This window comes from Tetrao urogallus (assembly GCF_951394365.1).
Source record: "Tetrao urogallus genome assembly, chromosome: 15".
Taxonomy (NCBI): domain Eukaryota; kingdom Metazoa; phylum Chordata; class Aves; order Galliformes; family Phasianidae; genus Tetrao; species Tetrao urogallus.
Window position 1 is genome coordinate 10,622,256 of NC_136828.1, and position 140,346 is coordinate 10,762,601.

The 140,346-nt window shown below is 47.1% G+C and overlaps 9 protein-coding genes across 11 annotated transcripts in view; 5 read left to right on the forward strand and 4 right to left on the reverse strand.

Annotated features, from left to right (window-relative positions):
- The first annotated feature begins 19,075 nt into the window (after window positions 1–19,075).
- ATP5MF (ATP synthase membrane subunit f) lies at window positions 19,076–20,261 on the forward strand. The gene is made up of 4 exons (XM_079542998.1): window positions 19,076–19,081; window positions 19,155–19,262; window positions 19,629–19,745; window positions 20,090–20,261. Exons 2-4 carry the CDS (start codon window positions 19,169–19,171, stop codon window positions 20,116–20,118), a joined length of 240 nt encoding a protein of 79 aa, XP_079399124.1. The 5' UTR covers window positions 19,076–19,081; window positions 19,155–19,168; the 3' UTR covers window positions 20,119–20,261.
- Window positions 20,262–22,396: 2,135 nt separating this feature from the next.
- CPSF4 (cleavage and polyadenylation specific factor 4) lies at window positions 22,397–27,592 on the reverse strand (the record flags this gene model as incomplete). Its single annotated transcript, XM_079542997.1, has 8 exons — window positions 22,397–22,465; window positions 23,533–23,625; window positions 24,097–24,169; window positions 24,597–24,690; window positions 24,844–24,939; window positions 25,731–25,883; window positions 26,290–26,340; window positions 27,490–27,592. The coding sequence occupies 8 exons, from the start codon at window positions 27,590–27,592 to the stop codon at window positions 22,397–22,399; spliced, it is 732 nt and encodes a 243-aa protein (XP_079399123.1).
- A 356-nt stretch (window positions 27,593–27,948) lies between these two features.
- Window positions 27,949–32,518, forward strand: PTCD1 (pentatricopeptide repeat domain 1; the record flags this gene model as incomplete). Its single annotated transcript, XM_079542995.1, has 8 exons — window positions 27,949–28,401; window positions 29,319–29,459; window positions 29,659–29,877; window positions 30,130–30,231; window positions 30,604–31,362; window positions 31,545–31,661; window positions 31,938–32,120; window positions 32,324–32,518. The coding sequence occupies 8 exons, from the start codon at window positions 27,949–27,951 to the stop codon at window positions 32,516–32,518; spliced, it is 2,169 nt and encodes a 722-aa protein (XP_079399121.1).
- A 631-nt stretch (window positions 32,519–33,149) lies between these two features.
- On the reverse strand, window positions 33,150–34,820 carry BUD31 (BUD31 homolog; the record flags this gene model as incomplete). Its single annotated transcript, XM_079542736.1, has 4 exons — window positions 33,150–33,392; window positions 33,752–33,918; window positions 34,152–34,274; window positions 34,727–34,820. 4 exons carry the CDS (start codon window positions 34,818–34,820, stop codon window positions 33,342–33,344), a joined length of 435 nt encoding a protein of 144 aa, XP_079398862.1. The 3' UTR covers window positions 33,150–33,341.
- A 704-nt stretch (window positions 34,821–35,524) lies between these two features.
- On the forward strand, window positions 35,525–42,935 carry PDAP1 (PDGFA associated protein 1; the record flags this gene model as incomplete). Its single annotated transcript, XM_079542699.1, has 6 exons — window positions 35,525–35,575; window positions 38,701–38,792; window positions 40,672–40,776; window positions 41,170–41,291; window positions 42,059–42,210; window positions 42,877–42,935. Exons 1-6 carry the CDS (start codon window positions 35,563–35,565, stop codon window positions 42,933–42,935), a joined length of 543 nt encoding a protein of 180 aa, XP_079398825.1. The 5' UTR covers window positions 35,525–35,562.
- A 1,852-nt stretch (window positions 42,936–44,787) lies between these two features.
- ARPC1B (actin related protein 2/3 complex subunit 1B) lies at window positions 44,788–47,974 on the reverse strand (the record flags this gene model as incomplete). The annotated part of the gene is made up of 9 exons (XM_079543137.1): window positions 44,788–44,826; window positions 45,001–45,091; window positions 45,166–45,362; window positions 45,434–45,509; window positions 45,823–46,029; window positions 46,122–46,229; window positions 46,622–46,844; window positions 47,177–47,281; window positions 47,911–47,974. The coding sequence occupies 9 exons, from the start codon at window positions 47,972–47,974 to the stop codon at window positions 44,788–44,790; spliced, it is 1,110 nt and encodes a 369-aa protein (XP_079399263.1).
- Window positions 47,975–52,923: 4,949 nt separating this feature from the next.
- ARPC1A (actin related protein 2/3 complex subunit 1A) lies at window positions 52,924–64,515 on the reverse strand (the record flags this gene model as incomplete). Its single annotated transcript, XM_079543128.1, has 9 exons — window positions 52,924–52,962; window positions 53,759–53,849; window positions 54,551–54,744; window positions 54,931–55,006; window positions 55,777–55,989; window positions 58,834–58,941; window positions 60,952–61,174; window positions 63,782–63,886; window positions 64,452–64,515. 9 exons carry the CDS (start codon window positions 64,513–64,515, stop codon window positions 52,924–52,926), a joined length of 1,113 nt encoding a protein of 370 aa, XP_079399254.1.
- A 35,048-nt stretch (window positions 64,516–99,563) lies between these two features.
- KPNA7 (karyopherin subunit alpha 7) lies at window positions 99,564–105,802 on the forward strand (the record flags this gene model as incomplete). Its single annotated transcript, XM_079542675.1, has 10 exons — window positions 99,564–99,629; window positions 100,017–100,151; window positions 100,676–100,761; window positions 101,422–101,690; window positions 101,991–102,073; window positions 103,088–103,351; window positions 103,702–103,935; window positions 104,269–104,451; window positions 104,955–105,104; window positions 105,722–105,802. The coding sequence occupies 10 exons, from the start codon at window positions 99,564–99,566 to the stop codon at window positions 105,800–105,802; spliced, it is 1,551 nt and encodes a 516-aa protein (XP_079398801.1).
- Window positions 105,803–108,088: 2,286 nt separating this feature from the next.
- SMURF1 (SMAD specific E3 ubiquitin protein ligase 1) overlaps window positions 108,089–140,346 on the forward strand; it is a gene marked incomplete at both ends in the record, with an annotated part of 38,713 nt that continues 6,455 nt past the window's right edge. For 2 of the 3 annotated variants that reach the window (XM_079542744.1, XM_079542745.1), the window contains 10 exons: window positions 108,089–108,143; window positions 132,329–132,367; window positions 133,026–133,134; window positions 133,754–133,887; window positions 134,005–134,070; window positions 134,945–135,020; window positions 135,353–135,591; window positions 136,386–136,470; window positions 138,679–138,825; window positions 139,743–139,947. In XM_079542744.1, coding sequence (XP_079398870.1) covers window positions 108,089–108,143; window positions 132,329–132,367; window positions 133,026–133,134; window positions 133,754–133,887; window positions 134,005–134,070; window positions 134,945–135,020; window positions 135,353–135,591; window positions 136,386–136,470; window positions 138,679–138,825; window positions 139,743–139,947 — 1,155 coding nt within the window. Of the gene's footprint in view, window positions 108,144–132,328; window positions 132,368–133,025; window positions 133,135–133,753; window positions 133,888–134,004; window positions 134,071–134,944; window positions 135,021–135,352; window positions 135,592–136,385; window positions 136,471–138,648; window positions 138,826–139,742; window positions 139,948–140,346 lie in introns of all 3 variants that reach the window. The other variant, XM_079542743.1, reaches the window with a different exon arrangement.

A 140,346-nucleotide genomic window follows, 5' to 3' on the forward strand; every position in this document is an offset into this window, starting at 1 on the left:
TACCTTGTCAGCATCCTGCAAGAGCACACCAGCACCGTTTAACCTTCCCTCGAATCCGGTGGCAGGTCGCAGCCATTGGTGGGTCTCGCCTGTGTGTGACTGTGAGTCACTGAGTATTACCCATCCTCATCTTCATCTATTGTTGTAAATGACTTGGAGCTGCCTACAGACAATCCTTCAGAATGCAGAACAATGAAGAGCCTGCACATCTGAAGAAAACCTCCTCTGCATGGCAACTTATTGCCATCGTAACCAGCATAAACAAGAGCAATTAAGACAATTTCAGAGCATCACCTCCTCCCTCTGGGGTCTTAATGAGAGCACGCTCAGAAGGGGGCTGGAGCAAAAGCAGGCAAAGGCAGGGAGTTAGTTTGTGTGGGAAAGAAAGGTAGGAGAGCTTTCGATTCACAGGGCTGCTTCCTCTCCACTCTACTGCATCGTGCAAAGGGCAAGGAGGGGGAGATTAAAGCAGCTCTGTAGTAGATAGAAAAGGCTTAGAGAAGCAGAGGCTTTCTGCTGCCTGACCCTCACGTTGGGTATTAAGACCCTGTTTGGGGAGATGGACATTTTTGCTGACATATCCAGCTAACAAGCAGGAGTCAGAATGGGTGAGTGCCACGCACATCACTCCCTGTAACATAAAGTATGTAAGTAGAACAGAGCTCAGAGCCATCGTTCTTGGTGGAAAACAGGCTTGGGTGGACTGATGGACTTTTAGAAGCAGAATGTTAAGGAAGAAACTCTTCTAAAGACGACAATTATCCCAGAAAATAAATACAAGCCTCAACACTGTGCTGTTGGATTAACGTATCTGTTGCTTGCTGATGCTCCGTAAAGCTGTGCTGTATGCTGGAGGTCTACCAGCATTTCGATGACTGCAAAGCTGTTAGTGGGTGGCTGTGCAGTGAGGAGAGGAGGAAACTAACTAGGAAGCTCTCCTATGAGAAAACCAACAGCAGATGAGAGCTTGTGTATTAGAGGAACTAATAAATACTCCGGGGAAGGAGAGGAGATGGCTCCTATCAGCTTGGTGATAACACCTCTTGTTTTGGCAATCTGGCCCCTCGCAATGGAGAGCAAATGGATGAAGCTATAAAGCAGAGCTTCCATTAAGGTTTTCGTATTATCTAATACTGCAGGAGCTTTATTATTTTCAATTGACTCTTTTCACAGAAGTCGGAAGCTAGGCTCCTACATTCTAACAGTACATAAATAGCTCTGATGGAAGCATAACAGAAGCTCAGTTAGGGTGTACAGCAAATGATATATCACAGACTCAAGTATTTCATGGCCGGATAGGATCAGCTATTCAGTCTGATAACCTGTACATAAAACAGCTGCAGGATTTCATCCAGTTACTCTGCAACAAGCTCACGAGTTCCTGTTCAATGTGTGTGGAGTGACAGCCACCCATGCCCCAGCTGGATCACTAAACTTACCCCAGAGCCAAAATGGTTCTTTCCATTCTCTCCAGAGACAATCTTTTCCTTTTATCTCGAAATTTTCTTTCACAGATTTGATTATCTGCTTAAAGAGAAAAGAAACAAAAGAGACAAGAAAGAACACCTGCTCGCAGAGAGAAGGAGCAAAGAGAGGGGCTACATCTGAGACCTCTTATCTGTACCTTCCTGATGCCTAAGTGCTGGATAATTGGAATTGCTGTCTGAACCATGAACACTGCTTTGCTAACCTTGTGCTGTTTTTCCCTTTCTGCTTAGCTAGCACATCAGAGCCACGGTTCTAAGATCTTAGGAGGTACCTGAAATCTTCTGACCTTCAATGGAGAGAGATTCTGCACAACATGCCTACAAGCCAGCAAGAAGTAAGTGCTTTGCAAGTGGAGAAAATCACTCACTCCGTGGTCAGGAACAGTCCATCAACACAGCTCCACTTGGCCAAGCAGCGTGGACCGAATTTGGCTAAGATACGTGACAACTGTAACTGGAACCCTCTCAGCCGAAGGACTTTGTATCCTCAGGTGAGTCTTTAGGATGCACATGTGAAATAGGCACACCACTATGAATAGCAGTTCAGGAAACTGGAGCTATCTGATGTGGTCTTCCTTGTCTTGTGCTGGTCCTGACTGCATCAGGTTGGATGGGTGTGCAGGGATGGTGTCCACCTGCAAAAGTTACATGAGTGCACGAATAGAAATAAGTTTTAGAGGCTGCCGGTGTTCAGGACAAGGCAGTATTCCCCCATGGATATCTTATTTAGGTACTGCCTGGAGGGGAACTAGTGAGCACTCAGCAATTCTGAACATCAGGTTACATATTTAGGAACCTCGTTACAAATGCCTTCTAAAAAAAAATATAGCAAAAAGGCCATTTGGCAGAAAAACAGAGAGATGTGAACAGTGGAATCTGTTCCCTACCACTGACTCACCAAGGGACACAGAGCAAGTCCCCTTATTTCTCTGTGACTCAAATTCTCCTTTGTAAAATAAGGCCATGGGAAAAGTGGGCGCAGCGTTTCTATAGCGCCCTGTTGGTACCTGCTGGTTTGTGCCTGCTGGGCTGAGCTGCGCAGGAGTCCGCAGTTCAGCAAAAGGTCTGTAGAGAAACATCAGTGTTAATTAACCAGTGCCTTATAACGTTCTGATATCTGGAAGGGCAGAGCAGCATCATTATGGCTAGGATGATGACCATTGTTTTTCTTGTTAAGAGGAAATTAGAAATAGGAAGTGGTTATAATCATCATTTTGGACACCATTCCAGTGGCATTACTCTCAACAGGGTGTCAGGATTAGAATGTAATAGCCAAGAAAATGTCATCCTACAGTTCCTTTTGTGAGCCAACAAGATCCCTGCTATCTCCCTCATTTCCCAACATGGCTCAGCTCCCTCTTTCTGAGGTCCATTGTAACATGAACACAAGCAGCCAAATGGCATTGCTAGCATCCAAGTGATGGAAGGGGACATGGAAAACCCCATCTTCTTTAGAGATGATGACAATCTGTTTGCATTGTTCCAGTGGAGAAGAGAAAAATTTCCCAGCTAAAGATTTATCCCTATCCTCATCTCCTGCTCTAAGGCCAAATGCTGCGGCTTGTTCCATGCCCATCAATTTTTGCTGCTGCAGACAAGGAGGATTTGATATCCGCTTGCCTTTTTCTGCACCGAAAACCAAAGGAGCACACTTTGTTTGGGAACGGCTTGCGCCGGGATTCATAAAAAGCCACCGTTGACGTGACAGACCTTGTTATTGAGCTGGAGCCAAATCTTGAGGTCCTTGCCTGAAGGATCAGGAGGATCGGAACCCAGGACTGTTATTAGCCTTGACATCATCAGCTCCTGACATGGGATAGTTTCCCAGTGAACTTGCTTGAGATTGTTTGGAAATGTCAAGTGGCTGAGCCACAAGGACACAAGAATGAGGTGTCAGATTCGCCCAATTGCACAGGAGAATTTCAGTCCTCCCCTCTGCTCTCGCTGGTGATGGCAGTGCTGCTGACAACGTATGTCAGGGTTACACGGCGCTATCAGTCCTCCTTCAGCACAGCCACTGTTGTCAGCACAGTGCACGAGTGTGCTTCCTGCTAATCAGGAGCAATGGGGTCTCTACGTAACCTCAGAGACCCGTGATAACACTTTTTCAGCACTGTGTTGTGGTGGATGAATCAAACCTGTTGAAGTGGAGGACAGACAATGTGTCAGCTACTTGGCCTACAGCAGCGGCAATCCCTGCTCAGTTTCTTTTACTCCACAGAGGCAAGACTTCGGCGTTTGAACACCAGCAGAGTGAGGACTGTGTTGAAACCTCTGGCCAAACTCTTCCTCTGCACTGGGGCCAGCTCCTGTCTTCTCCCTCATGCTTGCAGAGCATCTCAACTCGCCAGGGTTTAACTCAACCTTCTCATCCTTCTCCTTTCTCCTCTGTCTTTCCTGTTCTCATTGCTGCCAGCTTTCCCCGGGTACACCCACAGCCTGAATTACACAGCCATCTTACTCCTGTGCTCATGAGCTCAAACCTCTGTTCTGACATCAGTCAAAGTTTAACGAATAACAATTTATGCCTCCAAAAACCTTACACCATGGAGATGCCATCATGCATCAATACTCACATTGTTTCATGCAGATAAACTAATGAAACATGGGGTCAGAACACTTTCCTTACTGATCCTATATCCACCCATCGATCTTGCCATCTCTCCCCAGTTTCTGTAACTCTCAAGAGCACCACTCGTTACTGCATACAGGAACTCGTCCAAAATGCTTTAAGATCCCGAAACCAACCATGGACGGTTCACCTCCCTTTCCATTAGGGAAGACAAAAGTTTGAAATTCAAGGGGAGGGCTGCGTTCTCCCCCGCTGATTGGCTGCACGATGCCTTCTCACCCACACGTCCCTCTTGGTAACATTTCCAAATATTTTTGAGCAAGCTGAAAACAATTGTGTTGGAGGGGAAGAGAGGGCCTGCTAATACCCTATCGGTTTCACATTCTTAGGAGAGTTCCCAGCCCACCGATCTGCCGCCCTATATCAGGCAATCAACCTTCAGCTGGAAACTTTACCCTGGCTCTACCTATTGTCCAACGTTTTCCTTCCTGCCAGATGATTGGAACCGTACCAGCTGTTAATTTTACACCTGCTGTTTGTTAATATCCCTGGGTGACCTTTCCAAGCTAGTGGAGGGGATTTCTTGGTGGAGAGATGCACATACATGCATGCAGCAGCAGACAGAAAGGGAACAGGAAGGGGCCTCCTGATGAATGATGAGGGATTAAAATAGCTCTCGCTGGGGCCAATGTGGGATATTGGACAGCAGGAATGATGAAGTGGATGTTTAAAACAGATCGAGGTGTTGAGCTAAGCATGGAGGGCAAAATAGCGTTATCGGATCCCTTCCTCTTTCCAGCTCTCTCCTTGTGCCCAGAGTGCTGAGCAATGCAGCCACAGAACTCCTTACAAAAGAGGAAGGTCTCCTCAAGATGCTGAAGTTAATGTCTGGAAAGTCAGAAAACTTTTCAATGCAAGAATTAGAAAGGCATGTCTGCCCCACGGCCCTGTTCATCTCCTCCTTACCTTGGTGTAACTGATCTTAATGCTATCTCTGGAAGTGATTAATCACCCCAAAGAGGGATGTGTCAGTACAGCATAAGCTGGAAAAACCATTGGCTTGGCAGGCCTGAATTCTAGCTGCTCTGAGGAAGTCGCAGGTGCTCAAATATCACCACAACCAGCTTCAATAGTCCGATTACGTTCAACTGATCTAGCTTACATTAGAATTGCACTCTAGTTATTAAAATTGATTTATCGGGCCAGAGGTGGATCAGTGGAGAAAATGGCCATGGGCCATGGCATCTCAAGATTTCATATGGCAACAGCCTCAGGTTTAGCTGGTACGGAGCTGCGGAGAGTGAAATTAAACAAATAGGAGCAAGAGATGGCACATTGCTCTCTGAAGGAACACTGAGTATGGAAAAAGTGTCAGAACACAGAGCTGGATGTCTGCTGAGCAGTAGGAGATGTTCAGGGACAGGCGGAGTAGAAAGCCTCACAGAGGGGAAATCTTGGCAAGATCAGAAGAAAAGATGTTTTTGACTAATTGTTCTGCTATGGAATTCTTGTGATTCCTGGTCCCACGACTTTCAGGCCACCACTTTCTAAATGATGTTGGCCAGAAACTCACTGAAATGCAGAGGCAACTGCAACAGCATGATGCGCCACAGGCAGTGTTGGAAGTGGTCTCCGTGTCAAGTTCTCCAAACTAGATATGGAAACCAGCTATCTGAAAAACAAACAAATAAATAGATAAGTAGATAGACAGATAGATAGACAGATAGATAGATAGATAGATAGATAGATAGATAGATAACCTCCAAAACTATACTTCAACTAATGAAACACAGCTTTGAAGATCAGGGATGGCAGATGAGCTTCTCTCTGCAACCTCGCAAATATCCCTCTGCATTTGTGGATCCAGTTCTGTCCTTGGCCAACTCCATTTAGAAAAGGCTTTGTTTTTCTTGGGCTTTTTTTGTTTACAGCCGCTTGGCCTAGGCAGAGTTCAGCAGCAGCTGAATGCAGCCCATGCTCTCCCAAGTGTAAGTTCTCCAGTGAAACATCTGGTTATGAGGCAAGGTCATGTGGGCCTGGAATGGAAGAGGGACACAGAATCAGCCGAGACGCAGCCAGCTGGGAAAAGAACAGGCTTTTCTGGGTAAACTTGAGCATTAGGCTGGGAAAAGTAGAAGAAAAAGAGAGAAAGGAACAGAAACTTCAAGAGAGCCAGGGATCAAGAGGTTGGCTCTTATGCTGGTTGGAAGTCAAGACCACCCTAGCTGCTACTTGAATTGCTGAGTCTGATTTAGCGAGAATTAAGTTGCTTCCAAATATGTAGAAGGTCTCTTCACGTCCCTCATTGCTAGTGTATGCATATTAATTTCTGTACTTCCCACTGTCCTGGAATTGCTGTGGACATGGACTTCAAGGAGAGACCTTCCTATTCTGTTCTCTCTATTATTAACCTCTCATGATTGTGCTAGAGCTGGAAGGATAAAGAAAGAGCTGACCTGCAGTGCACTGTACATCTTGACCCTCTTTTCTTTTGATCATGAGTTCCTTAGGAGGACCACCCAGCTGCTCTGTGTTTGCACAGCACCTAAAACTACTTGTGCCCAAGTCAAGGTCTGGTTGCAATAACAACACAAACAAGCATTGTTCATGAGAGCATAAAAGCTACTGAGAAGAAAAGAACCCTTCAGGAAGCACAGAGAATGAATCCTTCCCCAGAGCCCCAGAGACTACTAATCCAAAATTTAGGATTTTCTTGCTTTTAAAAAGAGCCTCTTTTCTCTGAACAAGAATCAGGAAAACTTCCACGTGGACCCAATGAACTGCAGTGAACTACACAGAAGACCTAACAAGAGAAAGAGCTTATTGAACTGTGACTGATCCGTGGACCTCTAAAAAATAGTGGGAAAAGACTAAACTCACACTATAGCTTTTCTACTGAATAAAGTGACCATCTGTAATCCCTACTCATGATCAGAGGGAAACAGGTGGAGAATAATTGTCTGAGCATGGAACAAAGTACTATTTCTGAGCAGTGTTTCCCTCAGGTACCTTCAATAAATCTCTCAGCGTTTTGTGCTTGAGCATCCTCCTCTACAAGGATAAGGACAATAGCAGACATTCACCTACTTCACTGGGTAATGAATGATTCAGATGGCTCTCATCGACCTCTTTAAGTTTCATACGCAATATCCGATGTGCCATGCAGCAGCTCACATCAGTCAGAAAGCTATCATCTCTTAATGGGGCTGTCCACACCACCAAGGGTGTGGACAGGGCAAAGCCTGTGAAAGGGCCTGGACTCCGAAACTGGGGCTTTCGTGCACCAGAAAGAAAGGACTTCAAATGTGAGCTTGGAACTCAACCAAAATACCAAAAAATTATTGCGTTTCTTGTGCACATAATCTGATGCCTAATTGGCATGCACCACTTGCTCATCCTAATCCCAGCTTTCCAGAGGATGTTATCCCATCCCTGATCCTATCAGCAGATGGACTGCATCTGCACAAATGAAAGGCACAGTTTCGCTCCACACAGATTTTTCCCACCAAACTGCAGCTGTTGGATACAGTTGGATGCTGGCCCCTGACTTGTAAAGGCTTTGCTCTAAATGCACAGATTTTCTATCACAAGAAGGAAACCACTCCAGTCACCCTTCGGGCTCCTTGGGCACAAGCAAGCTGTGAGCCGGAGTCACTGTGCTCCAGAAAAAGGCAGTCAGTACTTCTGAGCACATAGAACTGGTCTGGAACTCACATACTGTGCAAAAACTCATGCAGAACTGTCAGGGATTAAGGCAGTAGGGCACATCTGGATTGGGGCTTCACCCAGACACATTTGGGCCTCACGGTGCAGGCCACTTCTCACTTCAACACACTTGGAAAACTTCTTTGTAACCCTACTAAAACCCAACCATGTGACTTTGCAGCTTTTTACACCCCTCATCCTATAGGTAGGATCCAATGAGATGCTGCTCTACCCCTCTGCTATTTGCAGTAATACTGGTGGTATAATGAAACCTGATCCTGTGCTTTTTTCAGACAGTCTGGGGGTAACCCAAGAAGTGTATTCCATCTCCTAAATAACAGTAATGAGAGCATACAGAAATCCCCTAAATAACAATAACGAGAGCATAAACAATCACTCTCTGCTGCCATTCCTGAGCCAAGAAGAGGGGTACATGTGGGTACCTCTCCATTGCCTTCCCCTACCAATGGTTTCAGAGTGTTGACCAAAAGCACCCACTGCAGCTGGGCAGCTGCCCAATAAATTGAACGTAAGCTCAGCCACCCTCCTACAGCCCCTCAATTGCAAAATCTTCAGCCAGGAAAACAGTCCCTGTGAGCTTGTTCCCTCTCTGGGTATTCACAGCAGGGATAAGTGAGGCCTCATCTATAATCACCTAAAAACATCACATGATTCATGCTCTCTCAGTACAACAGCTGAGCACGCTGCAGGATACACAGCAACATATATTGGTGATGCACCATTACCCACTTTCCCATTGCAAGCCCTGTTGAAATGTTGCCATCAAATTATTTCAACTGATCAAAGTAGGAAAAAAAATAGAATATTAAAGCCCCAGATAACAAATTAATAAGAATAAAAGCATGTAGGTGAGAATTAAGAAGGCATTAACATTCTGATGGCATCTGCTGCCTAAATTAAACGACAGGAAAAAAAAAAAAAACTGGGAAAAAAAAAAAAAAAAACGAGTTCAGCTGACGCTCAGGATCAGGACAAATAGTTCTCAAATGGAAATTACAGTTTTGAAAATGATGCACCAAAAAAGGATCCAATTTAGGACATTTCTGATTTGTGAAATTCTTTTTCCAGGTGGAGATCTCAGGCTTGGCTGGAGGGCTGGCAACATGGTTTGGGAAGATGCTGGAGTCACTCCATTCCTGCATCCAACAGCGGTCCCAAACTGGTCCACAGCCTGTCTGGCCCCTCTGGTTCCTCTAGGGATCTGTCCCCTCGTGGAATTGGACCACGAGGATGCGATGTGGATCCCAACATGGAAAAGGAAGAGGAATGAGGCCTGCATTTTCAAAGTGCTGAATTATGTGGCTAAGTGCATCTGTAATTTACATGAGCAGTTACTGTGACAACTAATAGAGAACGTCATAAGCAGTCGGTTGAGCATGTAATGACCTGAGTTATGTGCACCATCGTGTCTCCTTGGCACATCAAATTAGGTGTGCACATTTCTCATGCCCTGAAGGACTCCTGCCTCAGCACAGAGCCCCGATTTCCCAGCACAAACCCAATCCCAGCAGCCCAGCCCAGCCCAGCACAGTTTATACCATGCAAAGTGCTGGCACAAGCTCTGTGGCCCAGGTTGGAATGGATCCTCAGACAGCTAATTAATTTTTACTGCTCCTTTGTGAACTGTAAATTACCCTTCCTTTCCTAGATTTCTGTTCCATTTTTCCCTGCCTTTCTCTAGCGAAGCACTAAAAAGGGAAAAATGCCAATAATGGGCTGTCGTTGTGATAAAAGCAGCCACGACTCACTCACGCTTTGAACAGTGCTCTGCTTATGACCAGAATACAAAAGCAATTGGGTTTCAAGAAACCGTCCAGAGATAATGACTTTTCCTGGAGATGGGAGCATAGGAGGAATATTTAAAGCAAAAGGGGGGTGGGGGGGGCTCAGGGTTTGTTTCTGCAGAACAAACACAGCCAAGTTCCCCTCCTGTACAGGGTTAAAACCAAGATAAATAAGCTTCACTTAGAGACCAAATTCATCAGTATTGCCTGCGCAAGAGCAAAGGGAAAGTGCTTACAAGGCTGAACACTAACAGCCTCCCCTTCTCACTCAGATGGGAAAGAAAAGGCTCTGTGAGAAAGAGTGACCTTCAGGCCACACACACACTGCAGTGCTCAGAGAGAAGCCCCCTGAGCAAGCAGGGATGGAGCTTTACACTGCTGCTGTGGCCCCGTTCTGTGCCTAGAGAGTCACAGAATGGTTGGGTTGGAAGGGACCTTAAAGTTGATGGAATGGTTGGGTTGGAAGGGACCTTAAAGTTGATGGAATGGTTGGGTTGGAAGGGACCTTAAAGTTGATGGAATGGTTGGGTTGGAAGGGACCTTAAAGTTGATGGGATGGTTGGGTTGGAAGGGACCTCACAGCCCCAGCCCTGCTGTGGGCTGGCTTCCCCCCACAGCTCAGGTGCCCCATGGCACCTCCAGGGATGGGGCACCCACCACTCTGGCCATCAGTGCCAGCACCTCACTGCTCTCTGAGTGAATAATTCCCTCTTCACATCTAACTTGAATATCTTCTCTTTTAGTTTAAAGCCATTCCCATTGTCCTGTCGCTATCAGCCCATGCAAAACTTTTGGCTTTCTCATTGGATCCAGATAGCAACACCAACTAGCACATACAACATGTTGTTGCAGTATATTTTCTTTGGTGATGCATCTGGTATTGAAATATGTTACCCTCGTCCACAACACCCACCAGGGGCACAGGGAACAGATCCTAACACACCTGAGATGAACTTTACACAGGCTCTGATGGAACTCAGCACGGTGAGAATCACTTCACCCTTGTGTTAGGACACCAGCATTTGCATTGAATCTGTGGATAACAGAAAGGTATTACAGGAATTTTCATGTGGTTTCATCTACCAAAAGCCTCTTGAAAGGCCATGACCGCAAGAACATATGGAAGATCTCTGGGTCCATGCTGCTGGGATGCTGTAGGAATGAGAACACAGCATTTCTGGGGTGCCTTTATGGGGCCTTCATCCCATTAGATCCCTATATTGCAAAACACCACATTCCTCGGCTCTGACAGAGCCTCTTTTATCTCAGCTACAGATTCCTGAGTCAAAATTGCTGCCAGATGACTGTGCACAGTGAGTTAATGGCCACAAACCTGAGCATCTCTTGCCTCGAGTCATTTATCCATGGCATCAATGACGTTATCCTGTTCAGCCCATATTTACTACAGCTACAAACTGATTCAGAGAAACCTGGAGTACAGGATTAATCATTACTCTTGGGATGTTGAAAATGGATACCAGAACGGACTTCCAAATTAGGTATCTAAAAGTCCTGCATCTCCCAGGAGAGCCCCATTACATCTCTCTCTTCGTTCTAATGGAATCTATAGCATGTGAGCACGGCTTGCCTCCCACAGGCCCTCCCCTGCAATTAGCCCCCAGCTCAGATTACTGTTCTCCGTAATGGCTGGAGAACCATTTTCTTCAGGCCAAGGAGATGTGGCGGAGGAAATGCTTATTGCAAAATGCAAGTCAACCACAGCCAGTGGGTCTGGGCCATGGTGGAGGGATACAGAAATGGCTTCTTCTTTTTCTTTTTTTTTTTTTTTTTTTGCCTCAGAAATAGAACTCACTAAAAATAGCAGTTCCTCAGGAACAAGACTGCCTGAAAATAGCTGTTTCTCAGGAGCAGGGCTGGCTGCTTCTGAAAGAAGCAGCTATTAATGTATAATTGTCCCTGAGGCTGGTTTCTGAGAAAATGCTGTACATACAGAAGGGCTGTAATGAGATATGTTCACAGGCAGGAAACATAGGCACCCGCTCTTGTCACAGGTCCTGTACACTCCTCTAGCTCACACAAGTGCATGTGGCTCACTGAGCTCAGCACAGCACTGGGAGGTGTTTTCTCTGTACTGGTTAAAGCAGAGCTGTGGGAGGCTCTCATTATCTAGATAAATAAATGACAAAGCCTCCACCAGCTCTAACCAAAATGACAGCAGTTCTTCACCAGGACTTAGAAAGCTTTGCAGACAAGAGCTTTGAAACTCCACCGTTCTCTTTCCACAGCAGAGCTTCGTTGAGCTGCAGACCGTGCAATATACTTCTAATTCCCTGCTCTACTCAGTGCTTAGTTTTCCCATGCAGTTGCTACAGGGCCATCAATCTTCTAGAGAACGGTCCTACATTTCCACCCCTCTAGTGCTGCCTAATAATAAGGAAAGAGAACTTCCTTTGGGGGCTGGTTGGTGGGTTGGTTATTCCCTAAAATGTCCCATTCCTCCCTCCCAACTCACTATGCCCGATCCCTGGAGGCATTCGAGGCCGGGCTGGATGTGGCTCTGGGCAGCCTGGTCTGGTGGCTGGCGATCCTGCACGTAGCAGGGGGGTTGGAACTAGATTACCATTGTGGTCCTTTTCAACCCAGGCCAATCTATGATCCTATGGGTTCAACAGTGCACTTCTTGTGCCCTTCTTTTTTCTTCCAGGCACTGGCAGCCAACCCCTGCACAGAAGCCATCTTTTTTACTCCTTTCCTTATGGAAAACTCCAGATGAGCAAAATAAACAGGGGTTACAAAAGGTCCAGAGCAGGCAAATTTTGCAAAGCAGCAGCTCTAATGAAACAGATGAATTACAGGGGGCTCTGGCTGATTGCTCTCATCATTTCACTCCTACAACACCAGTCCTAGAATCCGTAGTCTCTTGTGTTGAAAGCATGCTTGAATCCCAAAGGCTGGGTGGGAGTGGGCTGCGTCATCACTGGATGGAAATCTATAGACTGCTTCTTCCAGGCTGTGTTTTTAACGTTTCTTCAAGTTGTATCTCTCCTCAGTTCACTAATGATCCGATGCTCTAACATCCTGCTAACAGCAGAAGCAGCCCTGTGGAGGAATTGTAAGGCCACTGAGGAGCCCAAGGCAGTTCTTTCAGCTCGTGAAATTACTCTTTGTCCTGACCAAATTCCAGCAAAAGTAATGGCACTCTGTCTGCAATTACAGCAGGCTGTGATTTTCGTTATGGAAACTACCTTTAGTGCTGTGAACTGATCTTCCCCTTTTCTGTTGCTGAGTGGCATTGTTGGTATTGTTATATAATCTAAACTGCAAACATAAAATGAAAAGTCTATAATCTACATGCATATATACACACGTAGTCCTTGCCTTTTCACACTGTTAAAATTTCCAAAAATGCCTTGGGACCCTCAAAGCAAACAGCCCATGAAAGATGGAGTGCTTGGCATCATTTCTGCTTGATAGCAGCAGAGTGAGGATATTTTGCAGCTCAGATCGGTTTGATTAAGCGAGCATTTTGTTGTTGCTCATGCAGGGCTCATTAAAAAATACTCTACATTTGTATAACATTTATCATCCAAGAATCTCATCATGTTTTACACAATGTAATTAATTAAACTTTATGGTTCCCTTCGGAGAGGGATGAGGAAAAGGGAGAGTTGCCTTAATCCATCATTGAAATGCAGCAGACCCTGTGTTAGAGGAAAGCAGCTGTTCAACCAAGAGCACGCAGCAGCTCTAGGACAAGAAAAGATCTCTAGGCAAAGTCACCCAGGGAGTGTACTAAACACTTTATGTTTGCCTGCATTGTGTGATTTAACTTCAGGTTAAATCCCAGCTCTTGCAGAAGAGAGGAATTTCAACACCACCACACTGAGAATCTCAGGTTTATATCTGCCATGAAGCACACCTTGTCTCTGTAAGCTGTATGCATCTAGTGAAACCCCAGCACTGCTGAAAACCAGGGGCACCACAGCCCTGCCCAGAGCCAAGGGAGGCAGGAGATACAAAACCATGCACCACAAATTGCATCTCGCAGCGCTGGAACGCTGCGCAAGCTGGTGCTTAAAGGGAGGGAGAGCAAAGTCCCCTTAATCCCTCGCTTACTTCCCTCTCCCCTCCCCACCAGTAAATCCACACCTGTTAAAGGTCACCCTGACATGAAATATTTTGCAGCTCCCTGTTCCAGCTCTGCTCCCCAACCCAGCCTTGCCATCCCATGATGTGCGCTGTGAAGCAGCAGGGGGACAGGGGTGCCTGTGTGACCTGTGTGAATGTCAGAGCCACGGATGAAATCCCACCCGACTTCTAGCTGATCTTTGCAGAGAAATCTCCTCCTCACCCTGGCTCTAAGCTCCTTTCTCACCACGTATACAGGATGACATGGCCGCTATTAGACAGAATTATGCCTCCTCCACCACCCTGCAAAAAACTGGAATCGGATCGGGTGCAAGCTGTGAAGGGGGTGTAAGGAGTTGTTTGGTTGGGAGTGAAGTATGACAACAAAATGCAGAGATACACGTGGGGAGAGAATGATGCAAAGAAACACGTGTACGTCCACACTGCATCACAGAGCAGCACTGAGAAGAGAATGGTTTGACAAGCAGGTATTGCACTGACTCACCATTAATCCAACATAGCTGCAAATCCTGTAGCGGTGACAACATCGTTTTCACTGGAGAATTACGGGAGAAAGATGCGTGGTCTAGCTCTCCAGATGTGCGAGTATCAAACTGAAAAGCTTGGCCTACAGATGCAGTGACAGCTTGATGGTGGGGGCTGAGCTGTGGCTCTCCCAACAACCCAACAAACCTCCCGACTTCTTCGGGTCTTCTAGGAAGATGCTTAGCTCACCCAGTGGTAAAAGAATGAGATGCAAATGAATCACCGTCCTTCTTGGCTCCTGAGTGCTTGTTTCGATCTGACATCTATCTCACTGCTGCTATCTCAGTGTCATTAAGGGACCACAGCCATCAGGAAGGAGGAACCCCAGACAGGAGCACATCCAGGTGTGCTCAGTGGGAGACACACTGGGCTGAACTGGAGACTGGCTGTGTTCTGAGATCTGCAGAAAGCAACATCAGTGGGGCTGTGGGACTGATAATGTCCCAAATACACGAGTGCTTTTGGTATGAATTAAAACTCAATGTCAGCAGCTAGCAGAGATGTCAATTAAATGTCAGGAAAAAAAAGTCAATAGCCATTGAGTGCTTCAGCTGGGAAGGCCAGCCAGCCAATTTCCACACAAGGATGTGCAAGTGCTGTGGATTTTCGTCAGACATAGAGGTGGCAAACGAAGAAAGAATGAAAAGGCACAGGGATTGTGCAGGAGCTACTGACAGTGGCAGCAATGATGGTAACAAGGTGATTATTCAGCCTCTGTCACATTATTTAATTGGTCTCCAAACTCTCTCCAGATAATAGGAGACCCATTTTTACAACTCTCCTGCTGGGCCACTCACACATATTCAAAAACAGGCACAGTGATAAGTTGGGATTCATCGCACTGACCTTCCCCATGCTCAGGAATGCAGGCACAGATGGGAGATGTATTCAGCCCTGCCCTTTGGGATTCATACCACCATCGTGTTCCCAGTGGGTACATGCCTTTCCTCTTTTCAGCATGAAGAAACTGATTTTGACTGGTCCCTGGGTTTATTTTCATGTTTGTCTATGGGAAGCAGGCAGTCTCAGATACAGCTGTCAGTGCTGCAGATTTATCTTGGTGAAAATTCCTGCTTTGGTTTTGCAAGTGTTTTAATTAACGTAAATTATTTTACTACACTTTACTATTGATAGCATGTAATTATCTCCCCACAGGTATATGTTTAGTGAACCAGCAGGCTGATCAAGGACCTACAAAATAAAGTGGTTTTGCAACTGACACGATGTACAAGCAAAGGCCGGCAAGATGGGCCCACAGGAGGTGGGCAGTCCTGAACACACGGCTTACATTTCCCCATTTGGAGAAGGTAATCATAACATTCAATCACACATTTCATCAAAGAAGCGTGAAGATGCCTCAATACTTAGGTGCTGAGAAAGAGAAAAGAGCGATGTACATGCTAAACTATTAATTATTGGTAAGCAGTCTCCTTTGTAAAGTGTTTTGAGGTTGACTACGGAAAATGGCTCTGCAATAACACACAGCAAGGAATCCTCTTACAATCCTATGTTCATTCTCTTAACTGCTTCTGCTGGGTCAGTCTTTAGGTACCGTTGTCAGTGCAAGGGAATTCATTTTCCTGAGGACTTGTGGCCATGGAAGAGTTCCCAAACTCCACACCCATCTCTCATCCTATTCCCCCCAGCAGCCAGCTTTCACTGCAGGCATTTCTTGAGATGAACCAGACTATGAGACTATGCAGTGCAGCAGCACTGCTCTCACCACATCAAACCGCTCATGCAGTTTGAAAACAAGATTGGAACAAGCTACTTTTCCCACAAGTTGCCAGTTGATAAAACATGCCGCTCTCCATTGAGCTGCCTGTGTTCCATGATTTCTTTTTCTCCTTGATGGCTGCAGCCACTCAGCCTGTGATAGTGGGAAGACATCGGCTCGAAATAACTGTTTGGGAGCCAAGAAGCATCCTATGCCAAACCGCGTGTGTCAGAACTTTATCTGTCCGCTTGTGTAGGTTTGATCCTTTATTAAAAGCACAGGGTGCTTTGTCATCAGTCTGAGTGGGTGCAGGATCAGGGAGGTAAATCCTCGTCTCTTGACCTTCCTGAAGGCCACTCTGTGCTACTTTGTATGGCTACAGACACTGCGTCTGCATCTGGCTACTGCATCGCTGACCGTCCCTACCCGGTGAGACCCTGCATTTCAAAGGGTGAAATGCACCCAGGCTGAAAACATGACACAGCCCCTAAGATCTTACAGTCTGAGGGAGGTCGTGTTCTGCTTTATGCTTCGCCTTTTAATCAAGAGTGTTACTTAACTTTTCAATCCACAACTGCATCTTCGGAGTGAAAGCTGCAGTATTATGTGCTATGGTTGCTACAGGAGAAAGGAAACGTCTTTCGTATTTACTGACGTCCTTTGCAAAATACTCTGGGTTTTTTGAATGATGTACTCACTATTATTTCCATGCCATTACTTGTAAACTTCAGAGCACTTTCTGGAGGGAACTTGAGCAAGATGAAAACCTTGGGGCAACAATCCATTAGGCTTTTATTTTTATAGGCTGGGTTAAATCTTCTTGAAACTGGTAGATTTAACTGCATTCCTTTATTTAGGGTTGCTGAAGGAGACATTAAATCTGTGTTTCTAACCACAGGCTCGTGCACCTGAAGGCTCAGAGGGGACAGTCTTGGGCAGGACATTAAAAGGAAAGAGATTTTGTGTAGATGGACAATCTGATTCAGGTGGAGAAGACAACAGAAAGAGAGCGTGTTGAAACAGGCAGGGAACGGAAGCTCTGAGCAGCCTGAACAATCACTGATAGAAAACCTGGACTGAACACAAGACACAGAGGGGCTTGGGGTCACAGTGCTGCCGGGAACAGGTGTGGAGCTGGAAGCAAGGAAGCTCTCAGCTGTGTGATTTCTTCTGCATTCAGGAAAGGAGGGCTGGGAGCATTCTTGTAAGCACACAGAAACACAACAGAAATACCTTTCTTCATCACTCCTCCTCCTCCAATCTGAATCAACCAGTGAGACCTTGAACGTTAGCCAACAGCACAGGTCAAAGGGAGGAAATGTGCTGCAAAACCTCCCACACATCTGCACCATTTAACTCTTCCTGCTTGGTTTGGGATTAAGATGGCACAAAGACAGCAGCTCTTCTCCCTCAGTTCACCAGAGCAGGCAGTTCGGGCCGAGGTTTAGGGCACTGCTGTCCCTAATTGCTTTGCAGATGGATCATTTTATGGCCTTCCTTTGCTATCATAACAAATCAAACTTCCCCAGGCTTTGCTGTAAGCGGTTTGAACAACGCTGTGTGCTCCGCAGGGAACTCTTTAAAATGAGGCACCTGCCATTGGCTTTTCTCCTGTAGGTGAATTAATTTGCCTTGCATGAGTAATCCTATTTAAAACTACAGGTTGCCTTGCAAGAATGAGGGAAGCAAGTCTAAAGCATGCTTTTATGCAAGTGCAGCAAAAAGGCCACATAGCAGTTCATGAGGGGACACTTCTGCAATAAAACTGCAGTTGCCAGTAACTGCAATAATAGAATAAAGGATAATTTAATAAAGGGATTTTTAACTCATTTAACAGTGACTACATTCGGAACACTTTCTCCAAGTGATCAGGCACACCATGCTTTCCTAACTCTACTTTCTGTTAATAAGTCAGCAAAAAAAAGCAGGCAGTAGTCTCCTTCTTCGGCTTTTATTGTTACATTGCAGGAGAGCGCTGTTCAATGTAAAGAAATTGATTTGGGTAAGATGAAGGACTGAGATACAAGCTGGACACCTAGGCCAGCCCTGGAGTGACATGAATCACACAGTGCCATCTCAAAACGACAGCAGTCAGCTCCTTGAGTACCAGGTGAGCCTAAGACTAAATGCAAAGACCCTGCAATGACTACAGGAAATCCTACGGGACTCTGCAACCTAAGCAAAGTAAAAGGTGCAAAAATGGGTCACACGGTGCTCAGATAGGAGCTGTGCATCTTGAATTTAGTCTCCGCCATCTCTGCTCAGTTGAAGCAGTCCCTTTGCGGTGCAGGTTTAACACCTGGGAGATCTCGCGTACTGGCTGGCTCGCCGCTCCCTGCTGCATCAGTTCGCCGATGGAGCTCAGCACAGCGGAGAACCGAGCCTGACGCTGCCCTGGAGCTGAACGATTCGATGGGAAACCTCTAGAGGTCGGGCGAGCTCCGAGCCTCGCTGCACAGCTCGCTGCCTGCCAGTGACACCTGCCGGGCTCCTGCGCGTCCCGGAGCCCTCACAGAGCCGAGGTGGCACGGGGCGAGCTGGGTGCCTCCCAGATATGGGCACAGCTGGGAGGGATTGTCCCCCTCTGCTCTGCCCTCGTGAGGTCCCACCAGGAGCACTGCGTCCAGGGGTCCCCAGCGCAGGGATGTGGAGCTGCTGGAGCGGGGTCTGCAGAGGGCACGGCGATGTCAGAGTGGAGCGCATCTGCAGTGGGCGCAGGCTGAGAGCTGCGGGTGTGCAGCCTGGGGAAGAAAACCTCCAGGGAGACCTCGCTGCAGCCTTCCACTACCTAAAGGGAGCCGATAAACAGCAGGAGAGTGACTTTTAACACTGTCTGATTGTGATAGGACAATGGGGATGGTTTTAAACTGAAAGAGAGGAGATTTAGGTCGTATGCAATAGGGAAATGGTTCACTTGGAGGGCGGTGAGGCGCTGGCACTGCTTCCAGAGAGGTAGCTGCCTCATCCCTGCCGCTGCCCGAGGTCATGACTCCGTAATGAGCAGCATCAATGTACGCCCTCCAGCCCCGCCCCGCCCCACCCAACATGGCGGCGCTCCATGCCCACCCGCCGACCCTCCTCCCGTCAGCCCCTGCGTCGCGCCCCCTTCCCGTCTCGCCCCGCGGTGGCGCACGGCACGACAAGATGGCGCAGCCGCCGGGTGAGTGCTGCGGGCCAAGGTGACCGCGGCTCCTCGGCTCTCGCTGACCGCGCTCTGTTTCTTTATCCCGCAGTTCCTCTGAAGGACATGAAGCTGCTGGACGTCAAGCTGGGCCAGCTGCCCAGCTGGCTGGCTATGAGGGACTTCACCCCTGGCGGCATCGTGGGCGCCTTTCGCAGAGGTGAGCGAGGCGGGGCTGTGGCAGCAGCTCTGAGCAGTGCCCTGTGCTGTGCGTGCGGCTTGAAAACAACAAACGCTAGCGTCTCCGTGCTGTGTGTGTTAGCATTGAAGAGTCAAGTAATCCCGAAGTAGCATGAGCTTGTTAGGGCCGTGCTAACGTTTGGGGAAAAAGATCGTTTTTACCTTTTTTTTGGCTTGCACTGACACTGTGATTCACCAACACACGTTGCTTTCTCTCAGACTTGATTCTGAGACCCCTGGGTGTTTCATCAGAAGCACTTTCCGGAAGCCTTTGCAATCAGCATCTTTCTTTCTGACAGAAGACTGTTCATCTGGCTGCTGTGAAAACCTCCTTTCTTCTCCGCAGGTTATGAGAGGTATTACAATAAATACATCAACGTGAAGAAAGGGGGCCTTGGTGGTATCAGTATGGTGCTTGCAGGGTATGTTGTCATGAGCTACATCTGGAGCTACAGTCACTTGAGTAAGTAAACACTATGGCTGAATGCAGGCAGTGCAGCTTGGTGATTGCCTGGGGCAGTGAAAACAGTAAACTTTGTAACTGCTCTTAGAAATGAAGTCAAAGAGCATGTTAAGTGTTGTCACTTCAATCTGATGCTGTCTAGACAAGCAAATTGAATTCTTCTAATTGTCAGATAACCCACACTTTCTTGGTGTTGAAAGAAGCGTAGCTCTTATTGCCTCTTTAACCTGATGGTGCTTAAAAGCTACACGCTTAGATTTCCCCTGGAGTGCTTTCTTTGTGTGTGTGAAATCCATGGATTTTTTTTTTTTTTTCTTGCAACTTGTTGTTTTACTTTGATACAGAGCATGACCGTCGCAGGAAGTATCACTGAAACATGGAATTCAGAAAGTGAAGGTGCAGCTTGTGGCCACTGGGACATTCATCCTGACAGAAGGCAACTGAACTGTCATTCATTTAAAAAAAATCTCTACTGTTGTGACCAATAATAAAGTGCATACACTTTACACTTGCTGAACTGAACCTGTCATAAATGGCTTGTTAATTTGACTGTGTGGGTGAGTTTGTCTTCTCAATTTTGCACCTCACAAGGATAAGTTTGGGAAAAAGTTCCTGCTACCTCGGCTGCATTATGAATTGGGGAAATTATTACAAATGGTTTGCATTTAACTCTTTGAAAGAAGCAAACAAATGCTTTTTACTTCTGCTGGTCTAACTGTTCAAAGGTTGGGCAGCTATATGAGAGGATATAATACTTTAAAGAAGAATATCTTAGAGGCTTTCAGAGGCTTGGTGTGGCTGTGTAATTCTCCATCTGTCTGTCACCTGGGGCCCAGAGGCATTTGGACAGTTTTCCACCATCTGAGACAGGTTCAGGTTTGTTACCTGTTAAACCATTTCTGTCAAAACTATAGCTGTGTTCATTACTTACAGCAGCTGGGAGGGTTTTCTGAATGCGTATAAGCCTAAAGGAACTGTGATATAATGAAAGTCCATTAAAAATGGAGAACTGCTGATTGACTTAAATGCACAACTGCAATTTAAAAGCAGCTGTGGATTTGGCCCCACCTGATTAGCTTCCTCATGCTTTCCACTGAGCAGGTGCATCTTAAGAAGCCTGCTGTACCTGGGTGCTGCAGGTACACTGCAGTATTTATCTCGTAATAGGAGCAAGAATGAAAACCATGGGCTAAGGAATACAAATCTCTTGAGCTTTATCAGTAAGAGAAAGGCTTTTCAGTTGCAGAAAACATCTTTTCAGGGAGTGAAGACTTTAAGTCTCCCTGAACTAGATGGGAATGGTATCTAGACACAAGGGTTTGTTCCCTTTCCACACACCTAGTTACATGCAGGTGTCATTTAGTTTGGCTGCTGTTCAGCATGAAGGGACACAACATAGTAAGCAAATTCTTGACAGTTTGCTGTAATACAGTCGCTTAGTCTCAGAACTTCTATTTTGACTGACTCTGAATGCACACAATGAAACAATGGCTGCCATTCAAACCAACACAGGCTCTGGTCACTTTTCCTAATTTAACCATGTTGCCCTACTTACAAAGAAAATAATCACAGACAGCTTTTTCCATCCGTACATTTCAATAAAAACAAGGTACAAAGGCAGTCAGCAAATGAGAGGGGTTATAATCAATAAGGCTCACATAGGTGCAAGTTGTTGGTTTTTTTTTTAATTCACATTTTATCATTGGCCCTTTTGAAATAGTTGTCTCACAAAACAAATGGGTTTTGGCTTGCAGAGGTACGATCTCAGAAGAATGTTCTACCACTTTTAAAAAGCAGTGTTCCATAAAAATATACAGCTCCACTTCTTGGTCTTCTCTAGGCTACAGAAATACCTGTTTGGTGTGAGCTGAATGACAGGGGTGCTGAGAAAAGGCTCTTTTGTTCCTACACTTTAAACTGTGTTCATTTCCCTGTGACTTTTTGCAAATGGGAAATGAACGCAGATGTGAATTTCCCAAAATCATTTCTTCTCATTATTTGGCCAACTACAGAGATGCCAATTTATTCTTCCCAAATCAGTTCTCACCCAGAAGATTAATTTCTAACCTTCAGTATAACAAGAAACACAGAAACAAAGTGGACAAGAGTTTTATAGCCTGGTGCATGTGAAGCATTAAGTCAATCACCAGGACAAGCTCACAAGACTGGATCTAGGAACACAACTTCACTTTGTAAGAGCAGGACAGCAGAATTCCTCACTGAAGGGAAGGCATTTCAAGGACTAATTTTCCCAGTCAGTCTTTCTGCTTCCACAGGGAGTGCTGAAATGCTGCAGGTTCTCCAAAGAGAAGTGGCAGGAGGAAAACATTTAAAAAAAAAACCACCGGGGTCAGCTGCATTGACATGGAATGCTGCACCGGTGAGGGCTTTGCGTGTCTGTTTGCTTTTAGATCTGCCTTTCAGCAGGGCTCAATGAAAGTAGATGGAGGCCAAAATCTATTTTAAAAAAGTTAAAACATAAAAAAAGTTGTGGACAATTACAAAAATGTTGCTTAGCAGCAGCCAGCCTCTGACCAGTTCTTTCAGTAATGGCATTAAAAAACCAACCTGATTAATAGTTCAAGAAATAGTGCAAGGCAGAAACCTTTTCTCAGTGTTAATAGCTCCCTTGCACTCTTCTTTCTGCTCTTTCACTGTCCACTGAGAAAGGCCAGATGTCCTTTGGTGCATCTGTTGGCATAATGACCTTTTTCACCACACTAAAAAAAAGAAGAGAGAGAGAGGAGTTTTTAGAGTTACAGATTCTTTCTCTTGCTGCCTTTAACAAGCAGCTTTTAACAGCTTTTCTGTGTATGGAAGATGCAGCATTCAGTCAGTGGAGTCAGTGAACTGGTGTCACAGAGCCACAACTTATGGACTATTTCCACTCCCTGGAGCAAAAGCTGCTTCTGTGCTGGGATCAACCAGTACCACATTATTGTATGACAAAAGGGACAGGTCCCAGTGCACTGCTGCAAAGAGCTGTGACATACAATGTTAATTTCAGTATTTGAGGCTTCCAAGACTATTCCACTTAACATGTAAACTGTAATGGAGATTTATACTGGGGGCTCAGCTGATCCTGGATTGCACAGTTAAAAGTGCATCTAAACAAGAAATTTGTGACATTGCACCTTAGGGCTAGTCAAAGCCAGAGGGAAACATCAGCCTCTGATATTACAGCATTCTCCACTGTAGTGGAAATTTAAGTCAGGGCTTGAAGCAGTGATTGAGCACCTGGTGGGAAGGCAGGGCCAACCCAGGGGAGCTCAGGTGTGTGCAATGCATCTGAGTGGCTGGAAGGGTAGAGCCAGGATCCACCCCTTCACAGACCTCATTTAAGGGCTGACAGTGGAAGCAAGAGGATCTCACTGGAGATCCCTACCTACTGGAGGCCTTCTAAAGGTAAGCAGTTCTTCTTCCTTTGTGTCTGTGGCTTCTGTGTTTGAACTTGTTCTTTTTTACTATAGCCTAGGATTGTGTCTCTTTGTTATTACTGCCGTACTTTCCTTCATGTTATAGCACTACATCCACATATGTAGTTTACTTGCTTCCTTAATTCCTTGCTTATTTACTGGAGAGGAAGTAGCCTTAAACAGAGATATGGCTTCTGAAAGCTGTATTTGCAGAAGACTGGATTTGATTCAGCTTCTTAATATCCTTGTCCAGTCATAGTAACTGCTGCTCAAGCAAGCAACCAGCAGCAAAGCAGCATGAGATACTCCAGGTGATACGTGTTCTTATTACTTAAACGTGGTACCCCTGCTCTCCCTCCCTTCTGAATTACCTTATAACAGGTGACCTGCTCCAATGGCCGGGGTCCTCTGTTCCCAGTGTTGTTATTTTGAGATTGCATGACTCCAATAACTTGGGGTGTCCTCTGTTAGTTAAGAGAAGAGTTCTGATTCATTAAGTGCATCAAGGATAATGATTTTTACACCTCTTATTTTCTTAACAAGAGAAAAGAACACCCCACATATTGAATGATCCGTTTTCCTCCCAGTCTGTGTGGGTGATCTGCCAGCTGGAGCACCAGAGAGAAGAAACCAAAAATTAAGGATTACAAAACCCAGCAATCCTGCTCTTCTCTGAAGAGCAGCTTTAGAGAATTGGTTTGGGCTGCTAAAATATCATTGCCATGACTGAGATGTCATGCAGATTACAAAAACTGGCAGATGGTTGCATAACCACACGTGACATGCTTCTCTGTTCTACAGGAGCGTTCTGTGATTAGATCTTCATGTTATATTAGAGCAACTGTAAGACTTTCATTGCTATAATGGCCTCTTCTAAAGGACTGTGGAAAATGCTTTGAGAGTGGATGTGTGTAGGAAGCAGGGGAGTTGTGTACCTTTTGCTGTGTTTGTGCTGGCTGAGGCAGTGGTGGTTGCTCTGTGGTTCCCATAGGTAGTTCAAATCGAGGGCTGTTTTAGGCAGAAATAAGGATTCTCAAATTATACACCAACATTTTTGCATCAGCTCAGTTTAAAAAAAAAAAAAAACTCCAAACAAAATGTTCAGCTAATTAAATTAGATTTATGGAAAACGGACCTTTCCCCAGTTATCATTCTGGTGCTCAGTATTTATGCTTGCTAAAACAATATGCCAGTAACCAAAATTCTTCTGTAATACAAGCTCATGCAATCCCACCATGGCATCTGAGCACCACTTCAGTGTCTTACTGGTAGCTCTCTCGGGAGGACAAGCACCACGTCCTCCAAGCAAAAACAGACTGTGATACCAAGTGTTGGCTATCTCCACAGAACCACTGGGAAGCACTGGATACCCCCATATGACAACATCAGGTTAAGTGGAAGCATCATTAAAGAGCAAGCCTGCAAACATACTCACTGCATGAATTTACAGGTAGGCCCTTCTGGACAGAATCCTACTAGGTAATTCACACAAATGACTCTTCGAGTGTGCCGGTGTCTGCAGAGTGGACCTGCAACACAAAGCTCCATGGTTCATGTACCATACATGTGCACTGCAGTGTTAAATAGCAGCAGGAACACAAAGCAGATCATGCAAAGAAATAATAGCAATTCCCTCCTCTTCACTTATAGCCACAGAAGCAGCAACTATATGACATACATACCGTGTTTACAGAAGCCTCTGTCATACCAGGGACAGTCTTTGATCTTAGATTCCGGGTCAATGTGCAAGAATGGACATTCTTTGTTACTGCATTCCCCTGTACCAAAGGCAAATGCACTTCTTAGTTAATGATGCAGGCTCAAGATCAAATAACTCCTAAAATGTTACCTGGATCATGTAGCTCCCACAAAGCTGTTACCAGCATTCGTAAGTTCAGGTACAACAGTCTCATTGCCTGACTTAACCTAGAGGATGAACACCAACCACTCACCACCAGTGAGTGAAGTCCTACCAGACTGGATTATTTATGTGTGCTTTTAAAAACAATGTGGAAACTGATCTTGAGAGTCATGATAACAAAAAACCAACATTTAGTGCACCAAAAGCGTGGAGAAACTACAAATTGCACACTAACCTCAATCCAAGGAAACCTACAAGACTGTAGGTTTCTGACAGCAAGTTGCCTCATTATGTCCAGATCTCCAGAGCTGGAAAGCAAGTGCATAAAAGTTTTGCACCCCCATGCCCTCTGCTGCTCATCAACTCCCCAAAACAAGATTCATGCAAAGACCACCTGCTCATCCTACTCAACTCATGCTAAAAAGAGGAATATAAAGTACAAAGCCCAGTAATCAATGTGAACTTCCTCCCTCTTCCCCACAGTGACAAGCTCTTGAGAGAGAAGACATCTACAACACGTGGTGGACTTAGGGGAATAAAAAGATAAAAGAGCTAAGCAGACCTGAAAAACTACAACCAAACAGTTGTCAGCAGACATGGAAGAACTGAAATATTCTGAAGATGGAATAAGAGGGATGCACCAGGATCTTCTTCACCAGACTCCCACACTTGCAAGGAACACTAAGTAGAAGCTACAACACTTCTTACCAAATTTGGAGTAGAAGTAACACTCAGGCATCTTGGTCATGTCATACTCGTGCAGAAACTCGCACTGGTCTCCCTTTTTGCATAGTCCTCGTAGCCAGTGTTTGCAAACAACAGTCTTTTCCCCACTGATGTGTCTGAATGGGCACATACCTCCTACATGAGGATGGGATAAGGAAAATGAGAAAGAACAATTAAAATCTGCAGCACAAGCAGGAACACAACAGCAGTGCTCCACTTGCCTCTACAAGAATTCAGTTTTTCTTATGACTTGCTTTTAATGGCAATGACAAACAAGGACATCCAGACAAGTCCTGTTTTACCCTCAAACAAGCTGAGCACCGTAGTCTCCAGCTTTTAATCCCAGCAACCACAACCCACAGATATTATAGCAGTTACATCCACAGCAAACCCCACACGATTTGTGGAGTTAACCCAATATCCTTCATTTTTATCCTCTCCCCAGCCCTCAGCTTAATAAAACCCACGATTACCATAGACAGCACTAGCAAATCTAATTCTCCTCCCTGCTACGTGAAAGTGTACTGGAAATGCAACTTGCCTTTCCCACATGCCGCTTTTAAAAAAAATTCACAGACAGCTGCACCTGATTCTGTGGAGAGAAGAAAGATAAATAAATGTTAACAAACTTTTGTAGGAGCTTTCGAAGTATTTTCTTCCCGAAGAAATTATCAAGTCCTCAAATTCAAAAGAGAAATAGCATTTTGGTTTGAGAAATTTACGCTCCTGCATGGATTCTTTGTTCAGGTCTGGCCTTCACAAATATCTGTATTCTCCTCAATGAATACACAGCAGGGAAATTTGCAAAGTTCATTAGTTCTGTTTATAGACTTTCCGACTTAGGTTCTGCTGGCTGGGCACTTACTATTAAACCAATTGCTGTAGTGAAATGTGTTTAGAGCTCTGGCAACTCTGGTCTTGTACTTTCTCAGCAGAACAGCCTGAACCAATCATTGCTGCGTTATCCCTCGCTGACCAACAGGAATCACAGCATTGAAGGGAGCGACATGAGGTCAGCAGCACTGACACAGAACATCAGCAAACTGTTGAGTCTCCCAGGACTATTTGTATCGGTTGACAGGCTGGAGAAGACCTCTACGATGACCAAGTCCAACCAGCCCATCCTCTCCATGCCCACCAACCGTGTCCTTCAGTGCTACATCCCCATATTCTCCATACCTCCAGGGACTCCACCATCTCCCTGGGCAGCATGTTCCAATGCATTACATCTCTTTTGGAGATTAAATGTTTTCTAAATATCCAACCCGAACCTCCCCTGGCACAACTTGAAGCCATCACCTCTCATCCTACCGCTGTTACCTGGGATCAGAGGCCAACCCTCACCTCACCACAACCTCCTTTAGGACCTGTAGGGGTGATGTGGTCTCCCTTGAGCCCCCCCCATCTCCAGACTATCCAGGAAAGCGTTCTGACACCAGACCACAAACCCACCTACAGCTTTCCTGCGGCAAAAACACCTCATCTACCAAAACGGAAATAAACCAACAGCTTGGGAGAGCAGTGTTTATTCACATGAATGCCTCAACTTTGCTTCCATCCCAGCTTGGCACAAACTACAAACTACAGACACGCAGCACCCGGCAGAACCTCATGGGGCAGCAGGAGCTGAGGGGACACGAGGACGGGAGCCCGGCACAGGGCCCGGGAACCCCCCCACCACCCCGGGACAGGGACAGAGGCACCCCGGAGAGGAAAGGCCGCGCCCTGAGCCCACACGCACTGTCCATGCCGGGAAAGGGCAGCGGCTGCGCCCCCAGCTGCTGCTCCACCGCCAGCTCCAGGTCGAACTTGATGTGGTCCACGCTGGCGATGAGCTCCTGCATGGTGGCAGCCGGGGGGCGACGGCACCGGGAGGGAAGGGGGGGAATGGTGGGGGCCGGCTGCGGCCAGGCCCGGCCTGGCCTGGCCCGGCCCAGCCTGCTTCGTTTCGGCAGCGCCTCAAAGAGTAAAGGCGGCCGCGCGCGCCCCGCGCCGCGCCGCCCGCCTGTCCCGGAGGATGCCGGGAAACCACCTCCGCCTCCGGCCACCCGACAGGCAGCGCGCCCGCGCGGCTCTCCGCCAATCAGATGGCGGCGTGGCGCTCTAGGCACGCCTCTTCCGGCCGCGCAGGCGCCGTGGCGCTACGGTGGCCGCGAGGGGGCGTTGCCACATGACCGGCGGGTTCCGCCGCGCTCCCGTTATGAGGCCCGCGCGGCTCCTCCTCCTCCCCCTCTCGCCCCTCGCATGGTGGTGCTGCCGCACCGCTGCTCGGCCGCCCCTCGGCCCACTCCGCTCCCCTAGGCCGAGCCTCCCGCCGCTGCCTGGCCTGAGGGCGCTGAGCTCGTCACAGTTGCCCCCTGAGGTGTGCGGTGCGGATGGGAAGGGAGGCGAAGCGGGAGGCCCCGCCAGAGCTGCGGGCGGTGAGGAGAAGAATGATGAGGATGAGGATGAGGATGATGAGGGCGTGGAGTTCGGGACGCTGTCTACAAAGTTCTCTTCTAGAAAATATTACCGCAAAACCACGTCAGTGTTTCGGAACTTAAAGCTTGAAGAGGATGGGGAAGAAGAAGGGGAAAGGAGGCTGTGGCGCGGCCCCAAGAACACCCCGTACTGGTACTTCTTGAGGTGCAAGGCCCTCATCAAGGAGGACAAGGTTTGCTCTTTGCTTATTTGGGTTTTAATGACTTTTGATCCACGTGAGTGAACACTTTTGTGTTAGGATTAGAGTGGTTCACTTAGGAGGGGCTTGCAGAGATCATCAAGTTCCTCTACCTGACCATCTTGGGGCTGGACTGAAGTCTTAAGTTGTAACTGGAAGATGTGCTCTGATGGTGTGTGTAGCAGCTGGGTTCTGGTGCTGGGCAGATCCTCCCCACTTCCTACTCCTGCCTTCCCTTTATGGCCAACCCTCTGTGCTCAGCACAGTTGAGGCCACACCTCAAGTACTGTGTTCAATTTTGGACCAATCACTACAAAAAAAAAAAAAAAAAAGTGGAGGCCCTGGAGTGTGTCCAGAGAAATGCAATGAAGCTGTGAGGGGTTTAGAGCATGAGTCTTATGGGGAGCAGTTCAGGGAACTGGAATTGTTCAGTCCAGAGAAAAAGGGACCCTGAGGAGACCTCATTGCTTTCTGCTCCCTGAAAGGAGATTGTAGTGAGATGGGGGTTGGCCTCTGATCCCAAGTAACTGATAGAATGAGAGGTGATGGCCTCAAGTTGTGCCAGGGGAGGTTCAGGTTGGGTATTAGGAAACATCGTGGAAAGAGTGGTAATGCATTGGAGCCAACTGCCAGGGAGGTGGTGGAGCCACCATCCCTGGAGGCATTTGAGAACTGTGGAAATGCGGCACTGAGGGAATGACAGATAGGACTCAATGATCTTAGAGGCCTTTTCCAACTCTAATGATTCTATTGTGCTACGTGTTTCGTTATCATCTTTACAAAAAGAAGGAAAACAAGAATTTATGAGGAATTCTGTGCTCTGTAGGATTTCTGACTGCAGCTGAGACTACTCATATCCATTGTAACTGATTCTCTTGTTGCCTTATAATGGATTTTCCTTTTCTCTGTAGCTGGCAGAGGCCCTGGAGCTGTTTGAGGTGCAGATGCTGAAGGAGGAGCGAGTGAAGCCAGAAGAGAGCAATTACACTGTTCTAATTGGCGGCTGTGGCAGGTTTGGCTACGTGAAAAAGGCATTCAGACTCTACAATGATGTAGGTTTACATTCTGTCTTCTCTTGAACCTTCATTAGGTTTTCTCAGCTACTACATCTGTTTCTAGCATTTGATCCTGTTTTTCTCTCCGAAATGCCTTTGAGCTAAGGTTCACCTTTTCTTAGCCTCAAGCTCTTAAAACCAAACGATGAAATAACTCTTTTCCTAAAAACTACTTCCATGTCTTCTCTTCCCTTAGATGAAAAAGCGAGGCTTAACTCCTACTGAGCCCACATACACAGCACTGTTCAATGCCTGTGCAGAATCACCATGGAAAGACTCGGGCCTGCAGAGTGCGCTCAAACTACGGCAGCAGCTGAAGGACAAAAACCAGGAGTTGAACCTGATCACTTACCATGCATTACTGAAAGTCTGTGCGCTGTGCTCGGATCTCAGGATGTGTTTTGATGTACTGAAGGTAAATACAGGACTTGTCTTGCGTTCTGCTCTAATTAAAGCTCTTGGAAGTTGCAATATTGCATTGTCACATTGCAGAAATTTTTGCAGTGATAGACCAGGTGTTTGTATTTCATTGACTTTGGTCTCATTCAATTAAATTATCTTGATACTTACCAAGGTCAAGTACATAAAATGATGCCACACGCATCAACAGCTGTGACAGACTGTTTGAGTACCTGGGAAGTCTAATGCTCTCTCTCCTGTTCTTTAGGAAATGGTGCACAAGGCCCACGTTCCCACAGCTGAGACCTTCAGCTTCCTTCTAATGAGCTGCATAAAGGACAGTGAAAGTGGCTTCCGATATGCCTTACAGGTTTGTCTTTATGTGCTAAATGGCAAGAAAAAGGCACTTCTGTACTATAACTTGTCACTGAAATGTACAGAGGGCAGCAATTTCACAGAGCTGATGAAATGAGGTACTCAGCTCCTGCTGGGGCAAGTTCTACAAATCAGACACCCTTCAGGACATTGTGTAAGATGTTGGAGAACCCTGGAGGACCTCACAGGGCTGTACTGGCTTGAGGTGGCTGTTCACTGCCCACTGGCATCTCACCTTATCGTGCTATAAACTTCCTTTTCTGCAGGTAGATGATGTAAGAGTATGCACTGTAAGTATGCTTACAGTCTGCTGGAAATGCTCCGGTTATTTGCTGTTATGTATGTTTGTTCCTTTTTCCCTCTTCAGGTTTGGAAACAAATGACTAAGCTGGGCATAAAGGCCGATAGGCACAGTTACAATTTGGTGCTGCGTGCTGCAAGAGACTGTGGAATAGGTGATCCAGCTGTGGCTTCTAAAGTATTGCTGAGACCCACCGATGAGAACTCACCTCAACTAAGGCTTGCACCTGGCAGGCAGAAGGTGAAAAATCAGAGAAAGAAGGGAGAAGAGGCTGCACCAGTTGTCCAGCTGGATGTGGAAGCCATGGAAAAGCAGTTATTTCAGGAAAGTTCAATGCAGCCTGAAAAAATGATTGTGCAACAAAGCAAAGATGTGAATCAGGCTGAAAATAAACCAGTACCAACTGGTCTTGACAGCCCTAATGTAAGTCACAGCAGGACTGGAGCACTGATGAGGAGAGGCCAAGATGAGGCACAGCAAAAACAAGTTTATCTAAGCCAGAAGCTGCACTTCTGCAACCTGCCCAACCTGCTGGATTCACAGATAGCTGATGCAAATGTGGTTTCCTTGGGGACAGTATCCACACCATCTGATAGACTGTCTTTGATGGGAGATGTGGAGGGTTTCTTGAATAAAATGAAAGAGGACAATGCAGAGCCTGACATTAAAACATTTACTTTACTGGCGGAGCTGGTGGAACCCCAGAGTCCATCAGAATCCTCTTTGCTGGCACTCCTTGATGAACATAAAGTGAAAGTAGATGTGACATTCTTTAACACTTTAATAAGGAAGAAAAGTAAACGTGGAGACCTAGAAGGAGCAAAGGTGAGGAACTCGGAACCAGCCATGTTGCTGTTTTCTTGTCCCAGGCCTCCAGTGGTGCCTGTGTTTCACTGTGAGACCTGTTTCTCTGTCCACAAGATAAACTGAGAATCTTACACTGTTTTTCACTAGCTAGCACTATGGTGGAGCTTCTTGGGAATTGATGCCACATTTGTATCTTACAGAGCCTTCTGCCAGCTCTTGCAAAGAGGAGAATATCGCCTAACCTCCAGACATTTTGCAACTTAGCAATTGCTTGCCACCAAAAGGAAGATGGACTGCAGTTACTCTCAGATTTGAAGGTAATATAAATAACTAACAGATCCCCCGCTTAGGGAAGAGGCAAGGCCAGTGAAGCATTAATGCTTCCAAAAAGACCTGAGGTTTCTGTGGTGAATTCTCATTCCCTAAAAATGCAGCTGTAGAGCAGCTGCTGGCAGCTTAGGCTCTGTCCTGTAGCTATGCTGGGATAGGGAAAAGGTCATGGGAAGAGTTGGCTGGGACTGCAGGAAGCTGCTGTGCAGGTCATTCTTGAAGTCCTGTGCTAATGGGCAGCTTAACCACCCTTGTTGTTTCAGAGATCTGGAGTAACTCCCAACAAGTTCATCTACAGTGCTCTTATTTCTGCTGCTGTGAGGCAGCTGGATTACAGCTACCTGACTGAGATCCTGCGAGACATGAGGAACAGTGAGGTACCCCCCAATGAAGTTATCATACGCCAGCTGGAATTTGCAGCTCAGTACCCTCCAAAGTTTGACCGGGTGAGTAGCTGTGACTGGCTGCAGGGTGAAGAATGCCAGCATGGGAGGGGAAGTGTAAATGGCTGCCCTAATCTTTTTCCTGTGGTGTTGTCTGATGGTTTCTCAATAGCTATTTACTAAATAGCAGCTTGTAGCTACTGCACACTGGTATTACATGAACTCTGTTCTAACAGAAGCTTGTTTTGTTGGACTTCTATTTGCAGTATAAGTCAAAGAACCCATACTTGGAGAAAATTGATGGCTTCCGTGGCTACTACTACCGGTGGTTAAAAGTAATGGCAGGAGAGGAGACCCCCCACCCCTGGGAAAAATACAGAACAGCTAAACATTCCACAGATGAAACTAAAGAAGAAGCTGTGCAGGGGCAGGTAGGGCACAATGCTCCAGCTGAGCGCTGAGTCCAGCATACTGCACTGGAAGAGCTTGGACTTTGCACCCTTAAACTGCTTCCTTGTAGTAAAGCTGTGTTGTAGTTTCAGGAACTCAAGTTCTTGTGATATTTACTAAATAAAATATTTGTCCTGTTGTAAGGAGAAGCAAATATACTGTCAGTGAATTTGCTTAAATGCAGAGAATTTAACTACATAGGCTGTAGTTTAGCAAACTCAATGCTAAACAAGTCTTGTGACAAAAGAGAAACAATTCAAATTTAACAGTGGTTTAGTTCAGGGCTAGTTTTGTCTTTCCTGCATTGTTATGCATTTGAACATCTAAATGTGTCCTGCAAGTCCATAGACTGCTGGCGTTCCTAACTAGATCTCTGCACTAATTCAAGGTTAAAAAGCCTTAGTAGAGAACTGCAGTGAAGCTTACTGCTCATCAGAAGAGATCTTGCTGCACAACTGTCCTATTTCCTTTCCCCATAAACTTTTAAATTCCCTTATTTGAGGAAAAAAATTGATAGGATTTTGTTAAACAAGTTGCATATAAAATACCTCATGGGAGACAGAGTTGCCTTAAAAACCAAACACCTTCACAACAAGGGTACAGTTTTGCCAGAAGATTGGCCCACTCTGTCAAGAAGGCAGTCTTTATTTTAAAATAAGCAGCTACACAAAAAGCAACTCCAAAACTACAGCCTTTGTGTGTATGACCCAGGTGAATTTGCCATTTTAATTGCAATACAGAAATATCCAATCGCACAGAAGGTAGCTGTAATTGCACTCATAGTCCATTGTATTGGGTGATATCGCTCAGAGTTCAAAAGGTGGTCTGTCTCTTTCACCCAGAACAGCCTCTGCATCCACAGTGAGTGCATTCAATGATTCTCCCCTGGAAAAGAAACATGACAGGGATATGTCAGGCCAGCTGTTGGGTGCAGGCAGGCCAGCAGGCATAAACCTCAAAGCAGAGGCTGCCTTTTGGAAGAAGCCCCTTTAATGCAGAATCTACAGTCTAGTTTTTTGTTGTTTCCAGTACGTTAACAACTATAAACAACTGCATGCCAAAGCTGACAGTTACTTAAAAAGCAACTAGATGTTAACTACTAGCAAAAGGCAGGAAGTGTTGGAGCTGAAGATGCTTCCAGAAAGAAAAACAGCGCCTCCTCTGCTGTCCATCAGCTGTGTGAGGCTCGAGTGGCTACTGCAAAGGTCCAGACAGAAGGGCAGGAACAAGCTGAAAATTCTTACCACTTCCAGCTTGCTTTTGGGCACTCTACAGATGCAGTTGGTTCCGAAGTTGGTGTCCCGCGTCTGGATGCACCGCAGGCAGCAAAGGTTCTCATAACCCTGTTTCTTCCACTTTGCAATCAGGTTTTTGTCAGCGTACCCTTCCTTGATGCAGTATTCATAAAGCTCTGTAGAAGAGCAGACACAAGTAGCTCCCTTTAGATGTTAAGATGACTCACTATAAGGAATTTCTAGCTGTACTGACCAGCTGTTAGAGCTGCACAGATGTCAGCCTTCCCTCCACCCTCCCTACCCCAAATGCTAATCCTCCTCAGCACCCCAGTTCCTGTGCCTCTGCAGGCAGATGTCTCACTATGTCCTGTTTTCCCTTATTCAGTGCCAACCAACTTGTGTTTCTCACCTCTGCTGATAGCTTTTCTTTTATAGAAGAGATCGAAGATGTAACGTGTTTTCTGATGGTGGATTCTGAAGATAGGCCAAAGGGATTCCACTTTCCTCTTCCCTTCGTGAGGCTCAGTCTCCGCTGGGAAGGAATACAAACATGACATTCCAGCTAATTCTCCTAGGCTGCCAAATTACTCCCTCAGTCACTTCGGAATAAACTGTTCTAAGACCATTCCTAACTTTAATAGATTATAGAGTTAAGAGCAGGACGTCAGGGAGGAAAATGTGATGTGACTCCTTGAGGAAATGAAAGCAGAAAGAAGCCAAAGATGATGTGACCTCCCCTAGGATGGAAGGTGATTCTGTGTCTGCCCTGACTTGTCAGACCAGTGTGGACAGGAACTACCAGCCCATCCACACATGCCAATGAGCTTCAGTCAGCTTGGCCACAGAGTGCCCCAGAACACCTGTACCCCATTGCTGCAGGCACAGATACAACAAATGCCACTTTATATTCATGGAGGTCATTTGAGGTGTCCAAAAGCTCATTTGAGGTGTCCACCCCTGACAGCACCCAGCTCTCCTGTGTACCTTCTCTCATCTTCTGATCCAGCTCATCCAGCGTGGGCTCGATCAGCTCCCAGCCGTCCGGGGGCGGCTTCCTGCTGCGCTTCACTTTGGGCATTGCCTTAGAAATGAAGGAGCTTTACAGGGAGGAACTTGAAAGCCTCGAAGTCCTGGAAAACACCGGGACAAAGGAAGCGAAAAGAATTGTCAGGGACATTCTCTCCTAAGATTCCCGTGCCCCTTCACCATTCTCAGATGCTTTATCGATGCCCAACCTCACCCAACGTAACCCTCAGGACGCGGGGAGCCGTGCAGCGAGCGCTGACCCACCCGGCCCACCGCGTTCCACCACAGATCCCCCCCCGCCTTCCGCCAGCCCCAACCACCCCTGTCAGACGGCCGCCAGCCTTCGCAGCGCCCTCCCGAAAGGCCCGGAGCGGCTCAGCCCGTGCCGGCAGCAGCACAGCAGGGCTCGGAAGGCGCCGGTCCCGCTCACCGGCCCAGCGCCGCCGCTCTCCGTCGCGCCGCCTCTGACGTCACGCGGGGCCTCACCGCCCGCCCCGCTGAGGTGTCCGCGACGCTGCCTGAGAAAAAAAAAAACCCTCCCCGCCCTGCGGCCCTGACGTCCCGCTCCTCAGCGGGGACAGAGCAGGAACGCGGCAGTACGGGGAGACGTGCGGCCTCGCTCCGCGGTGTGGATAAGCGGAGGGGCGGCGGGGGCGGGGCAACCCCGCGAAGGGGCCTCGCGGGTGGCGGGGCCCGAGCGGGCGGAGAGCAGGGGGGCGGGGCGGCTTCCGCTTCCGGGTCGTGGCTGGGGCCGGGGGGGCCTCGCTGCAGCTGCCGCAACCGCCATCGCCGCGATGCCGAAAGGAGGTGGGGGCCGGACGGGGGACGGCGTGGCGCTCGGTAGCGGGCGGGGGGAGAACGCGACCTTCCTTGCTTCAGGACGGGGCTCCGGTCCTCCTTATCGCACGGGGGAGAATCCCGCCTCTCGTCACCTCGTGGGGCGCAGAACCGGCCCTCGTTGCCTCTCGAGGGGCCTCGTTCCACCTCGCGTCGGCTGCGGATGGCCGGGAGGAATAGAGGTGTCCTTCCCCCCCCCCAGCTCGGGCCTTGGGGGCCGTCTCTCCTCTCTCACCCCTGCCCCACGTTACTGGGGGTCCCGCTCCCCCGCCCGGCTTTCAGGTCTTTATGGAGGAGGGATTTGTGCGGAGCTCCCCGCGTTGCAGCCACGCAGAGGCAGCTCCTGTGCTGCCTGGCCGAGCTTTGGGGCCCTGGCCGAGCCCTGGGACTCCGCAGCCCGCCCGTCTCGGTGCTCTCACGGCAGCGGCCGGGCAGGAGCAGCTCTACGAGGCAGCGGGGCTGGGCCCGGCGTCGGGGGCTCCGAGCGCTCCTTTCTCTCCTTTCTTGTGGCTCCGCGGAGCGGGTACCGACTTGTTCTTGTGATTAAGGAGATGTAATGAGGGAATGACACCGTCAGGTCTGAGCTGGATCCACCCAGAACCTTCTCCAGATGCACCATCTGCATAATTGGCTCCTGTGTGAGCGTTTATGAAATCCCAGGCACGTTCATGAATGGAAGCCCGGCCTCATCATCTTCTCTGTAGTTTTTGCCAATTTATTTCATTAGCATTTCCCAAGCTTTAGTTTCATGAAATCTGCTTCCCAGTTTATATTTTCTTTAAGCTCTTTGTGTCGTATTCACTTGCACGACTTTAGGAGGTGGATCTGAAGCTTTCCTGTATTTTTGTGAAGGCAAATAGCTGTGGTGGGTTTTACTCCTGGTTACTTTATGTAAATGCTGTGTAGCTGAGCTCCCTCTGCTCTCTGTTTCGTTGTATGTTTCAAGGTGATTCTTTCCAACCTTTCTTTTCTTGGGAAAAGAGGGATCTTTGTGTTTTCTCACCCAAAAAATTAGGAGTTATTGTAATTATATTGTTGGTAGCAGAGAAGTGAACTTCTGCAGTCCATTTAATATAAAATAAGGGGGGTTAGGTAGCTAGCAATACATTTTGTTACAGAATTACTTCTGATTATTTTGTTCATTTGTTGAACACTTTGCTTCAAAATGAATGCAATTCCTTCACTGTTTTTTTTTCCATTCTCTCCCATTAAAATTCCTTCACTGTGCTGTTTGAAGCTGAAGACATTTATTCCAACACACGTGCCTGAGACATCAGGCATTTGTACTGCATTCGAAATCTGCAGATTGTATTCAAATGGCACTTTGCAGGGGAGAATGAGAATCATCAGCCCTGTTTTACAAAAGGGAAAGTGAGCACGGACCTGCACTGGCACACATGGGGTCTGTGCTCAGCTTGCCTGGAGTGGGGGCTGATTCTTCAACTTATTTCTTTTCAAGCGTTTGTTTTTAAGGTAATTTCTCTGGAGCTGCTTTTCTCTACTGCATGGACATTCACAGAAATAACACTGCTGCAATTCTTCACTTCTGAGCCCGGTGTAAAATCTTTCTGCTGAGCAAGGAGGGTGCCTGGCATATGTTAACTTTGTAGCACAGCATTGCTTCGGTCTGTTTAGATTTGTGTGGTGCTGCCTGGTGTGTCAGGTACCTCACTGTTGTTGCTTTTAGAGTGATGTCATTTGCCAGGCAGTGATGTAATGTCTCCTGGCAGCTCTCATCCCCATCGTGTTGCTGGTGCCACGTGGGGTGGTTGGGAGCAGGGGAGCTGAAAGCACAGGTGTTGGGCTGCAGCAGAGCTCTGGTTGCATTTAAGGTTTGAGCACCCATGAGCTTCCAAAACAGTACAGAGAATTCTGTTTTCTACCTTTCCTCATTTCGTGGAAGGAAAACGCCTGGGAATGTCTGCAAGGCTTTGTAGCAGGGTTTGGAAAGAATTTATTTCATGGCTCAGCTTTTACCAAGCTCAGTGTAGGAGAGTTTGCTGATTAGGAGAACTGATCAGAAAATGTTGGATTTCTAAAGCCTGCCAAGACAGTCTGCTCTGATCCGTCCTGTCCTTCCAAGTCCAGCAAACACATCCAGGCTGACTGTGAGCAGCAGGGTGGCCATGATGGATCTCTCCCGTGTGTCCTGCTCTCCTTTCTGCACCTCTTTGAGGTTTCCTTGTCCCTTGCAGGTGATGTGGGGAGGGAGAGGAGGGAGCACGTGGCTTTCCTGCTGCTTGGCAGATGAGGACCTGCAGGAACAGAGCTCCCTCATCTGAGCTGGTTGTTCTCTGCCGGTCCGAGCTCCAGTTGTGCTTTGAGCTCTCCAGCTGGCTTTTACCAGCAGCTTTTTGAGCTGTAACATAAATGGAGCAGCAACCTGCAGGAAGCAATGATAGGGTTGGAAGCAGAGCTTAGCATGGCAGTCTGACCAGCTGAGCTGGCTCTCCTCTCTTCCCGATTTCTGGAGCTTGTTTTCATTTTTCCTTATAAAGCAGTAAAACGTGGAGGCTCCTTTTAATAGTTCCTCAGTTCTCATTATCATTCCCAAAGCTTTTGTCCAATAGGCTTCCTATTTTCTCTTGGCACAGCCTCAGTGCAGGGGAGGGGCTGAGGAGGCGAGCTTGTTGGGGTAGCTGGCTGTAACAGCTGCTGCCACGGAGCACGCTGCAATTCCTGCTGTGTTGGAAATGCAGAGAGCAAGGCTGGGGCTGAGAGCTGCTCGCCAGCAATCCTTTGGGCAGCCCCTCCTGCCTTGCTCTCTGCAGGGCGAACTTGCAGAGTTGAGGCGGTGTGCAGATGGGCTCCAGTGCCTCCAAATCCAACCCGAGTGAGAAGAAGGAATCGATTCTCTGAATGTCTTCCTGTGGAACAGTAATCCCTGTTCTCTATGTAATAGGTTCAAAATTCCTGGAGTATTTCATTGAGACAGGCAAGTCCCACGTGTCTTTGTTTGTTTCGTTGTCAGAGCAGCTGTTTTGGCTTGTCTTCTGTGCATCAAAAAGCTGGAGTGTGTGCTGAAGGAGGAGTTAAGCATCTGGAAAACTTATCACTAAACTGTTTATTTTCCTTATTTATTTCTGTTTGCGCAGGTAGAAAAGGAGGCCATAAAGGCCGAGCGAGGCAGTACACAAGTCCTGAAGAGATTGATGCACAGCTCCAAGCAGAAAAACAAAAGGCAAGGGTATGTATCTGCTTTCATTCTGTACTCACTGTTATAAGCCCTGCCTTGTGCAGCATGCTTCATTTGCAGTTCGTGAGAAATGCCAGCTTAATCATTCAGTGCTTACAGCATGGATTCTGAATGCCTGTGGCTGGGGAGACCCCACAGAGTGGTTCAGCCCAGTTCTTCACAGAAGTGAGGCCAGGTTGGTCATCCAGTCAGAGCTGTGAAGGTTGCAGGGTAAGGAAGACAATCACGCAGCAGCTCTAGGCATCCTTGCCCTCAGTAATTTGTCATTCTCCAGTGTAAGCTCACTTTTTTATTCCTGTTCTGCAGCTTGGCTATGGAGAAAAGAGGCTCACATGTTGACTTCTTTTCATATACAGAAATTACCATGTTTGCTCTCTTTCTCTTCTAATCTTACCCAAGTTCCTCTGATTTCTTTCTGTACACACGGTTTTCTCCTGTGGCTCTGACCTGTAGGAAGATGTAAAAGCACTTTCTGGCTTGAGTTCCTTTTTTGTGCACTTCTGTGCCCCAGCACAGGATCGTAGTCCTCCCTCCCCTGCAGCTACTGGACTGGTGTTAGAAAAGGCATGACTACTTCTTGCAGAACTTGCTCTCTTTTTGCTGCCAAATTATCTCTGCTATGATGGCACTCACTGCTATTTTACTGTGACTTTCTGAAAGTGCTGCCTAAGCCCAAATGCACTCTTCCAGCTGAAACCTCACAGCACTGACAGCAGCAGGATAATTATACCCTGTGTAGGAAACACTGATGAGTAAATCCCAGAAAAAGATCAGTCCTTCAAGCAGTTTTGAGCTATATTGCTGGCTCCTCTTGGATGCTTTAATTGTGTGGTTTGCTGCTTAGCCAGATACTCCAACTTTGATGTCTTCTTCCAAAGCACAGCTCCTCTTGGTTTGTTTTCTGATTGCATCCTCTTGGTTTCATGCCATCTTTCCAGCTACAGAAGTCACTTATCATTCTGGCCCTGTTTCTAGAATGATTCCAGCTCCTGCTCGTACTGTGTCATTCACAACTTTAAGTTCACTAACTTCTCTGTTTCCAAGCTATTAATAAAAAAGCCAACTGGGAACAGAACAGAACCAGCTCCCTGCAGGAACCCCCATGAGGTGTCTGTCTTATTGCAAATAAAAAAAACCTCAGAGCAGTGCTTTATGAGAAGGGTTTCTTGCTGTTTTCTTTGTCATCATGCATACCGTGCAACGATGGTTACATCTAGCCCAGTTTCATTGGGAGAAGCTTATAAAAACTTTACAGAATTACTCCTCTTTCTGCCTGGAGTTGATCTGCTTTGGCAGTCCCTGTGTTGAGGGATATTTGGTAATGGTAAAGCAAGCCATTCACACCCTTGTTGGTTCTTCTAATCTTATCTTCTAGTGATTTACAAATTAATTCCTAGATTCTGCTTAGTAAAAGCCGTGCTAAAGAGGCTGCCTTCTTTGGGTAACACTCTTTTGGCTGCTGGCTGGCGATTTGCTCTTCCCTGGAGTCTTTATCTAGTGCATCTCTAAGCTCCATCCCTGCAGATTCCAGTCCTTGAGATGCTGTTCACTGGAAACCCAGGCCAAAATTATTCTTCATCTGGGGGAAGCAAAGTGCCTCTTCTGTCTTCCAATAACTTTCCAGTCTGGTGCACGGGGAGAACAGCAGAGCTGTTTAGAGATCTGCTGGGGCAGGTGATGCTGTGCTGAGAAGCAGTTCTCGTGCTGCAAGAGCAAGCAAGGCAGCCCTGGTGTTGGGAGGGCCACGTCTGGAGCACCAGTGTTCCCAAAGCTGCGTGCCACTCCTCCAAAATTGAGGTTCAGTTAAAAGTCACAGTGGGATTTGGGCTTTGTATTGACACGTTGTATCTCGTTTCGTGCGGTTCTGCAGGAAGAAGAGGAGCAAGAAGAAGGTGAAGGAGCAACAGGGGACCCAAAAAAGGACAAGAAGTCTTTAGATTCAGATGAGAGCGATGAAGATGATGAAGATTATCAGGTATTATAATTCTCAGGACACTTAATGCATTTTCGCTGTCTGGTTTCTTGGGGTGTGAGATAGATGCATGTTCTTGAATTGGAGTTCTGTTTGAGAGCCAGCTGTGGTAAATCTTTTATGGAAGAGCCATTGTTAGAAGCCAGAAAAACTTTCTTGACTGCATTTTGTTCTGAAAGTGACCCTTTGTGTATTCTGTAAGTAAAATGCAAAGGTGAGATGATTTCAAAAGAGACTGAAGATACCTGGCAGCATAAATCTTGGTTTCTGTTTGGTAGTGAAGGCCCTTTGAATGCTACTTCTGGGGTGTGTTGCAGTGTATCTGGTGAGTTCCAGTGCAAGATAATTCTGGGTTTCTTTGAGTTTCTTAACCACCTTCTTTTTCTTGAATCTTAGCAAAAGCGCAAAGGAGTGGAAGGGTTGATAGACATAGAGAATCCCAACCGTGTAATTCAGACAACCAAAAAAGTAACTCAGCTGGACCTGGATGGACCCAAGGAGCTCTCACGACGAGAGCGGTGAGTTTTTCCTGCAGCAGCAGACAGGCAGGACTCACTGCCTCTCCAGCTGCCTCTCCTTACAAAGAAGCTGCCTGTTCTGTGTCACCACTGTGTCCATCCCAAAGGCAGGAGCTCAGCCGCTTGTGCTGAGTGAGATTGGTTGCTGTGAAGTGGATGCAGTCCATTTCTTGCCTGAAGTGTTATGCCTCAGAATGTGATGTAACTAAAATTCATTAACCTGAGGTCACACTTGGGTCATTTTTCATCCAGCTGCAGAAGGTGCCCCAGTGACAGGTGCTGATCTCCCAGGTTCCCGAGGTTGTAGTGTGATTTTTGTTTGAGCTGGTGAATAAGATGAGAAGCCCAAGTGTGATCTTGTAGTTTAATTTAGCACTCGAGAATTTCAGGGTGAAAAATGTAATGTTGCTTGTCTTAAATAGGTTGTTTAAGATGGATTATTTGGGATAGGCCTCAGCAGAACTACCTTGAGGTGTGGAAAAATGTTATAATGCTGTGCAGTCTGGGGGTAATTCCTTTGACCTCATTGTGTCTCAGTGCTGTGATGTATCTGAAGGTACAAAACCTTCTGCTTCTCTCCATCTCTCATCAAACACCACAGCAGGCACAACTTGTGCTTGAAAAGTGGTGGCGGGGTCCCACAGCCTTGGTAGGCAGTCTGTCTCTGCACTCGCCTTCCATCCCAGTCAGAAAGCCTCCCTTAGAGTACATCTGCACCTGCATGCTTCCCTGCATATTCTAACAACTGCTGTGTTTCACTCAAACAGAGAGGAAATAGAGAAACAAAAGGCAAAAGAAAGATACATGAAAATGCACCTAGCTGGTAAAACAGAGCAAGCCAAGGCAGATCTTGCCCGACTAGCCATCATTCGGAAGCAAAGGGAAGAAGCTGCCAGGAAGAAAGAAGAAGAAAGAAAAGGTTGGGGAGTAATTAATCACATCCTCTTACTTCTCTTTTGCAATAGCTGTACTGCCTGGAGGCACAACTTCTGATATCTGTGCTGTAATCCCTCACCTCCTGCATGGTGTTGCTGAGTGTCATTGCAGCTCTGTTCATCAAAGCCAGGCTTGGCTGTTTCGTTCCTATAAAGCCATAGGATGTCTGAAGTGGGAGAAGGCAGGGACAGAAGGGAACTGCTCTGACATCTGTATCTGCAAGCTCAGCCTCCCAGGCAGTGCTTGCTGGTATTTGGGGATTTATTGAGTTCCTTGTGCTGGGTGTGATTTATCTGCATTGCCTGCTGGGGATACAAACTGCACAGGAAATTTGCAACAGTCTTCCCCTGCCTGGATTTCCTCTTTGGCTCTGATAAACGTGAGACAGAACGCTAATGAATGTGTTCTTAGTGACTTCCACAGGAAAATTTATGCAGCAGAATCAGGGTAATTTGCAGCAGCCTGAAGAGAGGCACAGAACATAAGGAAGGTGTAGGGACCTACCACAGATGAGTGGGGAGGGTCAGAGTTATTTCCTCTGTTATTTCGGTGTAGGTAGCAAGATTTCAATCTCTGCAGCTATAAGGCTACCAGCAGTCCCTGTCGTGCACTGTGAAACGATGACACCTCTGTTCTTTTCCTCCTGCAGCAAAAGATGAAGCGGCCATGGCAGGTAAAAGACTGCAGTCACTGTCCCTTAACAAGTAAGCACAGGACATGCAAGAGGAGGAAACGCCAGGGAACCGTGCCTGGTGCCTGCCAGGACCTCTGTCGTGTTGCATACCATAGGTGCCACGTAGGGTGTGCTGCGGCATCGAAGTCACCTTCACCTCCAAGAGACACTGACAATGTGTTTTGTCTTCATCCTGGCACAATTTCCATTTGGGGTTAGGGGCAGCTGCTATCCTCGGTGCAAAACTGTGCTGAACAGCAATTCTCTGTAACAGTTTGAAAACCTGAATGTTTTTGCTGTTTTTAGGTTTAAGAACTCATAGACCGGGGGGATGGGGGGGGGGAGGGGGGGAGCAGGGGGGGAGGGAGCTGTGTGGGAGGGGAGATGCTTCAAATATTAGATTGCAAGAAAATAGATGGTGGGGTCATTGTGGGGTGGGGCACGCGGGGTGGGGAGCTTTGACTTGCTCATGGAAACCCAAAGGATAACGTATGTGTGGAATTCTTTTGGGCAGACGGCCCTTCAACTTGTACTGCAGGCTGTTGCAGTGTAATCTGGGAGCCTGACTTCATGGACATCTGGAGCGTTTTGTTCCTTCCCATTTTCACCCCTCCTTTCTCGCAGCCAGTCTCCCCCTTTTCCCTCCTCTTCATTATTATTTTTTTTCTCTTCACCTGATTAGGGATAGTGCCAGTTTTTAACCACGTTATCCTTTGTTTAAAGGAAAACAAAAATATATCATGAAATATATCAGACCCAGATGGAAAAAAAACAAACCCACCTTCATGAAGTTAATGAAAAAAAAAAAAAAAAGGAAAAACAACAGAACTTGTATATTTGGCTGATTAAAATGTAAATTATCAGCATTGCCTCGTGTAAGTGAACTGCTGGAACACGCAGTGCAGCAGCAGTGTGGTGTCGCAGTGATTTTTGTGTCTGCTGCCTTGCTGCTTCTCTCTGCTGTTTACGATGTTGGGTTTGGCTCAGGGTTCAGGAGCCCTAACAGCAGCTGCAGCCCGAAGGCAAAAAGCTTTCTTGCTGTTGTCTGATGGACATCTTGCACAATCTGGTTAGCAGAGAGGAGAAAAAGGTTACCTTCAGGCTGCTGTTGAGCTCAGTGTGTCAGAAAGCCGTCGCTGTGCTGCTGCCCTGTCCGCTGGGCTGTGCCACAGCGTGGGGCTGGCAGGAGGTGCTGCAATCTGGTGCCTTGTGGTTGGGACCCCAGCAATTCTCAGCTTTATCAAGAACTGAGGTGGAGCCCGAGGGTCAGGTGGAAATTTGGGGTGAGCCTTGGAGCAAAAGGAGGTGGCTGGGGCCATGCATGGGAGGAAGGGAGAAAGGGGGGCTGGTTCAGGTGTGCTGGTGGGTCACATGTCAACATCTCTTCCTGGATTTCCTAGAATGCAGCTCCACTATGGGAGAATGGACCAGAGCTCAGAATCACGGGGTGACTCGAAAGTCATCATCCCAGTGCTGCCAGCAAGGATCCCTCCTGGGGTTGTGGTCAGTGTAAGGGCTGCTTCGCATGGAGGAGCGCTGCCAGGAGCTGTGTTAACCTGAGCCCATGCAGTTAAACCCTGCCAACATGCTGTAATCACACGTGTTCACATTAAAATGCTTTAAAAAAAAAAAAAAGAAAAAGAAGAAAAATACTGAGTTTACATGGGAAAATCTCTGCTTTATTATTGAGTTCATAAAGCGATGTATGACCAGCATCGGTTAGGATGGTAACAAAAATAGTAAAAAAGGAACCAAAAAACAGCCACCTTTATCTCTGTGTCAGAGCAGCCCAGGGCTGGCTGGCAGCCGGGAGCGTGGGGCAAAGGGGTGCAGCAGTGGAGCAGCAGAGCAGGGGCAGCTGCAGCCGGGACCTCCTGGCTGTGTCCTTCATTTGATCCTGAGATCCTTCAGCGCCGACTCCAGGCTCTGAAACAGAAATTGTTCACCGATTGCTTTTTTTTACTTCCCAAGGTGAGCAGAGCAGTGCAGACCCCAGATTGGGGGACCCCAGGGCAGGATGAGCATCGTTCTGGGCACTGATTACACTGAGCTGGGGCTAAGGAGGGACTGATGTGGTCGGGGGGCTCGGGAGGGCCTCACCTTGACATCCCAGATGCTCATGCCGCCATCCATCCCCGTGGTGCAGAACTGTGAGCAGTTGGCTTTGCCCCCTGCCAGCACGGAGATCTGGCTGTGGAGCACAGGGGTGGGAGGTCAGACTGCAGCCCCAGATCCCCCCATGTCCCCCGGACACCCTGTTAGCACCTGATGCTGTTCTTGTGCACTGTATCCAGCGCAGCGTTGGCCGTGTCGGAGCTCGCCTTCTTATCCAGGTTCTGGAAGCGCTCGCGGGCAGTGAGGCCACGCTGGGAGCTCTGCTTGGGGACGTCCAGCTTCCCCCCAAAGCTCAGCGTGCCCGGGCCCTCTTCATAGGTGAACAGCATGGGGTAGCAGTCGTGGCCCTGGGGGGAAAGTGGTGGTCCTGCTCAGAATCACCCAGTGTGGTGCCCACCCTCAGCCCAGCCCAACTCACCGCGGCCACGAGGCTGCTCTCAGTGATGAAGGTGACGGCCAGGAGGGGAAGGGTCTCAGTGCACAGGGAGGCAACGCTGAAAGGGAGGGACAAAGCATGAGCAGTGAGCTGAGGCCCTGCTGAGCGCGGCGCAGCTCATGATGTGGGAGTGGGGCTGTGATGCTGCAAGGAGAGGCTGTGCCTCCTGCACCCAGCTCCACTCAGCCCTTCACCCCCACCCCAGCTCCATCCCAGCTCCACCCTTGCATCATTTTGGGGACCGTCCAGGCCACAGAAAAGCAGCTGCCCTCCCAAACCTGGGCAGCCACAAATCACTGTGTAGCTCACCCCATCCCAAAAGCTTTCCCAGGTTCCCCCCAAATCCTCCCTGCAGCCCCAGCCCTGCTTACGCCATCTTCTTGTTGGCATCGGCGAGGCAGAGGGTGCTGTCGTGGCTCACCCAGGCCACACGGTTGCCGCTGGCTGAGAAGCAGATGCTGTGCACCCACCCACAGCTGCTGCTCGACTCAAACATCAGCTCCCCAAAGGGCATCTTGGAGCCCCACGGCGTGGGGCTGGGCCGCTCCTCCACCTCTTTGATGTAGGCTGAGAAGATCCTGGGAAGGAGGAGACCACCGTGGAGCAAGCTCCATCGCTGCTCGCCCCATGCAGCCCTGTGTTACCCCTGGGGTTCCCCCTTTTCCCTCACCGGCACTTGAAGTCGCAGGAGCCGGCAGCCAGCAGCACGTTGTTGGGATGCCAGTCCAGGCTGAGCACCGTGGAGCGGATGGGCTTCTTGATGTGCTTGCACACCCACCTGCAGGGAGAGGAGTGTCGGTACCCCCAGAGCCCCCAGGCACGCTGCAAGGCTCTCAGACCGCTGTCTGGGAGTAGCTGGGGCCTCCAAGAACTGCCCTTGGCTACCAGCCTGTGTCAGCAGCCAGGCCATGGGGACAGTGCTGCGTCCCCAGCTGTTGGGTCCTGCAGCACCTCTCTCCACCTCTCGCATCAGGCTCCTCCTCTGTCTCTTCTTCCATCTCCTCTCTGACTCCCCTATCTCACCTCTACCTCCAGTCCATCATCCATCCACCCCCCCTCCACCCTCTCCCCCACCTCCACCTCTCCATCCATCCAACCTTCCATCTCCCCACCCTCTTCCCCTCCACCCATCCCCACCCACTGCAGACTGGTGGCCCCAAGGCCGCTCACCAGTCATTCTCCTGCTCGAAGTAGCAGATGGAGATGAGCCGAGAGCCGCTGCCCACAGCAAACTTGTTCTCCTTGGGGGACCACTTAACGCAGCGGGCGGCCCTGTTGATCCTCAGGATGACCAGGGTGGGTTTCCAGACATTGCCCTTCAGGGTCCACACGTAGGCATTGCGGTCGGTCCCGCACGTCACCAGCCGGTTGCTCTCAGGAGCCCAGTCAATGCCTGGAAGGCAGAGGGGGGTGGGCAGTGATGTGGGGGAAGCCATGCGGATGGGGACAGGGCACGAGGGGATGGAGGCCATCTGAAGGTGGAGATGTGGCTGCCCTCTGCCCCCGAATCCTTCTCTGCTATACTCCCCCAATCCAATCAGTCCCAACCCTTCTACAATCTTCTCATCCCATCCCTGGGTGCCTCCCGACACACTGAATTAGGACCAGGAACACTGGACACAACCCGCTCTTTCCCCTACAACCCCTGTCCCGAGGCCACCAGTGTCACCGAGTGGGGTTGGGACCGACCTCAGGGCACAGCCACCTACATCCCCAGGCACTCACCTGTCACCTGCCCGTTGTGCTCCTTCAGCTCGTGCACCTTGCTCCACTTGGCCCCGTCCTTGCGGTAGATGTGCACCTCGTGGTTATTAGGGCACAGCGCGATCTCTGTGGGGTGAAAGCAGTTCTGATGACCCCACACTTGCAGGGTCAGCCAAGGCTCGATGCATCCCTGTCACACACACAGCCCTTCCCATGCCCAGGGTCCCGAGGGCACAGGAGGGAGCCATCCTCGTGCTGGGCTCTGCTGCAAACGGTGCTTGGCAGAAAAGGCAAACCCCCAAACCCCACAGCTCAAATCCCCTGTGCCCCATTCCCAGGGCTCTGCTGGGAGGGATGGGTTGGGATGGCTGTGGGTGTTTGGCGCCCGCTGGCCCCATCCTGCCCTGCACAGCGGCCCCATCACAGAAAGCCCTTTTTGTTCTCTCCCACATCCCCCATACGTGGCCGGGAAATGCCATCGGCCATGAATCACCGGCTCTGCTCCGCTCCCTCCCCCTGCAGTGGGACTGAGGGGGTGTGAGCAAGGAAATGGGACGTATCCTAAGCTGACCCCAAAACCCACCTGCACGGCAACACCCACTGCCCCAAACTCAGCTCTATGGCAGGACCTGCCCCATGCAGGGGACATCGCTGCAGTGGGGACGTTCGGTCCTGGCAGGCATGCGACACCCACCCCCAAAATTATGCTGTCGGTGCTTTGGGCTGTCCACAGGGGTTTGGGGCTCAGTACTTACGGGTCCGGTCCTTATTCCAGGCATGGCAGCTGATGGGCTCCAGCAGGAAGCTGTGGTAGGCCATGGTGTGCAGGCCGGGAGGATGAGAACGTTGTTGGGACACGTGGCTGTGGGGACAAAAACCCAATGGAGGACCCCTTTTGCATCTCCACAAATCCCTTGTTGGTATCCCTGGGGGCTCCGAGCTCAGAGCCTGTCCCAGTGAAGCTGATGGCTGTTCTGAGGAGCTCAGATTTGGGGTGAGATGTTGGAGGGGACGGTGCTGCCTCAGGGCCAGGCACCCCACACTGAGCGTCCCACAGCCGTGTGCCACATCCCGATGGGTGCCACGTCCCAAGAGCACCATCCGTGCCCACCCTGATCCCCCCCCAGCCCTGGGGCAGGGAGAGGCAGGAGGAAGCCGTGAGTGCACCAATAACACCCCGATGCAGGAAGCTGCCGTGGGACGGCTTCCAGGGACTTCCTACCCACGTCGACACCCCGGCCCTGGGTGGGTGTCCCAGGACCCCGCAGCCACCACCACCCATCGCACCCCCAAAGGCACATCCCCTCCCTCCAGCTGTCCCTACAAACCATGCGGGGCCGGAGGCGCTCAGGGCTCGCTCCTTCCCAGCTCTCATTTAGGAAGAGCCAAAGCCTGGCGGCGGAGACGCCTCCATCCCATCCATGAGTAATCCCTTCCCCTGCTGCTGCCAGAGCGCTGCGGGACGGGGCGGCACCGCGGAGCTGGAAAGGGAGCGGGTGCCCAGCACAGTCCTGCGGGTGTGGGGCTGGGGGAGGAGTGGATTGAAGGCCCCGGGCAGCCTAAACCGGTGAGGGGGAGACAGCCCACGGCCGGGGGTGGGGTTGGGGGGGCTTTGAGGTCCCTTCCAAGCCCAGCATGCTGTGACTCCACGATTGGGCAGCGCGGGGTAAAATCGATGCGTGGGGATGGACTGCAGAGATGTGGAGCGGAACAGTGCGCGCTGTGGGTACCGCTGAGGCCACCGCCAGCGGGGTGAGCGGCATCGATCTCCTGCTCAGACAATTCTGGGCCACGAAATGCGCCGCGGGGCAGCGGCGGTGCTTTTTGGGGTCGGGTTGGGAGCTGGGAGCTGTTTGCTTTCCCTCCCCACGCTCGGTGCTCACCGCCACCCCGGGGGGAAGGGCTCTGTCGCAGCCGTCAAAGCGGGAGCGGAAGCGTTCGGTACAAACAACACAAAAAAATAAAGAACTTTTTTGGCTGCATTGGGAGCGGTCAGCACTGCGTGCTCCGTTCCGTCTGCCTGCAGCCCTCACGCTGCTGCTGCCCCGGGCACAGCGCTGCAGGGAGGGCACCGAGGCACCGCTCAGCCCCTGGCCCCGTGCCGAGGGTCTGAAAGAAGGGAGAGGGGTTTGGGAGAAGTAGGTGGGAGTGGGGCCGGGGCTGCTCGCTTATCTCCACCCCCAGCCCTGAGCTCAGAGCCATGGGAGCTCAGAGGGAATAACCGAACCCAGACAACTGAACCCAGATAATTGAACCCAGATAACCAAACCCAGATAACCAAACCCAGGCGGGGGCCGAGCGGAGCAGCGCTGGGTTCACTTGTGCTGCGCCTTCTGTGCAGCCATCAGAGCACAGACCCCCCGGACATCTCTGTTACCCCAAAGCCTCCATCCACCGCTGAGGCCAAAGCTCAGAGCCCGGCGTGCCCTCCTGCTCCCCGTGGTGCTGCGGGCTGTCACCAGCCTGCCGCAGGGGACACCATCCCCACTGCACCCCTGTGTTGGTGCAGGTGCACCTAGAGCCAGCGTGGCCCTTGGGAAGGGTGGTCCATCACCACCCCTAAGAGCACGGGGCAGCCCTGACCTCTTCCTCATACAGAGCAGTGCCCCGAGGAGACGCCCACAGCTCCAGCTCCGTGGCACCACAGCCCTGGGCATCGCCTGCAGCTCTTCAGCCTCAGGGCCACGAGAGTAACACCCAGGTGTGGAAATAAGGACCCCAAACACAGCGACAAAGCCACAAGCAGTGAGCCCACCTCCATCCCAAACCCCATCCCAACGGGCTTTTGCCCCTTCCCAGCTTTTGGCAGCAGGGAGCTGAACGCCCCACAGCCCGCTCTCCCACTCCTTACCTGGCAGAGCAGGGCAGGGCAGTTCGTGGACTCTGGGCAGTCGACACGAACAGCCAAGCCCGGGCAGAGCGCAGTGAGCGCTGAGAGTTGCTGGCTGCCCCGCCGAGGCAGCTCCACTTCCCTTTTCCTCTCTGAGAAATGCAACCACTTCCTTACGTGGGCGTTGGGGGAGCGCAGAGCAGCTCGGCAGCCGCCCTGCCCTCGCGTGCTGCAGGCAGCAGGCCTCCCAGCACCGGGAAGCACCAGCAAAGCGGGGCCCATCCGTGGGGCAGCGCCGCCTCCGTGGCCATGGGACCCCGCTGTGCCCAGAGCTGAGCAGGGACGCCTGCTGCTTTCGCATCCCGCCGAGCCCACGCTCACCCCATGCGTCCCTCCTTCTTCCTCCTGCTTCGCAGCCATCTGGTTTGCATCCCTCTCCCAGCAGAAGCGCAGCTCCTGATGGCAAGCGCCGGGAGGGCTTCGGTTTCAAGGCAGCTAGCAGGGTGATGTCTGCACAGAAGGACGCGTCACCCCTCGTGCTGATCACAGCCGTGCCCATGGAGAATAAGGTCCTGTGGGTTTCCCCGCTGCAGGAGGGCTGGAGCTGCCCCTGTGGGTATCCGTACTCTGCCTGCTGGAAGCACTGAGCACCCACTGCGTGGGTTTCTGCAGGGCTCAGCTGCCCATGGAGGAGGAACCCAGTGCCAGGGTGATGGACCAACCCAGCTCATGGCCTGGATCAATTCCCTGGCTGCTTTCCCTTCATTTCCTTACAGGGAAAGTTCCTCCCGCACCCACTGCTGCTCTGAGAGCTCGGGGGCTCTGAGAAAGGCTGGAGATGAACCTCAGTGCACCGACATGGGAGGCATCAGCTGTCAGTGCTGGAGGTGCACGGCTCCCCCCACCTGCACACGGTGCAGATTTGAGCTCCGTTTTTCTGAGCGGTGGTTGTTTATATTCCCCTCGCTCTGTCCTTCTTTGACATCAGTATCTCCAGCCTGGTTTTGATCTGATTGCTGGTGCACACGTTTCTCTCTCAGGAACCAGGGCAGTTGCACCCCATGCCAGTGTCACTGCACGGAGCAAACGCTCCTTTCGCTTTCTCAGGCTCTTTCATGCAGAACAAGGCGACATTTAGAGGTCCATTTTCTCCACTCTCTCAGTAGATGCGTTTTTCCTCCCTCCTTTTATGTTGTTTGTGCCACGTATTTCAGAATGTAGATATTTCTTTTTAAACACCACACTTTCAAAAGCAACTTCAGAAGAAATGTGTCTGCAGAGACGAACAAAGCCAAAGCCAGGCTCCTCTGTTAATCCTCCACGGCTGGCAGCATCACTTTGATCCACAAGACATTTAACTCCATTCTAGCTGATAAACCCAGTGCCACCCAAGTCACTGCACACAGCAATCACCGGGCTGCGAGCTGAGTAAGCAGTTAGTCTACCTTTATAAGGGAGAGGAAATTGCAAAGCTATGCTTGACTGCCAGGGGAAAAGGTGGAAGACAAAAGAAAAGCAAAAGGAACTGACAAAAAGTGCTCTGCGTGCAACAAACATTGCACCTGAAAATGATGCACCCCCATAAGGCACAAAGTTTGCTTTCGGAACAGTTGCCAGCTCTGCATTCTGCCCTTCCTTCTCAGTCGCTCAGAGCTGAGCCGTGAGCAGGGGATGATGCAGCACTCCTGTTCCAGAGGAAGTGGTGACATTTACTCACTGGGTTGTTGGTTTTTTTTAACGCACTTCTGCATTTTCGACAGAAATGACAAGGTCTCAGACCTTATAAAGCAATGCCTCGAGCCAGAAAATCCCCCTCCCGAGCACAGCCTGCACCAAGCTCCAGGCAGTGGTACAGTGAGCCTTAATTAGAGCGTATGAATAAAGGGAGTTATGTGCAAAGGCCTCAGCACACTGCCCAGGCTCGGAACTGCACTTCAGATGGCTCACCTGGAGACAGAGGATCAGTGCAGCACAGTGTTTGCTGTTACTCCTGTTAAATGTGCTTTGTTACTCCACTGGTCACCACACAGAATTCCATGGGCTGAGCACTCAGCTCCCACACGACATGCAGACCTGTGTAATGTCACAGGCTCACCAAGTGATTTGCTTTTCATTTGCTGTCCCCAAGATCTGGATTTTTGCCTTCCTGTCCACACGTAACCTTCCACGCTGCACCCTGTGCTGTGAAAAGGCTTTGTACAAATCCCAAAAGGCAACCACAGATAATTCTGGTCATCTAAAACTATGACCCACTACAATGGAAAAGGCATTTGGGTTAATTTGCTGTCACTACCATTCGGAATGCCAGGCAGACAGAACTCAGAGTCAGCAGGACAGAACTATTCCTCCTCCAACATCACCACCTCAAAGGATCAGCCCTCGAACGAAGCCCAGCTCAGTCTTCACATCCAGACCATCACAGCTCCAGGTCTTCATCTGCCAACTTCAAGCAGCACAGTTAAGATGTTCCTGTTCTGAGGCCATAAAACACCAGGTCGGGATTTCTATGCTCTCTGAGATCATTCTTACAAAATCCCCTCTTTAATCACTCTTAATGGGCACCAAAACACAAAGGATCTGTTTTTCTTTTTTTTTTATTATCATTATTATTTCTAGCAGACAATTTACATAAAATTCCCCTTTTAAGTTAGTGATTCATAACTTCCTGCAATAAACTACTTAAGGAGCAGCTTTGGTAAAGAATGGAATGAAACAACCAACCAAAAAATAAAAAAAAAAAAAAAAAAAAAAAGAACAATCACAGCTGATTTTGAAACCAACACAATTCACCAAATTTAGATTCAAAAGAAAATCTGCCAAGCTGTTCTTTCTCAGTGTTTCCAAGCATTCCACCTTTCTCCTCCCTCCTCAGGTTTGTGCAGACGTGGGAGCTGCATTCTGTCAGCAGTTTGTCCTGCTAGATGCTGGCAATCCATCTTTACATGATTCGTAGACCTTGAATGGAGGACTCCAAGGTCTTGGAAGAGAGAAAACCGTAATGACAATGTGCTGAGTAAGCAGTGTTAAGCAACTCCTTGTAAAGGCTGATGTTAAGGAGGAAGGAGCCATACACAAGGCTTGAGATGACTCTGATTCAGGAGCCAGGCAGCACTAAAAGCATTCATTTCCAACTCTCACACGTGGACCAACAGCTCCACCCCCTCCCTGCTGAAGCAGCATTAAAATGTTTCACACATGACCTCAGTTTCTCCTTTGGCCTCTACCCCCATCAAAGCATTCTGGCATGATACAATGTAAATAACAACTGTCCTAAAAGCCAGTGTTGGAGGTTTTCAATACAGTGCTTACTGTATTTTTTAATTGTTTGAGGTAACTATGTACTACCCTGATGAGTTAATTAAGAGATGGCAGGAGCATGTTCTGCAGAAAGACAGTGAGCAGAGTCCAAAGGGATGGGAACAAGGAGAGACACTGAGCCTCACCATATTAAAAGCTGTTCTACAGCCCCACTGTGGCTAAGCACAGGCTGGAGAAGCAAAGAACACGTGGGATGACTGCAGGTACAGCAAGCAATTCATTAAAAAAATAAGTCTGGATCAGTACCATCTACTAAGCAAAACACCTCTGCATTTAAGCTGGGTCCTGGCTCAGCCTTGCTCATGGAGTTCACTAATGCTCCTGGTATCCCAGCCTGGATTTCCTATTTCCTGCTAGCAAAACTCAAACTAGGGCTGCGCCCCAGAAACTGATGCTAGAGATTGAAAAAGGAATCACTGCAAGCAGTTCCCACCAACGCAGCAGTAGGAGCATACCTTGAAGTCCCAGATGGTCATCGCTCCATCGATGCCCGTGGTGCAGAACTTCCGACAGTCCCGTTTGTCCACCTCATAAATGGACACCTGGCTGCAAGCAGAGAGCGAGAGCCGTAAGGCAGACACCCATCCCAGAGAGCCAGAAAGCTGGGGCTGAAATCAACTGCTACTCTTCCAAAGGGAGACGTCAGTATAGCAGAGCTTATGCTACATTTTTGGCACAGTGCTTCAGGAAAATAAGCAGAGAGAGGACGCTGAAAGCCCTTATCAGTCAGTGGCTGAAGACTAAACATTTTCCTCGGATAAAGACAGTTTGCTTCAGGAATGCAGTATCTTCTAGGCTCACACACTTTTAAAATATAAGAGTATTTTACTCAATTAGCTTGAGTCAATCCTTTTTGATGAATAAACTTATAGAGAAATAACATCAGAAGTAAGAAGCTGAGACGTGAATTCCCGTTCCAGGTGAATTCTCCTAACTGTGCTTTGCAGTACTACCAACCTCTTGTGAATTCTTCACATATTTGATAAGATAAACTGCATCCAAGTTGCAGAACACATTAAACACGAGCTAACAGGAATAGCATGCATGCAGTGTTAATAATTAACTTTACCAGCTTTCACAATTCCCAGAAACACACAGGTGTTACTGAAAGGCTGGAATGGATACGGGATACCAGCTACACCCATCCGGCGTGGCAAATCCGAGCCCTCAAGGTTTGTGGTTCATCCTGTGAAACCAAAGCAATGAGGAGCCCTGCTCGCCCTCACCTCGACAGCCAAGACACTCACGTTATACTGTTCTGGTGCAGAGTCTCCAGGGTGGTGTTACGATCTTCTGTGGTGGCTCTTTTATCCATATTTCGGAAGCGCTCCATGGCAGAGATGTTGCGCTGGATGCTCTGTTTTGGAATGTCCAGTTTCGAAACGAAGGTCAGCAAGCCACGCTCATCACAGTTAAAAAGCATGGGGCAGCAATCATGGCCCTGCAACCACACACCAGGAGAGCACGTAAAGACCCAGAGTTTCTCTTGTTCTGCTGTTGTTAATTGCAGAAACGTAACGCTCGACACCATGGAGATCTTGCTTATCGCTAACTTGTCAACTCATGGTGCTTTTCTCACTCTCCAAAACACTACAACACTCTACAAGGAGAAAATAAAGACACTTACAGCTGCCACCACGCTGTTCTCAGAGACAAATGACACGCTCAGGAGTGGAAGGAATTCTGTTTTCAGCTGCGAAACCCTGAACACAAGAGTATTTGTTAAGGACTTCAGTGAAACCTCTCATCTTTGGTTCCAGCAAAAACTAAGAGACAATTCCCAGACAAGCATTACTGGAATAGCATTCAGTGGAGCTCAGCTGTCCCAAGGTGACACCAGAAGGCTGAAATCTGTAATAATTCCCCTCCCCTTCCAAAAAAAAGGTTCAAATTCAAGAGACTATTAATTGGATCCACAGTATAAAGCCACTCAATGTTTCAGTCCTCAGCATCAGCTCTTTAGAAGGAAAAAGTCTGGGTGTTAAATTAGGTCAGTTTTTGTGATTTTTGTAATAAATGAGAAAGGAATTGTAGAGCCATCTATATTTAGTGATATCCTTAGCCAGTTACTTACACAGCTAAGGCCATCAGAATCAAAACTCAAAGCTGAGCACAGCAGTACCTGGATGATCCACCCGTGCCAGCAAAATGCACACACAGTCTCTTCCTCAGTTAGAAAACCATGGAGACTGAGAAGTTCTTAAGATCAAGGAGGAGCTGTTAATTAAATACTTTGATGGACTGGAAGCAAGTGATTGTACCCACACTGAAGATGTCCTAAAAGCAACGTGAATTATACATAATGTAGAATTGTAGGAGTCTACCTTATTTATGTAGGCCTCAAAGAGGCTGCTATGACATGCAGTAAAGTAGAAACAGCAGTCCCAGCTCTTGCTACTGCAAGCACAACACTGCACACACTGCTTCCTTCTAATGTCCAACACAGAACAGTTAACAGTAAGAGCAGACTTACATCATATTTTTTGAAGCATCAGCAACTGACACAGTGCTGTCATGGCTGACCCAGGCTAGGCGGTTACCACTGGCAGAAAAGCTGACACTGTGCACCCATCCGCCACTGCCAGCACCCCCAAATTCTGACATCAGCTGCCCAAAAGGCATTTTGGAGCCCCACGGTGTACTGGCAGGCTTCTCATCCACTTCCTTGATGTAAGCAGAAAACACCCTGCAAATACAAGATTTCTACATGAACAAAGACATTAAAAAAGAAACAGCTGGCAGCTGCACGCACATTTCACATGGGAAACAACTGGATGCTTTCTAACTCTCCCAAAATAAAGTAGTACAGTGTCTTTTAACAGTAATCCACACAGGCTGGGAAGTTTCAGTACACAGAAGAAAGCAACAGCAGCAGGGTGTAACGCAGGTTGCTTTCTCACAAATGCTTCTCTCTATTCTAATCCACTTGTTTCCAGAAGATGGCACAAAAACACACAACGTCCTTACAATTTTGCTGTGCTGATTTCCCTTTCATCCCTCTGCAGTGCTATTAGCTCTCAGAGTTGATTTCTCCAGTTAGAGAAAAACCCAGAGCTACCACACATAATAATTATGTTCTCACACAGACCAATAGAAAACCACCCACTTCTTAAGAACGTTCACTGTTTAGCAGGATTTCAAAGAAAGAAAATGGATGTTCAGCTCCCAGCACAGGGGCTCTGAACCACCTCAGTCTGGCTCCTTATGGAAGGAATGCCTTGAAAGCACAAAATACCACAGTGTTCTTATGTTGGCTGGTTGGTTTTTTTGTTGGTTTTGTTTTTTTTCCCAGCACTACAATTTTCAAGATATGTTTAAATAGGAAGCCCTCCTCCTTTCATCAGATTCCTTCTGCATGATTCAGACCTGCCACAGCATGGTGCTCCCAACTGTTGCCATGGAAGCTGCCAGCACGTCACACACACAGGATTGGAGTCCATTGAACAGGAGAAGCAAGTGAGTGGTGCCATACTACAACCAGAGATGTTCCAGGAAGAAGGAAAAGCAGCAATCAAACATTCATGGCTGCAGCCAAACTAAATGAAATTGTTTTACAGTGAATTGAAGGAAAAGTTGCTTCCCATACCACCACCATCCAAAGTTCTACTTTTAATCTTGTCAGTGTGGAATGTGGACTTCAAAAGGTGTCTGTGTTCAGTTCATTCAAATAAAGCTGTTCGTTTGGAATGAGAAGGGTTTAACTGCAGCTATTTTAGGTACAGATTTTCAGAGAATTAAGTAAGAATTTATGCTCAGCTCTATCAGTTTAAATATAATTTAACGATAATCCTTCCAGAAACTTAATATTATAGAGCCACCAGAAAGGATGGCTCTCCTAATGTATGGAAATAGGACATGATGTTTAAAGCAGCAGCCTTTGACACGAGGCAGAAAAAAATCATTCCTAAGTAGTAAGAGACCTTGAACAGAACTGTTGGCAAAAAAAAATCTTTCCACTTATTGAAGTCTCCCTCTCAGAACCACCTCAGCTTGAAGGCCCCAGCCTTCAAAGAACACTGGGAAATGACTTTCATTCCCATAGCAACATTGTTCCAGCAAGATTATACAATTATCACCAATGCTATTCACTCTCTATATAATATACAAGTACGTATTCCTAAAGACAAATGTAAGAGGAGCTCATCTAGGGCCAGCCTCCAAAAAACTGCTGAATATCAACCTGGAGTCTCTTCTGCCCTCCATTTTTTTCCAAACTCAGCTGCTTCCTAGCTGGCAGTGTCTCCAGCAGATCCATTTCCTAGTCTTCTCCAGAACCACCTATCAGAACAGATGCATACTTCAGCCCACCTATGTTTCTTATCTTTAACTGCAGTGTAATTGCATGTTCCCTGGAAGTGGAATTCTGGAGATCTTTAGTCATCATCGAGCAAAGGCTATACTCTTCCTGAGCAAAGTCCAGAGACAAAAGAGCTGAAGTCCATATTACAGGCCACACGCAGATCAGCTGAGATAGCATCACAGTCCCAAGATGCTTTATGAACACATATGAAAAAATTTCCACATGTGAACAGCAGCTGCTTCTAGAAGATGAATGAGTCCTTTACGCCACACTATTTTGGGAACGGAAGCGAACGCTCACAGTTCATGTAATTAAAACTGGAGATAAGGCAGGAAAGGGAGACAACTTTCCTCCTCTTGCCCAGCTGCCATTGAACATCTCTGCTTACATAGAAAGGTAACAAAGGATTGACTTCAGATGCACGTCTTTCATTCCGAAACCAGGAACGCCACGGTCGGCCCCTCCCCCCTCTCCCACTCCTTAGTTATTCTCAGTATACATTTTGAAGCTGCAAAATTGCACGATTACATAAAGAAATTAAGAAAATAAGCTTTCTTATTATTGAAGGACGAGTGATTAAGTAAAATATGAACTGAAGTCAATCACTGCATGCAGCTCCCATGCAAGCTTCAGTGCAGTGACTCCAGTTAAATCAGCACAAAGCAACCTGCAGAACCCATCCCTCACGGTGTGCCTTCACAACCCGGCCATCTCAAACGTCCACCTGCTCTGCAAAAATGGTGCTTTGCTGCCCTGAGTTTCAGGTGCATCAATTCCTCATGAGGCCAGGCGAGCACAGCCAGGTGAACGGCGGCTCGGAGAAGAGAAAGGTGAGACAGCTCCTCTGCAAGCTGCAGCACTAGGATACTGCTTCTGAAACTCTAATGAGCAGTGGTACGTTCCTACCAGATAGCATCTGTAAATCTAATTTCAGACTAAAAGCCCAGTACTCATTACACCTATAACAGCAGCACTTCCATGCTCTGCTAGAAACTCACCAGCTCATTAAACTCAGTTGAATCCCCCAGGAGATAAATGTTAGTAGCCCTAGGCATTCATGCAGCAGCTCCAAAGTCAATGTCTCTTAAGCTGGGCATTTTATTTTGGTAACAACATCGTTATGTGATGAGCTGCCTTCTATTCCGATAGCAATCGCACAGGCATCATGCTTCTGCTTCTCACTTGAACCAGTGAGCCAAACTCACTCAGAGATGCTTTATTTTCTCCCACCTGCACTTGAAGTCACAGGATCCAGCAGCCAGCAGAACATTGTTGGGGTGCCAGTCCAGGCTGAGGACAGTAGAACGAATGGGCTTTTTAATGTGCTTGCTCACCCACCTACATTAAAAAAGATGAGATTTTTATGTAAATATTTTACCCACTCCTCAAAACCCAAGAAATACACCTCAAAAGCATCACCTCTTACCAATGACTGAACACAAGCTTTGCTAGAAAACTCACATTATGCCCAAGCCCTGCATATTTTATGCCTTTGGTTGTGCCCATTTCCTTGCATATTTTTACTGTCTATGAACCTCATGCTGTTATCTTAATCAAAGTTTTAAATACTACAAAGTCACATTAAATATGCAACTCTTCCTCTGAATCTAATTCATCTTCTAATTTATATCAGACTGATATAAATTTATAATTCTTCTGTGTACTGATATAAATATAATATACATCAGACTGAATTCCTTGACATGAATTTTGCACAGTAATTGCTTGGTTCTTTCCTCCTTGTGAACAAGAACTCAGTTTTGGCCACGGCGTAGAGCTGAGCAGCATTATTTTGTTACATCACTGAGTACACTTCCTCTCCTGCTTCTTCCAACTTTTCTAGAGTACAACAGCTACAAAAGCCAACACATAAACGGGTGAACTGCCAACAATAAGGCCAAAGTCTGGATCTCAGTTATCTGTAAAAGTGGTCCTACTGTTGAATGCATGAGCACTAACTTAAACGTGTCTCAGCAGATTGAATTTGTTTGAACTGTTTACAAAGTAGTGGGGAAATCTGTTATTCACTGCATGGCCTTTGGGATGATGGTGGTTTTTCTTTGAGTTTACTTCCATCAGCAGTTCTAAGAATCACATTAAATTGTCTTTGACACAGGAGAATTTTGATTCTTCTACAGACAAGTGAGGCAGAGAAAACATTAAGAACTGAATAAACTGGAAAGCAAAAAAGTCCCAAACAGTCTTTAAAGTGAACTTTGCAGATGGTCTCTGTGTTTAGCATCCTCACATGGACACTGTACACAGAATGGTGGGAACACACACCTGTGTTTTCACAAATGTTAACGCAACCCAAACTAATGGATACCTAACATACCTATCATCACCTACAGGGGATATGGGAAAATGCAGCTCCAATACAGATAGCTACAAATGTAGATCTCTTGAAGATCAGAAGCTCCAACTTTCCAAAGATAATATCAGTGGTAGAAATATTTATGATATTCCTGTCTGAGATCTATGAATTGTGTGAGAATAAATGACAGCATACAGAACAGGCAAATGACCACCTTGAACATCTGCTCTTGGACCAGCCTGGAGATACCTGACAGATTTGAATTTTTTATTGACAAGAAATGATCCAGTACAGAAGATGCAAGACCAAGTTCTTTATTCAGTCAGGAAGGAGCATGGGGCAGGAGGAAACAAGTGGCAAAGAGGTATCTGCTCTGCAGAAATTCTTGTGCTTTTAGAAGAGCAACTTCAGTTTATGGCAGACAACGATACCTATGCCAACACATATAAGCTGAAAACAGACTTAGTCAAAGGCCCTTAGGTGTGACACTACAGTAAAGAGGTAAAAGAAAGAACCTTTTCCCTGAAATGTAGAATTCCATGAAAGAACTGTTGAAGCCTATTCCTCTTTATTGCCAGAAGATCTTAGAATTAGTAAAATAGTGTAGTTATGCTAAGTGCAGAAATGCTAAGTCAGGGCCTGAAGCAGTGATTGAGCACCTGGTGGGAAGGCAGGGCCAACCCAGGGGAGCTCAGGTGTGTGCAATGCATCTGAGTGACTGGAAGGGTAGAGCCAGGATCCACCTCTTCACAGACCTCATTTAAGGGCTGGCAGTGAAGGCAAGGGGATCCTGCTGGAGATCTCTTCTTGCTGGAGGCCTTCTAAAGGTAAGCAAATTTTCTTCCTTTGTTTTAGTGGCTACTGCATTTGGGCTTGACTCCGTTTGCCGTGGCCAAAGACTTTGTCATCCTGCTGTGACTGCTGTACTTTCCATCACATTGTTACAAATAGTAACTTTGCTACTGCCACCAAACTCCAGGCTTTAAGCTTCCCCAGGCAGCCCTTAGAGTACAAACAAAAATCAAACAGCTCACCAGTCGTTTTCAGACTCAAAGTAGCACACAGATATAAGCCGAGCTCCGCTTCCTACAGCAAATTTATTCTCCAAGGGAGACCATTTCACAAAGGTGGCCGCACGGTTGATTCTCAGGATCACGAGTGTTGGTTTCCACACGCCATCCTTCTGACTCCACACGTAGGCGTTGCGGTCTGCGCCGCACGTCACAATGCGGTCGCTTTTGGGAGCCCAGTCAATACCTGCAATCCAAACTTCGTGTTAACAATATTGCCTGTTTGCTTTATAGTAATTCAACACAGTCTCGCAGCCTTCTTTTCCCCAGAGACAGTTGTTAGTCTTATGTTGGCATTCCCCTTGTTCTCCAGGCGCCGTTTTAAACTGTTATGGCTATCAGTTCTTCCATCCAGCCTTCACCAAAACTGCAGATCCCAAACTTTGAGGTTCTGAACAGAGAATCTGCTCACTGAGCAAGCTAGCTAACAGCTCACCAACAGGTGGAGCTCTGCAGGCTGGCTGAAATGCAGCCATAAATCACTGACTTCTGCACAAGGCTCATTATGGACAGCAGAAACCCAGCAATACTGAAGCACAAACATCTAACATCTGTTTGATCTAAATGTTCAGCTAACAAGATGTTGAGTTTTTGTCACTTAGCAGGGATTGATCCTTATGTACCATTACAAACCTTTGGGTTATTGCATGCTTATTTATTAAGCTGTGCCATGAGAAAGTCTATCAAGCAAAAGCAGAATTCAAAAAAATCACAGAATGTAACAAATCAAAACTTTGATAAGCTTGCCATTGCTTCTTTCCCTTTCCTATGCAAAGGTTGTTCTCAACTGGAAACTCTCCTGGCAATGTTATTTTTCATCCCTTCTTTAGAATCCTTCTTTGAGATGCATAGTGCAATCCTTAACTCTCCCACAAAACTGTACTTCAATTATTTTCCCTGTGTTCTGTATTGAAAACATCCCCTAAGTGCACAAACTGAAAAAAAGGATTAAGGGTATCTGCACTAATTTGTATCACTTTGTTCATATACTGCTTCAAAATAGGGTTATGCTTAAGAAGCTCAGTTCTGAAGTGGTTGGTAATCTGAAACCAGAGTTACAAGTCAATCTTGCACTGCTTTTGAAAGGCAGATCACTGTGCCCTTCTTTACTGTCTCTGTCATTCCCACATCTCCCTTGCATTAGCACCAGCATTCTGATTCTGAACTTGCCTCAGATCTTTATTCACTCCTCTTGCGAAGTTTTCTGCTAATCTTCAAGACACCAGAAGGCAACACTAAGAACCTCAGCCCTTATGATGAGAATTTAGAGTGGCAGTGGCCTCCTGTCAGCAACAAGTGGTTTGATAAGTCTATCTCCTGTGTGTAACCACAATTCATGTCCACTCTGTAAGACAACTGCAGCATTTAGTATTCCAAAGGTATCAGCTATGCTGGAAAGCAGCACAAGCTCTTTTGCCAAGTTATGAATATTTGGCTTCTCTCTAACATCAGTAGGTAAAAAGTAAAATGTAGAGAAAAGCCTCTGGTGGAATGGAACATCGCTTGTAAATTCAACCCAAATGATTCCTCACAAAAGAACAAGTACAGTTGTTCTCTGAATGTAAAAACCAGATCAACTGAATAAAGTTCCAGCAAAATGCTGTTAGGCAGACAGTTCTGCCATTAGAGAGCTGAGGACAGAATTTTGCTGTTCTGGGGCAAGCTCTTTGATTAATTATTTCCATTTCCTTAGAGGGTAAAGTTCCTCACTGAAGTACCACATGCACAAAAAAGACTAAACAGGACAATTTCATTTTTAAAACTAACACCTTTTGACTTGTGGAAGCTCTCACACTTTAGTTGTGGATCCACAGATGGGTCTGCAGTAAAAGTGCTCACTGTCTGCCCTAAGTTCAAGGCTGGTCACATCAAATGCAGTTGTACCTCAGAACTGTCCTTTCTCTGTGTATGGGAACTGTTGAGTCATGGCCTGAACCACTGACTGAGCACCTGGGGAAAGGACCTGGGTCAGCTCTGGGAGCACAGGTGAAGGCAATTCAGCTGTGTGACAGGAAAGGGTGGAGCCTGGCTGCACCTCTCTTAGATCTCATTTAAGGGCTGACTGCCACAGGGAAAGGATCTCTGTTGGGAGATCTCTCCCCTGTGGAGTTTTCCTTGTGAGCCCAGATCTTCAGAGACAGGTGAGCACCTTTTGTTTTCCTTTTCCACACTGTATTTGTGGTAGTGCATTTGTTGTTCCATTCCTGTATCACTCTTCCACTGCTTTGATCTTTTGGACTGTAGCATCTTGTAAGACCGAACTATGGCCACCAGTGAAGAAATGTTAAAATATCAGGAATTCAATCTCCTCCTGAGGGTGGCCAAAGTTAAGTTTCTGGTGTCTTGCTTTTTTATTGTACAGTCAAGTCAGTTCTTAAAGCTTTCCTCCTGCATCTGGCTTGAAAGAACTGCTCTTCCTGCTCACTGAGGATGCTACACAAACACTTCTCTGCATTAGCACTGAGAAAGGGAAGGGCTGTTTCCATCAGCATCTGTGGCAAAACACTTACCAACCTAAAGCCAGAGTACTGTAGGAAAGGGAAAGGAGAAATGTATCAACACAAACTTGGTGAAATGAATCCCTAAAAAAAGATTTACTGCTGTCAGAAGCCATGAACCAACAGTTCACTGCATGCAGGCCAGGAAAATGCTACAGAGTTCTCCATAAAGAGGGAATACCTACATATAAAGAGATCTATTTACTGCAGGTTTCCTGTTCAGATGCTCGGCTGAGGAAAGAAGGGTGCAGGGAAAATTGCTGCACAATGTCTGGCACAGCTTGCTCTTCACTTACCTGTAATGTGGCCATTGTGTTCCTTCAGCTCGTGAGCTTTTACCCACTGGCTCCCATTCTTCTTGTAAATGTGGACTTCATGATTATTAGGGCTAATGGCAATTTCTTGAAGAAGAAAAGAAACAGTCCCTTAGTACAGAAAGCTTCCTTAATACCCTTTTACTTGGAAGAACTTCCCAGTCTAAAGCTTGTACTCTTAACTGTCAGAGCATTACATAGGTTTTGTAAACCAAGGGCTACCATCCCTGCTGGGTAATATCAAAAAATGATGGCCATAACATGATTGTGAGTACACTGAACAGAAAGACAGCACAGCTGGAATGTAACAATCCAGCTGCAGTAGAAGACTATATAAAAAGAAAAGGCTGGGCTTGGGGCAGGGAAATAAAAGGTTAAAGAGTATGAGAAGGACATGTTCTGATGGGGTACATACCAAGAGGCAAAACTTTCTGGGACCCCACTAAGACTGGATTTGCTTAAATGTCCAAGTTTCAAAAAAGGCTCTCAAATCCAAACAGATTTAGGACTGCAGCATGCTTCTTGGATTCTAAGTGTAGTGCTGTGTATTTGACCACATCCTCCTTAAACGTGGTCCAGAACACTTCAGGGTGAACCAATTGACAGCACAGAGAAAAGAGCAGCTGAGAAAGTAAATGAAAACATCACTTACGAGTACGGTCTCTGTTCCATGCATGGCAGGTGATTGGCTCCAATAAGAACTGATGTAGAGACATTCCGAGTTAATTCCTATGTTGGAAAAGTTGGGGGAGAGGGGGGGGAAAAACTGAAAGGTGTGAAAATGACAACAAAACACTTCAAAGTTCAGTGGTTGTTAAAACAAATCAGTCCTCAACATCTACAAAGGCTGCTCCAGCTCAGCATGACAATTTATTCAGACAATGACAGATGCTCAGCAGGTTACGACCTTTCCCCCTGTGCCCCAACATCTTTGGTAGGTCAATGAATTTTGACTGTCCTGCTTGCTACAGCTAATTGCAATTGCTCTAAAAGGTTTATGCTCTTGCTTCTTACTGTATCCTCATATGAGGAGACACTGTTATGAAATCTATCACCTAACACTTTAACTGTGGAATTAGAATACTTAAACAAGAAACTTAGTGACAGCTCAGTGAATTGATTTGAAATTTTGGTGTGTATTGAGGCTCACTGCACTACAATGAAATCTTTTTTTTTCCATCTATCAGGAGGCTAAACTGATGTGCACAGATATGTAACTGTAATCTGCTGATGTATCATTTGATGAAGCCGTTTGTAAGTATCCTAGGGAAAAATCACTAACATCAGTAATGAACTAAGCACTAATTTCTTCAAGTTAATCCTAACACTTACCTGCTTTATGGCTTTCATGCTTGTGAGATTCAAACAGTGGAAGAACAAACTGAGTTCTTTGGGTTTGTGAATACTTTTTTTACAAGTTTTTTTACAAGGCTAGACACTGAGTTTTTCTTCTAACTTACTGCTGAACGTTTGCAGGTGATTGGAAGCTCTTTAAAATATCAGATCATACCTCTGTGTCCTGTGTTAATCAAGGACAGTATAAATGGATGGCAGGTAGCACTGTAACAACTCAAGGTCACCTGTAAGAGCTGAAATGTGCACAGCTCAGCACACACCACTGGGATTTCTTCATTTCTTCCTCCTTTCACATATTCCACATGTTTTGTAGCAATTTATCCTCGGCTGATAGCAGTGTCTGCCTGCCCCTCCACGTACATCTAACAAGCACCATCTCTGTGATGTCACTCCAAGACATCCACACCCATTGCAGCCTGAAATTACAACATAGCCAAGTATGGCCATGTTAGCAGAGGGTGGAGACTTCAGGACAAGGTAGGAATTTGGAAGCAAACAGGAAATGAATGGCGGTCCCACAGAAACTCAGGAGTGAATGAGAGCTGAGTAACCCCTTTCAGAGCTGAGCAACTGTAGCAGCCCACTAGTTTAAGAAGTATCTCTCCTCAGGACTCTGTGCATGATTCAGTACTTCACCAATGCAAATAATTGGACAGATTTTTTTTCTTTAAAAAATCAAGCCCTGTTGTTATAAAGAGACACGATTTGCAGTTTCATTAAATGTACTTAAAATAGGAACTCTGGCTAAATGAGCTTTAAGTCCAGTTCATAATCTTAACTGCCATAATTTTCTTAGTTCTTCTACTAATCTTATCCTAAAGATCAAATAAAGCCACTACATGCATGCAGCCCTAAGAAAAACAATTACTTATTTTTACTGATGTGAGAACATTGACACAATCCAAGCTACCTTTGACCTTGGACAGCTATGGTTTGAGATTCCATGCGTTTAACATAAACAAAACACGACTGCAAATTGCTTTTTCCACAGTCTTGCTTTAGTGCATGCCAACAGTTCAGTAGCAGCGCATTTCCATATACAGGAAAAGCTGAAGAGCTCTACTACCAACAGGGAACGCTCAGCCTTTTTGACTCTTTCCAAATAAAATGTGAAACTATCCAATCTCTGCTGCCCAAGGAACGCAGCTATTTCCCAACACTTTCTAACACAGTCCTCATGCTCTCTCCACAGGTTGGCACTCTGCAAAGCACTGCTGTCCCATCCTAACAACTCCTAGTTCAGAGATTTTTGCTCACTAACCTACAGGCTGTTCCCAAAGCTTGCATCTGCACAAGGGACGTGATGCGTTCTCATCTGCTGAGCTTCTCAAGTGCCACAACTGGCAGCAAGCAGCTGGCTTGGGTTTGGTAATGCTCATTAAGAAACAAGTGATGACAATCTCAAAAAGCACAAACATTTCTCATCTGATCATTGCAATGTTATTTCCTTTGGGGAGATAAATATTGTTTGTAAGATCTTATTAAGATTTATTCCTTCTCAGAGACCAGCTGAATGACTTGATACAACCACTGCATCGTAACCTGTCAGTGTTCTCCTGTCTGCCAACCTCAGCACTTCACATAGGAAAGGCACTGTTGTGATAACTGTTACAGAATCACAGAATGGCCAGGGTTGGAAGGGACCTCAAGGCTCACGAACCTCCAACCCCCTGCCACATGCAGGGCCACCAACCTCCACAATTAGGACCCAGGGGCCCATCCAACCTGGCCTTGAACACATTCAGGGATGGGGCATCCACAGTCTCTCTGGGCATCTGCTCCAGCACCTCACCACTCTCTTTGTAAAGAATTTCCCCCTGACATCCAACCTAAATCTGCCTTCCTCAACTTCAAACCATTTCCCCTTGTCCTGCAGTTATCAACACTTTCAAAGAGTTGATTCCCCTCCTGTTTGTAGGCTCCCTTTAGGTACTGAAAGGCTGCAATGAGGTCACCCCGCAGCCTTCTTTTCTCCAGGCTGAACAAGCACAGCTCCCTCAGCCTGTCCTCATAGGGGAGGTCTCCAGCCTTCTGATCATCTTCGTGGCTCTTCCCTGAACCCTCTCTTGGCTCTTTATTTTTCTTTCAAATGCAAACTAACTGTCCTCGAGCTTCGAAATACAACTTAAGGGCTGGGTGAAAAAAGGACTCCAGCACGCTCAGCCCGAGCTTTCAGAGCACATCTACGGCAAACACCCCTGAGCTGCTGTCACCTCTCGAGAAGCACGAGGCCACCCAGGATGAACAGCGAGGAGATGCGTCCGAATCAGAGACAGCGAGTGAGGGCGAGAGCCGCCGTTAATCTCTGCCTATCTCCACACCCCGTGGAGCAGCCGGCTGAGCGCCGCCTCCCATCGCTGTCATCCCCTCCGGACCCCCAGCGCTCCGTTCCGTCGGGGCGGCGGCAGCTCGGCACGAAGCGGGCGGTGCCGGCCGGCCCGCACAGGTGAGCGCTGCCTGAAGGACGGAGCCGCCCCGCCCGCTGAGCCGAGCGTAGGGCCGGGCGAGGGGCCCGCAGGCCGCGGTCGAGAGCCGGGAAGCCGCCATCCCTTCAGCACCTGGGCCTGCGGGCGGGCGGACGGCCGCTCCTCGGGGCCGGGACTCACCTGAGGCGGCGGGGGCGGAGCGGGGCTCGCGGACTCTGGGCAGTCGACGCGACTCCGCTCCGGGCGGCGGCGGCGGCGGCGGCGGCGGAGGGGAGGGGTGGGGGGGGCGGCCCGGCACTGACAAGGGAGCCAGGAAACGCGCACTGCGCCTGCGCGCCGCCCGCCGGCCAGCCTCCCGCCGCGGGTTGCGCATGCGCCGTGCTGCGGGGGCGGGAGGACGCTCTGCGCCTGCGCGGAAGGAGGGAGGGCGGGATGGAGGAATGTAGGGTGCGCGCGCGCCGTGCTCGCGCTTCACACAAAGGAGGCGGTTGGGCGGGAGGCGCGTGCGCAGTGAGGGGTTGGCGCAGTCACGTGGTGCTGGGGTGTTGGGCGTGGGAGAGCGTTGTGTGTGCGGGGCTTCGACGGTGTGCGAGGGGAAGCGATGGAAGCCGCTGTGCCTCGGGGGCAGCTGTGGAGGAGCTGCTGCTGAGCGTGCTGAGCCACGCTGGCCTTGGGAGGTGTTCAGCTGGGGGCTGTAAGGCAGGAGCTGCCGTCTGTTGGCTGAGTGAAGGGCCTTCCTGAGCTGCACCGGGCGCTGCCCCTTCCCTCCTGCTGCATGGGGAGCCTTGCCCTGCTCCTCATCCCTGTGAGGACCTCTGGGGGTCTTGTGCTTTGACTCCTGTAACACTCAGGTTATAAACCTTACTGGCCACGAGGATTTGTGAGCTGAAGCATGCCAAGTCAGGCACGTGGGGAGGTGAGCTCTGAGATACGGTTCTGCTGCTCCTCGTTGTGAGTTTAATTTCTGGTCTGAAAAAAATCTGTCTGTAAGCAACTGCAGGGGAACAAGGTGAGCAGTGTCCAGGATGGCTTTGTTGTGAATGAATGGAGCCAGTCTCATCTCCATCTCTGGCGGTGTAACAGCTTGCAGATAAGGATAAGGCAACGTGTGTCATATGCCTTGATTTTTAGTGGAACTTCTGATGTTGGCTTGCAGGATTTTCTAATAATAAACTGAAAAACCAGTCTACGTGGTACTGCTTTAGCAGGGTTGCAGATCTAGTTGTGGAAAAATGTACTTGGTATCAGCACTTGTCTGGGGAACTACCTTCAGTCCATTACTCATCCACAACGAAACAGGCCTTGTAATTACTGTGTTTGAAGATGAGGTCAAGTTTGAGCTTGTATGAATGCACTGCCAGAGAACTAGAATGCAAAACGGGGAGCTCTATGGATAAAGGTAACAGGTGTAGTACTGTATACTTGAAAATACTATGTATACTAATTGTGGAGTTGATTGTATTGATCTTAGGAAAAGCAGCTGTCTGTGCTGCAGGAAAGGATGGAGGGGCTGCTGTGGGCTGTAAGCTGAATGAGTATCAACGGCTTGCTGTTGGAGAGGTGAATGCCATGAAGGTCTCTGTGAGTAAGAAAACTGCTAATAAGGCACAGGCATCCTGCTATGCTGAGCTGTGCTACAACAGTGTGTCCAGTACTGGGCTCCATGTGAGAGAAATTTGTGTGATTTAGAGAAAGGTAGAAGTAATGATCAGTCTTTGAACACATGACTTTTACAGAGCCAGAGAGAACAGAAAGCCGCAGACGTGGTTAGTCTTCAAATAGATGAAAGGATGCTGCCATGAAGAAAGGGACAGTTTGTTCTCTCGTGTCCACTGGGGGTAGGGTGAGGAGCCATAAGCTAAAATAACAGCAAGGCAGATCTAGGTTACAGTGAAAAAATGTTCCGTGATTCTTCTGAATCAGTCGAGCAGCGTTAGACTGACTGGGCAAGGTATGGGCTGTTCTTAGAGGTTTTAAGAATAGATCAGACAAATATTTCTCACGGTGGGTGAAGTACAGTATAAGAGCTTGCATTCAGGAAGGAGACTTTGCTTAATGGGCTCCTAACCCGGTGTTCTGTAGCCCTGAGATATGTAATCATTGCAGCCCTTGTTGGCTTAACGATAAAACTAGTTCAGCTGCAGAGATTAAAGATGCTCAACTGGGCCAAGTGACATTACGTAACGGGAATGAAATGGCGTTTAAGCATGGCTTTATGTTTTCAAAATGATTTTCACCAGATGGGGTGAAAGTATCTAAATGAGGAGCTCTGCAGAGCTTTTAAGCATTAAAGGCTAAGGCCTCATCTTCAGCATAGCTTTCCAGAGAGTGTTCCACCTTTGTTCCTGTGGTATTGCTGATGCAATTAAACTCTGGTAATCCAGAAAGGATGCCAGTGTTTTTGAGATTTAAGGCCTTGCAAGCCAAATCAAAATGATTTTAATAAAAGTAGTTTAGGTCAATACGACCTTAAGATATATCTGGGGGGGGGGGGGGGAAGAAGAGCTGGGACATTGTTTTCATTCTTTTTTTTTAACAGCAAGGGCACACAGTTGGTAACAGCTGCTCAAAAAGTGGGTTGCGATATATACAAACAGGTATTTGCAGATCATAGTGCTTAGTTTGAGAAGCCTTTTAGAAGTGTGTTATTCACCCCAGTATCTGAAAGCAGCAATTTCTGGCACTGAATGTTATATCACATCTGATGCTTAACAGGGGGATGAGAAAAGCCATTTTTTCCTAATTGAATTCTCTGCCTTTCTAGACCTGCCATTTAGATCACAGTTTATCAAGATTGATTTTCATCAGGAATACTCGTGAATTATGAGGAGTGCTTTCCTTAAGGTCAAATGGAGTCACTGATTGAAATAACTGCAAATTCGGGAATTTTAAGCTTGAAAAGTCAATGTATCTAATTGTCATATTTTGTTTTTGTTGTGTTGTTTTTTGGGGGGGGGGGTTGTTTGTTTCTTTTTTGCAACTTAATACAATGTTATGCGTGACAACTGTTAGAACTTCACATAATTTGTGCAATGTTGTAATACAAAATAAGAAGGAAGGCAGACTGCTTGCATGTTGATCAGACTCACTGAGTGGTCTTCTTGCATACTGGCTTTCCAGATGATGATAAGCTCGATGCTGACTGCTTTCTGCTCCTTGTGTTGGGAGCCTCCATGCTCAAGCTGGTAAGTCTGGGGGCTGGGGCTCCAAGTGTCCACCTTTAGAGCTAAGTGTCCAGTGTGCAATGCTCAGCTGTGCCTGCCCTGCTGTTAGCCTGCCTTCCAGAGATTCTATGCTTGAATGCATTTGTTGCAGTTGTCCAAGCAGGGCTTGGTGAATAACAGCAAGGTGATGGTGTTTGGATGGTGGTAGTGTTGCAGAAAATCAGCTCCACTAGAAAAGAAATAGTGGCAGTATTTATAGTGGCTTTTTCTTTTTAGGTTGACAGTGAAATTGTACACAGGTGTTTTAAACACTGTCTCATTCGAGACATTCACTAGGAGCCAGTCCTGCTGTTTCCTGAGCATGTCTTCCACAACCAGCAAAATCTCACGTCCTGCAGCCTGTGCTCTGCTGCCACAGGAGCTGTGCCCACCTCCCAAGGCTGTCATTTTGCTTCTTCTGTGCTTCTCCATCATCCTGTTGCAGCACCTCCTGATGTCAGGTTTGAGCACCATCCTGGTACACTGTTTTGCTGTCACACTGTGAACAATCTCAATATTTTTTTCTATACAATAACCTTTATTAAGACTTTGCTTTGCAACTATTATCAAGAGGAATTGTTTTCAAGAGATAGCCCAGATCCCACCTTCTATCTTAAAGTCCCAGACCTGTCAGTGCAGGTATTTCTCAAGTACTGATGGTGTCTTCTGTCACTCAAGGTGTACTTGAGAACCATACTTTCAGTTGCTGAGATCTCATACAGATAGTTCTTCCATCTGCATGTTGTTGCATGCTTTCTGTCCTCTAGTTTCTTTCCTGTGTAGCCATCTTCGTTATCTCAAGCCTGTTAGTGCAGTTTTACTATGTACCATGCCCCCCAGATTAGATAGGCTTTTCCTTAAGAGAGATTCTTCCTGTACAATTATGGTGCCCTTGAGAAGATGCCCTTATTGATCATCCCTTTTGGAAGCATTAGGGTGCTGCTTATTAGCCCTTTCTGTTTTACATTGGTGGAAACCCCCCTGTAGCAACCATTTGCCATTTCAGAACTTATCTCCGTGCACAAACAGGTTTGTGGAGTACCTATGTTGAGAACACACCTGTTTTCCTCATCTCTTTTCCACACCCTTTTCTGTTCTAGCAAGTTCATGGCAGATGGCTTCAAACACGAGCTTCAACTTCAGTAGCTGTTCCTGAGCCACTGACGTGGAGGAAGAGGAGTTTGGCACTTGGGTGTCTCTCCAGAAACGAGCCCTTTGCTGGCTGAGGATTCCTGGTGTGCAGTTAGAGCTGATTTGGCTGTTCCACCCCTTTCTTCTGTCATCTATTGTGTATACAGGTCTTCCTGTACTTGGACAGGCTTTGGTCATCCTCCTATTCCTGGACCAGCAAATATTTAACAAGAGAAATGTTTGCGCTGGAAAAAAGTGTCTTAGGATATGTCTGATGTGATCCTTCAGCAGATTAACAAGATACAGTTATGTGATGAAGCAACGAGCAGGAGATATAAACAGCTGCTTCAATTCTCAATGTTTTCAGTTCTGCAGCTTCTCCAGCCGTTCTAGTTCTGCACGCTGGTTGGTTTTGTTGTCATCTTTTATGGAAGATCACCTCCTTTAGAGGCTTCTTGTGCAGACTGAAAATTCTGCAGAAGAACGTCGTGTTTCTATTTGGAGGATAGCTCTGTATCCATTACTTAATCTGAAAAGGAACAGCAGGATACACAATCACAGAAGGGATTCGAAATGTTGATATGAGGATCAGAAAAAGAAATAGGAAGATGGTATCTACCCCAGGAGTTTGGAGATGCTCATGCTCTTGAGTTTTGTTGCAACCCAAAAATAAAGGGTAAGTCCTGCCACTGCTGATAGTTCACTCTGCAAGTTCTCCTTTGTGGGTGTAGATCAGCTGCTGATACCAGTAGCTTGTTACTGCTGTATTCAAGCACCATGAGGGTTGATTGATGTGTTTTGCTCAGGGTGCAGAGAGCTGAAATTCCCTTGTGCTCCAGTGGACTGGGAGCGTCCTACATGCATCTTTTCTGCCCAGTCTGGCTTTCCTCAAGTTAGTACATTTCTTTTGGTACATGTTAACTGGTATCTGAAATGGGATGTTTTCATTTATTTTTGTTGAATGTGGAAGATCAGGTGCAGGAAGGAGTTTTGTAGTTGCACAAGTCTACTAGAAAGCTCATTCCAACCAAGCACGTTTTTTCTTACCCTGGAGTTTCATGGTAGTGCTGCTTTTTTTTTTTTTTTTTTTTTTTTTTGTCTTTCCAGGGCTGACTACTCAGCCTATTCAATTTTGATTTACAGATCTTTACAATTTACTATTTCCTTAATATTTGCCAGGTGCGTGTTGTGGTCCTGCTCCTGACGCAGCTCTTTTGCCACGCAGGAGGCTTCTGAGGAAGGTATGAAACAGATTGACAGTGCAGCTATTTGTACAGGGTATTGAAAAGTAGGATGTGTAGACCTGGATGCTGCCCTCTGAGAAAATTTGCCTTATCTTTAATTTTTCTTTATCATTGGCTGCCTTTCTAAAGATTGGATCCAAACTGATGGAGGTAATCCCAGCTGACTTGGGCAGCGCTAGGTCAGACCATAAACCAGGTGGTGGTGTGCTTGCTTAATACTTTCAGAATACTCAAAGGTGTTATTCCTATCTGTTAAGTCAATAACTTTGTTCTAATAACATTCCAGGCTTTGATGTCCACCCTTCAGTGGAAAAATGTGATTTGGGGGCGTGCAGTGGATGGAAGGTGAAGATATTGTCTGAAGGTGAGGTAGCCTTAAACAGAAAGGCAGGACACTCATCCTTACTTGGGGAGGAAATGCTATGCATTAAACCCACATCTAGCTTTGATACTTGAAGTGTCAGCTGTCAGCACAGTGCCAGTGGAGCAATCTGCTCAGTACTGGCAACTTTTCTCTCCTCTGTGCCAATGACGAATGTCGTTGACTATCTAGAGAGGGAAACTAACCTCCTCTTGTGTTGGAGACCTGGTAAGTGTGATGGGTGGAGCTGTGGGATAAGTGGAAGAAAGGATAAAGAGAGAGGAAATGGAGGAATTCCTCAGGGTGCCATCTGTCGTGTAAATTACCAAAGAGACAGAGGGAAAGTAGATTTCTTCTTCTGTGGATTAATTTTGCCAGACTGCAATCGGTGAGCTAACAAGCATGCTGCTTTTCAGGATTGTAAAAAGCAAAGCAAGTGCTAACATGTTATTAACAGTGTTCTCCCAGTAGATGCAGGAGGGAAATGCTGGAAGCCTTAGGGTGTATTTTCCATTTACCAATATGAAGGGCAGAAGGGTGGAGAGGTAACTTGGATCAGCCACAGCTTTCTTTGCTTTCTCATCAGCTTTTCAGTGCTCAGGGATGATTTTCTCATGCTTGTTAGTAGTGTGGTAAAAATCAAGGCAGATTCTTTCTAGAAAATAAAGGAGTCCTGGATTCCCAGAATGTTAAATGCTCACCTCTGGGGCTTCCATTTGTCTCATTAAGTGATTTGTGGATTAATTTTCAGTAGCTTATTTTTCTCTATAAAATTGTGCACTACTAAGTCGACAGGGATTCACCCCCACTGTATCTGTGTTGTGGAACATTAGGACCTCTGTATTTACCTTAATGCTAAATGAAAGCTAAAATGATGATGTACCTCTGAGGCAGAAATAGACCCTGTTGTTTACAAAGTCCTCGAGTCTGAGTCTGTTTTACTGGATATCTGTGTACATGGATTTGAGTATATAAACCAATATTATTTATTTCAAAGTTAAGCTGCAGTAGCAGCAACTGGCTTTAGACCTGACTGAAAATGTGTTTGATTGCAATCTCAACAAACAAATATAGTCTCTGCTCTGGAATTTACAATGTGTGTCTTTTTATCTCATGGAAAGTGTGAGCTCCATGGCTTGTTTAGTGCTTACTGATATGAATCACTGGAGGACTCTTGTTGCTGTATAATAATAATAATAATAATAATAAATAAGCCCCACTCTAAGGAAGAAGAACTACAAGGGCTTTAATAGGAAGACTGCATTCTAACAACACACTGCTCTTCAGCAGAAGGACATCAAGTAAATGTACTGTTGTGTTCTGCAATGCTGCGTAACTTCTGTGCTGTATAGGTTTTGTATTAACAAAGCTTAAAACTCCAAATTTGGTAAGGAGGTTGCAGTTGACCTGCTAAAAATGCATCTTTAATCATCAGTCAGTTGCAGGTAAATGTATTGTTTGAGTTTCTAACCTATTTGAATAACAGCTGCGTTTATGACTCAGTTCTTGTAACTGATGTCCCAGAATTGCAGCTGAGAAATGCTTCTCGTGGTGCCAGTCCATTCCAGAACTCGTATTCTTTTCCTTGCAGATGTTGTGGTATGTGTGGTCTATCCTTCATGGAAATGAACTGCAGACTGTGGTGAATGTTAAAACAGCTCCTTAGGTCTGTGCACGGAATGAAATGGCAGCTATGATATTTCATACAACGCAAAGATGCCTAAAATTTCACTGAAGTAGATGTGGCTGTGGGCTGCATTCCATGGAGAAGTCCCAGCACCATGGAAACAACTGACAAAACTATAGTTTCAGTGCAGGCAGAATTTAATAGTGCCCTTTTTAAGGCAGGTTTTTCAGGAGTGCTCAGCACTGTCTTACATCTTCCACCAAATCTGCTAGGCCTTGCTAGGAGCAAAGCTGAGCCAAGATAGTCCAGACTTTGTTTAAAATAAATGAAAGTCTTGCCATCCATCAGTATAATTATTCTAACGACTGAGCCCTTCAGGTTCCACAGAATTTCCTTATAGAGCAGTGTTACATTTGTCCACTATTGGCCTAATCCTGCCCTTCCTACTCAAAGTTAAGGTTGAGTGTTAAACCACCTGCATGTAAACTGTCACAATAGCTCTTGCATAAATACCCTCTGTGCATAGCCATTGTTTTCACTATGTCTCTCCACTCTGCAGGAGTTTGGGAAGGCACCCACTGCTCTCTGGGCATTCTGTGCTCCTTCCAGTTCTGTCAGTAGTGTTCTGAGGAGTTGTTCCTGCAACTTTGCTCATGCTGGTAAGCATCTTCATCCATTTGAATCCAAACATCTCGAAAGCAGGTGAAAGAGAAAATAATGAGCAGAGAAGAAGCTGAAAGATGTAGGAGGTCTCTTTGCAAGGCTTTTCTTTCAGGTGTTGCCAGATTAAAACAAAACAAAAAACGAAACAGAAAAACAGTGCTTTATCCTGCTATCATTTGTGCCTGTGTGCAGTCGTTGTAGCCACGTGCTCTGTGAGAGGCTCTCCTGACTGAGACAGATGTAACAGAGGACAGTTAGGCTGGTGTATGTGTATGCACACACGAGTGGGGAGAGAGAGTCTTGTTATTCTTTCAGTTACTGAAATTGTATTTTTGGCAGCAATGTGTTACTGTTCCAGCAGAGTTTAGCTTTGTCACCCTTTTTCTGAGTTTTCTCTTCTGGAAGAAGTGCCAAAGGATACTCTGTGCTTTTACTCTCAGTGAGGTCCTGGTCAGTTTTGTGGCTGTGGTGATGCAAACAGCCCTTGTATGTGATCAGAACAAAAATGTGATTCTAATTTGAGAAAAGCTGATAGTAATGCTTATCTTGTATAAGGTTTGTTGGAACTGCTGCAGATTGAAATTGGTGTGAGTGGGAGAGCTGGGACTAATGAATATAAATTCTCAATTTATTCAAGTTGTCTAAACAAGAGTGCATAATTTATTACTTTGTTGCTTAAGGTGTAGGATAGAACTGGCACGCTTTTTTATTCAGGGTCCTGCTTGCACCTTCTGCAGTTTAGCTTGACATTCTGTTGCAGTTGATTCAGCATCTTGACAAGCTCATTATTGTCACTGTTGGCACAATCCCCTCAGATTTCCATTTTGTCTGAGTCTGTTTCACCTCGAGCTTGGGAGTTTCAGCATGTCCTGTTGATTCAGTTTCCAGACTCACCTGTGGAGACTCAATTGCATGCTGGTGATTTTCCTGCAGAGTGCAGTGAAGCATATGGCACAACATTCTGTTATGTTGAATCTAATCCAGCCTTTGTATCAAATTATTGCTCACCAAGTAATAAAAACAGTCAATTTCTAAGCCTGTTTTAAACTGAGGTACTAAGATTTTGCACCAAACTATGACTACTTTATTGTAAAACATAGGGCTAGGAGAGCTTTCAAGAAGTCATCTTAAAAATCTATTTAAAATGGGGGTTATCTCTGTTAAACCGGGGCATGTTACCAGACTGTACTTAACTTCCAGTAATGGAGGCTTCATGATCTCCAGACCATCTTGTCCCAGGAGTGATTCCCCCTACAATAGAAAACTTACCAAGTGTTTACCTTAAATCTTGCTGCGGCTTTGGCGTATAACTTAATGTCATATTGCTACACCTGATTATTTCAGATTCTTCCTTCTTCTGATCTCTATCTAGTTTCAGCTCTAACCTGAAGCAGTTCAAGCTGAGTGCAAACCTGTAAGGAGAGGTGCAGCAGAAGAACAAACAAAGGTGCTCTGTGGGATTTAAAGCACAGAATCTACCCGGTGCAATGTGGGCAAGCAGGCATCAGGCCCGCATGCAGCACTCACATCTGTGGCACTGGTGCTTCTAGGGAAGGCTGTTTCCTCCAGTGCCACCTGCAGTTCATCCTGATCAGTCTTCAGTCTTCTGCAGCTCGTGAGCGTGGTGCCTTCTGTTCCTCAGCTGATTGATTAGATCCTTAATTTCCTCCAGGGAAGAAAACGGATATTTCATGTGGTAGGTTTATTTCAGGACTGTGAACTTTACCGAGTGTGCCAAACAGATTCTTTGAATAGGAATGGTGTGAAATGGCTCCATTCACTTCACGTTAGCTGCCCTTTTTCTCACTGCTAAATATTATCCTGGATTTCTGAATGAGCCCTGCTGGCTCTATGTGATCATGGAGGCAGAAGAGTGAAGCCCATTAAATCACGAGAAATTTTTTCCAGTTTTTAGCCAAGTCTTTTCCTCTCCTATTTTCAGATGGTTGCTCATACAAAATGAAAATAGGATTCCACATTGTCTCTGTGCAACAGGATGAGGCACTTTGCCAGGTGATGTAGGCCAGAGTAAAGGGCTGGGGGAGACGGCCCAGGAAGTGCTGGGTCTCTGCCAGGGACTCCATCACCATTTTCTCTTGGCTGCAGGAACAGCAGATTCTAAATCTGCATCTTCTAAATATTGACAGTGTCGTCTTTCAGCCTCTTGGAGGAGATCAATTTTTACAATTTACAGAATATTTTTATTTATTAAAAAAAAAAAAAAAGCCAAGGCAGCTTGTCTCCCTGTATAGCAAGTAAGGGAGACTCAGGGAGTGACATCAAGTGACATCCTTGCAACTGATGCCTGGAGATGCCTCATTCAGTCATGTACACTGCTTCTGGAAATATTCACTTCCACCTGTAGCTCTTCATATTTTCGTGTTGCCATTCTGCCAGCATCTTCTCAAAGGCTCTCTCCTTCTTCCAGAAGCAGCATTGGCCTGGAAAGATAAAGCCAAGCATTCAGTGGACACAAGTTTTCTTTACACTTCACTTCTCTGTGTCCTGCCAGCTAGTCGCAGTTAAATTGGCACCCACTGTAGTGACTGGCAGAGTTTCTCTTGGTTGCTCTGAATGGGTGATTAAAATGTTTACAATACCTCACCATTAGGAATTTAACAAGCTCCCCCAGTTCCCATCAGTGTGATAGTCCTCCTTGCTCCTGCTGTTATAATGATGCTGCTGTGGAGCACATGTTTTCCACTTCAGATATTCGTGGTGCAGATGTGCTGTTAGTAATTGCCTGGGTTGATTAGTGTGACTTTCTGCTTCAAAGAAGATTCAGTTAGAAACAAGATGTTATTCAAGGCTATTCCAGACTGTTTAATGGCTTGTCATGAAGGGAACGAAGGAACATTTTTTCTTTCCTGGGAGCTTTTAATCACAAATATTCTACGTATTTTTATGATCAGTACATGCAGTCAGGTACCATGGTGATAAGCACGCCACAAACTGAAGAGTAAAGAACTGCTTCATTAAAGGCAGTGATGGTGAAACAACCCACTGGTACTGCAACGCTGGAGAGTTCAAAGCAGGATCTCATTATCCTTAAAAAGACAATGAATACCTTGCCTTGCTGCTCAGGAGGGCTTTTACTTCAGCTGCACTATTGTTTCTGGAAGACAACTAATGAGTTTGAGGAGCATGCTGCGTGCTCCTAAGAATTAGCTGTGGCTCAGCTTTGCCTTTCTTCTCTTGGTCATACAGATTACAGTGACATTTGATAGAGAGTCTTAAAGTATTGAGAAATAAGGGATCAGCCCATAGCTGGCTCCTGGGGCTTCCACCACCAAGTCTTGCTGCTCAGGCTTGTGGTAGATGTGTTCTTGAAGGGCTGAATTTCTTGCCTTTTCCAGGTCAAGAGTGAGGTGTTTCACTTTGGTGTGAAGCCTCTGCTTCGAGCTGCCTGTGCAGACTTGGACTGATTCAGCTGTCTGCTTCGCTTCTTGGAACCTCCCAGCCAACTTTGTCCCAAAGGAATGGGGGCAGGAATAACCCAGTAGTTCATGGAGTGAGGAGTTCTGGGAGTCAGCAGCAGTCATCTCCTTGAGCACTATTGCTATTTTCACCAGTAATCCTGAAAGCAATCTCAGAAAAGTGACTGTAAAATCATGACTAGGATGTGGCTGGCTCTTCCCCTCCCCAGATACAAACACTGTTCTGGACTGCAGCTCAGTTCCTCCTTGCTGGGTTGTTACCTGGTGTTAGACCCTTCCACTTTCTGTTTAGGAATCTCCAGGACAGCGATAATGTCAGTGTAGCTCCACTCCCTGTGACTGACTATGGGACTAAGGCAGAGGTAGAACAGCTTATTTTGTCTCTACTTGTCTCAGGCACATGGTTAAAGCCTTCCAGGTGCCTTAACTTCTCTTTCTGTTATGTGAAAGCACCTCTGTTAGCTCTGCTAGAAAGATACTGTTAAAAGACTGCCTTAACTTCTTGCCCAGGTTACCAGATCTCAAGGAGCAGATTTCAGGGGGTTTTAATCTGATTTGGGTGCGTTCTTTTTTTTCAGGAAATGCTAGTGGCTTTTGTAAGGCTGCTGGAAGAGTAAAGTTCCTGTTGGAGTAAAGAAAGGCTGTCCAACTTCAAGCCTTTACTGGAAAGGTGCAGCATTGATTTTCTGTTGCCAGCATACAAGAGTTAGGTCTCAGTAGTCCCTATTTATTATTGCAAATGTTCTTCTTGGTGGGAGTATTCTCTTTTCTTTGTCTTACAAAAATGAGTCCTAACAGATCACATCTACAAACTGTGATCCAGCAGCCAAAATGAATAACAGAGTACCCTAAGTCTTCTCCCTGAAAGCTGTGATTTCAGTACTGAGTTCAGAGACCAGACACCAAAATTCAATTTTGTTCTCTTCCTCCTCTTCCAACTGCTCTTTCATCACCTCCAAATGATTCCTGGTATTAGCCAGTCTTACCTCAGCAGCAGTACAGATGAATTTGATTGATGTGGATGAATGGTAATGGCTGCACTGTTCTCCTGTTGGAAGTATGAAGGCACTGACCTCACTCCCCCAAGCTGCAGTGCTCCACTTGAGCAACTTAGTTCTGGACTAGCTAGAAACATTTCAGAATGTGTTCCTGGTCAGGAGCCAAGTGCCTGCTCTCCTTACCTGTTTTGCTGCTGGGTTGTTTTGTTTTGTTTTGTTTTTTGCTTTACTGCAGTGAATTGAATTGAGCTCATATAACTGAAAGCAGAACTTGGCTTGTCATCATCACTGTTTTCTCTGAAAGTGTTTCAAAAGAATTACAGCAGTAAACCCATTTTGTGATTGCTCTGAACGTGGAGAATTCTTGCCAGGTTTTTGATATGCAGGTGCAGCTCTAGAATTATTCTTTGGAGATAAGAAAAATTTCCAGGACAGACATGTCAGACAGAGACGTGAAATGCTGATACATTTTGAGTCAGACATATGTGACTTATGCAAATAAACTGCAGTGCAATCCACTGAGCAGTGGACTGAGAATGAGGAGGTGTACACACCTCTGCTCTTTGCTTCTGGCTCATGAGAGGTTATCTTCTGTTTGTATCCTCCATAAGAATCTCATGATGCTCATGCCCTGTGTGCCCTTACCAAGATTAGCTGGTAACAACCCAGAGATTTAGATGAGGAAAACTTTCCCTTGTGAGAACTGAAAGAATAGAAGATTTGTTGAAGTGGACAGTGAGCAAAGAGCAGGCAGAGCATATCCTACTCCAGCAGCAAGCTGTGAAGGTGCTTGGTGGTCCCCAGTACCCTTAACTTTTCATCTACTTGCCTCTTGGGGTCATACACCTCATGTGGGCAACCTAATTAATCTACATCAGACCTTGTGCTCTGTGCTCAGCTGGCTGCTTTCAGCTGCAGGAGAAAAAGTGCACAGAGGCAGGAGAGGAACTAATTCCACCTGATTGAGGAAAGAAAAGAGAAGACCAGAAGGATTGGGCAGTTTTGGTAAAGGAGGCAGAGCTGCCAGAGTTCTGTGGAACACAGGGGAAGAGGAGGATCAGAGGGCTGGTGATGTTGCACACAGCTATCAGGGAATTTACCTTGGAGCCTGATGGCATTCATTTCAGCTGGGCTTTTCTCCACCTCAACCAGCTGGGCATTGGCTTCAGACAGGTTATCTTCCAGCTGGTGAGCATAAGCAACGGAGTTCAGCTGTTAGAATGGTTAGTCATAGGATGCTGAGTAAGGCTTGAAGTGCTACAGTATCCTCCCTCCCCTGCACACTGAGTTTATTCCCGTTGGTTGTAGGTATAATGAGATGACTGTAGCAGGCAGGGAGAGTGCAAATTGTTCTGATCTATAGAGAGGGGAGATGCCTTTTTCATTAGTTACTGTGGGCAGTGTTTGGCATCAGCCTGCAAATGGCTGCTCTGCGGTATCAGCTGGCTCGCATCTGCCTGGTGCTGTGGATCTTGGCGGTGCTTTATAAGAAAGGCTTCTGCAAGGCTTTTATTTAGCCTTCTAGGCTCTTTATCTGACTCATATCCATCTTTGGTGCTACTGTGCTACAGGGTTAGCATCTTTCAGAACAGTTAACCGTCTCCACACCTCATTGCTAAAACTCACAGTTGTTCTTTGGACTGAAGATCATGTATTTCCCTTGCAAAACAGCAGAAAATAGGCTGAACAGTTCTGCTTTATTTTTTTTTTTAACTGTGTCTGAATTGGCAACTTTCTAACAAACCTCTGATCAGTTCTGCTCAACCTTAGAGGAATGGCAAAGCTCCCAGCCGATTCGTGGAGCCTTGTGGGTTTCGTGTTTTTGTTGTTTTGGTTTGTTATTTATTTATTTTTAACTCCTTCCAAGGTCCACAGCGTGAGGAGAAGATTGGGTCAGGTCTGCCCTGCTTAGGAGCCTAGAAAAGCTGCTGAAGAAACTTCTATGGAGTGTCCCAGTGATGCCTCATTCTCTGAAGAAAGAAACAAGATGTTCAGGTGTAGCTGAAGGTGTCTGATCTGGGTGCAGCTGTTGTAACACCGGTGTCTTTCCAAGGAGTCGAGATCCATAAGATCACGAGGCAGATCCCTTCCCTGGTTCTCCACCTAGTGGGAAAGAGGGAAAGAAATTCTTATTCCCTATGAGGAGCCCGTGAGTGCTTTAAGGAGCACTGCTACTTCTTGTCACTCTAGCTGTTTTCCTGTCTGCATGAGGTGTCCAACACTGACCTAGCTCCTGATGTGGTTGAGAATTGGCTAGCTAGCATTTGTAGAGTGAACTGAAATGGAAATGTTAGTTATTATTAAATTATATTAGTCATTAGATTGCGTTCAGAGCATTCTATTAAAATATTAACTTTTTGGATCTCAATTATCTTCAGGACTTCCCGTTGTTAAAAGATCAGATTATATATTTAACATCCGCATCCCGGCAATTTGCAGAGGATTTATTAGAGTAGATCTACCACCGTAGAACTGGACCAGTGGGTGGAGTGGCCTGATGGGTGAAACACAGAGGGCTGCCAGCTCTCACCAGCCTGCTGCACCCTGGCTCTGCGTAGGGCTGCCCCTATGGCTGATTCTGAGGTTTCTGTGAAAGGAGCAGCGCTCCCAGTTTGTAGCACTAAGTCTGCATGGGCTGAAACTAGAGCTCGACTGTCTATCTTACAACTCTTCCATGGGGAGTTTTGTTTTTCATTAGCAGTTGAACGCCTTTAGGTCTTTTCAGAACTAAAATCACTCCCCAGAGAAGCTCTTTGTTTCTTAGACACTGTTATCTGTGCTCTTACAGCATTCCTAGCTTCTATCTTTCCTTCCAGCCCTTCAGTATAAGGGCCTGGAGGGTGCAGCAGAAACACAGCAGTGTCTCTGACCGAGAGATGCAGGATAAACTTGTGTGGATACAAACAAGCCTCTATTTCTTCACTCCCTCCTACGTGCTTGCCAGGTCTACAGGATTATTTTTTCCTGGGAAAGGGCTACAGCTGGGAATACTTAGCCAAGGAAACAGGAAAGGTGTGGCCATGTGTATCAGTAGACAACTGGTATTATGTACAGCATCAGTAGCTTGCTCTGTTGTGTTGGAATCTGGCAGTTGGGGAAATAATGAAGCTGATTTGGTTACTTGAGGGAAATAGGTGCTTGTTCATAGAAACAGCTGCAGACCCAGGTTTGTGGGTCATGATGTTGTTGTTGTAGAAATACTGAGGCTTTGATTAAGTATTCAGGCACCGAAATATGCCAGCTGAAAAACATTTGAATTCAGAATGGCAGCACTTTGAGCTGTGCTCCCATTTTTGGTTTTATTTACCACCTTCCCTTCTGTGCTGAGTGGAGCAGTACCTTGCAGGAGCTGCTGTAGGGGGAGACAAAAAGGCCAAGTTCTACATAGGGAAAGACAAATCCCATATCTCAACTGGTTCTGTTGCTTAAAAGTGTAAAGAGAGATTGGCTCCAGAATCCATTTTATCAGGGTAGGTTTAAAAGGTCTGTGTTGTTCTTCTATGCACCTCAATCTTATCAAAAAGATAAAGCTGCATGAGCAGGCTGCTGTGTGTTAAGGAAAGGAAAGTTACCTGACGTGTTGCCTTTCTATAGCAAACTGGTTAATCTTTGTTCAGAGCGAAGCAGAACCTGGTGTCCTGTCTCTGGCCCTAGAATCCATTTGCCCTTTGTTGGAGCTCTTTGTTGCCCCATCATCAGCTTGTCTGTAAGTAGAGGTGCTGGCACCCCAAGGAGCTGGATGGTCTGAAGCACAAACATCAGCACTTCATGCTTTTGTTTCCATCTGTGTTTAAGACTTCCAATGGCTCTGCTCTAAAGCACAGGTAACCTGTACTAATAAAAGCTTCCTGTTAGGATTTGTGTTAGCAAATCATGCCAGTGTTTATTCATGGTTTTACATGTTGTGTTAGGCAACCAGGTAGATCAGCAGTTTGGATAATATAGAGCTGTAAATATGTATTATGCAAGGCTTATTTCTATGGGGAGGTTTGTCAGAAGTGCTGGCAGACCCATCACAAAAGTAACTGATGATGACACTAAAATAAATTTAATTTGTGATAATATTCTGCATTTCTAAAGCAGTTTTTATCTGGGGATCATAAGGCCTTACATAAACACAGAATCAGTTAATCCTCATCACTTCCCAGTGATCATACACGCTTTATACGTGGGTGACTGTGGAAGATGAGTGACAAATATCAGACAGTGAGTCAGAGAAAAACTTGGGAACAGAACCATGTATTTCTGATTTGGTTTACCTGAGCAGCTGAACTGCACTTGTGCTTGTCATTGTGTTACTCCTGACAAGGCTGAGGCATGACTGTGGATTTTCCTTTGTGATTTCTAGTTCAGCAACTTTACAGGTGTAGCTAATGCTGTCAGAGCTGTGATGTAGCACAACTGCCCTCAGTAGGATTCTGTACCCTGGAGAATTCCCTTAATGTTGCCACTTCTTTGCAGTGTCTGCCAAGATCAGTTTGGTTCCATCTCGTGGAGGTCATCAATTGTAATTTTGGGGTCATCTCTGCTTTATGACAACGCTTCTCTGCCTTACCATGGATGTTTTCTCATTCCCAGTTGCCCTCCAGCTAACTGAAAAACGTGGAATCAATGTTATCAATGTTATCAATAACTCTGAAGCACACAAATCAGCAGTGGGTGTCAGAAGGGCCTGAAGTTTCAAAAGCAGACTGCATGGGACCATTGAAGAAACAGTCAGTTGTAAATGCACCCCATGGGTGGTAAGTTTGCTGCTGTTGTTGGCAGTGTGGCTTACCACCTCTTCCTTCCCTTGCAATTTTCTAGGAGGGGAGACACCAAGGCTGGTGCATAGAAGTGGATAAGAAACCAACACTGTCCTTAATAAACTGAAAATGAACAGGAAAATACATTCATCTGAGGTGCCTCCTGAAAGCAACATGAGCTTTGAATGTGCATTTTCAATAGATCTCGGGGGACTCGGTCCAACACGGAGTGTTTCAGAAGAATCTAGCTCACTCTCAGCAATTCACATCGCTCTCTGGGCAGGGGTACAAATTGGCAGCACTTCACTGTGCTGCCATAAGTTAATACCTAGAAAAACACAGCCGCCTTCCTGTTTGTGGAGCAAACTGTAGTCTCGCAGTATCTAAGCAAGCAGACAATGATTTTTTTTCTTTCTCTCAGACTGGGAGAATGGGAGAGAGCAAAGAAAAATGGAGTAGTTATTTCTGCCTGATGAACTTCCTCCAAAGCTCTCCTTTCCTTTTGGAGTTGAGGGACTGAGTCATTCTGAGCAGAGAGATCTGAAGTCAGAGTTTGAACTCTGTGGTCTAATGCCTGCAGACAGGAAAGCAAACATCACACAAGTTCTATGGATCACACAACCAGTTTGCAGCATCAGGACAAAATGTCAGTGGCAACGTCTATTACTTTAGAGAGAATCTGAGATTCAATTAATAAATTCTAAAATCTGTGAGTTTGACATCCTGTGGATGTTAACGCTGACTTTAGGAAAAGCAGCAGGCAGCCACGTGGCTGCTGCAGTGCAGATTGAAAACTTCTCTAGTTACGTTAAATAAAAACCTGCTTAAGTGCAGGAGAGGGAGAAGCATTCCTCAGACTGGATGGAGAGGAGCTGTGTAGCTGTAGAGGAGGCATTTTGTAAGTAGACCTATCAGTATTGCCAAGCGGTGGGTATAATTAATAAAGAATTAATAAAGAGGTGTTGCTGTCTTTACGTAGAGGGATCCCTAGAAATTACTGTGAAATTAATATTACTGCCAGGGTAAAAATAGAAAAGTGAAGCATAGAATTAAATCCACCTCAGGTTGTATCGAATATTGGAAAACAATATCAGAAAGTGGAGAAATGAACTGAGTGCATCTGAGCATGCCAAAGGGTGCTCTGACAGGAGCTGTAATGGTTGTCAGGGCTCGTTTCCTTGGAGAATGAGTAAGAAAGAACTTCTGTCGTGCCTCGTATCTGCTTTTCTTTCTCAGTTTTAGGCAAAGGTGGTCTCCAGCCCTTTCAAGCAGAATTTCAAGTTGCTGAGCTTGTCCTCCAACACCCCTTGGCACTGCTCAGGGCACTGCTTCCATCACCAGGCTTTGGCTCAGTAGAACTGTCCATCTTTGCTCTCATCGTTTGGCCCGGGCACACCTCAGCACCCAGAAAGTTCTCTCATTCCTACTGAAAAGATGGGAATCCAATGTTCATCCTGCATACCTGCTACACCTTCTGCCTCTGGGAGCAGCAGGCCTCCATTTGCAAGAAGTGGGTTTGCTGCTTTTGTGCAATTTATTAAAGATTTGGGGTTGGATTAAAGATTTGGGGGTTTGGAGATTCATGACCCTTGAGCTCCCTTCCAACCTCGGCCATTCAGTGATTCTGTGATTTCTTTAATAAAACTGTTGTTGTAATTGATCTGAATCTCCAGGTCACCAATGTTAAGCCTCCAGCCTCCCAGTGTTAAGCACAAAGCAGTGAGTTTTGTTTAGATACACATACACACATCTCCTTACCATAAGAACTCACTCTTCAGCAAGTTGACACCTGATTTGCATTACTCCTAGCTGGGCATCAGTGGTTGACCAGAAAGAGAGCTCAGGACTCATGAGAGCAGCTCTGCTTCTTTAGCCATGGAGCCTCTCATTCTCCTGTGTTCTAAGAACTTAACTGCATTTAAGGGAGTCAGGCTGCCTGTGAATCTTATGCATCATCCCCATATGCTCTTTTTGCTTTCCAAATGAGGCTCTTATGAAACCTGATGCTCTGCCTAACTCAGTGCTAAGCCTTTAACCATCCGCTGTTTGTAGCTGTCAGCGTGCAGCTGGATGGTGAGGTCATTCTCCTGGGTGAGGATGCCTGTCATCTCCTCTGCTCTTTGATGTGTTCTTCGCACCCCTGACTCTGTGGCATGATGTTACTTAGCTTCAATTGCAGTTCTTTCTGCTGGGCCACATTCAGCAAAGATTTCACCTGGAAGTAAGGAGTTCAAGCGGTGAGGTTCCTAAAACAAGCTTTTCCTGCTGTGATGCTCCACAAAAGCTGAAGGTGTGCCTTTTCTTTCCAGATTCTAATATTTTTTTGCACACCAGTGAGTGGTGTTGTGGCATTTCCTGAAATGCCTCTTTAGAACAGAGGATTTCATATCTATAGTGTGGGTCAAGAACTGGGAAAGGTTATTTTGGTGCATCGTAGCAGATCTGAGTGCCAGCATAGAAACTGGGACTGTATTCCAGATTCTGAGCTGATATAGATGTAGCATCATTCTCAGAACATTCTAGATTCAGAAGTTCTAATCCAATTTGAACCAGCATGAAAGTTCTTCTAAGGTGTGGGAGTTCATTTGGTTTGCTCTGGAGCTGGAAAGATGTGTCCCCAGGTAAAAAGGCAGAACTTACATGTGGAAAATTGCCTTCAACATGAATTTATTTCACTTAAACTTGAGCCTCTTGGTCAACACTTCCTTTCCTCTCAGCAGAAACCCATCTGAATTACTCATCCTGGGATTAAATGAAGAGAGTCAGAGCTGGAACTGCTCCTTCATACTGGCAGTGTGGATCTGCTCCATACAAGTGAACCAATGGCTCTGTTTCAGCTTTTAAAAGTCAATGAATAGCATAGGGTTGTATTCCCATGCTCACAACCTCACCGTCTCTTTCTGTGTTGTTTTAGAAGTGGGAAGTCCAGCTCCTGAATTCCTAAGTTGTTCCTTTTCCGCTCCCCGAGGCTCAGATTTCAGGGCTTTCTCCATTTACTAATTTATTTATTTCTGCATTGATTTGGAGAGAAATCATTCAGCCCTCCTGCCCTGTTAATAATTCACAAGGAATCCACCGTCTGCCAATGTCTTTACTCAAATGAACGTGGCCATTGGTTTTCTCCCACTGCTTATCTTCCCTACCCAGAAATCCCAAGTTTCTCACTCTCTGTAATTGCCACTGTTTAATTCTGCAGAACCAGACAACCTGAGATATTTTCCTCACCTTACTGCACAATTTCCACCTGCCTCGAAAATGCAGCTGCAGAAACTTCTGGACATTCCTCTGGCTTGCCAGAATATGCATGCCTTGCAAACAGCTCTGTTTCTAGGCAGTGTGTGAGAGGAGCTCCATGTCCATCCCTAATCATGCACTACAGCACGCTGCAGTCAGTGTAGTCTAAATAAAAGGGAGTTGGCTCTGATGCCCCTCTGTTCTTTGGCCATGCAGGAGTCATTGCAGTTTGTGGACATAGGGAATGGGATGGCAGAACTGAAGCTGTGCTGCTGTGAATGTAGAAATGGAGATTTTCATGCACTGGAAGAAGCAGCTACTGCTGACAAAGAGGAAACTGGTGGAAAAGGTGCTTTTTTGCACCCCGCTGTCAGGCTGTGGCATTGCTCTGCTGCAGGGACCCACGGTGTGAAAGCAGGGAAGATTTGTGCCTTGCTATTTACTGGAATGGGGAACTGGGAAGTCCCGGTTTCATTTCATGGTTCTTGCTAGTCAATGAATGCCACGAGTGCTTGGTCTGTAATACTGCTGTAGTTTCACAGAATAGGCTCTGATTTATTCCACAGGAATGCCTTCTTTCCAGCATCCTTTTTCTCCTCAGTGCTCATCAGGAAACCATAGGAATGACTTGCAGTGTGGCCATGACCTTTTCCTGGGGATCATCTCTTGTGTCTTCCAGCATGGCCAGCTTACCAGCACAGAACATTGCCTTGGCTGACAGCACTCTGCATACATTTACAAACAGGATACATTCTGGGGACGATAAGGGAGCGTATAGACAGGAGGGGGAATGGCTGTTTGTGAGGGTGGATAGTGATAGGACAAGGGGGAATGGTTTTAAGTTGGGACAGGGGAGCTTTAGGTTGGATATGAGGAGGAAGTTTTGCACACAGGGTGGTGAGGCACTGGCACAGGCTGCCCAAGGAGGCTGTGGGTGCCCCATCCCTGCAGGCATTCAGGGCCAGGCTGGATGTGGCTCTGGGCAGCCTGGGCTGCTGGTTGGTGACCCTGCACACAGCAGGGGGTTGGAACTGGATGAGCATTGTGCTCCTTTGCAACCCAGGCCATTCTGTGATTCTATGATTTAGGAGTTGGATTGGGCCTTTTCTGTTCCCAAACTTTCTAGCTATGAAAAAATACCAGTGGTTAGATGATAAGAGCAAGCCAGCATCCAGCAAAGCAGGACTGGTGACCTTTTTGGTGATGAAACCCAAATACACCTTGTGCTCTCTTGTGGCAGGAAACATGCTGGTTTCAGTAGTGATGGGAAAAAAGCAACCTGGTGGCTGCTTAAGAATAAGATGAGGGGTTGTCTGTTCCACTTTAATCTCAATTTGTAAGTTAAAAGTTAGGGATGAAACAGTCTGAAGGGGTGATGGATATTGCATAATAATTGTAGAACACAGGAAATGCAGATTTCAGGTCCTTTCAAAGAGCAGGATGCTTCCTTTGCTGGCTGTTGCAATAGATATTCTCATTATGTTGTGACAAAAGCATATGTGCAAATTGGTGATATATGCTGCTAACATCAGGCAGCTCCAGCAATCTCTCCCCATTTTCCTTTTCAGTCTCAAATTGGATCAGTGATCAGTTAGTGGGATTTTTGCCTGACTAAGGAATAGGAAAGAGCAAGTGAGATTCATCACATAGCTCAAGGTGCACTTCATTTGCACTATATTAGCTGTACTGTCTGATTAAAAGCCAGGGTTGGGAACACGTGTAAGAGAGAGCATCATATGCATGAGGAAGCGGGTTGCTGTAGAAACTCTTAACTCGGCAGCTCTGCACCAAAGATGTGCTGAATCATAACTGCCAGCAATTTGCTTGGCCCTGTCTGATAGGAGTGAATGGTGTCATGTCCAGTTCTGTGCTCCTTCTGCCCCGGGTCAGCAGAGCCAAGCAGCAGCCCTGATGGCTTTTACTGCTCACCGACCCCACAGGGGTTATGCTGGGATTCAATCTCTGGCATCTAAAATGAGAACAAGGGGTAGAAAGATGAAAGAGCTGCAGTTAGCAGCGGCCCAGAGGGGCATTTTGGGTCTCACAGGCACCCAAGGATGTTTACAGTGATGCCAGTGACATCAGGTGGCGAAGTTTCAATCAGAACACAGCACCCTTCAATCAGTTCTGTAGTGCTGAGCTCAGGCAGCAGCACCAGCCAGCCCTGGGGGCTGCGGGAAGCCAGGCAGGCAGAGCTGCTGCTGGGTGTGGGACACTGGGGGCAGGGTGCATGCAAAGGATGGATGGTTGCTAACCCTGCACGAGTTGGAGGCGGTCACAGAGAGGATCCCATCTCTTGCTGCCAGCAGCTAAAATCAATTCCATCCCACGGAAGATGGGAGGGAGGCTCCTGAAGAGGAGTCACACTGCAGCGGTGTGCTGCGGCCTCCAACATCCGTCTGTCTCATTGGACTTACATTAGCAGCCCAGTCCTGCCCAGGCAAACTGCTCAGCCAACAACAACCATGCATCATTTCACTTGCATCCTGCTTGGAATCTCAGGTTGGTTGGTTGTTTTTTAGGAGATTCTCAAAGCAGAATTGAACTCACTCCTTGGAAAATAGAGCAGGAGAGAAGAAGAGCAGCTGCATTCACAGCAGTGTGTTAGCACACACAGGTTTTGTGCTGAGCCCACCTCCTTGCTGGGAAGCTGGTGCTGCTTTCTGCATTTCGAACGGACTGAGATGGAGTTGTGCAAAGTAGGAATGGGATCTGACCGTATCTCTTTGATGGCTTTCTCCTACACTGTTTCCTATTCACCTTCCAACCATAGAGCCCTGAGTTGAGCTGATGGCAATCCTCATAAGCAGTACGTTTTTTTCTGGCTGGTGGAAAGCTGACATTTTTCTGGGCAGCAAAAGGACACTGACTGCCGGGGGTGATGCAGCTTGTTGCTAAGCCAGGACGGCACTCTGCTCCCATCTGTGCACACAGGTCTCTGCAGCAGCACTTGGTGGTGCCTTCCCTGAGCCAAGCGAGCGGCGTGCCTTCCTTTGTGCTGGAGGGGCACGTTTGCAAGGACGGGGCTGGAAGCACACACAGGCTGTGAGCTGGGCATGAGCAGCGTCACACTGACAGCCTCACGCCTTGGGACCTTTGCCCCAAGAGAGGGATTGTCAGAGGAAGGAATATCACAAGATTCTGTTTTCACCTTTTAGGCTCAGGCTTTGGTACTCTCACAGGGGACAACATGGCTTATAAGCTGTTGCAACCAAATGCAATCAGGGTGTGCCAGCATAACAACACTTTCCAAAACCTGCTTGGAAGCAGGAGAAAATAGCTGCTAAGTGTAAAAAAGATAGAGCAAAGGGCCACGATCCATGCTCCGATCGCGCTCTGTCTGTGTGTCTGTGCAGTGGAGTGGTATGAATAGCTGGTGGAGATTGATAATATGCTTAAATACTGCTCCTGCTGCTGGGCATTAGCATGGCTGCTTGACAGCACGGCAGAGGCAAGTCATGCACACTGGGTAAGGCTCGACAGGCCATGGGGAGCTGCAGGGCTCTGGCTCCTCCAGCAATGTGTCAGCAGCAGAAGCAAAAACGCATTTAATCCTTTGGCTGCTGTGCCTTTGGGGGAGTTTTCCTGCGGCTTTGTGTTACGGGAAACAAGCTGTGGCTTGTGTCTGGGGGGTTTTGTTCCTTTTCAGGCTATCTGGAAGGATTATATTTTTAACAAAGGCGGTGGTAACGTGCTGAGGAGTCACGAAGCTGCCTCCCTGTTCTTTGTACATTCAAATGCCCAACAGTTGCGTCACCATCAGGCGATTTGACAATCAGTGTTTTCTGTTGATTGTTACTGAAAAGGATCTCTGAGATGCACATTTCTGGGCGGCAGAGCCAACCTCTGGCTGTGCTGCTTCCTTAAGGCACAGAGATACATCCATCTGCAGCAGGGAAGCACTGCTCCCAGCACCACTGCAGGTGTGAGGGGCTTTGGGTCTCAGCTCTGTCCGGCCCAACCAGCTGTGATGGCAGCTCTGCCTCTCCCAAGCACATCTGTTAGTCTTGTGTTGTTTAAGGTCATTTTATATTCCCTGGAAACAGTCTGGCTTTAGCAGCCTCTGCAGTCCTAGCAAAGTGGCTTAGTGCTGGGTTGCCATCAGCAGTGTGAGAGCACAGCTCCCTTCCTGATGTCCACCTCCAACTGCTCCTCTCTTGGCTTCTGCTGAAACTTCATAGCATCAAGGAGCCTGATCCCCAGCAGCTCATAAGCACAGAGCTTCTCATTGGGCTCCAGCCCAATACACCAGGGGGTGCCTGGCAGAAGGACATGGTTCCGCACAGGGGAATTCCTCACCTGCTCCAAAAGCTGGAGCCAGTCCATCGTGCTACACATCTAAAGCCATTTTCCAGCCCACTGCGATTTGATGGGCTGACATGGGACAGAGCACCTTAGATGCAGTGCAAACCAGCACTCTGATTTCTGCCAGCCAAGGGCTGTGCGCTCTGACAGCAGTTGTCCCAAGCGTCCCCATGGCAGCACAGGGAAAACGTGCCCTGAGAAGGGAGCATCCAGAGGGGAGCAGTGCCTGCAGACAGCGTGATGCTCACCAGCCACAAGTTGGGACTGCCTGTGGCGGTGGCTGTGCAAGTCAGAGCTGCTGGTGTGCAAGAAGCAGACTGCAGGAGCTGCACGATACCGACAGCTGCTGAAAGGGCACTGTGAGTTCAGCAGCTGGAGAGTGTTTGATCTTTCTGCAGCTCGAGTCCTGCTTACAATAACCGTCTCAGGAGCCAGCAGATATTCCCCATAAGCCCTTTTCGGTAACAGATACTCTTGAAAATGATATTAAAAAGGAAAATGTGCATCATACTCAGACAAAGGGTCGGGTCTTCCTCTTTCAAAAGCTCCTCCTGGAGATACAGCTGTCTGTGGGACGAGCAGGCTCCAACCTACATCACTGCTGCAGCTTTTGCTAAAGCACTGCAGCCGCTCTGTCTGAAACCACACACAGCCTCGGCCAGTGGCTGTTAATCAGAAACGCCAATGCCACACTCAGGAGCTGTGCAGAGCATATTCACATCTAGCCTTCAGCTTTCAGAGGGCAGAATGCATCTCTGGGTTATCTGGGCTTTGGCTGAGGCTGGGAGCTCTTAGGGGCTTCTGTTCCTGAGCAGGTTTGGACAGTGTTCCTTTGGGTTGAGTTGCTCAGGATGCCTGTAAGATTTTGACACAGCAGCTGCACTGAAGCAAGTGGGATTGAGCACTCAAACCTTCTCAACGTGTATTGCAGAAGTTGTCCTGGCTGTCTTCCCTGCCTGGGGGAGATGTAGGCAATGGGCGTGAGGCAGCTCACCATTGCTGTCTGAAAATGATCTGTGTTATTTTAGTGGCAGTGCTGCCAGATCAAGTGGGACCTCAGTGAGCACTGAGCGAGATATGGGAAGACAGCTTTCTTCTCCTTGAGCTGCCTACAGAAAAGCTGCTGGTCATGCTCCCCAGATAAAAAGCAATGACCCCCTGTTGCATATAACCTATCCCAACCCCTGGCCCAGGACAGCTCCAGTGAGCAGGCTTCTTATTCTAGGAGAGCATGGAGCAGGGCAGCAGCATCATCAGAGGGAGTGAGTCACTACAAGTGCCGTATCAGTAAGGTCAGGTTTCTTCTTGGAGAGGATGTGGTAGAAGGTTATGGAATCAGCAGAATCACAGAATCACTGGAAAAGCCATCTCAGATCCCCAAGTCCAACCCTTGCCCTTCCCCACCATGGCACCAAACCACATCCCTCAGTGCCACATCCCTATGGTTCTGGAACACCTCCAGGGCCGGTGACCCCACCAGGAACCTCTCCGGGCATAAAGACATGAGAACCTCTTTCATCTGCTTGCTGAGAAATGACCTGACTTCTCTAGCTCTATGGGAGAAATGCACCCAGGTGTAAGCACAGTGCAGCCTCGTGTTGGTGGGAAGCAGGTTGGAAGCAGCCCAGCTGCTGCCCACAGCCTGCAGCTTGCCTTGGCCCTCCATCCACAGAGGCAAAGCCACCATATGGCCGCTCGGTGGGATGCAAATCCGGGATGAGTTGAAAGTAGGAGGGATGCAGACAACCCCACATTAAAGAATAACCGATCCATATGTTTCCTCTCTGCTCTTTCTGCAGGCTGAGTGGTCAGGAAACACAAGCAGTCTTTTTGCCTCTGGAGCTGGGACTCGAGGTTCTCCATTGGGCTTTGGGTGCATGTGTGCAAACAAAGAGCAGCGCCCACTCCCTGATCAGCTGTTCTTAGGATCCTGATTGCAAGACAATCACAGTGTTGTGCTGATGGATGTGAGTAATGGTTGCATGATAATCGTAGAAGGAAAAGCCTGCAGATTTTGGAGGAGGTGGTTATGTGCTCCCAAAGAGCCTCAGAGGCAGCTACAGAAAGAAGAAACACATTTGTCCTCCTCTAAAGTAGTGACTGCATGTGGAAGTGGGGCCAGACTTTGGTTCCATCCACAGCAATGCAGATCCCTTTGATGAACAGAATCAGCGTCAGCTTTTCACGTGCCCAACATCACCAGAACAGGGCTCATCTGACACCAGAAAAAACAAATGTGAGGAGTTCTGTGGCTCCCCCCTTTCTGGGTGCCAACCCTGGGTGGGAAGAGCAAAGGGAGCCTGGCAATAGGATTGCAGTACCTAGGATTGCAGTACCTGTAGGAAAACAAGCCATGGCTGGAAGGCTCTTTGGGAACAGACAGCAGTGCCTGTAGGGGTGAATTTGCAAGTCAGGGAGAGGAAATTTCATCTTTTCAAAGATCAGATCTGTAAAAAACCCTCTTTCTTCCTGAATTCTGTGTTAGAGCTTAGAGAAGTCTGCCTTTCTCTGTAGCATATGGCAGCAGGATGGAGCACACAGAGGAATGAGGCTGTGGTGTTTTCCATTTTCACTGTCCATTTCAGCATTAGAAATAATGATCTGAAGAGAATATAAAGTAAAAATCAAGGCATTGTGAGTCTTTGCAGAGGTAAGATACTGAAAGGGCACCAATTTGGGGTTAGTAGAACTGTTTTATTTTCTTCTGTTGTAGAAGGGATCTTTAAAGACCAGCTGGTCCCATTCTATGCACTGAGCAGGGACATCTGCAGGTGCTCAGAGCCCCCCAGCCAGAAGGGAAGGGAAGGGAAGGGAAGGGAAGGGAAGGGAAGGGAAGGGAAGGGAAGGGAAGGGAAGGGAAGGGAAGGGAAGGGAAGGGAAGGGAAGGGAAGGGAAGGGAAGGGAAGGGAAGGGAAGGGAAGGGAAGGGAAGGGAAGGGAAGGGAAGGGAAGGGAAGGGAAGGGAAGGGAAGGGAAGGGAAGGGAAGGGAAGGGAAGGGAAGGTTTCCATGAAGCTTTCCATCAGTTTGGTTGACAGTGCCATGGACAAGGAAACATGTCACTGATGATGGGTGACAACACACTGTGGCCCTTGGTCCAAGTGCTGTGTCCCTGCAGGGCAATGGGCTGGCACCTGGAGGAAGGCAACCTGCCTTAGAGGTGGCTCGATTTGCTCACAAATACATGGAAATTTGGCCTGTTGGATAAGGACCAACTGTGCCATGGGCACCAGCTGCACCGTGGGACATCTCAGCCTGATGTTTTCCTTGGGTGAGCAAATACAGTGTTCACATCTGACACCACCATGACCAAAACATTGGTCATTGCAGGGGGTGCTTCCCAAGGCAAAGGGCACTCAGCAAATACAGCTGTGGATGTCCAGAAGAAGCAGATGCCTCAGCAAACCAGCACGGCCCCGGAGGCTGGAACTGCACTCTGGGCTGAAGGCGAGGGAACTAATTTTAACTGCTGAGCAGCATCCTTCCTGCCAACCACGGAGGGATTAGAGTAACAGTTCTTGAAATTATTTAAAAATAACATCAGACTTAATCATAGCTATTTATTATTAAATCCATTATCCTCTGTCAGCTAGGGGACACTGATTCATTCAGCTGTGGAAGTTCTTAAACCTCTTATGGCCAAAAATCTTACGGCATTTTTTTTCCTAATGGGGTCCCAATAGCCATTATTCCTTCAGCCCCTGAATCTGTAACTGCAGGAATTGAGACAGAAAATCTGACAGTGAATATGGGGGTGGGGAACGACGGAGCAATGGAGCAACATATGTACCCAAGTTCTGCATGCTGCTCCAGGTGGGCAGGATATCTGCACGCCGCTTCTTTGCCCCATTTCCTGAGGCTCTATGGGAAGAAAGGAAAGGAGGAGAGGTGGAATCTCAGAGTTTCCTATTGCCCCACTATGGGTGTTCCAGCAGATTGTCCTCCGGACACACAGAGGGAATGCCTGCAGACAATGGAGCTGCTGACTGCCCATGCCCAGACCCTCCTCCTCTGGGGTCTTTCTGCAAGTTGGGGCTGATCCAGCCTAGAGTTATAGGATCACAGGATCATAGCATTGTGAAGGCTGGAGAAGACCACTAAGATCACCAAGCCCAACCTAAGCACTGCTGCACGTTGCACACCAGAGCACAGGGCAGTGCCCATGAGTGAATCGATGCATCCCGTGACCTTCTCTAAGAGAACTGCTGGCAATCCTCACTCCCAGATGCAAGGCTTGCAGTAATTGCTTACAAAAGCCCCAAACCACAACGTGCTGTGGATGCTCTGCCTCCAAATGAATTCCCTGCATTTCTGTTTTGTTTTGTTTTTTTTCTTTTCCCCCATTCATTAAACAGAAGGGGATATTGATCTGTGGCTGCCACAAATCTGCCCTCACACAGAGCTCAGGGGGCCTGCAGGTGCTCTGGAAACTGCAATAAATAGTGGTGGGAGGATTACTGGCGGCGGTTGCAGAGAGCACAGTGATTCTCAGAGAACAGTGCAGCCACCCGGGGACCTTCAGCCAGGTGGGGTTTCCCAGCACAGTGCTTCCTGCCAGCTGCAAAACCAACACAGAGCAGGACGTGCTTCATCTGAGCAAAGCGAGTTGTCCAAGTAACAAAAGAGGTGCATGCATCCATAGGCAGGGAGGGAAAGCCTGTCTTTTTTTCACTATAGCAATATTTGCTGTAGAAAGGAGCCTTCTGTGCTGCTTCAGCACACACAGACATTGCAGCTTCCAGGGCTGAAAGCAACAGTCCCCTTTCCCTCCCCTCCCCTGCCCTCCCTTCCCCTTCCTTTCTCTTCCCTTCCCTCCCCTCCCCAAACCCAGCTGCAGTGCTCAGCTCTGTCATAGCTCAGCAGCAAGGCAGGGATAACAATAAATCCCTTCTCCCACCTTCTTGCTGCATGTCCCCATCAGGCAGACCGTAACGGACAGGGGCTGTCACTTATTATGTGCTCACTTTGTGCTGAACACAACGCAGCTCTGATCGCAGCTCCGATGGGGGCTGCACCAACCATGGGGCTGCAATGAATCCCCAGGGCTGCAGTGGGGATGATGGTACTGGCATGCAGGGATGGGTGTGGGCTGTGCCAGAAGGGCTCATCCCAACCCACCCAGAGAATTTCCAGCCTCTATCCTACACGAGGCCCTGGGCATGGCATGCACGGATTCACTGGATTCACACGGATGCAGGGATGCCAGTGCTGGCTTCTTTCCAACCTCAGGGCTAGGCTTATTAAAGAGACATGACAATAACACACGAAAAGTCAGTCCTTTTGGGGGGGGAAGGGGGCTTCAAAGAGCTGCCACTGGTCACCGTCCCATTGCTGTGCAGTGTTACACTGGAAGCAACTGGGCAAAGGCTTGCGGGCTGCGAGGGAGCAGCAAAGCTCTGTGCCAGAACCACAGCTTCCCTACCTGTCACCACGTGGATTTTCAGCCTGAGCACACACGGCTGAGTTCAGGGGACACTGTCGTGCCGATTTAGGGTTTTATCTCCTTTCCTCTCCATTAGCTCTGATACCCTCTTATTATGCTGCAGAGAGAACCGTTTTCTCCTCCAGCGGTTGTCCCCTTTCCCACTCGGCAAATATTGATCTGCCCGTGTCCTCAGCACAGGGTGAGCTCAGCACGGCCGTGTCACCTCGCATGCCATCACCCATGGGGCCAAGGATGGAGAGGAAAGGACAGCAAGTGATTGCCATGTATTTTTCTCCCCCGTCCTCTCTCTCCCTACAGCAACAGTGCACGGGGCTGGGAGCTGCAAATGCAAACCAGCTCTGGGTTGAGGCTGCTGGGGACTGGTAATGGAATGATTTCAGCCCCAGCTCAAATCTGAGGAACTTGGGAAAACTGTAGGACCCTACTGGGTTCTCCATGCTGCCCCAGCCCAGACAGTATAAGAATATCCCCAGAAAGTCCACTGTAATAATGCCAAAGTGGGCAAAGTGCAGTGCAGTGCATGGAGAAGATGGAAGATATAGAGGTGATGATGGAGGGGAGAGGAGGAGTTGGAAGAGGTGTCAGGGTGGCCCAGGTAGGAAAGCAACTCAGAGAACAAAGAATGACTGCTGCTCCAGGTGCACCCAAATTGCAGTGGCAGGAGCAGCTGGGGCTAATGAGGAGGTCTGGGGAGAGCCAATGGTTGGGACCAGCCTGGGATGTGTGGCTCCACTGGGGCAATAAATAGGCAGCTGAGGGTTCTAGGGGCAAGAGAGGGAGGGTTGGGGGTAAGTGGTTTTTTTTTCCTGTTATGGGTGGTGGGGTTCTGCTGCACGTGTTTCAATGTGTGCTCTTAGGGGTATGTGGCTACTGTGGAAGTATGCTGGGTGAAGTCGTGCTTTGCTGCCTGCTTGGAGGGCTGCCTTGGTCTCATTTGGGTGCGTGTTTTATGTATGCCTATGGGGTGTTTTTTTTTTGTGTGTGTTTATGTTATGATAAACTTAGGAGCAATGTTGCCTGTCTTGCTTATGCCTCTCACCTGGGGTTATATTAGATGTGTTTGAAGGGGGTCTGTTTGAGCTTGGTCACACTGCCAGCGCATGACCTGATGCCTCTGCTGTGGGGATCTCTGGGCTGTGAGGTGGGGTTTGGGCTGGGATGTGACTGCCTCCCTTCAGATGGGGCCCTGAGCTGATGCTTCTAGGAGCCCTTGGTGGCCATGCCAGGCTTAGGCTGTCTAAATCAGTTGGACCTGGAGCTGGGGGAAGGTGTTCTTATCTCCACAAGGAGAGGCATGCCCTGCTTTCGCATGGGGTCACAGCTGCAGCTGTGACTTTCCCAGCCTGGTATTAAGTGGTGGTTTGTGCCCTTACTTAGTTTAGAGGCTGAGGTGTTGTGTGGATCTGTCTGAGCTCTGCTGAGGGCAGAGGAGTTGACATTCCTTCTCCGGGAGCAGCACATGTGTGGGGCTGTTATGGGGTCCCAGATGCTCAGGGGTGGAGGTAGTGTGGCTGTGAAGCTCACTCTGCCCTGTGCTGCCCCCAGAGCACGTGGAAGTTTTCAGCTGGCAGAAATCCTTGACCTGCCAAGATGCCAGTCGTGCCCAAGCATGGTGAGAGGATGAAGAGTTTCAAGAACAAGGGCAAGGACACTGCAGTAAGTACAAACCCCACTATCTGTGGCACCTCCTTCCAGAAACAGTGGAGCCAGCTGGAGCTTATGTGAGGGCTTCTGAATGCTATTTACCCACAGATCTTAGTACAGACTGTCAGGGGTGCTTCCATAGCTTCAGAGATGTGGTGTGGAGCTGCTGGGATGTGGTAGGAGTGGGATACAGGCTTTGGGTGAGTGGCTCTGGGCTGTCACTGCTGGCAGCATCCTTGGGGAGGGTGGGCAGAGATACTTTGTTGTGACCCTCCTGGCCGTGGCAAGGAGCTGGCTCTACTCCCTGTAGCAATCCTGGGGTTGCAGAGTCGGATCTGGCATAGGGATGAGCTGTTGGGGGGAGCTGGGCAGTGCTGATGTGGTGTCCTGTGCCCCCAGGCCCTGCACAGGCAGCGGGTGGAGGTGAACATTGAGCTGCGGAAGGCCAAGAAGGATGAGCAGATCCTGAAGCGCAGGAGCATTTCCATTGTGTCTCTGGAGAAGAGCCCCTCACCAGCAGAAGAGAAAAACGTGGTGAGTGCTGGGTGTTTGCTCCTGGGTGGGTGAGTGCTGCAGCACATGGCTGATGCAGAGCATCCCGTCTGCTTTGGGACTTGGGCCGCCACCACATCCAGCTCCAGTGACCTGGGTTAACAGCCAGGGCTGAATGCAGGGACTGGGGAGGGATTTGGGTGCTGCCCAGCCCTCCTCTGTGCTTTTTTGCATGGAAATGTGTATTGCAGCTTCCCTTGATGGCAGGTAGAACTGGGTGCAGCTCCAGGCACTGGAGCAGGGTAATTACTGTGCTCATGGCCCCATTATGGTGCCAGGGACTCCCCTGTATTTGATTACAAGGCTCAGCTGCCTGGAAGGCATTTGTGGGATTCTCTTCCTCTGTCTCATCCTGAAACTACATTGCATAAAGAGCAGACAGCACCTTAGATATGGAGCATTGATTGCCTTGGGTCTAGACAGCTGATTGAGTGTGAGATTACACCTGAGGGAGTCCTGGCTTGGAGTTCTGACTTGCTATCTGACTCTGAATCATCCCAACACAGATTGTTCCACTGTCTCTGGAGGAAATAGTGGAAGCTGTGAATGGGAGCAATACTTCGCTCCAGCTGCAGGCGACACAGGCAGCCAGGTATGCTGCTTGATGGGAGGGATGGGACTGCTGTGGGGTTTGGGGGCCAGATGGCATCGTTCCTGCTTGGGGGGCACTGAAGGCACAATAAGCTGCAATGGGGAAGGAGCCTCCCAGCCCAGGGGACTGGGGTCCTACAGAGTGCCATGCTGGGCTTGGGCAAAGCCAGCTGAAGGGTTGGTGGTGCCTTCTGGGCTGTGCTGGTTGCAGACACCTGAGGTGGATGGGAAGGAACCAGGTGTTGGAGGCTGGGTCAGAAGAAGGGCTGCTCTACAGTGGGATGTGGCTGAGCAGGGCTGTCCCCATGTGAATCACCATCAGCAGGGATCTATCCCCAGGGTCCAGGAGAGGCTGCATTGCAGCTGGGGCTTTCCTGGGATCCCTGCTGTGCAGTACAGCTGGCTTTCTGCTTGCTCCAGCTGAGCCTGCCCATGCGTGGGATGGCCTGGCAGCACCCTGAGCTTGCACCACAGTGAGATCTGGTGGCAGCACAGCTCTAAACCATGGATTCCCTCCTCTAACAGCACAGGTGTTGTGGCTGGAATTCAGATCTGGCTGGAAGTGCTCCCTCTTCTAGCTGTTCTTGGCTAGATGAGGACCTTGATAGTATCTTATGCAGATGGAGCCCAATGGCTACAAAGGTGCTGTGCCGTCTTGCAGGAGGATCCTGTCCAGGCAGAAGGACCCCCCTCTCAATCAAATCATCGAGCTGGGGATCATCCCTAGGCTGGTTGAGTTCCTGTCCCGTGCTGACAATGCTGCTCTGCAGTTTGAAGCAGCCTGGGCACTGACCAACATCGCGTCCGGCACCTCGGAGCACACCAGGGCGGTGGTGGAGGGGGGAGCCATCCCTGCCTTCATCTCCCTCCTGTCCTCCCCCCACATGCACATCAGTGAGCAGTCCGTGTGGGCGCTGGGCAACATCGCAGGTGAGCGGGGTCCCCGGGCAGAGCTGGGTTAGGACGTGGTCACTGCCTCAGCTGTGATAAACAGTGGTGGTCCTTGATGGGGCCCATCTCCCTGCAGCTCTGCCTCCATTCTGTGATTCTCATGGCCTGACAGGCTTTCTGTCCCTGTTGGTCCTGCAGGAGGGTTTTGGCCAAAGCCAAATGCAGGAGTGCATCTTGCTGAAGACCAGTGTCATTTCAGGGGGGTCTCTGGCTGCTGTTGGATGTTGCCTGTCTTGCGACTTAAATACATATCATAAATAACCCTTTTTATCTGTGCAGGTGATGGTCCTCTGTACAGAGATGCTCTTATCAATTGCAATGCGATTCCTCCCTTGCTGGCTCTGGTGTCTCCTGTAACTCCAGTAAATAACTTTCTTGCTCTTGACTTGGCACTCCCAATCACTTGGGTAATGGGTGAATGGTGATGTGATTCTCAAAACAGCTGGATGGGACCCTTGTCTGAACTGCTTTTAATGAACCTAACCCTCAACAAGATGCCAGGCAGATGCATTTCAAGTCAATGCAAAGATCTGGTCGAAGCTTTCCCCTCCAGCTTTGACCATCTCAAGCTAGGAGTAAGTTGCAATTGGCGTGCAGCAGACTTGCATATGCGTGCAGAGGGCAGAACTTGTCCTTCCTGCTTTCTCCTGCTGTGCCCTGCCCTCCTGCAGCAATGCCTGCCCCACAGCTTTCAGGGGAAGAAGGACCTTTTCAGAGTGGTGTGAGGCAGGCTGCAGCTCTGAGAGCTCCAGCAGTGGGATGGATGCACCCAGGTGTCCCACCCTGTGTGTGTGCTCTCTGTAGGCAGAAATTCAGCCTTTCAGGGTAGGGCTGAGGAAAATGCCCTCTGGGCCTTATTTGAATTTATATTGCAAAATCTGTAGAAGAATTCTCCAGCCACTCCTGACTCAGCTTTGTCTCTTCTTGGGGAGCACTGTGAAATGTCACAAAGTATGACGGTCCCATCCCCTACACACCTTGGTGGCTGTGATGCTGTGCATGAAGCTCCACTGCTCTCCTGACTGGGATGAGAAAACTCAAACCCTCCTCTATGACGATGGGCTGCTAATATTGAAGTAACACGCCCTTGATCTTGTCCAAAGAATGCTCTGTAATTTGTCCTGTGGACCTGGCAGTGAGCTGTTTGGTGCCTTTGTTAGTCATAGTGGCTTGTCATCCCACCGGATCTGAGGTTATTGGAACTTAATATTGGAGAAGGAGGAGGGGAGGTCTGCTCTTTCATCTCCCTGCTTCAAACAAGCCTCAGTCCTTATTAAAGAGGTTCCTCCTGGCTGATAACATCTGCTGCTGTGGAGCAGTGCTGGTTGCACCAGAGGGCTCTGCAAGGAGGATCTCACAGCTCCCTTGTCTTCCAGGTTGGGTTCCTGAGGAACATCACATGGACTCTGTCAAACCTGTGCAGGAATAAGAACCCATACCCACCTCTGGAGGCAGTGAGGCAACTGCTGCCCGTCATCACCTGCCTGCTGGAGCATGAGGACAAGGATATCGTCTCTGACTCCTGCTGGGCTGTGTCCTACCTGACTGATGGCTCCAATGACCGCATCCAGATTGTGGTGGATACGGGGATTCTGCCACGGCTGGTGGAGCTCATGAGCAGCCCTGAGATGATTGTCATGGTAGGGAACAACCGATTGATCCTGGCCTCTGGCCCTTTAATATAGGGGCATGTGGGGAGAGGGAAGGAGCAGCTCCTTGCTGTCTGTGGTCTGCTGTCACCTCACTCTGCAGTTCTACTTGTTGCTGGTCAAGCCAGTGCTCTGTTCCTTCTTGCTGTGGCTGGGAAGAGCCTGTAAAGCTGCTTAGATCAGAACAGGAGGCTGGTAGGTAGGTCTGTAACCACAGCAGTAATCGTCCATGGGACTTCATTTGAAGGATCAGGCACTTAGTGAGGGCTCTTGCTGGTCTTTCTGGTGTGTATCCCTTCAGATAAGATTTCTCATCTCCGTCTGCTCTAATCTCTGTCTAGACTCCAGCTCTGCGTGCCATTGGGAATGTGGTTACAGGGACTGATGAGCAGACCCAGGCAGCTATTGATGCTGGTGTCCTGGCTGTCCTGCCCCTTCTGCTGCGACACACGAAGCCAGCTATACAGAAGGAGGCAGCATGGGCACTCAGCAACATTGCAGCCGGGCCGTGCCAGCAGATCCAGCAGCTGATCACCTGTGGACTGTTGCCACCTCTGGTGGAGCTGCTTGATAAGGTAAGGGGATGAGGACAGCTCTGTGCACACAGGGGCAGTGCTCAACTTCCGTCTCTGCTGCTTTGTTATGAGGTGCAGTGCCCAGGAGCCACCTGATCAGTGTTCTGTGAAGCTGCTGGTTCAGAGGAACAGTGTGAGCACTGTACTTAGTACATCTGCATGGAAAAAATCAGCTTGGAGCTGGTCTTGACTGCCCTGCCTTGTGTCCATCCAGTGCGAGGAAAGCAGGCCAGTCCAAATTGTGTGCAGAGACTGGCTGTTCTCACCTGGCATCTCAGCCTGCTCTGAGGGATGCTGAAGTCTGGGAATGTGTTTTCTGTGCTGCTTTTCCAGGGGGATTTCAAGGCCCAGAAGGAGGCGGTGTGGGCAGTGGCCAACCTGACAACTGGTGGCACTGTGGAGCAGGTGGTGGAGCTCGTCCAGTCTGGGGTCCTCAAGCCTCTGCTCAACCTGCTTTTGTCCAAAGACAGCAAAACTATCCTGGTCATCCTGGATTCCATTTCAAATCTCTTCCTGGTAAGATCTTTTGTTGTATCCCCTCACCAAAGGAGCAGTGAGGTGTGAGAGGGATGCTTGCATGGTGCAGCTGGAACAGATCCTCCCCAGCAGTTAGTCTTGCAGGAGTGAGACTTCATGCCTGCCTTGTTCTTGGGTCCTTCTGGGTTGCCCAAAGGGCTTAGCATGATGAAGTCCCTGAGTGTTTCTCCTTCTGGAAAGGAGAGGATGCAGTATGCTAATCACTAAGCCATATAGAAGTGAAGGTCTTGCAGAAGTTAGATGGTCCTGGAGTCTTCCAAGGGTCCAGGAGCTGTTTCAGTTGGCAGCAAAACCACAGCACAGTGATCCCAGAGGAGCAGTTCAAAATATACTGCAGCCATATTCCGACATCTCTCCTGAGCGCAATGCAGACCCTTGCGTTTCTACCTGCAGTCACTTGATCCTTAGGTTCAGGGCCCTGCAGCACAGACCACCTTGGCCCTATTTCTGACGTGGATTATACTTGCCTCCTTTGTTTGCAGGCAGCTGAGAAGCTGGGAGAAACAGAGAGGCTGTGCCTGTTGGTAGAAGAACTTGATGGTCTGGAGAAAATTGAAGCCTTGCAAACCCACGAGAACAACATGGTCTACCGAGCTGCTCTGAATATCATAGAGAAGTACTTTTCTGGTGAGGTATGTGAGCTCTTGTTGCTGCTTATTTGAAAATGAGCTGTTGTGTGCTGAAATGAAGCACATCATCTAAAGATGCTGAGATAAGTCCTTAGGTCTCTGCTTGAATGGGGTAATTCTTGTAGCTTACTCCCTTTACCTTCCAAAGCTCTGTAACTTTGGAGAAGAACCCCAATCTGTCAGCTGACTGTTGTGCAATAGAGATGTTCTGATAGCATCTTGCTGCTCAAATTTCCAATGGCATCAGCTAGCATCACTGCAGTTGCTGATATGCATTCCAAATGTGGGGAGGCTTCCTCTTTCCTGCCTGGCTTGTTGCTAGGAAGGGCAGCCTCCTACTCACTGATAACTGTGCTCAGGTTCCTTCTGGATTACTTGACTCTTCTCATGTTAAGCTTGTGAAAAAAGTACAGGACCTCAGCTAGGAGTCACAAGGGAATTCCATAACTGTCACGGGTCCATATTTGGATCCAGCCTTGTTATCACAGGTTGGGGAACACCAGAGTAGAAGCTTACAGTGGTATGGGAGACCTCAGAGCTGAGGTCTGAGCTTCGCCTGCAGTGTTTTAAACAAGTAGAGATGCAGACTCATTAACTGATGGCTGCTAACTTCCTCTTAGGAGACTTCTGATCTGCAGCCTGGGACCGATGAGGAGGGGCTGTATAACTTCTCAGTGGAGAAGCAAGACTTCAACTTCTGAAGACGAAGCATTGCACAGCTCTGACTTGGTGGGTGGAGGCTGGGTTTCCTGACCAAGAGGAGCAGAGGTGTATAGTCCTTTTACATTTGAAACTTAACAATAAATTGCACTTGTGAATTTGTACTTACTGCCTCTATTCTCCTTTTCCCTCATACTCTGAGATCATAGCTCTCTGGGCCTTAAACATGGTAGAATATGTATTGGAGTTCTTGGATGTGTTTTGTTTTCTATGTGAGACATTGCCTGCCTGCAGGAGCACAAGTTGTGTAACTTTAACTGTTTGAGCCAAAAAAAAAAAAGCTAATAAGTAGAGTGTACCACCAAACCCTGCTTGGCCTTTGTGTTTGTGCTGTGGCTCCTGGGCCTCCCTGCAGGATACAGGGCATTTCTCCTCCAGGCTGCCTAGAAAGAAGGAAGCAGAGCCTGTGCTCTGTACAAGGTAACAGCCCTAAGCTTGGAGGGCGTAGCTGATTGAACTGCTGGAGTTGCTGAACTGTGGAGTGATGCCAGGATTTATTTCCTGGATCTGACATTATGAAGTAAAAATCCGAATAGCACAAAACCTGGATGTGCTCTGGAGGTGAGTGCTTGTGTGGATCCTTCCTTTGCCCTGTGGGTTTGCACAAAGGGCTCTGCTGCCAGCACCACCTTACAGTGTGCTGCTGATGCAGCATCTGGAACTGATTGGATTTCGGTGGGTAAAAGGAGCCTGAGGTACATGCTTCCTCAGTGTAAATGGAGCTGGGGACCGGAGCTGGCCTCCTGCTGCTGCCCTGCTCTTCCTGTGCGTGGACACAGGGCTGCTGTGTGCTGATGCTCTGCTACTTACAGCAAGCTAAAAAGGGGAAGGTCAGAGCTTTGAGGCTCCTCTCCTGCTCACCTGTGTGGCTGCTGTAGATAAGTTGCATGCTTCCACCTTTGCAGTGCCAGGGTGGAAGAGATGTGTCCATGGATGTGATGCTGGGTTCATGATGCTCCATTTTCCAAATCCAGAGCATTGAGATGAACTAAAAAAAAAAAAACAAAGTATTGCTGTTTGGAGTGTCCTCTTTCCTGACCAAAGGGAGCTCAGTGATAACTGCTGTACTGGAGATGTGGGAAAGATGCTGCTGGAGCCCATGTAGGCTTGTGTGTACTGCATTAGGATCTGATTAGGGAGAAGGAGTTTGTAGAGGGAAAGCAGATTCTCTTCTAAAGCTTTACTCTTCGTTTCACACTGCCAGAGGAGCACCCAGGAACTTCTCCAGCGCTGTGCAGCTGTGTTCTGCAGGTCTGGCCTTACAGGAGAAGTCAAAGGGGGGTTTTGGTGGAGGGGAGCGATGTGGCCCTCTGCTTTCAGGGCTAAAGGGTGAGCGCTGGCTACCTGGCAGCATTTGCTGCCCTGTCTGGCTCCATGTGCCCTGCAGAGCCCTGCCATGGGACAGGGTTGGCTCGTGGCTTTGCCTCCCGCTGAGTCCAGAGGCTGCTCTGTGTTTGGTGGGGTGCAGATTTAATGGGGTTTGGCCTTTGGTGATTTCATTTCTGGTAGCAAACCAGGAAGGGTGGCTTATGGGATGCTTTTGAGCTTACATTTTTGTGGCTTATAAATGAAGTGGTGGGCTGGTTCACATCTTATTGTACCCCATTTCCCTCCATTGACTTCCATGCTGCTGTGAGCATCTGTGTCCACTGCACCACATCCACGTCCTCCTAAATCCCCCCTGTACCCAACAAAGGCTATTCTTTACTTTGCTTCCTCAGCAAACAAACTTTCGCAGGCAAGAATACAGGAAATGAGATAATTCTGGAGACATCCATGTCAGTGAATGTCACTTAAAGCAGCTGTGCATTAATTTGGCATATTTTTGGATCGGTAGGTGGGAAAAGTGTACAGAGAAGCCACATTCGTATATTTTGTCCAAAGTAATCCACGGGAGGAGTCCCGGATTTCAGTGAGGTTAAGGTTAAAACGGCGATGTTTTCAGCGCGAGGTTAACGCGCTGCGGGGTCGCGGTCCTCCCGCACGCCAGGGGGCGCCGCACTCCTCCCTCAGAGCCGACCTCCTCAAGATGGCGGCGCCGCGCCGCCTCTCCGCCCGCGCGCTGACGTCACGCCCCGAGACGCGGGGCGGGGCCGAGGCGGAGCGGAGGCGCTGTCCGGGCCGGGTCGGGCTGGCGGCGGCGGCGGCTGAAGCGGGCGGGCGGCGGCGGGTCCGACCGCGGGCGGAACGCGGAGAGAGCGGCCGGAGGTTGAGCGGGCCCGCATGGGGTTGCGCGGGGCCGCGGGTTGATCTCGCCGCGGGGCGCGATGTCGAATCCCGGGACGCGTCGGAACGGCTCCAGCATCAAGATCCGCCTCACAGGTAATAGCGGGGCCCGCCGCTCACGGGCGCTCCTCGGGGCGGAGGGGGGAGGGGCCGCGGGCCGCTGCGTGCCGCCGTGCCGGGCCGTGTGCCGCCGTGTGCCGCCGTGTGCCGCCGTGTGCCGGGCCGTGGCGGCCGCGCGGTGAGGCCGGGCCGTGGCGGCGGGCCCAGCCGTTACCGCTGCTGCTCTCCGTGCCCCCGCTCCCAGCCCGGCGTGCTGCTGCGTTTCCGAGTTATTTCCGTTTATTTCCCTTATTTGTTGTTATTGTTCATTTCCCCTCGCTGCCCACCCCGCCGTTCCCTCGGGTTCCCCCTTCGCTGCCGGCAGACTCTGAACGAGCCCTGAGCTCCTGAGCTCGTCTCGTTTGCCTGATGGACTCCATCAGCTTTGTTGAGAGCCCCGTTGTGCTCTGTGCGTCTCGTTGCTCCGAGTGCTTTCGCTCTGGGTTGGTTGTTTTGTTTCGTGTTTTTGCTTTGTTTCCCTTTTTGCTCTCCTCCTCGCTTGCTTCCTCCCCCAAACCCAACTTCTGCAGTCTTTGCCCTGAGCCAGATGAGCTCCGTGTCTCCTCACGAGGTCTGCGTGCACGCATGGAGAAACCAATTTATGTTGCAACCTCCGAGGTCTGCATTAGATCTTCTGAAAGCTGCTCTGGCTGATGCTGAACTGCACTTCCAATGGGAAGAAGTGCAAGTTCTGCTTCTCGAAGCTGTGGGGTGAATTGTTAATAAATAAGGCCCCGTCCGACCTTTCAAAGGCAACAGGTGGATGCTTGGAAATCTCGGTGCTGTGGTTCATTCAGACCCAGGCGCTGGCATTGATCTCTACGGAGCTGCGGCTGTGGGAGGGTGAGATATTGCCAAACAATGAGACAAATGGCACGAGGTAATCTTCAGTTCCAGGTTAGCTTGCTCCTGGTGTGTGCTGCGATCAGTCAGAAGCCACTCTTCAAAAAAAACCCGGTTTGCTTTTAATCCTTTCTTGATCCCGTGCTGCTCGTGCTTTACAAGGCTGCAGTTGGTGAGGAAAATGTCAGTCTGAAAATCCTTTCGGACACGAGAAGGCTGGAAATATTTTTAGGGCATATAGATGATGTTTGATCTGAAATTAGTTTTGTGGTGCCGTGTGCTGAATGTCAGATCAGTCACTGATGTGCCTCGTTTTTATGCCAGCCAGTCAATAAAACGCTGGGAGTTGAGTAACTCGTGCTGTGGTTGTAGCCCTGCTGTGGTTGTAGCCCTGCTGTGGTTGTAGCCCTGCTGTGGTTGTAGCCCTTCGGAGCGGGCGGGTGTCATTTCAATAACAGATAGAAGCTGTTGGTTCTAGTTTTAAGGAGTGAATGCAGCATCAAAGTGCTTTTTGCCTTTTAGCACGCACTATTCCCTCCTAGATGAGAGCATTTTGTGCAAGAGGCTGAAGTTTCAGTTTATTGAGCAACTTGGTGGATTTTCTCACTCATCTTTTTTTTTTTTTTTTTAAATTAATTAATTGCATTGGAGAACTCTGCTTGCTCAAACACATTTTTGGTTTTTACAAGCACGCAACCTGGGTGGTATGACAAAAATTGCTTCATTTAATCAAAAATAAATTGCTCTGGGAGAGGTTTCCCTTTGGAGTTGTTAGGAAATGCTGTATCCTCAGCGTGGCTGGGGATTGCTGGCCTGCCTTACCTGCTCCAAAGCACTGCAGCTAGCATGGCTGCTGTTTCCTCCTCTGTTCTGCTGCCCAGAGAACGTCTTCTGTTACGATTTACTACCTGCATTGTGTTTCCTGTGATTAGAGACCATTTCTGTTTTGCACCCCCAAGGAGGCTGTGGATGCCCCATCCCTGCAGGCATTCAGGGCCAGGCTGGATGTGGCTCTGGGCAGCCTGGGCTGCTGGTTGGTGACCTGCACGCAGCAGGGGGTTGGGACTGGATGAGCATTGTGCTCCTTTGCAACCCGGGCCATTCTGTGATTCTGTAAAATGCCACTTAGTCTGAAGATGACTGCTAGGAAGCAAATGGTGGTTGAATCTTTCTGCTTTTTTGTAAAGGCATCTTTTTTTCCTTTTTCCTTGTTTATTGGCACGGTGTTTGTATGAGCAATGCACTGAAAGCATTTTACTTATGTGAACGTATTAGAAACTATCATCCAGGTCCTGCAGAGTGGTGTCAGTCCTGTCCCAATGCAAATTGCAATGAAGTAACACGTTCTGCTTAGGAATGAAAAAACAAACCAACACCTGCAACTGCACGTAACTTGGATGATGGATTAAAATGACTGCGGCCTCAAACGTGCTCATCTCTCCTTGTGTCTCAGTTCCTCCATAAGTGTGAGCTGAGCTCCTTTTGGAGCTTTCCCCACTGCTGGTGATGCAGCAGCCAAGGGTGTTTATGGCCTTGTCTCTCTGCAGTCCTGGGCAAAGTGAGGTGGAACTTGTCACTCTGTGGTCTCTTTGCGTCGGCGCTGTCAGCGGGGCAGCACAGCCGTGACAGATGTCTCAAAACAGAGATGGCAATAATGAAATGGCATTGTGAGTGCTTGGGAGTCTGCTCGGGATCTTCTGGGTCAGGGAGGAATGGTCCAAAGTCAAAGGGGCCTTTGTGGAGCACGGCCCTTTTTTAGCTGATGTCCTCCTCTGAAACCTTTGTTTGCTGCTGCAGTCGCTGCTCCCTGGGGGAAGTTCCAAAGGGTTTATCAGCTCCAAAGCTTACAGGCTTCTTCCTCATACTGTTATATCACCCAGAAGTACACGTGAAAACTGCAGTCTCATTGCGCTGGATCTCAGAGATACTCTTGTTCCAGGTAACTTGCCTGTGGAATTGGGAAGGTTGTGCAGAAGTGGCCTAAGAGTGCAGTTTTCCTACCAGAAAACCTCACCGTTGTGTTCTGACTTCACCAGTACGGCTTTTTCATCAGCCTCGCAGCAGAGGTGCTCACAGCAGTCTGGCTTCTGGTGCCGGAGAGGAGCTGAGAAAAGATGGGGAAGGAAAAAGCGTTTGTTCAAATGTTACAGATTGCTTCGGAGTGGGAGCAGGAAGGGGAGAGGACCTCGTGTGGAAGTTCAGCCCAGGGAAACGAGTAGGTGACAAAAGCAGTTCCTTTAGCAGAGGAGCTGCAGTTGGCATCGCAGGAGAGCGCAGTCATCCCTCAGTGAAAAAGGGCATTCCTCCTTGGCAGTTTGTTATTGTATGCGTGGAGGTCTTAAACCGAGGGCGAGAGGAAGGAGAGCTCAGATGTCAGAAATGCCGAGGAGGAATGAGGAAGGTGATGAGGAGGTGCCCGGTTTGTGTGAGGTGAGCGCATTCACAGGCAGCGTTTGATGGCTGTAGGAAGCGTTGTGCTTAGCAGAGGCAAAGGGCACAGAGGTGGTTTCATTTCCCTGTCCTCAGAGCAGCTTAGGGAAGTCCCATCTGCAAAGTGCTTGTAAATGGCCGGCTTGGGCTCGTTTTGCAGCCATTCACTGGTAATTTAAGGAAAGCATGAAAGGATACAATGGCTTCAAGTACCAAGTAAAATGCTACGTTTCTTTAAAAGCAGTACGCTTCAGCTTGTTATGGAGGCATACGTTAGGAAGTCACAAACGCTTCCCTTTCATGACTAATGTAGTATTGATCGAGTCAGCAGAGTTAACCGACTGATCAATAGCAGCGCTAATATCGGCCACCCAGACAGTTTTACGTCCTGCGCTCAGAAACAATGACAGTCTGTGCAGGGATCTCTATACCAAAAAGTAGCGAATACCTGGTGGGCTGTTTGTCGTTTGATGTTTTTACGTTAGAAACTGAGTCCTGGCTGCAGTCTGATGGTGCAAGAGGCGGCTAGGCTGGCCGGCCAGCCATTTTAGTCTGCCCTCACATTTGTGGCTGCTCAGGGGCTCGTTGATGGGAATGGCATGGAGCAAGGGAAACTTCATATAAAAATGTAAAAAAAAATCTCGCTTTCGTGGGGAGAGCAGCCTCTGCAACGGGCAGCTGGCGTCCTGCAGCCGCTGGGGTGGGAACACAGCAGACGGGTGGGCTGCGAGCCGCTGCCTTTGTCCCTCCCAGTGCGCCCAGGCCGTGCCAGCACCATTGTCCCGGTGGAGGCAAATTGTCTCCGAGACGTTCCCTCAGGCAGCGAAAGTAGAAACAATAACTACTTTATTCCCAACTCGAAACTTCCCTTTCTCAAACCGGGCGCCTTGCTATGAAGGAACGTAATTTGGCATGTTGTCGTGGAGCTGCTTAATGATTTCTTATTTAATTCCTTACGGCGTTCTCACCCTCTTCCCTAAAAGGCTTTGTCGCGTTGTAACGTTCTGTAGCGTTACGCTGTGCTGTCAAACGGAGCCTGCCATCTCGCAGCGAGGAGCTGAGCATCGCATCGGGCTGCTGGCTGCTGCTCCCGACCCCAAGGCAGCCGCCGGTGCCCTGCAGGTAGAGGAGGGGTTGCGCTGCGCCCGGTTCCTGCTGCCGGCCCTGGCGCTGTGTGTGCTGGAGGTTTGTCTGGATCGCCGCCCGACTTTAAGCAAGTCCAGTTGACATGTTTAAAGTTGGATTAGTCTGGTTAGATTACTTGCTGCTATTTATGGTTCCAGACTTAAATACTCGCTCGGCTGCCCTGTTCGTTTGGTTGAAATAGCGTGATAGGGGAGATTGGTGTGAAAAGATAAGGTTAGATCAGAATGTTTGTGAAGCTGAGGTGTGTACGCTTCAGAGGAACCCATTTAAGGTTTGAGTGCAGGGAATATTAAAGAAGGTTTTAAAAAAAGAGGCTGCTCTCTGTGCCAGTGTTTTCTGTGGGTGAGCAGGGAGACCTTTTGATGGTTTTTTCCATCTCCCAAACTGATACAAATGGGACTGTGAAAAGGACTGGATTCTGCAATATCACGGAAAGCTTTTATCTGTATTACTGCCTTGATAATTTGCATTTGGGAGCCAAACACTGATGCTGATTTATGCTCTCAAAGTGAAACAAAGCTGTATTGCCACGATATGAAAACGCTTTGTTCTTTCCTGTACCGTGAGTTGGTTTGGGTGGGCAACCAGGAGTTGGTTTGGGAACCAGTCAGTGAGATGTGAAGTCTCAGGATGTTTGCAGACCCACTGTGTCATTTCTCCTGCTGTGACCTGTTTCGCCATCATGGTACGTGCTGAGGACTCGAGTGCAGCCCTCACTGCTCCGGCCAACAGCAGGGCATCAATGATGAGAGCAGCGCTACAGCTGATTGACTGCCAGCAGTTTTACCTTAATTCCATCTCCCCTTCCTTAGCATGCACATTAGAAAGCCTGCAGTTGGCCATGCAGCTGGTTAATGCAAGCACTCGTGTTACTGCTGGTCACGGGGAAGTTGTGCTGCTTTCAGATAATGATGTTTCAGGTGCTTACAGATGAGTTCCTGCAGGCACTGCTGCAGTAACTTAAGATGTTATCTCCTTGCTTGTCTGCTGACCCCCCTTTGCCAGGAATTTGTCACTCACTGCAGGGAACTGGTGGAGGAAAACCCGGAGATGAATTATGAGCGCATCTGTGCAACTTCAGCTGCTGAAATTGAGTCTTCAAGAATTTAAATGGAGGGGCTGGGCTTTGAGAAGCTGGGGTATGAGCGTGTTTGTCTTCTGTTGGGAGGGGGTGAGTTTGGAAAAGAAAAACAGAAGAAAGAGAGCAGTGAGCCCTGCAGCAGGCTTTGCTGGAGGTGTTTATTGGTATATATCCATTTGTAAATGATTTATCTAAGTATTTGTGATGGCAGGAGGAACCTGCCTGCTGGTTGGCAAAAGGTGAGCCAGTGGGTGACAGGTTAAGATGTTACGCTGCTTATAAACATTGTTGCACGTCTCTTGGAAAGGCAGTGGTGCAGTTTTTGAAGGGGATCCCAGGCATGTTCCTCTCCCATTTCCATCCGTCATCCTTGTGGAAGCTGTAAAATGCAAGGAGAGGATGGTGGGAAAGTGTTGGAAGTTTTTCTTTCGATCAGTCTCATGAACTGGCAACTACACTGGGAATATCAGGGGATCCTGGAGCTGGGTGATAAATGTGACGATGCTCTAGTTGAATTGGCAGAATAAGCTCGCATGCTGTTTGAGAAAGAATCTCTCCATGGGGCTGTAATAGCTTGATGCCTTCCTCTTCACTAAGTCATTTTTGTCAAGTGAAAGGCCAAAATTCAAACTGGCTTGTTGTCAAGGACACTAAGCACAGCAGGCAGAAATCCCCAAGGCTACCCAGTTCACGGCGCAGAGAGGCAGAGCCGGCAGAGCACCATTTGCTCACTCTCCCCTCCCCCATGAAAAATCCTTTTTTATTTTTTTTTCCCCCTTTTTTTTTTTTTGCAGGATATGGACACTGTTATGCATACTAATAGAACGCAATGGCGAGTATTTAAATGGGGAGTTTGTTCATCTCTCTGGGGGTGAAACAATGTTGGATTGTTGGGGCGCTGCGTTGTGGTGACCGCGCCGCTCGCCCCGCCGGCTGCGCGCACCTCCTGCAGCTGCACCTTGCCTCTGTGCACCTCACTCCGGGAGGCTCCTAATCTCAAACTGTGCCATTAAAGCTGTAAGAAATGCTGGGAAGCCCTGGGGAATCAGGTGTGCCTTACAGCTTTCCATTTCATGCTTTGTTTCCTTATTGTCACTTCAGAATACGCGGCTACGCGTTGGGCGGCGTTAAACCACGCGATTCCCTTCTGGTGTTGGTGACCACAGGGATGCTTCAGGAAGGAGTGTTCAGGTTCAGGTTTAGCCATGATTGTTATTTCCTTTCAAATAGTAGATGCTTCTTTCCCAGGAGGTCAAGAAGAAGCCCCACATGAAGCTGATTAGGTGGCTCTATTGCAGAGATGCCCTGACGTTTTGCAGTCATCTTCACTTCTGCATTAACTCCTAGTGGATAGTGATATTTTTGAAGAAGTTGCAATTCTCTTCCTTCAAGTTGATGAAGTCTGCCTCAGTACATCTTAGTATTTGGAAGAAAATAGCATTTTTTAGTGAGTGAATTAGAAGGAATAGCATTTTCTTTGTCCTTTCTATATGTTTGCGTTTCAGCCTTCCATAAAAATCTGCTTATTTCCTCTGATCATTGGACTACAATAAAATACACGTCTTCTTATCAATTCAAAGTTTCCCTTTCTTGTTTATTTTGCAAAATTAAATTTGGGTGTGTTAAAGAAAACCAGTTCTTCTAATCAACCTCCTTCATTTCCAAGATACTCCATCAAAAGCTCTCCATTGTGATTTTTCTCTTCAAAAGCCAGAAGTCCTTTAAGACAGTTGCCTTTCTCTTTATTTCGGCTTGAAGACAACTGCTAGCATCACTCTGATCGCATTTCCTCCAGCCCCGACTGCAGGCAGTGTCACAACTCCAGCATGGGATGGACCTCAGTGCCTCGATCTGTGTGCTCAGTGGATGCATCCTTTAAACGTGTGTGCTCCATTTAGTGCAGAGCATGAACAGTCAGAAAAGTCACTGACTGTATGGATTATGCTGTTGCTTGTTTGTTTTTTTGCTTATACTAAGTGCAGTATTAAGAAAAGTGGAGTTTCAATCTGATTTTGCAGTGGTTGATATACTTCCAGTGGACGCTTTGTTCTTTATTCTTGCAGCTGATGTGTTTGGGGTTTTCCCATGTATTTTTGTAAAAAATGTGGGAACTTGGATTTAAACTGAGAAGCAAAAGGCATAGATATTGTACTGAGCAAGTGTGAGCCTGGTGAATGGATACGGCGTCGTGGAATGAGGCTTCTTGGAACTTCTAGCATGAGTGGCAGAGAAGCCATCAGAATTGGGAATCTCAGAGTTGAGCAGCTCAGTGTAAGCTGGAGGTGTGCCGTCAGCCTTTGAAAGAAGAACTTGGCCAATACCTTGAGATGGTATTTACCTCCATATTATTATAACAGTAGAAATTACAGGCAGTTTCTTTTACAACTTTCTTAAAAGTAACTGCAGAGAGGAACGTGTCAAGGTGTGATGAGCACCTTACATCTCATATGTGTGTAAATACCCTGTTAGCAGCAGGTCAGAGGGAACAGAAACGGCTTGGTGGCCAAACCAAACCAAAAAGCCCGCAGTGCTGGGGATTTTGAAAATCTGACTTTCAGAAAACCGATTTTTCATCTCTTTTCTTTTATTATATGACCAGTTTTAATGCTGTAGGGGCTGTGATGCGTTTAACCAATTCCTGAAATATTTTGAGCAGAGAGGAAAATTGTCCATTTGGGTTCCCCCCGTTGTACAGATGAAGCACGCCGTGGTTCAGCTGCAGGAGGATCCGTGGAGCTGGCAGGGAGCAGAGGGGACTGAGGCACAAAAGGGTGCGACTGCAAAGCGTCATGGCTTTGCTCAGCTTGGTGCTTGTGTGATGCAACCAAGGTAAATTTGGTTTTAACAGGGTGCTTGCAGTTCGTCACAGACCTTAATTTTCATCTTTCCAGTGTTTTTAGGGGACAGAACGTTAACAGACTTTTTTCCCAATGCATATCAATGGGAAGCAGCTGTTACAGGTCAGTAGCGCAGTGCAGGTAGGCAGCCGGCCCCGACTGCTGTACAGCGAGCACAGAGCATCACAGCAGTGCTGCTGCCACCAGCTGCCTTAGCAGTGTTTTTCCCTGGGCCAGGACAAGGCTCAGACAGACAAAAGGAACGTGTACATGGATGTTCTGCATGTGTCACGTTCCTCAGTCTAAAATTAACTACCTTCTCGGAATTAGACAAGTCTGTTTGCTAACAGAATAAATAATTCTTCTGTGCAATCCAACAGCTTGGCTTCAGCTCGGGCACAAGTGATCTTTCTGCTGCCGTTCAATCACAGAGGTAATTTGACTTGTCTGCAAATACTGTTTTGATAAACTTCCATAGGAATTAACGCAGCGCCCATCAAATGGGGTTTATAAAAAGTTGCTTGGGAAAATGTGCCGTAAGTAGTCTGCAATTCGAGGCATTTCCTTCGCGGGATGCTTATCAAGTCTGCGTGTGCTACTTCCAAACTGAACTAGGGCATAGATGAGAGCTATTTTTGATAGAAGGGGGGAGAAAAGGAAATAAAGCTGAGCTGAGAAATAGTAGCGGCTTTCCCTTTTTTTTTGATCATCGCCTCGGGATGCAAATTGTACACATGTGCAGAGGGAAAACAGACTTTGAAACAGCAGAAGGAATCAGAGTAATCTGCGATGCTCGAGATGATGCTGGCAGCGTAAACGTGACTGAAATAGTCATCGTAGGGCTGGTGGGTAAATATGTTAGAAGCCTTGGGATAAAGTGGCTTCTCTCACATAGCCGCTATAGCAAGGAAAACCAAAACGCCCTGTTTGTTCCTGGGCTGGTTCTGTGCTGCAGAGCAGCTGCCAGTTGTTCAGACAGCCGTGCTTCCAGATGCCCCTGTGGAGCTGTAAAGCTCTTCTTTTTTTCTTTTATTTAATGATAGCAGCAAAGAATTGTAGCATAGATGAAAATAGATGAAAAGGACGCGGGAAAAATTTCTGTGGGGATTTCTTCTGGATGAGAAGGCTGGTACTGCTCTGTTTCCTAAGCGATTGGTGGTTCCTTATTTCAGCAGCGAAACCTGGCACGCCGAGCTGCCCGTGCATCTCAGAGCCAGGGCACTGCTGCCTCCTCCATCAGGCTGATGAATGAAATTAAGGGACAAGCTTAAGCTTCTTTTCATCCTGGAAGAGGTATAAGGAGGCTGCAGAGGGCATTGCACCTGCCAGTCTCCTCTAAATGAGTTTTGGTACTTTATTTGAAGATCTGGAAGGAGTCAGCAGGAGTGGGAGAGCAGCTTTGGGGTGGGACAGGAGGGACGTGTGTGTATCCAATCCACCACCTTTCTCCAGTAAGTTTATCTTCATTCATTTGTCTCGTAATTGAACAAGCAGAGTTGTTCTCCCAGCATTGTCTCTTTTGGTTCTGTTTGTTAGAACATAATATTCCCTGGCAGAAACATGCGGATGACTGTATCAATCACTTGTACTAACCCCTTGCCTACTTTTGTTTTGACTTGGGGGTTTTGTTTTGCTTTTAATCCAGATGAAATTGTGTGTTAATTCCTTGCACAGAGATCCATCTGCGTCCTGCGAGCGTGTTGCTTGCAGCATCAGACAATGCATCAACCTCCTACTGGCATTTTTTAATTAAAAGTACAGTGCTATCACTTCAAATTAATGCCACATAGCTTATTTTAGCGAGGAAGAGAAATGTTGTTTATAGGTTTTTCTTATGAAAATTGTTTATTAAATCTTGCTCTCCTTTGTTTCTCCCTAGCAGTTTGTCATTCAGCGCCTGGACAGCATCAGATTCCTGGTGTGCGAGTTGTGTTAGTGATATGAGTGGAAATAAAGGTTTGCATTTAATATCTTGACTCCTTGATAAATAGGAATCACCTTCTTAATAAAAGAAATAAAATGATGTTCTACAGCTGCTGTAAACAAAGTGTCAGCCTATCTCCCGCTGCATTCCATGCGCTGAGTCCATAGCGGAGAAATAGGTATTTCTAGGAGCTTCTGTGTTATGAGCTGTGAAGAGATGGCTTTTGTAATGCTGCTCAGTGAAATTGCTAGGCCCTGTTATACTAAATTACTGTGAGAGCAAGTAATGCATCTAGTGAGAGCCAGCCCTAGTGAGAGTGTTCCTCACAGAGCATTTCGTTTTATCTAGAGTGTTAGCACTGCTAACCATCCATGCGAAATGTAATGTATTGAATCTATTTAATCAATTTAAAATGGAGAGCAAACTTGGTAGGGTTTGTCAGAACCGACTGTCTCTACGTGTTGCTTTTCTAAGTATTACATTTTAGACTTTGGTTGTGTTTTTGTAGTGGTTTGAGAACCTTTTGTCCAGGAGAACTTCATGTTTTTATTGGTATGTGATCCAGCAACCGAGTGTTGTCACTGGAGGAGATTGGTGTCAGGGTACAAAAGGCGTACACGAAGGCTGGAGAGGAAGAAGCATGGCATCTTTTCATCCGTGCTCCATCTTACTTGTGTAAGACCTTTGATCAAGTATCTTAGCAGCACTGGTTTGTCATTTATTGATGTAATGGATGCTGATGTTCTGTACGAGGCAAATGGCGAGCCGTGTCGCAGGCGAAGTGATGAAAGTATGGAACTGAGAAGATGGTAAATATGCTGGCCAGAGTCGTGCAGTGAAGTGTTTTCATCACAATCACAGCCTGCGGATTCAGGTTGGGATTAGCAAGGGAGTTTCCTTTATTGAATAGTTTAAAAGGTATTCTTTAAAAATTGCTGGAGGGTTTCCACATACGTTGCTGTTAAGCTGCTGTTGAGAAACTGAATTGCAAAGCTTTTCTTTTTCATTTAAAGATGTCTTTGCTAGAATGCTGTGTGCATGCTGTATGCTATCTGTTTTCATTCTAACTCTATTTTTATTTTGCTCTCTGAAGCTAGTCTGTAACTAAAACATTCTTAGCGTCTTTTGGCAGAGGATTTAGTCAAGGACATTTGTCATCCTGCTCTCAAGGCGCTGGTTCCGGCCTTTCTCCAAGCCACTCCAAAGCAAATTTCCTTCAGCGGTGTGCATGGTGACAGTGAGGGGAGTTCCTGTGTGCACTCCAAAGCTGTACTGCTTTCCTCTTGTTGTCATGTGCTACCATTGCTTAATCCGAAAACAAATGTGAAATATTTAACATAGCTAGATGGTACAAGATAAGGCTTGGATTTGTTCTGTGTCCGTGATGTTAGTTATGCTTGAGCTCACAGCTCACCACTCGGTCCTTAGCAGAATGATATGGATAAATGTCATACGGCCACGAAGGGATTGGGCTGTCTCGATGTGTTCAGAGGGAAGGTCCTTCCCCACCTCACAGCTAAATCAAGGGATATTTGCTATTGTGGATTGCTTTTTCTTACCCCACCTCGGCCATGGATTTGCCCCAGCCAGGCTGTTTGTTTTGCTGTTCATCCCCGGTGACTGTCAGTGGTGCTGGGCTGAATAAACAGAGACTATTGATCAAATTTGAAGTCATTAACTTGGCAGTTTAAGTAGATTCTGTCCTATATAATTAGAACAAGGGAGTAACACATAGGCTGATACGGCTTTATTCTGAATAAAAGCCTCCTTTTCATGAAATCCTGTTTGGTGCTATTCAGCTCGCACAGTCTTGTGCCTCCCATGGGTCACACAAGAATTACACATTCTGTTTAAAATACCAAAAGTGAAGAAGCTTGCTTTGCTTGTGCAAGAGAGGGCTGATACTGATACAGTGTGGATCTGCTGAACCTTGATACTGATTGGAAATGCCGTTTGGCAGGAGGGCTCACTGACCCACGTGCCACGTGAAGTTATTGGTTAACCAATCCAGCTCAAGCATTCGTGGGGCAAACAGAGGTGAGGGGGCCGGGTAGCAGCAGACCAGCTGTGGCTGTGAGCGTTACCTGAGCTCGAAAGCAGCAGAATGGGATTGTCCATCTTGCTGCTGCTCAGCTGAGCGAAACGCCCGCCTGCCAGCTCTGGATGTTTATACTCAAACACAACGGGTGATTAATTATTTTGGAAGGAAGACGTTTCCTTCTAATGGCTGCTGTTTTGTGATGTGTCTGTCAGCCTTCTACATGACTTTAACATTTTCGGTGCCGTTCAGCGTGGCGGTAAGACAAAGAGCTTTCTGTGCTGGACTCCATGGAGATCTGCAAGGGAGGGCTCTTGGATGAGCATGGAGTTCAACCACGTGGGCCGTGTGCCTGCAGACAGCCCGGTGCTCCACGTCATGCTGCTGCCAGCCCCTGGAGAGCATGCAACCCCAGCAGCCAGGTGCGTGCTCACTGACCCACATTGCCTCAGGCAGAGTGCAGTCATTTGCCTGCCAGCACCGGGAAGAGCATCCCCTCACCTGCAGATCGGATGAGAACTGATGGAGTTTGGTTCATCCAACCAAAAGGCTTGTAGGGAATTACCACTGGGTGACTAATAGGTGGTTAGGTAGGTTTGGAGTGTGCATGTGTGCTTCCTGCGGACAGGGCTGACTGCGGAACAGCTGCACAAAAAAGTCTCTTATACATTGTTCTCGTCTCCTATTGTGATTCCTGGATATGACTGATTGTTAAATCAGATCCTTGGTTGGTTTTTTTTTTTTTCTGCATAGAAAAGCTTTTATTGTAATTCCTAGGCAAGAGCATTACAATGCAGGGGATGTTTTTCCTGCAACATGCAGACGTGTCATACAGAACAAAGCAGTGATTCTATGTGAGGGTTAATAGAGCAAAAGTAGGTGAATGAATGAAAATTTGGCTTCAGCCAGCTATTTATATCTCTATAATTACAGTCTTTTTATGGAACAAGCCTGACTTCTGTCCCATCCTCTTCCTTTCCCCCACTTCCACAGCTTCCTTATTGCCGTCCTCCCTCCCTCTCTCCCTCCCTACAGCTGAGGGTGCAGCCGCTGTCACCTCCTGCTGTCTGTCCCCACCTCCTGCTGTCTGTCCCCACGCAGCCCTGCAGCCCAAACCACTGCTGAGCTCTGGGTGCTGCTGCTGCCCTCTGCCAGCTGGGACAGACACAGCCGTGGCTCTGGGACTTGCTATGTTTTTGCAGTTGTAAACAAGAAGGGTTGAAGCCGAGCTCTCAAAACGTGACAAAATGCAGAAGGACAGTAAAGAGCACTTTGGAGCATCTTGGGCGGATGTTGAAAGGATTATAACAGACTGAATAATATAGGAAACAAACCTAAGATTTTAGAGTTCACTTTTTCCAGGGGCTGATACCAATATCCTGAAACAGCCAATGTACTTTCTTCAAAATCAGAAGCATTGCCAGGAATTTAACTTGAGCAAACAAAATGTTTCTTTTCCTGAATTTAAACTTTGCACCTTTATTTTCACTTGTGTTTAAGTTACTGGGGTTATTTCTCCTTTCTTGTAACTAAGTGCTTAAACAATCAGCTTCAATTACTTGGAAATTTTACCTGAACATTTGATAACATTTTCCTAGGTTTTTGCATGTGCCTCTTTAATCCTGAGGCTTGATGGATGTGATGTGAATGTGAGCTGTTAATGAAGGCAAAGAGAAGGGCTGGGAGGTGATCTCCTGCTTGTGACTCAGCTGTGTGCAGTGGAACAGGCCAGGAGGGCATGGCATGGGGCTCATGGGATGCCTGCTTTGTTCAGGGCATGCAGTGTCACTTGTGTGTAACAAATAAAAGTTAGAATTGCTTGCTATACATACAAGAACTGGTAATGAGATTATCATGAAAGAGAGAAGTCAGTAGAATGCTTGAACTCTATCTATCTTGGGCAAATCCTACAGGTTTTTTCCCCACGGGACACGAGGATGGTTTATAACCCAGTACCAAGGTCCAGGCTAGGATCAAAGCATCATTTATCACAGGCCATTAGGCCATGCCACTTCTTTCAAGCACCAGCTCCATCGTGATGATCTGCGTGCTTGCTATCCTCAGGTTGATAACTGCAGCCCGGGGAGCCAGGGGAAGAAAGAAGCTGTTCTGAATGAGTTCCAGCTGGTTCAGTTTTTGGCTGTCCCTTTGCTAAGTAGCCCAGAACAAAACGAACTCATTGCTCGTGGCCTTTGCACGCTCTTGACTCTTCACCGAATATTGACTTTCAGCATCCCAGTTTTAAATCCGAGCTCACTCTTGGGTCTGTTCAGAAAGTGCTCCTCCATCTCATCTGGTTGTTATCATGCTTAGTGCAAAGCGAGCAGCAGATTTGCCAATAAGGAAGGCAAAGCTGCAAGGACATGAAGCTGTTTCTTTGGCGGTGTGGGGCCTTCAGCTTTGAAAAGCTTTACGTAAGCCTGGAGACTTTTTATCTTCCATTCCAAACATGCCAAAAAGCACTCAGCATACCTCAGTTAAAACATGAACACGGAGAACGACTGTATGTGTTAGAAGCTGGGGACAATTATAAGTCATCTGTTACCTGAGGTATGTGGTTTTAAAGCGGTGATGCAGTGCCGATGCCTCTCCTGCTACAAATATAAAGAATGCTTTTCATTTCCTTACCGAAAAAATAATAGCGGGATGGTTTGATGGTTTCTATTGAAAAGTCATCCAGTATCCCTCAGCATTTGTTCTGGTGATAGCGAGTGAAGGTGCAGCAGTGCTGTAGGTGCTGCTGTTTGCTGAGGATTTCCAGCAACTGCTTGTTGCAAGAGTTATTGAAGAAATACAAAATGAGCTTGAGTTTTAGCAAATCAGCTTTAACCCACTGCACAGTTTTTCCCAAGGTTTGTTCTTTTGGTATTCCGAGTATTGGGTCGGCTAAACTTATCTTTCTGCCAAAATTCTATACTGGAATTGCTCTGATGTTTTAGAAAGAGTGAAGAGATGTGGATTCTTGAATGGTTTGACCACGGTGGTCACGTTTGAGACGTAAAAGTGCTAAAAAATAGCTAGCGACGTTTGTTGTTTCTTACTTTCAGTGCCTTTAAAGACTTTTTTCTTGCTGTTCATTTTGCTGGCCATTAACGTCAGCATTGGAGGTGTCCTGGGTCACCACAGCCACTCTCTCACCAGCAGCCTTTCCTCAGTTCCCCGTGCAGCTTTATTTCAGTATGGATGCAAGCAGTCCTGCTTTGCTAGGAGCCCAGCTCACAGGTAAAGCTTTAACACAGCTTCCCGTCTGAATTAACTGAAATTGCTCTCCTGATGCATTTGAGCCTACATGACTAATAGTTTACGTAGTCTACGACTTACTCATGACTTAGCACCATTCATTTTTGAAACAACAGTGCTGTTGCTTGCAAGCAATCTATTTGGTGTTTGATGAGAACCAGGCGTGAGTTTTGTACTGTTTATTAAAATAAACTAATTAGAAAATTTGGTTCCTATTGAGTTGATTTTGTACCTTATTTAATTGCTGTAAGATATCAAAAATGCTCAATATTGGCTCTGTATACAGAAACAAATCTCAGTTTTCAAATTGAGATTAAGTACGCGTGAAATTGTATTCATTTTTCCTCCCACAGAATAGTGTTTTATGTTCAAACTGTTACGTTCAAGTCTTGATGCTACCTGCGTATGAGGGACTATAAATACCAACTGCTTTTTGGAGACAGAAAATGTGTTTTAGGTTACAAGTTTAGTGTTCCCATTGAAACGACACGTGGCTGTAGACCTCCAGCACGGTGCTTCCTGCTGACACAGGTTCTGCAGTGGAAGGGCAAACTTTCTTCTTCCTCCTGCACTGCAGGAAGATGGTTTGAAGCAGGCCAGTGAGTGAGCAGAGAGCTGGAGGTGATGCTGGGCTGCAAAATACAGCCATCACTGTTCCCCATAGCCCCAGGTGTAGCAGCTGACCCAGGGTTTGGTTTCCAGCAGTGTTTTGCACCACAGACAGAACCCCAAGGCTGGGGCTGTTTGAATTGGTGCTGTTGCTTGCTCCCTTGGCTCGTTTTAGACACGTGATAGACATCCTCAAACATATTACTTCTGGTTTGGATCCTTTGTTTTCTGCTTTTCCCTCCTTAATAAAGCAGCAGAGAGCAGTTGTGCTGCTTTTCCTATCGGACTTAGGAAATGCATGTCTTGTAAAAACTCCAAGTCCATTATTGGGTGGTGTTTTGTGGGAGGAAAAAAGCTGCTAATCGTATATAAACGTGCTCATAAGTGGAGTCTCACAAACTGCTTATAAACAACATAGCTGGGCTAATGGTGTGGGTAGTCCCACAGAGAATGTCTGGGAAGAGGGGGGATCTAAATTTCTGTGTTTTATAGTGCACAGAATGTTTATTGGAAAAGACTTTCATGTACTGAATTAGTAAGCAAGTGATCAACTGCAAGGGCGAATCTTTGCGAGCTTCTGTTTGATAATGAAAATGCAGTGCTTAACACTTCATACATTTAACTTAGGAAAGTGGAGATCAGAGAAATTAAATTAAACACACCTAAATTAAATGATGACTTAGCCGTAGGATGCGCTGCAAAGGGCTCTCGTTCTCATGAAGGAGTTGGAAGGTCGTTTCTGCCCAGGCAGTAGTGAAAACCAGCACAGTTTCGGACTCATTTCTAGAGTGCTCGTTGGCTTTTCTCTTGAATTTGATTCATAATTCATTGCTGTTCACCCGGTGCTTTCCAGAGGAACAATTCTGTGTTTGTGAAGACTTGGCCAGCCTTTCCAGGACAGACCTGTTGTTTACTGAGGTCCCGGGATCAGGGCTGCTTTGAGCTCGGTCCTCAGCTCCACCTGTTGTGAGCAGCATGGGTTGAGCGTTCCGTTCTCGTGGGTACTTGTGTGCTTTGAAAAAGGTGCTTTGAAAGCTCCAAGTGTTAAAAGTGCAAAATATTTTTGGCCATCTTAGTAAAATTCAGTTTGGAATCTGAGTTATGAGCGCATGTGGGTGGAGGAACATGTTTTTCATGCTTTAGGAATTTTTTTCCAGATGCTTTTTCAGCACTTGGGTAACTATAAAAGTGAAGTATTAAGACTTCAGCACAGTTTGTATTTAAATGTAATTTAAGAAAATGGAGCCACATAGCTTTGTGGCAAGCCTTCAACTTCAGAGCAATGCTCTTGCACAATGCATGTTGGTGTCTGTTTCAAAATGCGAGCACAAGTATGTGCAAGCTGTGCAGATAAGCCTGTCTTGATAAATGCTCTTTGCTTGAAAACAGAAATTATTCAAGTACGTGTGGTTGGAGACACGAGATGTGGAAGGGAAGAAATGCAGAACTGTGTTGTTCCAGTAACTGCAGCTTGCACAATCAAGTGTGGAGTAAATGTAAAATGCTGGGTTTGGTTCCAGTATGAATCTTGTCATTTAGATTGTTTTAGTTAGCTGTCAGCTACGAGACAGAACAGTATTCTGATCTTGGGGCAAATTAGTGATATTTTAACAGGAATTTTTTGTTCTTTCCAGGTACTTCTGTTTCTCTCAAGTGTATGCAGAAGCTGACACTATAGCTGAAGCCTGAGCATATGGACTGTTTTCAGGGAGCTGGGAGACCATTTGTGGACGCTCTAGCAAAGCAAAACTTGACTGAGTTTGATGAGTCTTGGCGGCAGAGGACTGAGTTTTAAAAACCATGGAGTAGTTATATATAACTTCATGTTCTGTGAATGTTTTCTCTGGTTAAAGAGTGGTCAATTGAGTGTTTTTTGAGAATGGCTCTCTTTGAGAACGAGCCTTCCAGCTGCTGTGAAATGGGGGTAGCAGTAGCTAACTTAGCTCTTACTTCCAGTTTGCAAAGAACGTGGTTGTGTTCTGAATGTGATGCCAGATGGCCTGCAAGGAAAAGGTCCAAGGGTGTGAAGGAGGCTCGTGCTGCAAGGTACTTCTTGATGGCAGAATTACTGTGTTCTTGCCCCAGTGTTCCTGGTTGTGTTCCCTACAACTAAGAAATCCTTGTAGGGGCAAGGGAAATGGTAAGCTGAAGGTGCTGAAGTCACTTTGAGAGGTTTGCCCTCTACAGCAGCAACAAAAAGGCCCTGGAACTAGTTTGAGTGAGAGGTGGGAGTTCACTGTAGCTGGAGTTTGCCCCATTGTATAAGGGCTAAAGAAATTCTTTGGGTGACCTCTGTTTCAGACCTGGGGCTGGCTGAGGACAGCAGTAACAAATACTGCAGTGGTTGGGGTTACTTGGGTTTTACATCTGAGTAGAAACTGAGTATCAATAGGAGATTGCAGAGAGAGTATGAGAAAGTTCTTGGCCTGCACTGGAGGAAGGCATAGCAGTCTTACAAGAAAACTGATGCAATAATAGGATTTAATGAAAAATGTAATCTGGGAGTTAGCCTTTGTATCAGGCATTTGTTATGGGTGAACAAAGGGGAAAGAAGAGTTAGTATGAGAGATAATTGGATATGCTTATTTCTACTTGTCTAATTTGTGTGCCTTTCTCTGATTCAGCATCGGCATTAATTCAGCTTCCTATTGATCTCTTCTTTTCATTTAATCCCTGCAAAGTTCTCCAGCTAATTCCATAACTCTTAGTGTTTCTCCAAGCTTTGTATCTCGGTTCACTCTAAAACTTGCTTTACTGGTCGTGATGCACGCAGTCTCAGCTAACTGGAAATGAGTGGTGTTTGTTCTTCCAATAGTCCTGCACTGATTTTTGAGTGATTCACTTTATGGAGGGTTAATCAGACCTGCTGCTGTACACATGCAGGATGTGAAGACCTGCAGCCAGTCAGTGCCCAGGAGGATTTTTTCAGTTTGAGTAAGTTTTAGGAATCTTGGAGATGAAACTGTTGGGTTTTGTCCACTTGCTGTTGTTTGTGCTGCGAGGGCTCTCTCTCATGCGTGACATTTTTATGCTTAGGTAGGATGGAAATCTGATTCTTGGCAAAGTGGATACTTTAATGACATGTTAATGGACTAATAAAAATGGCTTTTTCTGGGTGTGTGGTTTTTTGAAGAGCTCTTCAAAGTTGTCTAGTGTTTGCAACTGGCTGCATGAAGCCAAGTTCCAGCCCACGAGGAAAGCATGCCTTGAAAAGAGGCTTTGATTCTCACTGCAGCCTACACAAAAGGGCCACAAAAAGGCTTCATGCATCAAATCCAGCAACTCTTTGAGAACTGAGGTTTTCTAATGAAGCATTGCTTTAATCTGGCAGTTAGGTTCAGTACGGGCAGTCTTCAAATGCCGGGGTGTGATGTGTGGCAGCCCCAAAGTCTGAGGGTTTGGGCTGGTTTGTAGAGGACTGCAGGTCTGGTTGGCACCGTGGTGCTGAGAGCATTCGGGAAGGTCACTCAGTGTGCACATCAGTGGCTGCACGTGTGAAATTAGTTCTGTACAGAGAATTGGTTTCTTTGGCAGAGGTAAGACTCAGTTTGGTTTCTTTTCTGCATTAAGCACTGCAGTGATTCACTTACTGTAAAGCTAAAGCAGTCCGTGGATTTATGCATTGCAGTCTGAAGCAGACAGAGGAAGACTACAAGTATTCTTAAAGCAAACAAGAAAAGGACTGGAATAGAAACCATGGCCTTTGTGGTGACAGCTTAAGCTTCGATTTGTGAACAAAACGGTACCTTTCAGTTCAGTGATGTGGTTTGCTGCAGAGAAGCCACATTTTGACACTCGCTGCCTTTACCCGCCTTTCCTTTTCCATTCAACTTGCTCTTGTGCCCTATCAAACATAAATGATTGTCAGCCTTAAAAAAACAAAGCACTTAAAAACCTTCACGGGTTGCCTGGTGGTAGAAATGAAAACAAACGTTTGATCTGCAGCAAAGTCTCATTTAAGGTTATGTGCACAGAAGAGGGGCGATAAGCAGAGTCCTGCTTTGGGGCACTGGGGGGGGATGGCTGGAGGCATTTCTCAGCACTTTGCACACAGATTGTGTAGAAGCATTGGGACAGGAAGTGATTTCCTATCACAGGGCCGGCAAAGGTTTTAACTATGGGCTGTGGTGCTTTGGGCTGTTAGAGCAGCATGTGGTAAATAGCTGATGCTTGTGCTTTTTCTTTTTTGTGTGAGTCTTTGTTTGTTTGTGGAAGATTTTCTACACTTGGAGCCCATTATTTTTCTGTGCTGTCTTCTGCAGACTTTTTCAAGATGGAAGAGTCGGACAACTTGCAGTGCTCGTAATGCTTATGCTGTGTGTCTCCATGATTAAAGATGGTCTGCTCAGAAGTAAATACTAAGTGAAGCCCTTTTTACGTCATTAGCCTGCTGGCCTTGTGTTTACCTTCTGTCAGAAAGTAAAATGAATATATCCTGGAATCTAGCAGCGTGTTTGCACAAGCACAAATGATTAACCTGGAATATCAAAGGGAAGGCCAGAGATGGCTGAGAGGTTTGTTTGCCAGCATCCCTCAGCACGACCTTCCCCCTTTCCCAAGGAAGACGTGGCCGTGCTGCTGGGTGGCCTTGTCTCCCAGTCTAACTGGAATGCTCAGCTGAATGCTGCTGGCTCAGATCGTAGCCACGAGTAAAAGTCCTTCATTTCAGCAAGGAGGTGCTTACCTTTCACTCAGAGCACGGAGCAAAGTGTGAATTATTGCAGTCCCTAACGCAGATGCTGCTTCGCATTGGTACAGGCTGGCGTCTGCTGAATCTCTGCGTGCTGCAAAACTCACCTACCTGAAAACAATGATAGCAGCATAGCGCTGTGCTGAGGGAATGTTATGTTAGGTGTGAGCGCTGCAGAGAAACAGCAGAGTGAAGGACCTCCCTGCAGACCAGCAGCTATCCCAGGAGCCCAGTGTGAAGGAGGAACTTGGCACCTGAGCACATTCGTAGGCAGCTCTGTTTACTTGGGGCTGTTTAATTGTTCCTCACCCGGGCTCTCCTCCTTCCCAGGAAGGCCGGTCATGCTCCAGAGGCCGCTCGCTGGTGAAGCAGCAGCTTTCTGATGCAACGCTCAGCCTGGCTCAGCGCAGGCAGCAGAGCCGTGCCGTGCTTCCCTTCCTACACCTGCTGCAGCTCCTACAGATGATTCACTTCTGCTTTGGGAGCGGGCGGACAGCCGGGGGCTGGCACGGAACTGCTCGCCTCCCCCGGGCTGCGCTGAATCCGCAGGGTGAATCCTGACTTTGTCTAAGCCTCATCCTTTCTTCACCCTCTGCCAAATATGCTTTCACATTAATGCTTCACCCAGCTGGCTAATTTGGCCTTTGAAATTATCTCAGTAATGTCAGGTGCTTAAAAAAACATTCCCATCCCTTTATAAATATTATAATAGGGATGTGAAGACATTGCTTCAGTGTTCCTTGGGATCTACAGTATAAAAAGAAGTTCTTGAGTGCTGCATAGCAATCCGGAGTGCAGCATAAACAAATAGTGTGTCAAGCTGGAACAAGTCGGTTGGCTTTCAGAAGGCAGAATGCAAATGTCCGAGACAGGAGAATTAGTGCCTTCTGTAACTCTGCAACAAATGTGAGCAGATTTCTCCTGCTGATGGGCCATAAGCCTCGTTTAAAGAAAGGAAAAGCATTTTGCAAAGGCTGGATGCTGGAGTTTGTGCAAAGCCTGAGCAGAGCGGCCGGTTTGCAGATCAGCATCCATCCCTTTCCCTGCGCCTCGTCCGGGCAGCAACCTCCATGCTGGGGTAACTTCAGTAACTTCTTAAGCTTTTGTAGGTAAATCCAGCTGAGTTCAGGGCTTTCAGTCTGAGGTGGCAGCAGCCAGATCCCAGAGCAGATTCACTGAGGTCCTGTTGGAGGCTGGACATTTGAGAAGCAAATTGGGCACGGCTTTACGGATCTGGGGGTGCTGTGTGCCCACTGCTGGTGTGGTTTCATGTCCAAGCATCCCAGTGCTGACTTTTGTCACTTTTTGCTTTCCTGGAATTTAGAAATGTATCCCCTCGAACAGATAGGGCACTTGAAAATATTTTTCTTAGTGAGTTTCATATGCAAATAGTGGAGCAAAGCCAGAGGTCCCTCTCGGGCAGCCTGTTCCTACAGGTTGCTCCACAAAAGTTTGTCTGCCGCTAGCTGTTATGCCAGTGTTCTTACTAGAAAGAATCATGGTTTTTTGCAACCTAAAATTGAGGGTTTCACAGGCTGCAACTGGCAAATTGGCAACCATGCTCCTCTGCTATGGACTGAAAGCCTGTGGCAGAAAGAAAACAATGAACTGAAAAATAGAATTCTTTGGTAACAGCTTTAGAAGCTGCGGCTGCTGGTGAGCTTTAGAAAGCACACCTGAAATGTAAAATAAATGTGATAATTGTATAGCCAGAGAATATGCAGATTGTTACAGATGGAGTGCTTGTCCAACTTAATAACGTGCTCTTCGAACTGGGGAAGGAAAGTGGGATGAGTTATTTGATTTAGAAAAGAAAAAGCTCCACCACTCAAAGGAACTTCAAAATTCGTTTTGGCGAGTGCTGGAACGTTCTGGCTCTGGTTCTGCCTGTATTCATTGCCTGCTCTGCTGGTTCCTTTTCCTGGCTGGGAGGAGGAAATTAAGCTTTGCCCTGTTGTGCTTCCATAGAGCTTCTGTCACCCTGTTCTATTTCAAACCAAATTGCCGCGGTCCTGCAGACTTCTCCTTTTTGGTCAGCTCTTAAAATGCCCAAGAGGAGCTTTCTCTGAACATGCAGTTTACCAATCTCAGAAGCACATAATTTTTAATCCATTCTAAAAATAGTTGCATGCAGTGGCTGCTTTAATTATTAATAAAACGGAAGGATTTGTGTATATTTTTTTTCTGTGTACATCTGTGTTAAGCTGGGATGGCTCTGGGCTGTTGGCTTGTCATGTGAGATGAGGCAGTCCTTATTCTGCGGGATGTTTCAGCTGATGGGCCGTTGCTGTGGAATTCCAGTGGAAGTGCAAAAGAAATATATCTTTATGCACATCTTCACTGTGCCCAGCATAGAGCTACTGTGTGCAAATGCTGCTGGGGCTGCTGGAAGTGCAGGGCCAGGCAGATGAGAAGCATCTGTGTCGGGGGAAAAGACCATCTTGAGTTATCTGTGAGCGTTCATCCTTGTGCTGAAGGATAGAACTTGGTGGGGAAGAGGCTCCCTCAAAGGCTCAGTCTTATAAATACTTTTCTTGGTTCTTTTTTTCTCCTGGTGCTGGGCGAGTCAGAGCTCTCATGTTTTTATGTTTGGTTCTGTAGTTACTTTTTCTGGCCTAAGAGTTTAATGGATACTGAGCTACTTGAATTATTGAGGCTGTGCTGAGCAGCCCTTACTAAACAGCAGAATTTGTGCTTGTAGCTGGTAATAGACCAAGTAGAAATGGATATTGGTGCAAGTTTCTTGATCTCATTTTTGCCTTAACCTCTCTGTTATTGAGTGGAATTGGAGAGAGGGAAATGTCTCAATTGTGGCCCTTGCAAAGGAAAAATTCTTGATGCTGTCTTTCCCCTCAGTATTTCTATTTTCTCCTCGGTGAAGTCGTGTTCATCTCCAATCCTTTCTGTTTTGGCGAGGTGTTGAGGCTGTTGGAGCAGCACCTCCATGAGTTGGCTGTACTGCTGCTCTGAAAAGCAGGAGGCTGCACAGTTCTGCTTGGACCTGGTGCCGAGGTCACCTCCAGGAGCCCTGAACCATTCTTGGTTCAAAACCTGCATTGTAAGATGAGTGAAACAAGTGCAGCAAAATCTTGTTGAAGCACATAAGCATGTAGCATAGAAAACAGGGAGGCTTTGGCACAAAGAGACGTGCAATAAATCTGTACTTTGCAACAACGGAACAAACCAGCAAAGTGCATTTCCAATCACAGATAAAGAAGACGATGCTCGTGTTTAACATTTGGGTTTCTTACAGGAATTAAGACCAGATAGTATTGTAAGGGGTGTGATTGCTGCAAGGCTTTATTTGTTCTTAAGATTTCTTACTGTGATATTTTGTTTTGCAGTATTATGTGCCAAGAATCTTGCAAAGAAAGATTTCTTCAGTAAGTATGCCTTAATTGTATAACCTTCTGCTCTTGCTTAATGAGGTTTATCTCTAGACTGTGCTTTACTGTCCTGGCTCATTTTTGTATGTGATTTGTTCTGTGGCTCATGCTTGCAGTAGCATTGCATTACTACACAAACACACGTTGCCCTGAGCTGTATTTGGGTGATGCAGGATCCAGTGTTGGAAAGACCAAGGATCTCAGATTCTTGTTGAAAGTCTGGCCGATGACCCACAAGCAGGTTGCTGCTTGCACTTCTTTCTGTGGGTTACCAGTAGCATCCATCTCTTGTGGAAGTATTTACAAAACATGCCAGGGGTGCAAGTAAAGTATCCCAGAGCTGCAGTCTCAATGTTATGTTAAGGATTGAATAAAAATGCCTACTTTCCAGTATGCTTATAGCGTTTAAGCACTGTAAAATTAAGCACGTTTTGCCTGTTTCCTAAATAGTTTTACTATTTATGGCAGATACAGATGTGTAGGGCAGAAGTACCTCGTTCTTTAAATAGGAACTGCTTTCTCTATTTTCCGTTTGGGGATGATGGCACCTTTCCTTTCTTGAGGGGAGAAAACGTGCAGGACTTGATGATATCATTATCTGGGCAGAAACAAAACAAAAAGCATGAAGTGTAACAGCCCCTTTTCCCTTCCACAGGACTTCCTGACCCGTTTGCAAAAATAGTTGTTGATGGGTCAGGTCAGTGCCACTCAACTGACACTGTGAAGAACACATTGGACCCCAAATGGAACCAGCATTATGATCTGTGAGTTGTTCATTAGGTTATAAGTAAACTCGTGTGTGTGTATAGATATATATATGTATTCCAGGCATTTATCTAATAGATGAAAGGGAAGAATGGCCACTGGTGCTTCATCATGTGTTACCAAGAAGAATCATATTTGCTGAGGAGGACTAATGTTTGCAATGACAGAAAACTGCCTGCTAGTAAAGGTTTGCTTCTGTTGCCTGTAGGTGTTTGAATTTGGAGATATGTGTATGTTAGGTACAGAGCACCACGGCGTGGAGTGAGCAGTTCAGCTTTTAGAACAGATTGTCCTTGCAGTGATTCATTGCCTTCAAAATATTACAAATATAAATTTTAAGAAAGTTTTCTACATCAATTAGTTTGATGCTGAGGTTTTAATGGGGCTGCCTGTGGTTAATTTGTGCTGCAGCAATATCAATTAAATGTGCTGTGTAACGTGCAGTAACTCATTAATAACACCTTTCCAGGCTTAAGCACTTCTGTGTTTATAATAAAGGAGCGTGACCAACGTACTCCAATGTATCAGAATTTGTAGCACAGAAATGCTGTGGAGTGAGGTGGTATTTTCTTCTGAAATAAGTCTTCTGATGACTCTTCTGATATGTATTTTCTGTAGATATGTTGGGAAGACAGATTCCATAACCATCAGTGTATGGAACCATAAAAAAATCCACAAGAAACAGGGAGCTGGCTTCCTGGGGTGTGTGCGACTCCTCTCCAATGCCATCAGCAGGCTAAAAGACACCGGATGTAAGAGCAGCTCCTGCCTGGCACAGCCCAGAACCTTCAGTGCCTTGTCTGAGTAGTGAGTAGTGTTCTCTCCCAGCCCCTCCGTGTTTTGTTGATGTTTCCAATTCTTGTTTGCAGACCAGCGTTTGGATCTATGCAAACTAAATCCCACGGATACTGATGCTGTGCGAGGCCAAATAGTGGGTAAGAATACTCTTAGTTAAACATTTCTCTTCTTAAATACACCATCAGGGCAAATGATGAATTGGAAAAGACACCCGTGGTTACTGCTTCAGAGCCTTTTCTGTGTTGTTTCTTCAGGTTTTAATGGGATTAGGTTACATAACAGCAATTGTTCTGTTGTACTCCTGCAAACGAGTTGATTTGCTCTTATTTAATAATGGCAAACAATACTAAGAAGAGGGAGTGCATTTGGCAGGGTTCCTATTGCAACTCTGGAAGGGTGAAATGTTACTGTAAAACTAATAGCTTTTGGACCAAGATGACAGGCAAAAGGGACATCACCTGGATAGGAGGGACCTAAAGAAGGTAAAAGAAATTCTGCAAATTGCTGTTTCGATGCCATCCTTGATTTTTGACTATTTCTTTCCACTGCTGTCAATGCTAGTTTTGCATCCAACTTAACAACCATGTCACCACACTGCTCTGCCTCCCCCTGCCCTGCCCTGAGCCCAAGCTTTTCAATAGCTGTACATCAATATGTTCAGCAAAATCAGAATTCTCACCGTAATGATGACATCTAGTGGTGAGCAATTTCCTCCCAGCTCACCTTCCCGAAACCCCATGAAATGCAGATGTGGGGCCTGATATTTGATATTCACAGGAACAGAATCAGCTTCAGTTTTGATGATGTGATGCCTCTCATGTCTTTCCACCCTATTTAAAAAGTCAGTAATGTGTCAGGGTTGCGGAGGGAGCTGGGGCGAGTGATGTGCTCTCATGTGTGCAGTATGGTTTTAGTGTTCTGCAGTGTTTTACCCTGTGTAAACGTGGGTTATCTGGTTTTTTGTTGTTGTTTAGGGAACAATTATTAACTTGCATTTGCTTTTTATTTCAGTCAGTTTACAGACACGGGACAGAATAGGCACCGGAGGTTCTGTGGTAGATTGCAGAGGGCTTTTGGAGAATGAAGGGTAAGGATTCCTTTCTTTACATTTCCTCAGAAAACAGGTTTATATGTGGGAAGAATATAATGACTGTGAACTTCTCTGGAATACGTAACAGGTAGTACAGCTGTAGCTGAATGCTTGCTCAAAGAAAATCAGCTAAACTGACAAGGACTTGATATTTCTTGTTACCAGTGCTTCTGGCACTTCTGTTTGGCTAAGAAATTTGGTGTAAGGAAATGGCATATCTTGGGTTGGAAGTTACTTGAAGTAATGGAGAGAGAAAGGGAGAGAGAGAAAGACATTTGTTTCTGCATTCACTTCTGTGATGGAAAATCTTGAAGTTTCCCCATTTTCAGAACGGTTTATGAAGATTCTGGACCAGGGAGGCCACTGAGCTGTTTTATGGAAGAACCAGCACCCTACACAGACACTACAGGGGCTGCAGGTGGAGGCAGTTGTCGCTTTGTAGAATCTCCCAGTCAAGATCAGAGGCTTCAGGCACAGCGCCTTCGGACTCCTGAAGTCAGAGGTCATGTACAGACACCTCAGAACAGACCTCATGGTCACCAGTCTCCTGACCTACCTGAAGGCTATGGTAAGAATTTTCCAGAACCATTCCATTTAAGTTTTCAAAAGGCTTCAGAGGACAATTCTCCCATTTTACCATCCTGATGTGGTTTACCTGTTAGGACATGCAGTATCCGTGAGCATCTGATGGTCTGCATTTTGGAAAAGGAACTGAGCAGTGCAGCTGCAAGTTTGAGATTGTCTAATTAGCAGTTGTCTACTCCAGGATACACTGAGGGGTTGATGGTAAATTAAACATGAGGTTGTGGTGTGATGCTGTTACAGAAAATTCACTGCTAATCTTGGCATTGTATCTGGGGAGAAACGAATGTAAAGAGCTCTTTAAACTAGAGCAGTAATGCTATTTTTTCCTTCCCCCTTGGCGTATCGTGTAGGTTTGAGCCCACATTTGAGAAAAGATCAGGAAAATATAAAAGCAGAGAAGCCAGTAGTACAGAAGATTAGGAAGGATAAGATTAAGGAGAATTTAAAGCTTGGAAAAGAGCACGCCAAATCTAGGAGGAAAGAAATCCAGTTTGGGGGTTTGAGATGTCTCAAGATCTAAAAATAAAAATACAAACTGAGACATGCTGGATCTTTGAGTTTGAAAAGGATTGCTGAACTGCAGTCAAGTAAACTTGTGAGGACTGTGTTTAAGGGCAAAGCAGTCCGTGCTGCAAGAGGTCAGGTGGGGTGGCTCAAATACTGTCTCCTAGCTCTGGCAGAAAGGCAATGTGCTCTAATGGCTTCAAACAAACTGTTTATTCAGGTTGGCTTTTTTTAGAGTTGTGCCTTACCATAATCTTCCATCCATCTTCACAGAACAAAGAACAACGGTACAGGGACAGGTTTATTTTTTGCACACGCAGACTGGAGTTAGCACGTGGCATGACCCTAGGATACCAAGGTATGTATTTCTAGTTACAAACTCGGGGCCATGGGGGGGATTCTGTGCATGTACAGATGTAAGCTGGGTCTTTTAGAGCAAAAATCTGTGAAATCTTTAAGAATAATAATTATGAAGTGAAACTTAAAGGAGAGACAAGAGCAGAGGGTGATTTTGGATCTCTCCAGTTAGCTTTTTGCCATACATTCAATATGACTTTTTGAAAGGGAGAATTACCTACCAGTGAATCATGTAAAACAAGCCAAGAAAAGTGTGTAGTCCTTCAGGAAACACCATTTGACAAACCCTTCCAAAAATGTCAACGTGACTTCATTATTGGTTTTGTGAAGTTGGATTTCTGAATCAAATATTTTTTGTTTAAAACCAGTTTGGACTACAAATGAAATAAAAAAGTGACTGCTTGCTGGGTGTTGGATTAGTAATTTCTGCTGTAGTAGTGCCCATTCTTGTACAACCCAAGCAGAGAGATTACTTGTTATCTTTAAACTTGAAGTAGTGTTGGGGTTTTTATGCTTCAGACCAATGATTTGCAGCTAGGAAATACGAATCCTCCACATGATTAATTTAGAAAAGCCTCTTTAAAACTTAACCTGCAGTTAATCCAGGTCTTTGTGACTAAGGTCTGTCTGTCTTCCTTGAGGAGCTCTGAATCTGGGCTGTTTCACTGCACACCCAATTCTGTAGTAAAGCACGGCGTTTGTAACTCTTCAGCTGCTGTGTTCATTGTGTGATAGACCAGTGTGGTACAGGATATTAGAAATATTATGTGCAGTAGTGTAAGCAAAAGTGTTGATATAGCCACAGGATATGGGAGGATATGAAAAAATGAGGTTTAGAGAGAGATAAAATAGCTGATGTTAGATTAGCTGCTGTTGTTGGAAGAAGAAATGACAATACTCATTCTTCATGTCACTCAAGTCTGACTTGGATGCCCAAAGCCTTATTTCTTCTTCAAGTGATCCTGATTTACTTAATGAAAGCTACTGCTTCTTTTTCCTACAGATCTGAGCCAGATTTTTTTTTACCAGCAATGTAAGTGGACACGTTCCTCTTACAAAGTGGAGATGGCTTTGCTTTACCACCAAGTTACAGTGCAAAAATGTAACCTTGGCATTTAGCACAGATGTAGGTTAAAACTTGATATAATCAAATCTTAAAGCACTTTCAGATGCACAGCTGATTGAAACAAATGGCTACAGCTATAATCTTCTTTCAAGGAGCCTAACAAAGGCTCGTCTGTCTCCCTGTGTACCCCATGCTGGCTTATGCCATCCCTTGACAGTAATGAAGCCTTTGATGTACAAAGTGCTCTACCTTTTCTAAAGCCTCTCATACCCTTATGCTGACGTTGGGTTGTTAGATTTAGGTAAGGAAATCTACAGTGATGTCTTCAACCCTGCATAATAGATAAACTCACCTCAGCTGTCCAGGGAATCCCTCCCTGCACAGCATTTCTGCCAAAACAAGTCTCCAGATTCCCCTCCTCCTTTTTCTTGCCACTGTGGTATTTTACTGCACGGGGTGGTAGCTCTAAAGCATTTTAAATTCTCGACTTGTAAATACATCCTGAGTGTTGGATTTCACTGCTATTGTGCTACCTGAAGGTGAGTGATTGCCTTTAGCAGCGCTTACAAAGAACGGCACCTTGAAGCTATCAGGAATGAAAGGGACGCACGGTCAGTGAAGCCTTCCTGGGAGCGATTTCTCATGCTTAAGTTTCTAACCTTGCTAATTAAAGAGCTGAATTTTTCTTTTTAGGTGATCTTAGTGTTGGCTGCCTCGGCTTCTTAACCCCCTGCTTATTTGGAGGCAGTGGTTGCTTTGGAGGCCTTTCATTTGTAGGTTTCCTACGCACGGCTGGCATTAATGTTAATAGGATTTCTCTTTTTTGTTTTTCTGTGAGTTTTTTTGCTACAAGGAAGATCTCCCTCTCCGTTTGCAGCTCTGCCTAAATGATGATGTTGCATGTTGAGGTTACTTTTAAGCTGCGTGGCTTTGTTACTTCCAAGGACAGCTTACAAAGTTGCACTGCTTAGATGGAGGATTCTAAAAAGGCAACATTAAAGTAGCTATCGTGTGCTTCTTGCTGAGACCTTCGTAGCCTGCAATCTCTGAGAGCCAACTTCACTCCCCCTCCCTGTCCCCTGAATGTAATTGTTTCCACCTTCCCTTCGGCAGCGCTTTAACTTTGTTTGCTTTCCTCCTCAGAGACCTTAACAGTGTGAATTGCGAGGAGCTGGGACCTCTGCCTCCAGGTTGGGAAGTTAGGAGTACGGTTTCAGGAAGAATATATTTTGTAGATCATAACAACAGAACCACGCAATTCACAGATCCACGACTACATCACATCATGAAGTAAGAAGCTTGCAGGATAAATAATTCATCTAAAGTTTGGATTCTTAAACCATTTATTTTTGTACAGTTTTAACTACAGTCTGAGTCATGAGGGACTGAAAAAAAATCAGTGTGTAATGATATTAGGCAACAGATGCAAGGAGGTGGATTTCTGTGTGGGTCTAATCAGGGTCTGAATGTTAGTTGTCAGCCCCAGTTTTGTCTAAACTTCATGCAGAGTCTCTACAAAACTGCTTTTATTATGCTTTGCAGTCCCCAGGGAGGGCTTGCATATTTCTGCACAATGCTGATCTTTTAAGTTGGTTTGATAAAACTGCACCAAATTGTGATGGAGAAAATAGGCAGTTCTAGAAATGCTGGGGTGTGGGGTGGAGGATCTGCCAGGCAGTTCCACAGCACTCCACTCATGTCTCTCTGGCTTAGCAGTTCAGTTCTGTGGTGGACATGAGCTGGCTTTGTGCTCCCTTGAGCTCCAGACAACAGGAATATAAAGCCAACTGGAGTCAGGTTGCCTGGTGCTGTGCACAGCCAGCTCAGGTTTAGCAGGATTTAATCAGTTCAAGCTCTGCATCATGCAAAAGCAGCTGCACTGTTACAGAACTGACCCTGGAAGAAGCCCAAATAAAGGCATGACCAGTGAGGATGTTTGAAGCTTCATCTATGTGGGACACGTACATATATCTCTTCCAATAACTGTAGAGGCAGTTCTGTTCTACTGTGTTATCCCTACTTTGGGTGGAGCTGGAAAAAAAAATTCACTGCAGTTGTTAGATGGTTCCATTTATAAAGCTGTTGTTTCATTAGAGATCTTTTCATGCTCTTCAAGATGTATGGGAGAAGCACCAGAAAGTTTTATTGTTTTTACATCTTCCTTGTTGTAATGCTTCTAGAATGAATATTTTGCTTTCCTTTCAAAGTCATCAATGCCAGCTAAAAGAGCCCAGCCAGCAGCCTCTGCCAGCCCCAAATGAGGGGTCTGTGGAAGAGGGTGAAGAGTTGCCTGCACAGAGATATGAAAGAGACTTGGTGCAAAAGCTGAAAGTTCTTAGACATGAGCTCTCCCTGCAGCAACCACAGGCAGGTCACTGCCGAATTGAGGTATCCAGAGAGGAAATATTTGAGGTATTTGATGGACTCTGTACTACTAATATCAGCTTCTCTTACTCAAGTTTAATGAAACTGGTCTTACATCAAGTCTGTTTAATGAGAGAGGTGGTGAATCCAGCGGTATCACATGGATTATCAGAACTCTGATTAAATTAAAGAAAAAGCATTCTTTTAGTTTCGTGTTTTGACGTGGACATTGGTAAGAAGAGATTCTGAGTAGTTTGGGGTTCTTTTGCCAATACAAATGTTTAGTTGCTGAAAGTCTTTCACCTTACATGAGGAAAGCTAGATTATGTAAACTTCACATGGATTTTGCTGACAAATTTGAGCATTCTTTTTCATTTAGAAATGACAGCAGTTGAAAACTGCTGAAAGCAGTTGAAAAGCAATGGCATCTGCTTGCTATTACCACTT

Coding starts and splice junctions, on each gene's coding strand:
- ATP5MF (XM_079542998.1), top strand. CDS start 19,169: ATGAAGCTGCTGGACGTCAAGCTGGGCCAGCTGCCCAGCTGGCTGGCT. Junction 19,263..19,628: donor CGTGGGCGCCTTTCGCAGAG/GTGAGCGAGGCG, acceptor TCTTCTCCGCAG/GTTATGAGAGGTATTACAAT. Junction 19,746..20,089: donor CTGGAGCTACAGTCACTTGA/GTAAGTAAACAC, acceptor ACTTTGATACAG/AGCATGACCGTCGCAGGAAG.